The 135,710-nt window shown below is 35.1% G+C and overlaps 14 protein-coding genes and 2 long non-coding RNA genes across 24 annotated transcripts; 8 read left to right on the top strand and 8 right to left on the bottom strand.

Annotated features, from left to right (window-relative positions):
- The first annotated feature begins 5,239 nt into the window (after positions 1 to 5,239).
- Positions 5,240 to 7,552, top strand: LOC106385777. The gene is made up of 3 exons (XM_022700961.2): positions 5,240 to 5,415; positions 5,559 to 5,638; positions 5,732 to 7,552. The coding sequence occupies exons 1-3, from the start codon at positions 5,332 to 5,334 to the stop codon at positions 5,928 to 5,930; spliced, it is 363 nt and encodes a 120-aa protein (XP_022556682.1). The 5' UTR covers positions 5,240 to 5,331; the 3' UTR covers positions 5,931 to 7,552.
- Positions 5,914 to 9,245, bottom strand: LOC106389136. Its single transcript, XM_048754204.1, has 6 exons — positions 9,189 to 9,245; positions 9,043 to 9,098; positions 8,843 to 8,957; positions 8,603 to 8,753; positions 8,374 to 8,527; positions 5,914 to 6,172 (listed from the first exon to the last, which is right to left on the bottom strand). The coding sequence occupies exons 4-6, from the start codon at positions 8,751 to 8,753 to the stop codon at positions 5,986 to 5,988; spliced, it is 492 nt and encodes a 163-aa protein (XP_048610161.1). The 5' UTR covers positions 8,843 to 8,957; positions 9,043 to 9,098; positions 9,189 to 9,245; the 3' UTR covers positions 5,914 to 5,985.
- Positions 9,246 to 17,538: 8,293 nt separating this feature from the next.
- Positions 17,539 to 18,439, bottom strand: LOC125585325. Its single transcript, XR_007322244.1, has 3 exons — positions 18,294 to 18,439; positions 18,127 to 18,211; positions 17,539 to 18,043 (listed from the first exon to the last, which is right to left on the bottom strand). It is a non-coding gene; the product is annotated as an uncharacterized LOC125585325 (long non-coding RNA).
- A 3,048-nt stretch (positions 18,440 to 21,487) lies between these two features.
- LOC106389133 (E3 ubiquitin-protein ligase UPL7) lies at positions 21,488 to 27,609 on the top strand. Of its 5 annotated transcripts, none has more exons than XM_013829325.3 (15): positions 21,488 to 21,688; positions 21,780 to 21,902; positions 21,997 to 22,237; positions 22,331 to 22,893; positions 23,039 to 24,001; positions 24,083 to 24,405; positions 24,541 to 24,819; positions 24,923 to 25,175; positions 25,290 to 25,460; positions 25,548 to 25,640; positions 25,708 to 25,815; positions 25,926 to 26,042; positions 26,133 to 26,222; positions 26,307 to 26,404; positions 27,231 to 27,609. In XM_013829325.3, the coding sequence occupies exons 1-14, from the start codon at positions 21,665 to 21,667 to the stop codon at positions 26,388 to 26,390; spliced, it is 3,432 nt and encodes a 1,143-aa protein (XP_013684779.1). In that variant the 5' UTR covers positions 21,488 to 21,664; the 3' UTR covers positions 26,391 to 26,404; positions 27,231 to 27,609. The 5 variants fall into 5 exon arrangements, 4 of the variants coding, with proteins under 4 accessions (XP_013684779.1, XP_048610158.1, XP_048610159.1 ...); XM_048754201.1 differs by having other exon boundaries at positions 26,307 to 26,415; XM_048754202.1 differs by lacking the exon at positions 27,231 to 27,609 and adding an exon at positions 26,508 to 26,693.
- LOC106389134 (GDSL esterase/lipase At3g53100) lies at positions 26,684 to 28,771 on the bottom strand. Its single transcript, XM_013829327.3, has 5 exons — positions 28,187 to 28,771; positions 27,970 to 28,100; positions 27,653 to 27,886; positions 27,239 to 27,494; positions 26,684 to 27,096 (listed from the first exon to the last, which is right to left on the bottom strand). The coding sequence occupies exons 1-5, from the start codon at positions 28,425 to 28,427 to the stop codon at positions 26,903 to 26,905; spliced, it is 1,056 nt and encodes a 351-aa protein (XP_013684781.1). The 5' UTR covers positions 28,428 to 28,771; the 3' UTR covers positions 26,684 to 26,902.
- Positions 28,772 to 31,576: 2,805 nt separating this feature from the next.
- Positions 31,577 to 34,220, top strand: LOC106389132. Of its 4 annotated transcripts, XR_001277969.3 has the most exons (9): positions 31,577 to 31,816; positions 32,102 to 32,251; positions 32,364 to 32,408; positions 32,510 to 32,776; positions 32,869 to 32,934; positions 33,015 to 33,190; positions 33,291 to 33,448; positions 33,519 to 33,626; positions 33,702 to 34,220. It is a non-coding gene; the product is annotated as an uncharacterized LOC106389132 (long non-coding RNA). The 4 variants fall into 4 exon arrangements; XR_002657797.2 differs by having other exon boundaries at positions 32,370 to 32,408; positions 32,510 to 32,934; XR_002657795.2 differs by having other exon boundaries at positions 32,510 to 32,934.
- A 12,331-nt stretch (positions 34,221 to 46,551) lies between these two features.
- On the top strand, positions 46,552 to 47,386 carry LOC106384305. The gene is made up of 3 exons (XM_013824294.1): positions 46,552 to 46,806; positions 46,862 to 47,152; positions 47,231 to 47,386. The coding sequence occupies exons 1-3, from the start codon at positions 46,552 to 46,554 to the stop codon at positions 47,384 to 47,386; spliced, it is 702 nt and encodes a 233-aa protein (XP_013679748.1).
- A 2,624-nt stretch (positions 47,387 to 50,010) lies between these two features.
- Positions 50,011 to 52,795, top strand: LOC106389130 (DEAD-box ATP-dependent RNA helicase 38). The gene is made up of 7 exons (XM_013829323.3): positions 50,011 to 50,375; positions 50,726 to 51,019; positions 51,097 to 51,321; positions 51,423 to 51,488; positions 51,817 to 52,215; positions 52,295 to 52,403; positions 52,486 to 52,795. Exons 1-7 carry the CDS (start codon positions 50,142 to 50,144, stop codon positions 52,641 to 52,643), a joined length of 1,485 nt encoding a protein of 494 aa, XP_013684777.1. The 5' UTR covers positions 50,011 to 50,141; the 3' UTR covers positions 52,644 to 52,795.
- LOC106389131 (vacuolar protein-sorting-associated protein 37 homolog 1) lies at positions 52,794 to 54,623 on the bottom strand. Of its 2 annotated transcripts, XM_048754200.1 has the most exons (8): positions 54,439 to 54,623; positions 53,838 to 54,035; positions 53,658 to 53,745; positions 53,500 to 53,539; positions 53,371 to 53,417; positions 53,152 to 53,272; positions 52,893 to 53,061; positions 52,794 to 52,822 (listed from the first exon to the last, which is right to left on the bottom strand). In XM_048754200.1, the coding sequence occupies exons 1-7, from the start codon at positions 54,450 to 54,452 to the stop codon at positions 52,898 to 52,900; spliced, it is 672 nt and encodes a 223-aa protein (XP_048610157.1). In that variant the 5' UTR covers positions 54,453 to 54,623; the 3' UTR covers positions 52,794 to 52,822; positions 52,893 to 52,897. The 2 variants fall into 2 exon arrangements, with proteins under 2 accessions (XP_048610157.1, XP_013684778.1); XM_013829324.3 differs by having other exon boundaries at positions 52,818 to 53,061.
- Positions 54,624 to 57,288: 2,665 nt separating this feature from the next.
- Positions 57,289 to 59,940, top strand: LOC106389129 (nicotinate N-methyltransferase 1). Its single transcript, XM_013829321.3, has 4 exons — positions 57,289 to 57,845; positions 58,197 to 58,533; positions 58,647 to 58,711; positions 59,523 to 59,940. Exons 1-4 carry the CDS (start codon positions 57,468 to 57,470, stop codon positions 59,820 to 59,822), a joined length of 1,080 nt encoding a protein of 359 aa, XP_013684775.1. The 5' UTR covers positions 57,289 to 57,467; the 3' UTR covers positions 59,823 to 59,940.
- Positions 59,941 to 61,536: 1,596 nt separating this feature from the next.
- LOC106370309 (UDP-glycosyltransferase 73D1) lies at positions 61,537 to 63,552 on the bottom strand. The gene has a single exon (XM_013810344.3). The coding sequence runs from the start codon at positions 63,176 to 63,178 to the stop codon at positions 61,664 to 61,666; it is 1,515 nt and encodes a 504-aa protein (XP_013665798.2). The 5' UTR covers positions 63,179 to 63,552; the 3' UTR covers positions 61,537 to 61,663.
- An 8,417-nt stretch (positions 63,553 to 71,969) lies between these two features.
- LOC106385772 (thioredoxin-like 3-3) lies at positions 71,970 to 72,721 on the top strand. Its single transcript, XM_013825674.3, has 3 exons — positions 71,970 to 72,136; positions 72,241 to 72,266; positions 72,347 to 72,721. Exons 1-3 carry the CDS (start codon positions 72,026 to 72,028, stop codon positions 72,564 to 72,566), a joined length of 357 nt encoding a protein of 118 aa, XP_013681128.1. The 5' UTR covers positions 71,970 to 72,025; the 3' UTR covers positions 72,567 to 72,721.
- An 11,063-nt stretch (positions 72,722 to 83,784) lies between these two features.
- LOC106384304 lies at positions 83,785 to 85,208 on the bottom strand. The gene is made up of 3 exons (XM_048755848.1): positions 84,995 to 85,208; positions 84,709 to 84,826; positions 83,785 to 84,652 (listed from the first exon to the last, which is right to left on the bottom strand). Exons 1-3 carry the CDS (start codon positions 85,206 to 85,208, stop codon positions 83,785 to 83,787), a joined length of 1,200 nt encoding a protein of 399 aa, XP_048611805.1.
- An 11,802-nt stretch (positions 85,209 to 97,010) lies between these two features.
- Positions 97,011 to 101,700, top strand: LOC106384303 (disease resistance-like protein CSA1). Its single transcript, XM_013824292.3, has 2 exons — positions 97,011 to 100,728; positions 100,802 to 101,700. Exons 1-2 carry the CDS (start codon positions 100,331 to 100,333, stop codon positions 101,529 to 101,531), a joined length of 1,128 nt encoding a protein of 375 aa, XP_013679746.1. The 5' UTR covers positions 97,011 to 100,330; the 3' UTR covers positions 101,532 to 101,700.
- A 13,721-nt stretch (positions 101,701 to 115,421) lies between these two features.
- Positions 115,422 to 116,105, bottom strand: LOC106384302 (glutathione S-transferase T3-like). Its single transcript, XM_013824290.1, has one exon. It carries the CDS (start codon positions 116,103 to 116,105, stop codon positions 115,422 to 115,424), a length of 684 nt encoding a protein of 227 aa, XP_013679744.1.
- Positions 116,106 to 128,583: 12,478 nt separating this feature from the next.
- On the bottom strand, positions 128,584 to 131,418 carry LOC106389127 (phenylalanine ammonia-lyase 2-like). The gene is made up of 2 exons (XM_013829320.3): positions 130,836 to 131,418; positions 128,584 to 130,495 (listed from the first exon to the last, which is right to left on the bottom strand). Exons 1-2 carry the CDS (start codon positions 131,258 to 131,260, stop codon positions 128,746 to 128,748), a joined length of 2,175 nt encoding a protein of 724 aa, XP_013684774.1. The 5' UTR covers positions 131,261 to 131,418; the 3' UTR covers positions 128,584 to 128,745.
- Positions 131,419 to 135,710: the final 4,292 nt, after the last annotated feature.

Here is a 135,710-nt window from a genome sequence, read left to right as displayed (position 1 = left end):
CATTTTGGTAATTTACCAAAAAAATATTTTTATATATTTTAAAAATTAAATTATTAGATCAAATTACGATGTAGAATACATAATAAGTCTACATACTTGTAAACTTCATTCTAATACATTTAGACTTCCGAAGGACATAATCATAAAATAACTTTCTGGGTTTTTATGTTTGATCATAAAAGTTAAATAATAATTTTACCATCTGTTTAGGTATTTTTTTTTGCATTTGATTAGATTTGGAGTTCACCTTTATGTTTAAAAGGAATATATAATTTTTTTAAAAGGAAATTACCTTTTTTGTGTTATTTACCTCATCATATACATGTGTTATGTGTGGTTCTAGAGCACAAACCTGTAGTACAATGACTATTTTGTCACCACAGTTCACAAAAATTTATCCCCACAATTTTTCAAAAATTGTGATTTTCACCGACCCAGACTAGTAAGTGCAAAATTACCAAATTAGGGTTGATATATGTATTATATCTATAAGTAGAAGATATTATTTGAATTAAAAAATTATGTTAACTAGTTTCTAGAATTAAATTTCAGTTTCAAAATTTTGACTTTTATTAAACATACATGCTTTTTAAATGTGATTTTATAAATTTAAAATGGACCAAATATATTTTTCACTCAAAATAAAAATCTATTACTATACTAAGTCATCGTGGAAAAGTCAAAGCAATGTTATTCCCGGCCTCCGAAAACAGAGAAGAAAGAGAACTGAAAAATATAACTACAAACTGAGAAAATTTTGCGTGGCCACACCAACACACGAATTTGCCGTTGCAAATTAATCCAAGTTAAACTATATATAACTACATTCATAAATAGTGCTTAATACATTTTTGTTACTTTTGATTACGAAGACAACAAAATGGATGCTTCACATAGCCGTCGTCGAGGCTACATCTCGCTTCTAGTTATATCTTATTCCTATGTGTTTGGTTTAGCTTCCAATTTGAATATTTCTAATGATGCAAGAGGCAGCAAAATCGAAATTACCAATTCTCGATCTTCTTCCACTGACTATGGTACGGACATGGGCAAGCAATATATTATGTGTACAGAATCTAATCTCCAAGATCCATGGGTGCTTTCTTGTAAAACATCTAAAGATGTTGTTACAAGAATCAATTTTGCTGATTATGGAAATCCTTCCGGTAAGTGTGAACACTATAGACACGGAAATTGTGGCGCAAAGGCTACCATGGATGTCGTAAAGAAGGTTAGCAAAATTAACTATACGTTTTGTGGATTAATGAATAATAAATATTTCAATGAATATTAATGTGAAGTATAATTTGTGCAGAATTGTCTTGGAAAACACAAGTGTGTGATTATTGATAATGACGAGATGTTTGGTGCGAGTCACTGCAATAAAGATATTAAGTTTATTGTTCAATACACTTGTACAAAAGAATAGGTTTCTTATTTGCTTCTTAATTAATAAGGTCTTTTTTTTTTTGCTAAAAATCAATAAGGTCTTTATAAAAAATGGTTGCATGGTTTGTTTTCTTGTAATGATCAAGTTCTTGTTGATTATTAGAGGAATGTCCGATATAATTAAGTTATTTATTCTATTTGCTATTTTGCAACAAGGATTGATGTTGATGCACACAGCTTAAAGGATCTTAACCACTTGAGTTGTTGAGAATTTCAGAATTGGCAAGCAATATTTATGTACTGAATAAAATTATATATATGTGTAACAATACAAAATTGTAAAATACATTTTTTATATATAAATACTATTTTCATTTATTTTACTTAAATGCAACAATACAACTTGTGGTAAATTAAAATTTCATTTTTTATTATTTAAATATATAATATGTTTTATTTAAATGTTTTTACCATTCAAAACTGTAATAAACTATTTGATCTATTTGAAATGCATTTTTCTCGGATGATCTGTTTGATCTGCATTTCTCCTGCATGATCCGCTTGATCTACATGATCTGCTTGATGTGCACCACCTGTACTGCTTTTACCATTCGAACACTAACTCATTCTCTTGCAGTCAAAATTAAGATTTTTTTTTGGGACAACGGTCAAAATTAAACAAATTCTTAATTTTGACTGTTAGTACTGTAGAGTGCATATCATTATTATTGCTTGTAAAGTTGAACCACTAGCAGTTCATGTATATTTTATTATTTTTATAAATGAACTACTTCTTTCTTGTTAACATACCTTGAATGGCAATAAAAAAAAGCAGGTCTCCCACTCCAGTGTACGTCCTGTCTGTCTCCTGCCATTCCATTCAGACTCTCGGTGAAAGAAAGAAGAAGCCAAAGGCTGTGTCACATCATAAAAAGAGCAATTAGAGCTAATTAACGCATAATAATTGTTGGAGTTGAAAGCAACTAAAGCAAGTTGTTTAATATATAAAAACAGAGTTGGATCAAAGTAAAAATGTGTGCAATGTTGTAATACCAATTGTAACGTCTATCACCCTAAGTGTTCACTTCTTTCTAGCAACTTAGCTTTCATTCAAAAACCATCTCAAGCATCAAACAACCAATCACACAAGCATCATTCATCACAGCAACATCGTTCTAACTTTGATCGACCATGTTTGCGAGGATTGCACAGCTGCGAGCTACAAACTAATTACCGCCACATGGATTCACTTCAGTAACATTCCATCATATCGGGAACACAGCTAGCAAAGATACTATTATTTTACTGTTCATACATATCAAGCATCTCATAGTTTAGTGTTTACCTGTAAAATCAAATGATTGGCGTACATGCAAATGCAGGAGGAACGAGCCAAACAGGTAAGTTGATCCAAGTTTATAATAAGTTTCAAAGGCCAGAAGGAAACTAATGGTTAGAGTTCCATATTGTTAAAATTTCAGTTTGATGGTTTCTTCCGAAGGAAATTAAAGGCCAGGTGCTGACCACTTATTGACCCCAAAACTGCAGGCGACACAAATAATCCAATGGTCATCAATGTGTAGGAAGCGTAAGGCATAGGTGATGAAGAGATCCAAGGCAATATAAAGGCAAAAGCTTCCGAGAAAGCTACCGTGAATATCCATGCGAAGATAAAACTCAAACAGGACAAGATCACCTTGTGATTTAGGGTTGCCCAAAATTTCAGAAAGAGGATCAAGGGTTCGCGGATTTCTGGGACTCAAATTCTCTTCCCTTGTGAATCAAAGCTTTTGGTGGTAGAAAAGGGTAAGAACATGATCAATTCTCGGCGAAATCGAGTCAAAACGCAAGAGATTCAAAAATAGTGGAATCAAGAGATCTAGGGTTCATGAGCGGGAAAGGGCTTTCGAAAAGAGGAGAGGAGAGGGGAGGGGGGAGGAGGTTTCATCTTTGTTTGAGAATGTTTTTTTAATTGTTACCTTTTAGTGTGTTTTTAATTTTAAATTTAACTAGGGACTGTCCCGGGTTTTCATATTTATAACTTAACATTTGTATTTGTAAATGTACATTAGAATTTATCATAAGTTACCAAATAATAAAAAAATCTAAATTTACTTTTTTTATTCATTGTTTTTGCAATGAATTCAAAACGGTTAAAACTCACGATTAGTTATGTTTTTAACATTGGAAATTGTATATAGCATGGTCAGAAAAATATACTCACAGTTATTAACTTTAGTAATGTTTAGAAATCTATTTTATTGCAATTATTTTGATGTAAAATAATTGATAAATTTAACAAATTATCTGAAGTGCTTGTCACATCATCAAGCGCGGGGTTGTCTACGTAGTGGTTACATTTTGTGGATCGCTGAAGAAGAAAGTGATGTTTGTTCTCTTTGTGTTTGTATTGATGAAGTTGATTTACCGAAACTTGAATATTTAGAGCATGAGTTTGTGCTTTTTTGTTGGTCTTGTGGACGTCTTGTATGGGGAGAGCATTTGACATGGTGGGTGTGTTGTTGTGGTATTTAGTAGCTGCAATTTTTGATACTCCCAACGTACGAACATTTTGTTTGATTTTTCTGAATATGTTATGGCTAATATAGCCCAGCCGAAAAGCTTTTTAAAATATGGATGACTTTTTTCGAATAATGAGTCTGTTAAGATGCCTATATATTAAATTGTACTCATTGTAAACAATGAACTAAACTTTCTTATATATTCAAGTATTTGTTTATATTCAAAAGGAAGTAATATCTTGAAAAACAATAGGAGGTTGTTGTTGTTGACATTTCATTGTATGCTCCCACATGATCTTGAATGGCATGGGAGTTAGATTTATGAAGAATATGTAGTTAAATGAAAGTGGTGACAGTAAAAATGTGTTTATTATAGTCATCATCTTGGTTAATAAAATGTATAAGTTAATGGTTGTCGTTGCACACCTTTGAATTTTTTTTAAATGATGGTGATCTACAAAAAAATGCTTCACTTGTGGATTATGTCTATCTCAGTACTTTTAGTTGTAGAGTATGCCTATCTCAGTATTTTTAGTACGTTATATGCAGGCCCATTAATCAGTTTCTTGATAATGTCTGCCTAAATGACATCTATCTATCTATATATATAAAGTACAGATTTCTTCTCTCCTAGAGTGTCCACGTCGACATCCACGTGATCAATTCGGTCGATGTCGTGATGACACGTATCCCGCTTCCAAAACGCATAACTTCATTTAAGTAAGAATCAATTGATGTTGGCTTTTAATGTATTATGGGCTTTATGTTTGAATGAATAGACCAGCCCGATAGAATCAACCCTAGTTCTCTCACACGAAGAATAGAACTTTACGGCTCTTTGTTCGATTACGACGTCTGATCTTCATCTTCATCGCCGAAACGCTCCCATTTACAAAATCTTCGCATTAAACCCCTTCTTAAATCCATCAACCATGGTGTAGCCTTGAACTGTTTATATGCGAGTATAAAAAGGTTAGCATTTCTCCTCTGGAAACCATCTTCTCAATCCATCAAAACAATGCAGTAAACAAATTATATTCTAAGAAATGGCTAACTCATCCATCTTTCTTTCTGATTTGAAGATCGTACGCTGCTCCTCCACCGATTGAGATGCTGAAGTCGATGACAAAGAGTGGAACTTGGATTGAGATTTGTCGATTTTCTCAAATAATTGCAAAGAATCACCTTCAGGAAGCGACCACACTACTCTGTCTCCGCAAGGGTATCCTTGCAGGTTCGTCATACGGATAGTCTGTGAGTAGGAGTACTCGATTTTGAAGAAATAGAAGTTTCTTCTATGAACTTCCCATATTTCTTAAGGTTGGTTTTGAATTATTTGAGAAAATTTTACTTTCTGGGTTTTATTTTTGGAAACAACTTTCGGGGTTTTGAATTTGTTTTTAAAAAAGATTTGTTGATTATGCTTTCTTCTTTACATTTGACCCTCATGCCTGCCACCGTCAATGTTCACCATCTCGCCACTTTACAACACGCTTCAAGGCTGGTTCGAAAAATTCTTTAGATGCATTATACCACTGAATTGTCTGTTGATAAGATCATAGCATTTCGAAACTTCTATGTGGTCATCTTTTACATGTATTTAAGAATATATATGTGTTAGTGAGAGGTGTCTTTTTTGATGTGCAGCAGCGAAAGACGGCTCAGAAGATAGTTTTTCAGGCATTGAGAGAAGCTACGGTCACTGAAACAGTTGTTCGCCATTTCAGGTATACAACTCAGTCTCCTTCTGTTGTTTTCATTGTATGGTTCTATGTGTTTTCAAATTTGAAAATGTGATAATGTTCTTGGGGGAAATACAGAACGTTAGCCAAACTGAGAAAATCAACACAAGCTGATTGTCCGGCTGCGTTCTTTGAGGAGTTCCTGGAATTGCAAAGACAGATATCTCAAACCATGGATCTTCTTCAATATTTGACGAAATTCAGCACGACCCTATTGATCAGGAGAAACCCGAATCTAGGAGAAGAAATACAGCTCCGAATCAGCAGTAAACCATGAGCATATGAGATCAAACGCTGAGAACAAGAACCCATCACTAGCTCCTCCTTCCGTGTTACAAAACACAGCGAAGTTGACTAAAGAGATAGAGCAAGGAGCTGCAAATTGGTTCATAAGGTTTATGGAAAAGGTTATGGAGAAGGGGATGAAGAAGTGTAAAGGCACGGGTGATGCAGATGTTAACAAAGATCCACAGTCTCTGATTTTCCAGGTTGTAAACTGGGTGGAAGCAGAGCAGTCTGCTGATAGCACGAGATGACATGTACATCCAAAAACATCATAAGTCTTTAGAAAGCTCATAATCAAAATGAAGCATTTGAATATGATTCTTTTATATTGTTCCCATTTCTACTTCAAAGGCTTCTTAGTTTCCACTTCTTATCGATAAAATTATTCATGGAATCTATTGTTGTTAATCAAGTTTATAATAGAGTGGCTGTTCTCAGATCTCCCAAATAAAAGATGGTCATATCAGTAAGAAGAAGAAGAAGAAAAGATAACTAAAAAATGTTTTACAAATTACATATGTAGCTTCGCGTAAATGTAATGAAGGTTAATATCATTATCTAAGTGCTAATCCTTTATCAACCATAGTCAAGAAATATGCATAAGTCCCTTGATGGCAATAACAACAAGCTTGACTTGCAAGTAATTGACTTTTGTTTTGTTTCACTGAACCCACACTTGCGAAAGAAAATAAAAACGGCGAATATCATGAATTTAATGAAAGTTTGTATAAATACATACATAACTCCATTACAGGATAACTAAAATAAAATAAGGAGTCTAACATATCTTTTTCATTTTTAGTCACAAAACTTGGGCTTTAAAAATTAATTTTGAATATGATTAAACCACAACCAATGATTAATACATAATCAGAAAATTGTAAGAAAAATAAAAACTAACAAATATGAAAAATTCATAAGAACAACAAATAGAAGAATTCATTTATGATATTGCTATTACGCTGTATCAAACCAAGTTGAAAGAAAATAAAAAAGGAAGAAAAGTGTATCTCAGGGATTTTTCCTATTTTCCAGGTATTAACTCAAGTTAAAAATATTAGCAAGAAATTATTAAAAGAAAAAACAACAAAGAGCTAATAATTAACTAAAACTAAGATAAAAAATAGTTGGAAATAATAAAAATAATAATTTTCCATGAATATCAAGAAAACTGAAAAATTGTGAAAGAAAAATGATAAAATACAAATCTAGGCTACTATATCCAATCAAATAACTAGAATACACCCAGTTTTAGTATTCAAAGAATAAAGAGATACAATGTAATAAATAAAACACATATAATGTTCACATCTTTAGAAACAAACACATTATAAATCACATGAAGACAAAACACACTACAAGATAAATCAAACGATAATATTAAAACAGAATATACATTATTCATGTTTCAATTTCTCTGTTGAAGAAAATTAGTCAATCAAATAAGATAATGAGGTTGTATTTTTGTTAATCAAATAAACACAATACTAATAAATTAGGCCAATTAAAATGAAACAATATAAAAATATTTGGTTGATAGACATTTTAAACAAACCACATTAATATAAAAACAATTGTTAAGCTGTAAAATTAAAAAAAAAAAAATACAATATTGCGCGCGAAGATATCAACAATACTAGATATCAAACTAGATGATCTAAATAAAATAAACATATCAAAATATCCACACTACCAAAATAAAAATAGACCATTAAATTTTAACATTATATTGTGAATTATAGCTAATCACAACATAATTAAGGTTGAATATTATAACATCAAGCAATTTTAACCGTAATAGTTAATATACATAATAGGAGAAATCAAAATAAATAACGATTTAAAAATAATATATAGTAAATTATTTAATAACATACATAAATTTCATAAAATATCTATGTTTTGTAGTGTTTTGTCTATGTGTCTTATTGGTATAGTTAAGCTAAAACAATCATTGAGGGAAATTAAATAATAATAGTTATTATAGTTAGACAAGTTAATAATTTCAAAAATGAAATAATAATTTCAAAAATAAATTTTAAAATATATAGATAAATTGTTGCAAAACAATTATGAACTTTAATTAATAGTATTTTTAGTTAAAAGTAAATTAAAACTTTAAAATAAATTTATATTATTATTTTATTTATTCGCCCGCCCGTAGGACGGGTTTACCCTAGTATGTAATAAATAACTAAATATGAATGCAAATAGGGCGAGGTTGCTGCTATGTTTATGCTAAGTGATGGGTTACTATGTCAACATGCATTCATGCAATAACGTAAGAACATTCTCAATATGCAAAGACCTGTCAACTTCCAAAAATGCAAGATACAAGCAAAGATTAAAATCGGAAAACATAGGAATGTAGCAATTTAAAAGCGATGAAAGCTAAGTGGGATTGACAGTTTGATCGACTTGAAAATATCACTCACAGGAGCGTTTGCAGCTTTTTCTTTGTCTTCAAAGTCGGGAGGATGTGCTTCGTCAACTCCCATAGCTCTCTTCGCCGCATCAACCGTGTAGCTGGCTGCTGTTGTTGCTTGTCCACCTTCCCTGTCAACGACTTAAGCTTGGTTGCTGCTGCTACTATGAGATACAGTTGTACATGTGTTGGTTAAACTAGTTAGGAGAAAAAGTTTTGGAAAACTTGTATTAACCCACCAAAGAAGATGTCATCACTGATTGCAGAGACTGTGAAGGTACACTGGTTTGGAATGAACCTGCACGGAGTGACACGAATCTGGAAAACGTAATCCTTGCCAGCTAGATCTTCAAGGCATCTTGGTAGATCCTGCCCTCCACCGCCACTCATGTGTCGTAGGTTTGAGGTTTGAGAGGCATTCAGATAGATTGTGACTATTTTAAACGCATGAAAAATGTAGTGTATGAGCAAAACTGTACCTCCTCAAGAGCCAGAGTAGCTGCATCTTGCTTGATGAGCTTAGTCAACTCCTTGTTGAAGACCACAAACGTGGCACTATCTTTGCGGTCATCAACTGCTAGTTCAGCACGGACCCTGTAAGAAGAAACCGAGAAATTTGAACGTATATAGCTAAAGTAGGTTGTTCCATTAGACATGGGTCAGGTTGTAAACGTCACACCTGATAAGCCCGATAATGTCAGGAGAAACACATCCGAGCTTTACAAATACCTGTGTCTTCACTCTTCATGGAGAGAACAGAGTTACAATTAACTGGTGTTATTTTAAAGCCTCAAAGACCTAACTAAAAGAAAGCCCGAGTGTCACCTGCTCGTTAGAGTTGGAGATGTATGTGTTTAGATCTCCAATTGGTACAAGTTCTGTTTTTTTATCCCTTCCATGGTATCAACACGGGAAAACTCTGCTGCTGCACCTCTCAAGCTGCAGGAAGCACATAGGTTTGCCAAATAATTAATAGACATCTAAATTTGAGTTTAGGCAAAGACAGAATGAGTGGTAACCTGCTTGTGAATTCTTTGATGGCATGAATGTTGGCGTCAAACTAACATTTGATCACTGGTATTTGGAGTTCAGATAGAGGTTACCTGGAAGAGAAAGTATTTTGTAGACTACGGTAGTAAGTGAAATATATGGATGGAATGAAATGTTGTTACCGAGCATATATATATATGAGTGAAAATATCATCTATACTTTAGAAAAAAAAAACTCAGAACCAATTGTTCCAAAAATCTGATTGAGATAATTGAATCGAACAAACCTTTACGGGAAGCAATAGGATGTATCGAAGAATATGAACAATTTGGGTCTTGATGGATCCGGTGAACTGATAGAGCCACGATCATAGATTCCTGCGAACAACACATGGCTTGACCAAATGAAGGTGTGAGTTTGAAAGAAGGAATAAAAACAGATGATATATATTTACATACATATATAAGGTTGTAGAGGGAATATATAATTAAGAAACAGAGGATACAGGCTGAGACCAAAACCCGAAGCTTTCCAAGACGATGTGGGATTTTGCCGGTGTTGCGGTGCTCGAATTTTCCGGAGAAATGGAGCTGGAAATCGTTAATCCAACTCTCCTTCCTCATGACCGTCCATATCGTTTTCGCCTCTTTCACTTCTCCATCTTCGAAAGAACTGCAATGCCTCAGAACGATGGAGATTATCGCAACCGATCAGTTTCCATTGCAGCCACATCCATGTTTACGGCGATCATTGAATTATTGTCAACGCTAGGTTTCTTAAAGTCTTTCCGAAAGTCTACGGAAGACATGAAGATCTATGTTGTGTGGTCGGTATTAACAATAGAGTATCGATTATCAAAGTACAATATATATGTAAAGTACTGAGGGAAACAGAAACGAAGAAGAGGAAGAGCAAAGGGTTTCACGAATAGATGTAGCAAATTAGGGTTTGGAGAAAATGAGAAAAGGCAAAGTCGAATCTTTCAACTTTCAGATCGTGAAACGGAAACGAAGAGGAGGAATAGCAAACGAAAATGGGCTTCCTGAGCCATTCAGATTAACATGCGGGCTCGTAAAAAAAAAGCCCAACAATACCCAAATCCGTGTGTGACGTGGCAAAAAACAGTTTTCCTATTGGACGATTTTCCAAGCTGACGTGGACGTCCTCCCTGATGCTTTTATTCCTCTTTTATTACTTGTTTGATTCAACTAATTGATTGGGTATTTTAGTCTTTATATTACCTTTTAAAAAATATGTTCATTTCGAAGCTTAAGCAATCACCAAAGTTTTAAATTGGATAAGAGGAAGAAGAATAGTAGTTTATATAATGGAGAATTTTAATTTGTAATAATATTTCAAAAAGTTACTTTAGTCTTGTTGTTAGTGTGCCCCTTTAAAAAGATATCCCGGCACGGGTTTGAGTCCCGGAATGATCATATTTTTTAAAATATATATATATCAAAACGACGTCGTCTTATCTTGTTAATGGTTGACTAACTTTTGTTAGAGTCAATGTAGATTTAGGCACGTTTTAAAATTTTTGGGTAGTTTTTTTGAACTATAATATAGTTGATGTCGTATTTGACACTGATCAAATCTTCAGGTCGTATTTGGCATGACTGAAATTGTTGGGATCGAAATCGACACTTTTCCTCGTATATCAAAACGACATCGTTTTATCTTGTTAACGATTGACTAACTTCTGTTAGAGTCAATGTAGATTTAGGTACGTTTTAAGAAGTTTATGTAGTTTTTTTGAACTATAATTGAGTTGAGGTCGTATTTGACACTGATCAATTGTTCGGATCGTATTTGGCACGACTGAAATTGTTGGGATCGAAATTGACATTTTTTCCGTAAGTTATTCTAGTCATTACACAAAAAAATGTGTGTTATCATAGGTAATTTCTCTTAAAAATTTAGTGACCAATTAATATTAAACTTATACGGCGAATGCATATATTTTATGGGTATATTGAAATATTTTTTTAAGTAATGGTGTGAAAACTTGAACTATGATGTATAAAGGTTTTTCTTCTATTTCAATATATCCAAAAGTTACAAGATGATAAACCTAATTATGTACAAAGTAGAAAGCAATACTATATTTATATAAATCATATACGATATAACTCCTCTCAAGATAGAACATGTAAATCACAAATGGCAATTTTGAATTTTTACATGTGAGTTCAGATTTTCATAACGCATTAATGCTTTTGTCAAGATATGCGCCAGGAGTACATGTTCTGTAGCAATAAGTCTTTGCAAATACAATATATCGTTAACAAACTTTTGACCAAAAGGAAAAATAAATTATGATTTCAGTGAGTGATCCCAACTTTTGCGTCAACATACTATTTCATGGGGAGTTCTAATTTATCACAAATTTGATATGGTTGTCCAAATTTACATTTAAACAATAATCATTTTCATAAATACTTGAGTTTGTGACCAAAAAAATATTAAGTTAACCCTTTTAAATTATTTATACATGTTTAATAATTAATTATGAAAGTTTATAAATCCAGTCTTATACTCTACATATTAAACTCTAAACAATAATCACTAAACTTTAAACTCAAAAACACATTGTATTTTTGAAAAGTTATATCCAACTTATGTTATTTTAAGTAAATTTTCTATTTATTTTATTTCTATTTACCATAATATTTTTGGTCCAAGTTTAGTTCACCAATTGAATGCATGTTATGTTTAATCGAGTTCATAGAGGATGATTGAAAACTGTTATTAGTTTTGGCAACATATATTTATATATTTTAGTAATTATACAGAGTTTTAGTTTACTCGGTTGCCTAATTGATAGTTGTCAATTACTCAAGCTGAATATCATTTGTGCCCTCTTGAGTATATATTGTCCTTGTTGTTGCTTCTCTTAACCATGATTTAACATTGTCGGTGAAGGGTGTTCTTAAAGTCTCAAGTGGTCAAGGTTGTATATCAGATGCATGCGTCAACCTTAGTTGCAAAATATCAATTAGAACAAATAACTTTAAGAGAAATGACCTATAATAACACATATTTCTTGTGAACTACATATTACTCGCCATAACGTACAAAAAGCATGCTATGATATAGAGTTAGTTTTGTTATTAATTTATAAGTCTGCTGCGAAGCATACTTATTCGAAAAGATTGCTTTTTATAAACGAATAAAATATACATCTGCTACCTCGAAAACATAATAATCTGCCAAACTATAAAAGAGTCTATGAGAAAAAAGTTGTTAATGTGTGAAAATCTTCTGCATATTAAAAACATGCTATCATACAATAAAAATCTGCCATATAAAAGCTGTCAGCTGAAAAAAAACCTACCAACGTAAATAATTTTACTGTAAGATATGGTGGAATTATTCCTGAAAGTCTTTAACGATTATAAGTATATTTTGATAATTTTGCGGTAGGTAATAAATGTGCCAGATGCTAGAAAAACTTTTATCTCGTATCGCAGATTTTATTCGGTAAACTTATTTATCTCGGGAAGATTTTTGATGATATGACAAAAATTAATAATAGCATTTTTGGTAAATGTATTTTTTGTTAACAAAGAAAGGATATTATGCATGGGTATGGAAAACAATCTAGTAATTAAATAAGTATAATCTAATCTAGTAATAAAAACATGATTTAGTTTATTATAGTAATCTTCCCAATTTTTAATTGTTTATTTTTATACGATATTCCTTCTGTTTCAAAAAGATAGATGTTTTAGAAACAAATTTGTTTGACAAAAATATATATTTTGTGTTTTCTATGAAAAAATTGTAAACTTCAATTATTTTAATTGATTTTATTTAATTACTATTGGTTAAAAATATTGAAAATTGAAAATTACAGAAAAAATACATTTATTATAGTGATTTAATGTGTTTTCTTAATATGTGTGAAAACACTATAAAATCTATCTTTGTGAAATGGAGGAAGTATGTTTTAATCTCTTTAAAATAAATGGTTGTTAACTAAATTATTACTGATAATATTTATACTTAGTTTGTTTGATTAATACGATTTTATATGTTTTTAGACTGAATTTTTTTGCCAACTTATGTTTTTAGAATATTAATATGTTTTTTTGGCAAAACCATCATATTATTTAATTTTTTTAACGCAAATATAACATAAAAGATGTAAAATGACCAAAGTATGTTTCATTAGATAGATAAATTTTTTTTATATACTCCTAGTTTATACATGGGATTTCTAACTGAAGGATAGAGTTTCGGGAGGGGGGAGTGGAGTTTTAGAAATTTTAAAAATAGATAACTACATTTTAAAGTAAGAATTTAAAAAATTGTTTTCAAAAATGAATTTTTGGATTTCAAAATAAAATTAAAAAGAAGAAAGTGAAAAAAAATCAAAAAAAGTTTTGAACTGAAAAAAGTGTTTTCAAAATAAAAAACATATCTTTTCACTTTTTACTTTTATTATTTATTTAAACATTTATTTATTTTTATATATCTGTATGACAAGTGTAATTGTCATTTATCACATTTTCAATGTTGATCATTTTCTTCAGTTTTTTTTATAAAATAAATATTTTAAGGTTCTTTGCGGAGTGCACAAAAGAAAAGTCCTTTGCGGAGATTTGTTCCTATTTTATAAGGTTTATTTGTATAATAACAAAAAAAAATAGATTTATAGTAATCTAACAATGCTAAAAGAGAGATATGCTCAAATTCTAAGCTATCCACATCATCAAATAAAATCAGTCAATCATATGTTGCTGAGTTGTCATGTCATCTTTAAAACCTAAGTCATATTTTCTTGCAAAAAGAAAAACTAAATATTGATCTTTAATTTACTAAACTGTAGCTACAACAATATGACAAGCAATCGTCACCCTTTTTTTCTTCCTTCTCATAAGAAAACCATTTTGTTATCGTCTCCACCGATCCACATTCTCACCACTAGCACTCATAAAGAACCATTTAATTCTTGCAGAAATCTAAAGTTTATCTACTCTTCCAAGTCCCCACCTTCAAACTCCATATTATGGCTCTGTTCCTTTCTGTGCTCTCATTCCTGAAACCCATCATACTCTAAAACCCATCTCAACGCAGATTGTCTACATCGACTGCATAAAAGTAAGACGTATTCTTGGTCAAAGGTAATTTTGTTTGCTTTAAATCTAATTGATTCATGCATATGTAATCTGAAACTATTTTTTCTCTGAATCCTATAACGTTTTGTTACAGATGATGATCATGTGGCTTTCTCATTGCTGGCTTTTGCTGAATCACTATGGTTTACCCCAAGAGTGAGGTGATAAGTAGATATTTTTTCAATGAGTATTATCGTTAAGCCTTAGACTACAGCTCAGATTCATCGAATATGCTTGTGCGCTTTATAAGCACTTCATTGTGCTCTTTGGTGTCTTAAGGAGCCTTGGATATCTGCTTTCAGGTATACGGTTTCTGTTGCTGCACACCATTTTAAATAGAATTCATATTATCAGTTTTTTTCTCATATGTGTTTGGTTCAGCTTCTTCTGCTTAAGCCACCGTGAGTCGTGTGACCGGATACAGGAACAGTAGGCATACAACTAGGAATAATGGGTATGTCATATTTCCAATATTTCCTTTTTTAGCTTTCCCCCAACATTTTCAGTTTATTTATCATAAATTATATACGTTATAATAGGTGTTGTATAAAGTTGTAAGACTTTCAGCTTAAAGCACCGCAAATTCCATAGCTCTGAAGAAAAATGATATGACCGTAAACCGAGCAAGGAACGAATATTTGGAAAAGGTATTTGCATAGAAAATGATTGGGCTTTGACATTGTAAGCTTTTGATCTGTTCTCAAACTAGGTGCACATAATGCTATGCTTATTTGAAGGCATCACAATTGGTACTCTAAAGTCTGAGAGAGACTCTATAGTTCCTTCGTCAAGCTTCCCAAGTTTATTCCTTCTCCAAGTTATTAGTTATTTTCCTATATATTATCATTTTAAGTTCCACTCTTTTTTTTCTGTGACTTTTTATCTTATGTAATAGTATATTGAATATCCTATTTTAAGTTCTACTCTTTTTTTTATGTGACTTTTTATCTTATGTAGTAGCATATTGAATGTCATTTTTTCTTCAGAGCTACTGATAAGAACCTAACAATCTCAGAATTCACAAGTTTCTATGTGGTGCTGAAGTCATTTTCTGTTCCAGAACCTAGAATCCCGTGGCAGTAGTCACCATTTCAACTGCGGTAACCCTACTTTGGGTCAGCTTGCGTACCATTACATGGCAGTTAAGTTTAAGCGGATTAACTCTTCCTTGACCGGTAAAAGGTTGTTTGTTTCTTTGAGTTTGGACCCGAACAGAGCTCCGTCTCTCAAGTTAGCTATGGAGAATCCGAAATGGACTGAGGGGAAAACAAGTATTTGCATGAGTGAATACTCAATGTATATCACTTAGCCAAGTTCCTTCTCAAATTAGTGTTTCCACGTTAAAAAAAAGCTATTTTAAATGGGGACCACTTGCTTGTGTATATATTCTTACACATTGATGTTAGTTGATTAGGATTCAGTTCAGCGAATTCATCTCTTCTTTGAACTTAACCCAATGCAGCTCCTGAATTGACCATGACTTGAACCCCTCTAACCATCAAAAGTCCTAAATAGACGCTTGCATGAACAAATTAACAATTCTAGCTGTCTCTGGTGGACTACCGGGACAATATTCACCGACTCACCCAGAAACCCCGGTGTTTTTCTGTCAAACAAAACAACCCATCTTTCCTACTTTAATCGGTAAGTGCATATTAATGATAATTTTTCTCTTTGCTTCTTTTATAAGCTTCAAGCTGTCTGAGAAGTACACGTCAAAAGAGTGAATCCTACGTGGAAAAGATGCATGAGCTAGAGCCTATGTACTCCCCTTGATCAACATCCATAATGAGCTAAGAAATGACTTTTGTCTAACACATTAATAGTTTATCTGACTAATTTCATTCAGTAACTAAAAGGTTTTTTTATACGAATGTCGTTGAGTTTCCGTTGATACCATATGCGGTTCAGTGTTCACACAATGAAAGCCAACGAAGAAGTGAACCGGGAAAACCATACAAAATAAATAAATGTTGTAAAATGTTATTATATTTTTGATTTTTTTTTTCATTTGGAATTCGCTTTGCCACATGAAACAAAGGTAATAAGTAATAACATGATTCTCCTTTAACAAAAAAACTAGATTTTGACCCGCGCTTTCAAAGCGCGGGATTGTCCATTTAAAAAAAAATTACATATATGCACTTTATAAATTATTTTATAATGTGTTTTTTATATGCGTTGTTGGTGAAACTAAAATAATGCTATTACATCAAAATTAATAAGTCTTCTATGATTAATTTTATAATTAATTACACAAATTTTAATTTTATGAATTTTTAAAATTAGTGGATATTTATTACATTCTAATTTTAAATATATACTTTCTTGAATTAATGAAATAATTATTGAACTATTGAAATAATATAGATAAAATTAATTTTTAATTAAGTTTAGTTTGTTATTATTCTAACCATTTAAACGAATTGGGCCTTTTAAATTTTTAATTAAGTTCATTTTAAACGAATTGGGCCTTTTAAATCTAACCATTGACTATTCGGCCACTTATCAAAAGTAACATTTATTAATTTCCAAGTTCAAAAAAAAAAATAGAAAAGGAAAGGGGAAAAAAAAAGGAGAGATCTAGAAACGGTCGTCTCTTCTTGGCCGACGAACAATCGATGAGATGAAGATTGAAATCGATGGTGCTATTCAAAGTTATACAACATATATTTGAGAAAGACAACTTCAGAAATAAGAAATCGAATGGTATTGATTAGTAATTAGTTTGTTTTGATTTCTCTTACGAAGAGTTGAAGTTTTGTTTTTTTTTGTCACAGATCCTTATGTAAAAGGCTTAGTTTTCACAGATGAAGAGTTTCTTAGATCTGAAATTATGTCACAGAAGAAGATCAACCGTATCAAATGTTGGGGACTTTAACACATCTGAAGAATCGAACAAAGGTAACCATTATCAAAGCTTTTCATATAATATTTGATAAACTCTCTGATTTCACAGAAGCTTTTGACTAAATTTTAGAAAGTCATTTAGGATAATATATGGTTACCATCGCCAGAACACAGTGAAGCCAAAACCTATAGATTAGACAGACATAAGTTACAGTTTTAACTGCTAAACATCACTCTAAGTTGTTACGTATGCATGTTTTTTCTTAAATTTGCACAATCATACCTTGGTGAAACTTTGAACACAGTGTCGTTGCATGTCTCACACCACCAAATATGAGTGGTTATTTCAGTTCCTTTTACTATCTTAATGTTGGTTCCGGTTTTGATCACCCTTTTTTGGCATGCATCACAACCAAAGTAATACCAGGACCAATCCATATCAATTGCATAGACTATGCAAGTGACTAAACATTTATCAACCTAAACAATTAAAAAAAAAATAGTTAACCACCCACACGAGATACACAATGTAAGATAAAGGACTTAAAATGCTTACTTGAGTTGACGCTACCATTTCTTGGATGGTCTTAGTGGGGAATATCAACCACTTATCACGCTGTACTCGCTTGCCTGGATGATTTACTTGCTTGTTGTTGTCCTCTTGACTCTCCTCATTACTTTCAAATGTAATTAGAGTTGTGTCATCCCCATTGTCGCTGATAACCATGAAAATTTTCCCAAATAATCAGTATGATAGGCAAATAACTACTGTAAAATAAGCAATGGATTATGGCCTTACATATCTTTAAATGCTTCAGCCTCTGGTATTGCCGGGTTAATGATCATTCGAGAGGCATCAAAGGAATTAGAGATTTGTAGTTCTCCTGTCATTTTAATAATCCAGCAGTGTATATGTAAGACAGTCTTATTTAGACTATATATATTTTGTTTACGCTAAATATGTACCTCTAAACTTTCCAAGTTTAGCAAACCTCAAAAGCAATGTAACCATTCCATCGTCTTGGTTGCAGGCAGAATGGAGAATATCGGTTAAGTTTCCCCAAATGCAGCATGGTATTCTTGAATCACTATGGGGTGGCGCCAGTCAAAAAGCGAGGTTAGTTGTAACATTATTCGACCAAAATAATGTCTTGAATTTTTTTTCATGTGACAGCAAACTTACTTGATGTCTCTTAGGATGAATTCCAGTTTTTTACGCTGGTTACCCCCAGAACACTGAATGGTTTCGACATCACCACAATCCAAAACTTGGCCAAGCACATCTGTTTAAAAAAACATTGCAAAAGATATTAGTAATAGCAAGCACAAAAAAATATTTTAGAAATCTATAGCTTATATATTTACCAATTAAGAGCTTATCATCAAGTGTGCCAGATAAAATTAACTGGAAATCGACCAAATTAAGATACAACTCATCATTCATGAAATTTGACCGAGTAACGTTTGTATTTGGATTAAAAACAATCTTGTAGGCATGGTTTGTTGTGCGATAAGCTCCTCCTGCAGGCCTAACATGGAAGTTTCGGATGTAGCGCCATGCTCCAACCGGAAGAAGGCTTCCTTTACTGTCAATGTAAGTTTTTTTGCAGGTTGCATGAATTTTATGCCCCTTTTACATGTTCCAAATACATTTAGAATATTAACATCATTTAGAATAATAACATTCTAATAAAAACGTTAAGGGAATAATTTAGGATTGCTTACATTCTCATCAGCCAAAACGAATTCCATGGTTTCCCCCCCTAGTTGAATGTTTTGTTTCCAAGAATGTAGAACCTTCGCATGAACCATCTTAGCGGTGTGCACTGGCTTCAAGTTGTTAATGGGGATGGCTTGTTCATTAGAAACAATCGATGTTTCGATTTGCTTTTTAGAAGCCATTTGTTTGTTTGATGGTATGAGTTTGTTTAGGAAGAAGCGTCGTTATTTATATAAGGAAGTGGCGATGGGGAGAGTTGTTTAGGTTTTGAGGAAAACTTGGTGAATACTCTAAATATTGGAAAGATTTTCTAGTAGTATTTAATAGTAGTAAATTCAGTTACCAATTTGAAACCAAAGATATTATGTGAGCATTATATAGTAATACGATTTCTGCTTGTTTTTTTTTTAACCGTGAATGTAGCTTAAGCATAGATTCGTTTTCTATATTTGATGCATACTCTAGATCGTATCTGTCGAGATTTTATGGTTTTGATTTCGATATGAATAATTGTAAATATTAGGAAGGTTCAGTCCCCTAATTCGAAATCCAAAGATATTCTGTGGGTATTGCACAAGCAATATGAGTATATGTAATTCTTTAAAGCGTGATTTTAGGAAGAGGAAATCATGAAATGAGCTAAAAAATATACTTGGAATGGATTTGGCATTCTAATTTAATTTTCTGTTTTTAATTGATTACGAAAATTAGGGGATTAGTTGAAAAATAATTATATTTGTAAATAAATATTGTTATAAATTTTTTGAAACATACCATACTAAGTTGCGTGATTTTAGGAAGAGGAAATCATGAAATGAGCTAAAAAATATACTTGGAATGGATTTGGCATTCTAATTTAATTTTCTGTTTTTAATTGATTACGAAAATTAGGGGATTAGTTGAAAAATAATTATATTTGTAAATAAATATTGTTATAAATTTTTTGAAACATACCATACTAAGTTGTGGTCAAATATATTTTAATTATTTTGTTTGATTAAAGTGTCGACCATTATATATTGCATTTTGGAAAGGAGACAACATATATGTAGGTTTCATGTTGTATGTAAATATAATTTAAATAAGCTTATTATTATTATGAACATTGATTCATCTTGGTTAGTGTTTTCATTTCAGGGCATAGGGTTTGCCAGTAAAAAGAAGATGATTTCGGTGGGGTTTCAATGGTATAGGGTGTTTCATCATGAAGATAGTTTCGATGGACTGAACATTCATTCATGTTTGGATTTTTTTTTTTTAAAAGCCTAGACTTAATCGTAGATGGGCTTAAAAACGATTTGAATATGTTTAAAAAATCGAAGGCTTGAGATTTGTTTAAAATAACTGTCGACATTTAATTTTTTAAAAGGAAAAAAGGCTATGGCAGAGACTTGTAAATAACTTGAAAAGGTAAGGGCAGAATCCTAGTAGGTATTCTGCTTTAATAGTATAGATAACATGATTCTCATGCGTATACAGTTGCTTTTTTTACCGCCATTGTTTTAAGATATATTAAAATAAATCCATAATGATTTTCTAATAACGATATAATGAAAGCAAAACATACGAGAAAAGAGAATACAATTTATACACAAATTCAGTACTGATCCTAAAACCAAACAAAAATTTAAATCATTTATTGAATCTAACAAATTGTTTTAGTGAGAACTCAAATAATTAAAGATAAGAAATTGGACTATAATAAAGACTTAATTAGTTTTTGAGAAATTTCCTAAGATAATTCTAATAATTTTTTAATCACAATTTAGCGTACAAGGGTCAAAATGACCAAAATATGTTTCATTATAAAGGTAGAAAATATTTATACTCATATGATTAACTACTATAGAGTATAGACTAAAGGTTTAAATTTGGAGTGGTGTTGTTTATGATTTTAAATATATAATTAAGATTTAAAATTTATAATAACAATTTTAAAAATGGTTTTAAAAAGAATTTTTGGATTTCAAAATATATATTTTTTTAAATTGAAAAAAATCAAAAAAATTTCGAATTGAATAGTTTTTTTTAAATAAAAAATATTTTTATTTAACATTTATTAAATTTATAAAATAGAGATATAAGTGTCTTTTACCTCTTTAATAAAATATCTTTTAGTCATTCTCTTCCTTACGTGTTTTTTGTGAAGAAAACATTTTAGAGTGTTTTGGGATATTTTCTTTTATTTCTTTTGTTATATATTTTTGAAATTTAATATATTTTAGATATTAAAACAATAAAATTTAGTTTTAAATAGTTTCAGAGTCATAAATTGTTTTATTTTTCAGTGCAGTATGAATATAAATGTGTTCATAGTCAAATAAAATCATATATAAAGGCATCTTTATTAAATTTTTGGAAAAACACTTGGGTTTAGCCCGGAAAAGGTTGTAGCAAAAAAGGTAAAGAGAGATAGGAAGAGAAAAGAGAAGACAATGCAAAATTTTGGTTAATTATTGTTTTTGTTTTAGTCATTTGGCCTAATATCGTTTTTTTTGTCTGTAAGCTGACGTCATAAAAGAAGTGGCTCGAAGATTGATACGGAAGTCGCTTCGATCCTTAAAACGTCAATACGAACGAAGACGAAGAAGATCGGAGAATCAAATTTTAGCCTCCAATGGACCTTAATCGTAAACACAAGGTACCTCCTCCTTCTTCCGATCATCTTCTCTATTTACAATTCGCTTCCGAATTGGTGGCATGATGATGGATCTGTGTTTTGTTCTCGTCAGGTCTCCCTCAGAGGCGCCAGCAGTGAGGAGATGTCAAGGGATGCTTTGCTTGCTAAAGTCTCACAAGCAAGGGAGCTTCGCAGTTACGCGAGACGTGCTAATGCTGCTGCTATTTTCATTCAGGTTCTCTCAAGTTGGAATCTTTTGGATGTTCTTTGTGTGTTTAATTGAACAAAAGGCATAATAAACTTTTCATCTTCTTATAAATGTTTCGTAGAGAGTTTGGAGGTCTTACATTGTGAGAAAGAAGGCAGCTTTTGTGATCCAGGAAGAGTGGGAGAGTTCGCTGAGTTGCAATTCTGATACACTGACTAAGAGTTGGGTGTCAAGTAGAGTGTTGAGACCTTTCCTCTTCTTTATCAGATCTCTGTGTGTCCAACATCAAAAGATAGAGCCACGAGATGTACAGTGCATGCACACTTGCTTTAAGATTCTACTGGAAAGCATCAACTCTAATGGTATGATTGTTTTCTTCCTTGGCTTTTGGATTGTTGGTCTTGGAAATTAGGATTGATATAGATCTTAGATAGATGTTGTTATTGCTTTTGCAGATCAAGGGTATCATTTTTGCTCACTAGCAGTTGGTACATTTGAAGAGAGTAAAACATGGGCCTGTCAAACACGAAGACTGGTGTCTCTCTGCTCTTTCCTTCTCACGGAGTGTAGTTACTCACAGGAGAGGATAAAAGATGTTCTTGGTGTCAGTGCCCTTTTACTACGCATCCTTATTGTTTTAACCGATCCCAAAAGCTGGAAGATTATCTCAAAACAAAACTTTGAAGATGCAGAAACAGCTGGGAAAATGATCGTTCAGTTTTTAGGGAGCTCTAAAAGTGGATATTACAGAGCAGTTAGAAAATATATCAAGTCATTAACCAAAAATTCAGATGAGAGACTATTGATTACTACGAGTGCAGTAACTTTGGCTCTACGACCATTCCATGCGAGACAACCTACTTTTGTTGATGACAATCAACCAGACACAAATTTGGCTGTTGAAGGATATGTTTCTCTAATACTTACAGTTCCTCGACTAGTTTGCTGCCTTCCAAGCGCTCTCATACGTGCACTGAAGCACAAAAGCATACTAATGCCAAGCTTTCATACTATATTGGTAAGTCTCATATCAAATTTTGTTATAGCAAAACATGTTAGAGAAAGGTTTTAGTTGTTTTAAGCTCTGTTGCCTTTTCAGAAGAGCCATTGCTTTTTTTACCAAACAATCGAAGAACTTATTAAAGTGTGGCAGGTGACAACAGATTTTGAGGGACAAACTGTTGACCAGAATATCAGAAATAGAGCATTCAGAGAAGCAAAGCTGTACAACGGAGATTCCTTCTGTTGGATGGGCTATGGGGAACATCATATCCCTGGCAACAGTTAGTGAAAACGATTTTATGGACACACAAGAATCTAATCCAGAGATGTTTTATGTCTTGTATGTTCATGTTATTGTGACCCTCGCCGAGAATCTCTTGTCTCAAGTTGAAAAGGTTGGAACTCGGGATATTCATCTTGACTTTGAGGCCACACCGGATGATACGGAGAAAGGAAAAAGTTCTGTAAAGATTTCGTTTGTTGAATTGCTTCGACCAGTATGTCAACAGTGGCATCTCGCAAAACTGTTGGCAGCTTCTGGGAAAGAAACTCGTGTTACAGCAGATAAAGATGCATCAACGAGGAGTAAAAAAGGATCAGAAACCCTAGAATTGTTTGACATTGCACGATTCTATTCATGTATGTTGAGAATCTTCTGCGTGCTGAATCCTGTTGTAGGACCTTTGCCTGTCCTTAATATGTTATCCTTCTGTCCTGGATACGTTGTCTCTTTGTGGAGCTCTCTAGAGAGTGTCCTACTCCCTGAAGATGGTTGCACTGCTGACGAATCATCTCATAAACCTGCTAAAGCTTCATGGAATACAAGAAGTGCTTCTGAGAAGAAACTGAAGCACCTTAAGAATGACGGAGTCAACAAGTGGGTGAATGTGCTTAACAAGTTCTCTGGTAAATCACCGGGGCCGCGGGAACATGTGGAGAGTACCGTTGATCAGCCAGGATCAAGCCAGGCTAATGAGTCAACTGATGATGGGTGGGACGTGCAAACTCTTAGGAGTGGTCCTGTAGGTATATCCAAAGATGTGTCATGTCTGCTTCATCTATTTTGTGCAAGCTATGCGCATTTACTCGTGGTTCTTGATGACATACAGTTCTATGAAAAGCAGGTAAAATACACAATATGGTCTCCTGGAGCTTATTTGTTATTAGTCTGATATTTACTTGAGGTTTGTATTGGCATGATATAGATCCCCTTTACGCTAGAGAAACAACGGAGAATTGCGTCAGTGCTTAACACTCTCGTGTACAATGGATTGTTGCGTGGCACAGGTCCTGAGAATAGACAACTTATGGATTCTGCTATCAGATGTTTGCATCTATTGTATGAAAGAGATTGCAGGCACCCTTTTTGTCCTTCTGCCCTGTGGCTCTCACCTGGTAGAACTAGTAGACCTCCAATTGCATTTGCTGCAAGAACTCATGAGGTTTTACCAACCAATGATGTTTTTACGTCTCCAAGCATGGGTTCTGTTATAACAATTACTCCGCATGTCTTTCCATTTGAAGAAAGGTATTTCACATTGGTTCGCTTTATAGCCTATTTATGTCCTTTTTGTGCTACAATGACTTATAACTAACTGTTACCTGTCTCAGTTTTTATTATCTTATGAATGATGTTTATTTAAATGTGTTGCTATCCATGCAGGGTTCATGTGTTTAGAGAGTTTATAAGCATGGATAAAGCTTCAAGGAAAATGGCTGGTGAAGTGGATGCGCCTGGCGCAAGATCAATAGAGATAGTTGTTCGTCGAGGTCATGTGGTCGAGGATGGATTTCGACAACTGAATTCCATCGGTAGCAGGCTAAAATCCTCCATTCATGTCTCGTTTGTGAACGAGTCTGGCCTTCCTGAGGCTGGCCTAGACTATGGTGGCCTTTCAAAAGAATTTTTGACGGACATAACCAAAGCAGCTTTTGCTACTGAGTAAGCTCTTCTGTGCGTTACTTTATTCTAATCTATTTTGTTACTTTTCCAATGGGTTAACTTTTGTTTTTATTGGCATGTACATTCTATTCTCTTTCACAAGGTATGGGTTATTCTCGCAAACTACTACTTCAGATAGGTTGCTTGTTCCTAGCCCATCTGCTCGGTACCTTGAGAACGGGATTCAGATGATTGAGTTTCTTGGAAGAATTGTTGGAAAAGCTCTATATGAAGGAATACTTCTGGATTACTCCTTTTCACACGTTTTCATCCAGAAGCTATTGGGGCGTTATAGCTTTATTGATGAACTGTCAGGGCTTGATCCGGAGCTCTACAGGAACCTTATGTATATCAAGGTAAAAACCACTCGCAGGTGATAAATCTGTCACCTCATAGGACGAAATTCAATCTTGAGTTAAGTATAACAAAAGAGGGTTTCTGAGACTAAGACTCTTGTTTGTTGTATGCAGCAATATGAGGGTGATTTACAGGAACTCTGTCTGGATTTCACAGTCACTGAAGAGTTTTGTGGGAAAATGAGCATAATTGAGCTCAAACCCGGTGGGAAGGATATCTCAGTAACGATTGAGAACAAAATGCAATATATTCATGCAATGGCCGACTATAAACTCAACCGCCAGGTCTCGTCTTTTTCCGTTTAATTTAAGGTCAATCAATAAAATTACTGAATGATGTGGTAATCATGTTGTCCTGTGCCTTGAATGCAGATTGTGCCCTTTTCAAATGCATTTTACAGAGGGTTAACCGACCTTATATCTCCTGCTTGGTTGAAACTGTTTAACACCCATGAATTTAATCAGGTATGCGGTTTTACTGTAATCGTTCTCTTGCACAGGGCTATTTTCTTACGTAAATGACTATGTGCAGTTACTCTCTGGAGGAAACCATGATATCGATGTTGATGACTTAAGAAGGAATACAAAATACACTGGTGGTTACTCTGATAGCAGTCGAACAATCAAAATCTTTTGGGAGGTAATGATTCGGACTCAGAAGCCCTGATCTCTTCTTCTTCTGCCTAAATTATGGCGTACGCAGAGGTTTTGAGCTGCTTGTTTAATATCTCTCCGGGTATCCTGCCGCAGGTTATGAAAGGTTTTGAACCGAGTGAACGCTGCATGCTCCTAAAGTTTGTGACTAGTTGTTCTCGAGCACCACTCCTTGGTTTCAAATACTTGCAGCCAACCTTCATCATCCACAAAGTTTGTTTTTGAACTTTAGCTTCTTACAATTTCATGTGAAATTATCTGTTTGGTAGTTTATTCTTTACATTTGTTCTTTTGCGTCTGAAGGTTTCTTGTGACACTTCTCTTTGGGCTGCCATTGGAGGACAAGATGTAGAAAGGCTTCCATCTGCTTCTACGTGCTACAATACTCTTAAGGTGGAGTTTTAATCGTCATGTTTGTCTACTTATGCCAACACTCATGTACCTGTTTGTTTATTCTTTCTTTGTTGATTGTTTCAGCTTCCAACGTATAAACGAGCAAGCACTATGAGGGAGAAACTATTGTACGCGATTACATCAAATGCAGGATTTGAACTCTCCTAGAGACCTCTGACCAGGTACTTATCCGGTATAGCAGCTAGACCTTTAATATACATGGCGTGTGAGGTATACCGCTAGGGCTGATGCAAATAGTTTGTTTGGTTTGTCTTGTGATATCAGGAACTTGGTACTTCTTGGTAGTTGGTATATGATAATTAACCACGCAGATTTGTTTAATCAGACGTGAATGTTTTATGATGTTCACCTATCAGTAAACTTGACATATTTGTAGCTTTGCCAAAATTATTACTGTTATCAACATTAGAAATGCTCCAGAGATAAATCAAGAACATAAATCAGTGAAGATTTTGATCATATTTAACAAAGCTTGTATCTATTGACGCATCACATAAAACAAATTGGTAGTTTCAACATTCACACACTCACACACGCTCTCTCTTATTTTAGTTTATGAGAGTCGGATACTTCGTCACACACATATCCCTAGAAAGAGAGAGAGACAAGGGTAACTATTTGTAGGTGTACAGTTTGAATTCATCGAGATGGAATTTAATTTAAGAGATTAGAGAAATCCCTTGACTCAATAGTTGACCAGCCAAGAGCTCGTACACAGCCTCTGTGGGATGAAATCCATCCCAAAACACATATCCTGTGGCATTTGAACACGTTCCTAAGGAAAGAGAATTACAAAGGAACGATGTCTCTATTGTTCCTGTTCCACAGCATGCCCTTTTTGTTTCAAAGAATCCTGTAATTAGATGCAGTTTAGATAAATTAAAAATGTTGATGGTATCTTGTTAGTTGCTAATTAGATTAATTATCTGAGAATTTATTCTGGTATCATGGCTATAAGTTTAATAAGTATTCTTCCTGTGTATACAGAGGCATACCATTGTCATATGGGTTGGTGATGATGTCCATGAGAGGTTGGTAGGCGTTAAAGGCGACAAGCTTGAGGCCTGAGTGTCGTTTCATCAATGCCTGTGTTGTGGCTTCAAGTTTGGTGTTGAACATGACAGCATCATTGTTGAGCCTCTCGACACAACTCTTGTTTCCTGCACCGAAAAGAGTGATAGCTGCAGGCAGGCAACCCATTGGCGGTAACGATATCACTCCAATTCTCCTTGCTCCTAGTTCATACAGATTCTGTTACAAGCGACAGTATAGTTTTTGTTGACACACGCAGAAATAGTAAATAACTGAAACGAGTTGTTTGTTTCTTGTAAATTTGCAAGTTCATATGGTTGCCTTGTTTGGAATATTAGGTTCTAAGTTTTGAAGTTCGTTAGTAAACTTAGAAGTACCTGGATGAACTCTGAGTAAGATCGCATGAGAATATCAGAGAACTGATCAGGTGTATTTAGGATGTTGAGCAGCGGATTGACGTAATAGTTCTGAAGAAAGTCGCTAGATCCCGCACTCAAAATATGGATAGATTTAGAGAACATAGTGCGTGCTCTCTCCCTTCCGATCATGCTCCTCACTCTGTTTTGATACGTCCTGTAATAGCTCAACTGTCGTGGTAAGGGGATCGCGCCCTGCAAATGGAAGAGCAAAGCCTTATGGATCATTTCATGGGTATGTGTGTGTGTTAAAGTTTTTAGTGCGTTGTCTCCCTTACAAATGGAACAGATGTGGCATCATAGTATCCTGAAGACGCTGATGCAAAGTTGGCACCAATCAAGAAATCCTCGTTTCTTGCTTCTCTGCTTAGGTATGCAGGTGGGTATGAAGGGAAGCCAAGGTACTCAGCTACGCACAAGTAGGAAGATAAATCCAGTGAGAGTTAGGGAGAGAGTGTATCAGAGAGTGATGTGGTTTGTGAATATAAAGTGTACCTGAGAAATCTACAGCGAGTTTACCGTTGCAGAATCTTCCTGTGGGTGTTCGATTGGTGAAGTCTCTGCCATAAGGAGGGAAGTTTGACTTGACAATGCTGAGTAAGTTATTGTTGTTGCCAACGTCAACAATGGAGTCACCGAACATGATGAGTGCAGGAACAATGGCTCCTTTGGATTTGCAGATTAAACAAGAAACCAATAAAAGAACCCAAAACCCTGAAACTCTCATCTCTTGCATTACTTTTCCTTCTTGTCTTTCTTGTCTAATGCAACAGAGAGCCGAGAGAGAAGGGGAGATAGCTAATGATTATTAGTGGAGAAGAAAAATGGAATTGAGTACATGATGAATGTCATACAAAGATAATCATTCCCATTTTAAGATAAAGAAAAAGTATTTGTTAGTGCAATAGAGTAGGTGGAAACTGTATGATGCCAGTCTCTTTGGTCGGTCATTGATCTTGGACCATGGGTAACAATACTATGGGAAATGCAAGGAAGTTTTTGCTCTGTTCAATCTGAATCTCATACTGATCAATTGGTCGGTTTGAACTTTGAAGGGTAGTAATATTTATAAGCAGAAGGGTATTGATAGATCATATAATATTTTCATTATTTGATTGCTCAGTTCTTGATTAGTACAAGTTGTTTCTTGTTTGAACCGTTGGAGGCATACATAGATGTTCTTGACAAGAGATGATGAAAACAAAGTTGAATATTGGCAAAAAATAGCATTATAAACAAAGTGTGACCTCCACCAACTTTTTTTGTTGTGGTTATGATAATGTCTCTAGTAATGTGGCATCCACTTTGCGCATCTCAAAGATTGTGTTTATCTATTTTTTCTGGTATCCTTTTAAAGATTGTGGTTAAGCAATGATGGTTCTTTTTTCCTTATACTGTGCTTAAGCAATCATCGCTATTTTCTTATTTCTTGTATATTCTATTAGAGTTATTTTTTCTACTTGGCAGAAGGCCCTAATTGTGTTAATTTTGGCTATATTCGTGGCCTATAAAACACGAATTATGGGGCTTATTCTTGTGTAATTTAGAAAAAAAAATGTTTCTTCTAAAAACCAGTCAGAACATGTATAACCTCACTGAACCATCAGTAACATGTCGCAGACCCGCTTCTACCGCATCAAAATATATGGGATGAGAAGTAACTTCAACGTCATGTTCATTCCGAGGATATACCCCTAGTTAAAAGAGTGTGAGAAAATAAGCTTTCACATCGGGAGTTTAACTGGAACATGAGTAATATATAAAGGGTTGCCATCAATTCACTTATTACCAATGGTTTTAAGTTGAAAGCTCATGCTCAAATCTAACATGATATCATAGCCCGAACACACCTTACCCAACTGAACTGAAATCGATCCGGCTCATTGAAAGAGGCCCGATCGATTTTAAACCGATCTGGCCCGAATGCTCCGGCAGTCTAACCGAATTGAATCCTAGACTAGGATGTTATCGAGATTGATGGTAATAAGAACTATCATTTCGAGGAAGAGTATGAGAATATAAGCTTCCACATAGGGAGTTTAACTGAGACATAAGTAATATACAAAGGGATATGACAAATCTACTTATCACCAATTGGTTTTAAGTTAGAAGCTCACAACTAGCCCAAATCTAGAGAGGGAGGCCAAGCTTATTCTCTACACCAGATAAACCAGTTTGGATCTTCACAAAAGATGTAGAGTACTTTGTCACATCTGGATATCATCAACAAGTCAAACCTATCACCCCAAACCCTGACAACAATAGCAAGCATCAGAAACTATGTAACAAGATCTGGGCACTGTCAACACCTCCAAAGATTCAACACTTTTGGTGGAGAGTTCTTCAGGATATACTTCCTACAGCAGCAACTCTGCAAAAAAAGGAAGTTGAAAGTCCTACCAGATTGTAATCTCTGTGGAGAATCCAAAGAGACAACTATTCATCTACTCTTTCAATGCAGTGTATCCAAAGAGATCTGGGAGCTAGCAGGAATTGAAATCCCTTCAGGTCAACAAGCTACCTCTAACTCTCTAATGGATTACCTTTCAGTTTTTAATGTCCAGATATAAAGATCATCCTATTCCTACATTCCCATTCATTGTCCAGAGAATACGGAAAGCTCGGAATGATCTAATATAATATAATGCAAAGAAATGGTCTATACCATAGATTATCTATAAAGCTTTTATGGATCATGAACTTTGGTTGGAAGCTAAAGCCTCACTTGACTCTAATGATCCAGTCCAAATAGTCTGTTCTTCCCAAACTCAACTTGCTTATGCATCTGATCATATTCCAGAATATATAGTCTACCGTTACACAGATGCATCTTGGTTGGATGATAAACAAGAAGCAGGAATAGTGTGGGTTTTACATGACTACGAGCACAAACTATTAATTCAGGTCCAGCTTTCAGTTTTAGAAGCAGAAGCTCTGGCCCTGGAAGCAATAGTTCAACTCAACCGTCTCAACTACAAGAAGGTAATCTTCTTTGAAGATAGTCAGAGTTATACAACACACTAGCCAGAATGAAACACGACCAGTCTGGATACATCAGCATAAAATAGTGAAATTCAAACTCATCTAGATGACATCAAAAGACTTACTGGACATATTAAGTCTATTTACTGCGTCTTAAACAACTAGACTAAAGCAGAATTTTGCAAATATGTGGCCGGAATTTCTTCTTAAAACTGTCGGCCGGAAGCATGGGCTTCATTGGCTTGGCCCAAGGGCTGGCTCTGAGCTTGACAGTGGTCTGTTTGATACATGTACCTCATAATTTTCTTTAGGTTCTACTATGTAAAATGTTTGACAAAAAAAAACATTCTGATTTTGACAAAATTGGTTGAAAGTTCAATCAAACAAAAAATTGGGTTGGTTCCATTTTTTGTTAATTCAAATCGGTTTGGTTAAAACAAAATTCAAGGTTCAGTCAAATTCCTTAACATCACAAATAATAATTGGCTAATAAACACTTTGTGTGGCATGTGTTCAATTCGACATGTAGTGTAATAGTAAATATTAGTGATTCAATAAGGGAGCTTCTTATTGTTTTTGACAAACTTGTGATTAGTTTGAACAAAGACATCACAACCATATAGGAGTATGTGACTGGGATTGGTAACATCTGTGGAGAATTCATTTTCAGAATTTTCATCTTATCACGACAGAAACCATGATTGTTCAAGAATTCACTAATTATTTTCCTAAATCTTATCTATTATTATAAAGTACAATTTTCTTTTTTTTGGGCGCGCCACGTAGATAAGTCGCGCGACCGGGAGCTGACACGTGTCCCATCCGCACAAACCACTGCGTTTCATTTATTCTCCTTTTTGTTGGGCTTTGGTCGTTTATTGCGCGATGGGCCGGGAATTTGGTCCATTTTTCTGGCCCGGATAGATGGGGTTCGCCTTCTAACCTAAATCTGCTCGATCGAAGAAACATAGTTCGTCTCTGCTCTACGTGTGGCAGCGAGTCCGTGATGTTTGCGGTTCTTCTCCCGACTGAAACAGTCTGATTAATTGCTTCGTGATTAATCTCATTGATTAATGCCTCCACGATGTGTCTTCAAAGCGTTGTTTGGATCTGAGAGCCGGTGTGGTTTCAGTATAAATATGTGTAAGGTCCCTCTCCTTGAACTCAACTTCTCTTCGTATCTCTTAAAATTCATCTTCTCTTCAATCATCAATCTATTTTTTTGGAAAGCTTGAGTTTAGATGATTCTGGTTTCGTTTTATTGATTTAGAAAGTTTTAGTTTAGATGGTTTTGTGTTCGTTTATTGATTTTATTCAAGGTTTATGATGTAAGATGATGCAAAATAACTCGATATTTACTTTATGCTGTTAGAACCGATTAATCGATTAGATATTTGTTGTAATTTGTTTCATCTACTCCTCTCACAGGCAACACTGTTTACCGTTTTAACTCCTTCCGACATATCTTGCAAGAAGGCTCGATTTATGAGTTAAATGGTTTTGATGTTCCGAGAAAGCAATCCAACCTTCAAGTTTGTCGTTTCTGAGAGATACTACCAAGAGGAGAGTGAAAGAAAGGTATTGACTTTCTGAGCACAGTTGTGATTTCTCTTAGGTTGAAGGAATACAATGTTCATTTGCATAAACAGACATGGTAAACTTATCACCTCCTTTCTGCTTCTTTGGGTAGGCACAGATTGAACAGATGGGTGGTCAGATAGAGAATTATCAAAAGGTTGGTGTCTCCTTACTTAATAGATCAAAAACACAGTTGTTATTTACGTTAGTGTCAGAAATGGCATTTGAAGTCGATTATTTATACATTTCTATGACCAGAAACTTGAGGAGTTGCATGACAAATACACTGGTCAAGTGCGGGAGTGCTCTGATCTGACCTGCAGGCTTGATAGCACCGAGGCATTGGTTCATACCTTTTGTTGGACTTTAATGCTAGATCAATACTGCTCTGAAACTTTTAATGTGCTATCTAGAAAAACCTGAACCAAACCAGCAAAATGCTTGCTTCCACAAATGAGGAATTGAAGAAATCTCAATATGCCATGAAGGAGAAATATTTCATCATTTCAGAGCAGAAAAAATCTGGTACTTTCTAAATCATTACTCTAACCAAATGCTTGAAACGTTGTCTCTAACATGCTTATGCATTTTGCCAAAAAATGTGCTGGTTCAACAAGCTTTTGTTTTACAATCTAACTTGGAGAAAGCTACTAAAGAAAATGCTTCGTTACACCAAAAAATTGGTATTTGTTTTTACTATTTTGGACGTCTTTAAGCAATATCATATGATTTGTTTATATATGATCGATTTGGTGATGCGTAGGAAGAGAGAATAAGCTCAGTGCGGATAACAGAAAAGTTGTAGACAATTATCAAGCAGAACTTTCTGAACAAATCTCCAACATGTTCAGTATGGTTGCTTCGTGTCTGTCCCAGCAAAATGCACAGATTTATGGTGTTAACAAACTGTCCCAATCTCGGTTAGAGGCGCATAACAAGGTATCAAACTCTTTTGTTCTTTAGTTTCCTAACAATTAATGAGTGAATGTTTCTGTAAATTGGTCTGAGTAAATACTATTTTCAAATTTTGTTTGTTCAGGCTATTCTTGAAATGAAAAAGAAGGTTCGAGCACAAGGGATTTATACAGTTCTCACTTGGAGGCAGTGCAGAATGTATTAAGCTTGCACAAGGCAAACTCAAATGCTTTTCTTGAAGAAGTTTCAGCGTTAACAACTGCAAGTGCATCTTCCATTGATGTAACCCCTTTGTCAACTTCTTTCCTTTTCTTTTGATGTGTTCCAATAGTAACTGTCTTGTGGATTTCAGTTTCTTGCATCAGGAGATGAGACAACATCATCGTTATTTGATGAACTTCACAATGCTCTTACGTCCCACCAGGGAGAAATGGTTCTCTTTGCAAGGGAACTGAGACAGGTCAGTGCACTGATCTATAACATTTTCTTAGAGATTTACAAAAGCTATTAATGGATTGTTTTTCCTAATAAGCAGAAGTTCCACACAACGATGGAGCAAACCCATGAGATGTCTGAATACATAAGTTCATTCTTTCAAAAGCTTATGGAAGAGTCTAAGAATGCTGAGAACCGTGTAGCAGAGGCTAATGATAATCAATTAAACAGCATTATCGATTTCCAGAAGACTCACGGACCAGACAGCTTTCGTGGAGGTCACAGACACGACTAAGCTGATCCTGAGGGAGAGCTCCAGTATGTTGGTGCCAAGTTTATTGTACGATGAGATACCTCTTTCCAACCATTTCAGGGACAAGCCTGTCTGCCTCAGTGTTTTGATGGCCTTGCTCTGGCTGAATCCCTGAAGTTACAGCTGTAGAATATTTGTTTAACGACTCTGCTTCACTTTCTTTTTATCAGGTGCGTTTCTAGGCACAGTATTTTTCTGTATTTGGGAATCACCTTGGGCAGCAAAGTCATGGCTTCTGCGCCATGTCAGTGCTCTGTTGTAATACATTCAACAATTGTTTCAACCAGTTAGATGTTTAAATATCCATCTGAAAGCTAAGAACATGTTTTACAAGTTTGCATTGTGCATCTTCTCAACTGGTCATTGATTCGACCCTCTGTTTCAGTGTGCTTGACGGATAAACCAACCACCTTCCCTAAAGTTCGAATGTTCGGGTTTGGAACCAACAACCAAAAAAAAAATACTTTTTGGCTAATAATATTTTGAGAATGTGTTTGTTGTGTTGTCCAAATATGGGAATCATATGATATAAATTGATGAATGATTCTTCTAGAGGGGAGGAGGAGATGAAGAAATCCATCTTCAAGTTCGCCAGTTTTTTGATCTGATTCTTTCTGATTGCTCATGTTTATTAACTAGAAACATCAAACTATTTTATACTAACCAGAGAATCCAATATCATGCGAGCTTTCACATCAATGGGTGCTTTCACACAACGCACATGCAGATACACATTTTATAAGAATTATAACATGTACATCTACTTACTAGGGTGTTGAACTTCTGTTATATCCATCTATTTGCGTTAGAGGACCTATATATTTGTGACAAAAAAAGGTATTAAATCACTTTTAATGTTTGCCACGCCAGGTTGTCTGCCAGGGTTATGGAGATGATAAAGTTCTAAGATAATAAAGAAGAGCTGAAAAAAGCATTAAGAGAAAACGTGTACAGGAAATCAAAAAACAAAACTGAAATGTTTTCTAACCATAACAAAGAGTTACTTAGTAAATATTACATATAATTTCTAGAAGACAGAAGGTTCTTTAGGCTACATTTTGGGCAAATGACTATTGTAGATAGAACTCTCTGAATACTTGTGGCACAATCAAAGTATCCAAGATTTAGCAAAGTATACACTCCACATTCACCTAATGAATCCTACTTTTGCGGCTAACAAGTAAAGGTCAGGTAGTCTTTTTAGAATTGCCAGATTCATGATCTTTAGCGACTTGAGACTCTTCTTTGTCTGCCTGAATTCTTGCACCCGTCATGGTAACCCTTTATAAAGCTTGCAAGAGCATCTTTATAATTAGGCTTTGAATTATGTACACACGATGAAAGGTAGGCATTGAAGTTTCCATGCCACCTATTGCAGCTATACGGCTGTACCGAACGGTAACAAAATAAACAAACAAGTGATCGTGAATAAAATCATAAACCATGAGTACAGTAATTTCTAAATATAAATTACTTGCTTTGTAAGAAAATGCTTTCAAAAACTGGAGAGTGGTTGGAAGAGATGGAGGTAACAAGCTACTCTTGAAACAGCCATCGACCAATGTAGTTTTGTGAGATTACATTTCTTCTGAGTTTTAAAGAACGTAAAGACGTCACAGATTTTTCCAGATTACATTTGATGATGTCTCCAAATATATATATACTTTAAATATACGGGACAAAATGAAGTGTTTCTATTTTTACTGACAGGAAAGAAACTTTTTTCCAACAAATAACAGGAATCCTAAATATAAGAATAAGAGAATCTTTTTTTTATGCACAAAAAGGAACACATCTTGCAACCAAAACACCAAATGGCATAAAGAAACAACGGCTTAATGAAAATGAGATCAGAGCCAATACTTTTTTTGTAAAAAACTAATATTTGCATGTATATATTTAAATTTAACTTATTTCCCACAAATATTTAACCCACAAATATACTAGAAATGTAAGGACTTTCTAAAGAAAAATAAAATACAAGGTGATACAATACTTTTTTTTGTGTAAAAACTAATATCTCCAATGGTACACAAAAATTTCCTCTATATTTCACTCTAAAAATATATTTCACTCTAAAATAGAGTAGCTCTATTATTGAGTTGGATTTTCTCCAATGGTTTACTCAATAATAAAGTGAAATATAGAGTAATGTGTTATAACAGTAATGGAAAAGTCTATCTTTATTCATAACATAGAGGTTCCTTATATAGGAGATTACACCGTCATAGATAAATGGAAAGATTACACATCATAATCTCTTGGGTATGAGCCATCCACAATCTGGTTCATAACACTCTTCTTTGGATGCCATAACCATTTAGAGCTTGTAATGTGCTTTAATGTTGCCTCATTAAAACCTTACCAGGAAAACCCAATTGAGACAAAACCATGGTGAAGGAAAAAGAGTACAACACACATTACTCCCCCTGATTTGGACATTACTGAAGGTCCCTTGGATCTCTCCAATTTTCTGCAATCTGTGGGTGATGAAGATCTTGGGCAGAATATGCTTCGTCCTCGAACATGATAGTTGGTTCTTCTTTACCATCAGCCATGCCACAATCTGATCGAACATATTGAGTCATCGACCTCAAATACACACACCCGAAATCTTGGATGATGTTGCTGTGATATGCGTGTACCACCATGTGTAGGACATAACCTGTCTGAAAACAAATCAACAAAACCAAATAACCCCTCTTTTGGCTGGTTAGTATAAAATAAACCAAAATCAAAGGCTTCTTCATCGTCCTTCTTATGGACCAATCAGATCAGTGTCTAAAAAAAAGACTTCTGCATCGTCCATCTCAGGACTAAATGGACTTCTTTATCGTCCACCTTTGGACTGAATGGATCAGTGTCCAAAACAAGTGATCTCACGCCCATGTACTAGATAATGGGTGAGACTGGTCCATATTAAATCTCTTGAGTACCCTTTTCTGTATATACTATTTGATGCACAAGGATTTCATTGTTAATGTACTCAAGCTGTAATCCAAAACAAAACTTTGTTTTCCAAGATCTTTCATCTCAAACTCTTTCTTGAGATATTCAACTGTTTGGAAAATTGTATCTAGAGGTTCCTAAGATATTCAGATCATATACTTTGATGATTATCAATATTGTTCTCGAGAACTTGTTGTATTTTCAGCTCAATACCCTCTAGTACTTTCATTATCCAGTGGACCATATAAATATGCAGTCACTACATCAACTTGCTGTAAGTCTAATTTTCTCTCTTATATAGCCAGACTTATGAGAAATCTAAAAGTAGTTGCATCCACCACATGGGAGTATGTCTCCTCATAATCTATTACTGGTCTTTGTGAGAATCCTTGTGCAACATCAGCTTTATATCTCACGATTTATATTCCTCACAAGACCCATTTATATCCACTGGTTTTAACATCATAAGGCGTCTTAATCATATGGCCAAATACGTCTTTCTTCTTTAAACTATTTAACCCCACGTTTCTATTCAATCCAATATGTTCTACGAGTGCGCACTCTTATATTGACGTGGGTTCATGATCCTCGCTTATATTCATAAATTCAAGTGCTACCTTGTATGCAAATAAATCATCTTATGTCGACATTCCTTATTGGTTCCATTATGTTTCAGACATGATATAATCGATTGAGATTCATTATTATCAGGACCTTTAATACTTTGCAGCTTGGCGTCCCAAGCTACAATGTTTGCTACCTGTACCTTAGAGCCGGCCGGCCTTATCTCCATGTTTGAGATGGCTTCCTTAGTAACCTCGGATTTGGACTTTGATTATCATTCTCTGCACCTTTCTTTTGTTTCCGAGGATTCTTATCTTTTGGAACCTATTGGTCTACCACGTTTCATACGTTGTCTAGACTCTGTAGCAACTTGACTGTGTCTCTTCTTGGACATCAAATTCGTTGGTGCTTTACAAGCTGGTTTATATATGACTTAGTCATTCTTTTTCGGGTCAGAAAATGTGTTGTAGGCACGGGGGGGGGGGGGGGGGGGGGGGGGGGGGTAACCCACGAATTGATTGAATGGTGGATCCAAGGCTACAACCTGAAAACAAAGAGAACCGATTTTTATGAGTTTTAGAGTTTTTATAATGAGAACATAAACAAATATGAATATGAATCAAAATGATAATATGAATAAAAACAAATTGAAAAGGGATATATTGATGGAGATGAGATCTTTGTTGCTGGATGTGTATCACTCTCAACAAGGATCGATGGATGGAAGATGAATGAAGATGGAACCGGTCTTGTTGGATGTGTATCACTCTCAAGATCGATTAATGGATGGAGATGGGAAGATGGACGCCACAAAGATCTATGAAAGGGATCCTTGATAAGTCAAGTTGCTCCAGAGTTGTTTCTCACACAATCAAAAGACTTAAGACAATAGTTTTGACAAAACTAGAAAAACTGATTTTCATTCATAAAAGTTCAAGGGTGATTTACAAAGACAAACTAATTGAGCTTTATAGGATCTACTACTGGGACTCTCTAACAGTCATAAAATGACATAAGGAAAGAAACAAAATCGAAATAATAAACATGAAAGAAAAGAAATTGATGGCTCCATGAAAACTAGCCGTTGGAGGCTTTATGATGAGAATGTTGGCCAAATGAATGTAGATGGTGTTCTCCTTGTATCTGGACGGTTTGAGGGGGTAAGTGAGCTTCCTGGGAATCTTCTTTATGGTCTGGAAGGTGCTGATGTCGTGCATAGACTGAAGTAAAAAGAGCTGTTGGAGTTTAAATGCTTGAGACTCCAAATAAAGCAAGTTGAAGTAAATGAGAATCCTCCTGATCCAATGGTTGTTGGTGCATGGTATGAACATGTAGAACTCCTCCTGGACACCTAAAATACCTACTGATTGTTTGAAATGATCTACTGGTCGCCAATTCCTGGTTTGAAGCTGATTGAACCGGTTAGCTTCCAATTGAGGTAAGTGAAGAATTGGTTTGGCCGGTTTTGGAGATTGGATCATAACTTCTGATTTCCGTGTCCATTTCTCCTGATATTGGGCTTTCTGAAAGGCGGATGGATCCCTATTTAATCCTATGATGGGCTTTGGTTCAGGCCGCTCTTTCCTTGGGCTGGAATCTCCTTCTAAAGTCGGGTACTCGCAGATGGACGGGCTGGGAAACCTCTGACTTGTAAAATTCATAACTTCTTGCTCCGTGAATATTTTGGCTCGATTCCAATTTGGATGAACTCATTCTTTAGTTTATAATCCAATAAAATTGGTTTCATATTGAAAGACCTTCTGGTTGTGGAGATATACGCGTTGGACTGAACCTCGGTCGCTGGTACCTCCTAGATGGCCGGTTTGGACGGTTTGGTGAGACTCTGGTTGAACCATGGATTTCGTGACCACAACATCCCATCCCTCTTGACAAGGTTTCTACCTCGAAACTATATAACCTGCATCATGATAGAGCAAGTCAGGTTTCATTCTCTTTTGAGAGTTTAGAACCTTACTTTGGTATAATTTCGGTTTGGTGATGCATGGTGCATCTGGTGGCTCTTCTTTGGGAAGATGTGAAAGGATCACACCTCTGCTATGGTTATGGCCATTACATCTCTTCTGGAGTGGATGGTCCTTCAAAGTTTTGGTGGCCACGTTTCTGATCTTCCTTGGAGTTGATTCTCCTAGCAACATAAGATTATCCGGTGGGATTTCTTTGAAGCTTTCTTCTTGGCAACCTGAAATAATCTCAACACTCTGGACAAAAAGCAAGTGCATTATATATGTCATGGAAATATTAAGAACATGCTGATCTAAAATTAATCTTACCATAGGTTTTGGAATTTGAACAATCCATTGTTTAGATTTTGGCTTCCACTTGTGAGGTGGTTCATGACTGAGCTTATGGTCTGGTTCCTTCTGTGGAACTTCAGTAAGCATATAGCTTTCATTTTTACTCCCTACATCAAGAACACACACGTCAGTACTAGTATCTCTAGGTGGTGTTAGACACTTACCTTGGTATGATACTTCATTTACTGGTTTTGCTTCTTTAAGCAACATGGACTGCATTGTGTCTTGAACCATCTTCTGGTCCATCACAGGTGTGGTGCCTGGTGGCTCCTCTCCTTTGAATTCATGCTACTTAGTTCCTGTTACATCATCCTTTGACAAAGACAAGTGCATTATACATGAATTTGGAACAAACAAATCATACTGAATAAAACTATCACTCATTTTAAACAATTCAGATTTATTTTCTAGTGATGTTTCTTTCAATACTTGTTTAGTTGGACAAGGTACAGCAAAGTGTCCTATTTTATGACATCTAAAACAAGTCTGATCTTTCAGAATTTTAGAAGACTTACCTTGGCTAGATGTTTCCTCCTCTTTTGGGTCTAAAATGTCCTTGTTCCTTGGACATAATTTTTTGATAACTTTTGGTTCCAACAAGGATGTGGAGGTCGGTTTTTGTTGGACCTCAGGACCTGTATTAACATTCTTGGACAAAGACAAGTAACTCATACAAGTGGGAGATGATTTATAAACAAATTTATCAAGTATAGGACTTACCTTAGCCTTTACTTGGACAATAACAGGTTCTGATTTTTCTTTGGAACCATGAGTTAGATACCTCCTTGGGTATATCTTTTGTATTTTAGAACTTGTGAGTTCTGGTGCAAATTCATTCCTCATGACTTCCTTAAGATCTCTCCACGTTTTGATAGCTGGCTCCTTGTAAAACCATCTATCATCTTCTTCTTGTACCCACCATTTAAAGGCATTACCTCTTAGTTGATCAATGGCATAAGATAGCCTCTCTTCTTTCAGAATGTTGTTGTAGTAAAACCATTCATCAAGGTTCCCCTCCCATGTTAGGTAGCTTCTTCCTCCTGAAAATGTAAAGAGTTCAGTTTTATCAGTAAAGGAATTGTAATCAAACCGAGAATTAACAACATGAGAGTTGTGTGTTTTAGAAGTTGGAGTTTGATTGATCCTTGAAGGATCTGGTGGCTTGGGCTCGACATAGACAGCCTCAGGTGCATTTCCAAAACTTCTTTTTCCTTTATGTGTACGTTGGCCTTGTGCCTTGTTTCTTTTCTCCAGCTGAGCAATCTGATCTTGTACTCCTTTTATAGCATCCAATAGCTGTTTTTGAGAGGCTATTAAAGCTTGGCCTTGTGCTGCCTCTTCCATTTCTTCCTGCAACCAATCTAAAAGAGGAAGTGAAAGTATGGGAAGTTCTGGTCGAACTAAAATAAAACAAGTGTAAACTCCAGTTAGAGTAAACCGAGAAATATGCAACTATTGAACCGAAATGAAATAAACTATGTAAAAATGATTTTTTTTTCTTTTGGTTTTTCTGAATGTAAACTCGAAATGAAGCTATATGATATGATAAGAAACACAAATGGAAAGAAAATATGAAAAGCAAACTATCACTGATTTTTTTTGTATTTTCTTAATATGCAAACTCTTAAAACAATATACTAAAATGATGTAAACTATGCTTTTAAATGTTTTTTTTAATGCAAGCACGAAATGAATACAATATGAAATGATAATAAACACTATGGAAAGAAATATGAAATTCAAACTAACACTGATATTTTTTTTTTGAATTTTCTTATGCAAGTTACCGAAAATGAAAACAATATATATGCTTGAACCCAAAATGATATAAACTAAGCTGAATGATTTTTTTTTTGAATGCAAATAACAAACTAATAAAACAAATATGGTATGCACGGAATTAATAAAATGCTATGCCTTTTTCTTCTTATTTTTATGCAAGATTCAAACAAGAAACAAATATGGTATGCAGATTTTTGTTTTTTTTTTTTAATGAATGCATAAAATCTAAAAATGGCAAGTGGAGCTGGGGGAATGAATGCAAACAAGCTAATGAATAAAATTTGAATCCTATATGATCTACACGGAAATAAACTTGTCTTCCTTTTTTTTATATTTTCTGGTTTTATGAATGCAACAAGAACACAAAAATGCAGAAACTGTTTTTATGGCTTTTGATTTAATAATGGAAAAACAAATGCAAACAAGATGAATGATGCAAGGATAGAATGGACCTGATTCAGGAGCTTGAGCTCTGATACCAAAATGTTGTAGGCACAGGGGGGGGTAACCCACGAATTGATTGAATGGTGGATCCAAGGCTACAACCTGAAAACAAAGAGAACCGATTTTTATGAGTTTTAGAGTTTTTATGATGAGAACAGAAACAAATATGAATATGAATCAAAATGATAATATGAATAAAAACAAATAGAAAACGGATAGATTGATGGAGATGAGATCTTTGTTGCTGGATGTGTATCACTCTCAACAAGGATCGATGGATGGAAGATGAATGAAGATGGAACCGGTCTTGCTGGATGTGTATCACTCTCAATATCGATTAATGGATGGAGACGGGATGATGGACGCCACAAAGATCTACGAAAGGGATCCTTGATAAGTCAAGTTGCTCCAGAGTTGTTTCTCACACACTCAAAAGACTTAAGACAATAGTTTTGACAAAACTAGAAAAACTGATTTTCATTCATAAAAGTTCAAGGGTGATTTACAAAGACAAACTAATTGAGCTTTATAGGCTAGACTACTGGGACTCTCTAACAGTCATAAAATGACATAAGGAAAGAAATAAAATCGAAATAATAAACTTGGAAGCAAAAGAATTGATGGCTCCATGAAAACTAGCCATTGGAGGCTTTATGATGAGAATGTTGGCCAAATGAATGTAGATGTTGTTCTCCTTGTATCTGGACGGTTTGAGGGGGTAAGTGAGCTTCCTGGGAATCTTCTTTATGGTCTGGAAGGTGCTGATGTCGTGCATAGACTGAAGTAAAAAGAGCTGTTGGAGTTTAAATGCTTGAGACTCCAAATAAGGCAAGTTGAAGTAAATGAGAATCCTCCTGATCCAATGGTTGCTGGTGCATGGTATGAACATGTAGAACTCCTACTGGACACCTAGAATACCTCATGATTGTTTGAAATGATCTCCTGGTCGCCAATGCCTAGTTTGAAACTGATTGAACCGGTTAGCTTCCAATTGAGGTAAGTGCAGAACTGGTTTGGCCGGTTTTGGAGATTGGATCATAACTTCTGATTTCCGTGTCCATTTCTCCTGATATTGGACTTTCTGAAAGTATGATGGATCCCTATTGAATCCTATGATGGGCTTTGGTTCAGGAAGCTCCTTCCTTAGGCTGGAATCTCCTTCTAAAGTCGGGTACTCGCAGAAGGACGGGCTGGGAAACCTCAGACTTGTAAAATTTATAACTTCTTGATCCTAAATATTTTGGCTCGGTTCCAATTGGGATGAACTCCTTATTTAGTGTAGAATCCAATAAAATTGGTTTCATGTTGAAAAACCTTCTGGTTGTGGAGATATACGCGTTGGACTGAACCTCGGTCGCTGGTACCTATTAGATGGCCGGTCTGGACAGTTTGGTGAGACTCTGTTTGAACCATGGATTTCGTGACCACAACAAAATGTGTCTGGAATTTGATTAGCTAGATTTGTAAATGTATAATCTTTGGACGTCTATTTCACATTCTTTAGTCCGAGGATCTTGCCAAGACATTGATGGTTGATTCTTTTCTATTTCTTTTACCATTCTTTTACCAGCTTTATTATTTTTCTCCTCCTGGTCTTAAAATAATCCGTGTACCTGGCCTCAAATATAATCACCCATAGTTGGCTCAAGGTACTTTATTATTGTGGGAGAATCATATCCAACATATATCTCCATCCTTCTTTTGAGGTCCCATCTTAGCTCTCTGTGGTGGAGCAATTAGTACATAGACAACACATCTAAATGTCTTATGATGGGGTATGTCTGGCTCTTGACCCGTTAATAATTGTGATAGGGGATATCTATGCTCACCAAATGGCCTGATGCGTATTAACTTAGGTGTATGTAAATTTCGTGTGTCCCAAGCTGTGAATGAGAGTTTTGACCTCATAAGTTATGGTCTATCAATCAGTTATTTGCGTTTTAAAAGATTTCGGCCAAGCCGTTCTTGGTATGGACATGTATCACAGAATTGTCCACACTTACCCCCATGGACATACCATAATCATTTAAACGCTTGGGACATGTATTCACCAGTATTATCTAGACATATAGTCTTTATTCATGAAAAAGGGGCTCGTAGCCGTTTTACTGGTGATGGCCTAATGAGTTTCCCTTGTGTACATGCTACACACGTGAGATTCTTTGGAATAACTCTTCTTATCTTTTAATGTGTGCCTTTTGAATATCAATTTTCGCATCATGTTTGGACCAGGATGGCCAATCCGGTCGTGCCATAAAGTGTATATTTTCGCAGGCTTTTAGCCTCTATCATACTTATCTATGCATAGTCTAGGTCAGTAGAGAATGCAGGTATAGTCTTTAGGACTTATTATGGCCTTGGGTGATTTTATACATCTGAAGGAACTCTTTGTTTCATTCGCCCATTGTTTTAATATGGAAACCATTCATTCTTGTATCTTTAAAACTCAATAGGCTGCTCTTGCTCTTAGAGTTGGGTGAATATAAGTTATCACTGATTTTTAGATGCATACCCTTAGACAATAATATATTGGCCTAGCCATAGTCTTTTTTCAGACCGGCGATACCTGCTTTAGTACTTATATTGGCGTTTTTCAGTATACTCATATAGAAAAATCATTCATTCATTTAATCTAAGCAGACAATGTAATAGAAATAAATTCAAGGAGATAAAAATCAGAGAAAGCATACAAGCAAAGCAATCACACAAGTTTGATGTCGAAATCAGATTATCAACTTGATTCTTTTAGGGAATCATAAGTCTCATATTCCATAAGATCATCTTGATCATGTTCGAAATTATTTTCACCATCTTTATAGACCAAGTGGGTTTCAGGATTCTTCCCTTTCAGACTCTCTTTGGGAGTCCTTCATATCTTAGCCCAATGGTTCTCCATTCCACATCTATGGCACACTGATTTGGTCGAGTTTTGTGGTGTAAAGGATATACCACGGCCACTGCCTTGACCATGGCTCAAATTGGGTTGATACCCACGGCCTCTGCCATAGTTATTCCCACAATCAATTCTCAAAACAATCAAACCGATTTTGAAATTAGGGTTTTGGGATTTTCGATTTTGATCTTAGATCAAAAGGAGTTTGTTTTGAGATTCAAAACCATTAGAGATTTTGATTTTAATTGATCAATAGATCAATCTCGATTTAGGGTTTGGGGTATCGAACTTTTGAGCTTCGATTTACTCAGTTAGGTTTTGATCTATTACCCTATGGTTTTGATTCATAAAGATTAGAGTTTTAGGGTTTCATTCTTTATCAATCAATCCATGTTCGATTATGGGTTCTTAGGTTTTGAATTACCTTTTAACCTTAGATGATTGTTGAATCGGACCACCAAATGAGTTGAGCCGCGAGCTGGACACGAACGGGACGCGAGCTGGAATGGATTGAGTCGCTTCTATCGGGTCGCGGACGTCCTTTGTTGCTTGATCGGGAACGCCTTGATCGTCGGACGCGAGCTGTCTGATGCTGTCGCGAACGAGGAAGAGGTCGCGTGCTGGAGCTGCTCTCGGGTCGTGAACGTCTGAGCTAGGATCAGGAACGCCTTGGGCTAAAGCTGATCGGGGACGCGAGCTGGAACAAATGCGGGAACAAGAGACGCGATCGGGGTTTAGGGTTTCGTCGGATCGACGGCTAGGGTTAGGGTTTTAGGATTTTTCGATTTGGGTATTAGCTTAGGGATTTAGATTTTTGTGCTGATAACGTGTTATAAAAGTAATGGAAAAGTCTATCTTTATTCATAACATAGAGGTTCCTTATATAGGAGATTACACCATCATAGATAAATGGAAAGATTACAAATCATAATCTCTTGGTTATGAGCCATCCACAATCTGGTTCATAACATAATGTTATTTTTTACTTTATATTTAGAGTGAAAAAACAACATTACTCTATATTTCACTCTATTATTGAGTGAACCATTGGAGCAAATCCAACTTTATAATAGAGTTACTCTATTTTAGTGTGAAATATAGAGAATTTTTTTGTGTCATTGGAGATGCCCTTATTTTTTATAACCTCAGAATTAATGATGTGTGAGTGAAATAAAATTAAAATATTTATAAAATTTTATTCTTAAAAAATGTCAAAGTAAATATCCTAAACAGCTCGCTTGAGAAACATATTAACAGTAAAACCATGTATTTAAATTACCATTTCAAAAAATATTTTTTAAAAAATGGTGCATAGTGCCGGAAAATTCATAACTAATAATATTCTGCTACATAACAAAATTAAGAAAAAAAGTTAATGCTTACGGAAAGAAAACAATAGATTTATAAAAATTATACAAGAATTAGATGTTTTATTTAACAAAAACTAAAATATCATATCCCGCGCGTAGCACGGACCGACCCTAGTTTATTATATTCAAAAGCTTGCAAAAGAATTGCATTGAAACTCATCTGGAAGCTTTTCACCACGTCTGGCTCCCTTTGGGTAGCTTGGGTCAAGGAAAATATATGGAGCAATGATTCATTTTGAGACATAAGGGAGTCAGCTAAGGGATCGTGGGTATGGCGGAAGCTCTTGAGGCTGAGGCCGTTGGCTGCTAAATTCATCAGGATGCAAATTAAAAATGGGCACAGAACTCTATTTTGGTCAGACCACTGGCTTCCTGAGGGCCGTCTTATCGGCATAGCGGGGGATAGTGGACCACAACGGCTTGGCATTGGGAGATATGCCAAGGTTGCTGATGTTGCAAATGCTTCTGGTTGGCAGTTTCGAAATCGCAGAGACCAAATGCTACGGCAAATAATCACGAGTGTTACAAGGGTCACAGCGCCAGTTGATGGTGATGAGGAGGACGGTGCTATGGAGGTCAGGGCCTGATGCATACAAGTGCGAGTTCTCATCCTTCCAAATATGGGAGCAGATACGACCGCATAGAGAGAAGCAAGATTGGAGTAAAGTGGTATGGTTGGCTCAAGGGGTGCCCCGGTTTGCCTTTATTACTTGGTTAGCAATTCGTGATAGACTTGCAACTGGAGTTAGAATGAGGCAGTGGGGAGTAGTACAAGGATGTGTGTTCTGTGGAGAGCCTAATGAGTCCAGAGACCACCTCTTCTTTGCTTGCCCATACACCTTCACTGTATGGTTGGCAGTTGTGGGAGACTTGCTGGGAGTAAGTGCTGATCCAGATTGGGAGATGACATTAAGCCGGCTGGTAGAGCACGACTACGATAAACTGACATTTATATTACTGAGACTGGTGTTTCAAACTTCTATATACTATCTTTGAAAGGAGAGAAATGACATGAGACATACTGGGAAGTTGAAACTGGTGGGGCAGTTAATAGCTCTCATTGAAAAAACAGTCAAGAACAGGATTATGTCAACTCGGTACTTTGAGAAACCAAAGCTTCTAGGACTGATGCAAAGATGGTTCAGGGGGCACTAGCTTATTGATATAGACTTAGAAGCATAGCTTATTCTTATGATTCTTTGTACATAACTTTCAGTTATCTTTTAATATAAATTTAACATTTTACCAAAAAAAAAAAAAGCTCGCGAAATTTCAACCAAAAAAGGAAGGTTTGAGCCATAGCATCATTGAATTTTCTACTTGACATAAGGTCTAAAGTGTGTGAAATAGGCTAGATATGTGACCTATAACCATGAATTAATGGGCTGATTCTTTTGTAATTTAAAAAACAAAATATTTCTACTAAATTCGGTCTAAACATTCTGATTAGGCCAAATTGGTTTAAGGATCAGGAAGGAAAAGAATTCAATGAGTTTTGTGTCAAAAAGTTTTTTGAAAACAAAATTATATCAAATTCATAAATAGTTTGCAGGTATTTTCGGTTTCTAGGTCGGTTTAGCAATTATATGTTCAGTTAACATTAGATTTTTTTATATTCAAAATTATTCTATATATTTTTTTAAAATAAAAAAAAATTCTAAAAAAGATAGTTTAAAATGTTTAAATTATCTGAAATCTAGTAAAAACTACACAAAATATCTAAAAGTATTTAAATACATGCAAAATATCCAAAACACCATATGAAATTTACATAACATTTTTTAAAATATTAAAAATATCTAAACTATAAAAAATCAGATAAAAATAAACCAGGTAACTTTGAATTTTTTAGATACTAATTTAAATTTTGACTGTCACTTGATATCTAAAATTTATGTTTAATAACACAATGGTTGACGATCTAGTCTTATTTGATAGTTTATAAGATTACTAGCTCAGTCTATTTGAGAGATGGTAAATGTAGTATTATCGACACCTAGTTTCAGACATTAGGAGTTTATGAACCCAATGTTTTGTGAATTTTTGAATGCTGAAATAAACTAATATATATTGAAAGCTTTAAGATTTATTTTCTGTGACCAAAACAGTTTAGCTGAACAGTAAAATCAGTTAATCACAGAAAAAAAACATTAAAGGTCCGATTGTTTATAACTTTCAAAAAAATTACAGTTAAAGGTTTTAAAATTTGACTGTTAAAACTTTACACTTTTAAATAATGGAAGTGGTTTTAGAAATATTAGAAGTTAGGAAATATTAAATTTTTAAAAAATAAGGTAAAAAATGAAATTAGTAATTTTGGTTTTGAGAATTTGAAAGAAAGTTTATAGGACTTTGGTAGTTTAAAGCCTCCTTGTAAATAAATTGACTTCCGAAACTTCTATATTATTAAAAGAGAAGTACCCGTTTGAAAATGTTCTTACTTCATTAATTAAACTTCCTATTTTTTTGCTTGTCTTTTTCAGTTGCATTTATGAAATATCCTTAAACGAATAAAACTGCCTAATTTATTACTTGTCTTTTCAGTTACATTAATGAAATATGCTTAAATGAATTGAAACTTCCTATTTTATTGTTTGTCTTTTTCAGTTACCTTAATGAAATATCCTTAAATAAATTTGGACATAATGTCATTTAATCAACAAAAAAAAACTCATGAATTATCCTTACGTGCATAATTTTAATAATGGAGATTTTAAAAAACGTGCATCATTAAAATGTTACCTAAAACATACAGCATTAATATATAACATGCATCAATAAAACTAGAATTTGACTCACACAATTGTACGGATATTATTTTCAGTTGATTTATTCAAAAAATATTTAAGAATGGCTATGTTTTTAAAAATTATATGGTATTATTTGCTCATAACTCATTTGTCATTTGCTAAATTGTTAGAAATAAAATTTTACCATAATATAACTCAGTTGTCATTTGCTAAATTTATGGTTTTTATTTATATTTTTTATTATTTAATTATAATATTTTCATTTTATATTTGAAAGAGAAATGAATTTTTTTTCAAACAATATTTTTGTAAATGTATTTTTTAAAAAATAATCAATTTAAATTGTTATTATCATTGAATATAATTATTTTTGATATAATTTGAGTTTTCGTTTACATCAAACTTATCATATTTTAGGATAATTTTAATTTAAAATGTAATTTTCATATTTTTCAAACAAATTCTAAAAATATTTTTTAAATATTTTGTTATAATTTTTTAAAAAAAATTGAGTTGCATTTCAAATAAAAAGGTAAAGATATTAAAAATATTCTAATTAAAATATGTAAAATTTAATATAGTTTTAAGGAAATGGTCAAAATAAAAAAAAATTACACATAAAAAAAGTCATGATTTTTGTTAACTGGACGGATCATTATTTATATGATATCGCAAACGAAAGAAAAATTTATTTTTTTACAATTATCTAATTAACTATGTATACTCATTTTTTTTATATTTTTTATATGATATCACACATTCGTAAAAAAATAGATAGTTTAAGATGCAAAAAAAAAAATTGCTTAATGAATATAATATGAATAAATTTTACAAATACATCATTTAATAAAATAAATAATTAAAAACTGAAAATTCATATTCGCGCGATTAGGATCTAGTTAGAATTAAATTAAACTCCAAGCTACTAAAGTCAAAACACAAATCAATCAGACCCTAAACCGGAATTAGTGATGGGAATTGGTAACCAAACTTAAACCGAATTATAATACAAAAGGAAACTTTGGTTATTACTCTTGTCAAAAAGGAAAACTCTCGAGACTTTATAGCAGCCGCGAGTGATCGTGCACCAACGAACACGAACGATAACCCAATCTGCTCTTCTTCTTCCTTGTCTCACTCGCGGATTCGCAGCCTACACAATGTCGGATACTGTAGAGAAAGTCCCCACCGCTGAAGCATCTTCATCCTCAGTAGAAGCATCAATCACCGGCGAGAACACAGAGCCCACTACAACAACAACGGAGAAGACAAAGTGGGGCGACGTTGAGGATGACGACGAAGAGGAATCAGACGCAGTCTCAGAGCTCAAATATTTAAGTATCAAGGAACCTGAATCTATCCTTGACGAACCCGAAGACTCAAACATCAAAGCGGTATCTACTAGCTAGGTTTCTTCTGATTAGTGAATTGTGATTGTGTTTAGTCTTCCCAATTGTGCTTAGATCCACTTATGACTGGTAAAGTTTAGGTTTTTCTTGATGGGTTTGATGCAAAAGTAGTTCATGGATGATCCCAACATCAGTCTAGGGTTATTTGGATGATTTTGATTTTGATTTTGATTTTGATCTGGGACGATGTGGACTCTTCCCAGTCGAGCTTAGATCTTGGTTTTTCTGGAAAAGATTAGGTTTTTCTTGCTGGGTTTTGATGCAAAAGTACTTCTTGGATGATTTTAACATCAATTTAGGATGAGTTTGATTTTTGAGTCATTCTTTCTTTGTAGGTTACTTCAGGTGACACACCGTATACATCAGCGAGTAGGTTTGAAGATTTGAACTTGTCACCTGAGTTGATGAAAGGCTTGTACGTTGAGATGAAGTTCGAGAAACCCAGCAAGATCCAAGCCATCAGTTTGCCCATGATCATCACACCGCCTCACAAGCACCTCATTGCTCAGGCGCATAACGGATCTGGCAAGACCACCTGTTTCGTTCTTGGGATGTTGAGTCGTGTTGACCCCAGTCTGAGACAGCCTCAAGCCCTTTGTATTTGTCCCACCAGAGAATTAGCAAACCAGGTTAGTTTAGTTACGCTACTACTGGTTAATGATCTGAGAGTCATTGATTGTTGAATGATTGTTTAAATGAATGACAGAATATGGAAGTTCTTCAGAAGATGGGGAAGTTTACTGGGATCACTGCTGAAGTTGCGGTTCCGGAGTCGAATCAAGGCGTAACGACTGCAAGAAGAGCACCTGTGTCTGCTCAAGTTGTGATTGGCACCCCTGGGACACTTAAAAAGTGGATGGCCTTCAAGAAACTTGGTCTAAATCATTTGAAGATTTTGGTTTTTGATGAGGCTGACCATATGCTTGCTACGGTATGCTCTTTAATTTTTGTTTTACTTGGCCTTAATTTCTTACTTTCTGTATATAAGTTTCTTTTCATATGTTGATATTTGAGGTTTCATTGTTGTTGCAGGATGGCTTTAGGGATGATTCCTTGAGGATAATGAAAGACATTGAGAGAGTTAATCCCAATTATCAGGTACGTTAAACTGGTCTAATTTAGTCATGAATCGTGAACTTTAAGTAGTGTGACTATTGACTTGTAAAAGATATTCTACTTGACGCTCTTTAGTGAATAGAATCAGCTCAGCTGTGTTTTCTTTATTGAACCAGAGTCCCTTATGTTAATAAGACATATCTACGTGTTAAAACGATGGTTGATATGTTGTTCACTGTTAGAAAGCTATTCTGGGCTATTTCATTTTCTACATGGCTGTTAGTCTCAGTTTAAAAGAAATTCTTTGCTTTTTACTTTCTTGTGCTAAAATTGATCATGTGTTTGTGTTCTTGACCTTTTTTTCTAACAGGTTCTCCTGTTCTCAGCAACTTTTAATGAAACTGTCAAAGATTTTGTTCAGAGGACAGTCAAGAGTCCCAACCAACTCTTTGTAAAAAGGGAGGATCTGGCTTTAGACTCTGTGAAACAGTACAAAGTGGTTTGCCCAAAGGAGCAAGACAAGATCGAAGTCATCAAGGATCAGATCATGGAGCTCGGGGATATTGGGCAGACCATAATATTCGTGAAAACGAAGGTATCAGCAAGCAAAGTGCACAAAGCTCTTGCGGAAATGGGGTATGACGTCACCAGTGTTCACGGTAGTATGAGTCAAGAGGACAGGGATAAGATAGTGAAGGAGTTCAAAGACTGCCTTACTCAAGTCCTCATTGCAACTGATGTCCTTGCTAGAGGTTTTGACCAACAACGGGTAAATCATTCTTCAACCCTATTGCTTTCATCTTGTTGTTTCCCCTAAAATGCTTCTTAGTTAATAATGACTCTTGCAGGTGAATTTGGTTGTGAATTATAACATGCCTACTAAATATGAAACCGGGGAGCCAGATTATGAAGTCTACCTTCACAGAGTTGGACGAGCTGGCCGGTTTGGTCGTAAAGGTGAGCTTCCTTTTTTGAGTGCGTTACCATCAAGTTAGACATTAATGATAATCAACTTATAAACTGTGTATTTGTATGGCAGGGGCTGTGTTCAACCTCCTCCTCGACAATGGGAACGATAAAGAGGTGATGGAGAAGATAGAGCGCTACTTTGGAGCGCAAGTTAAGGAGATCAAGTCTTGGAACTCAGAGGAAGAGTACAAGAGTGCACTCAAGGAAGCTGGCCTGCTTGATGAGTGAAAAAAACTCACCGATGAAGAAGACAATTTGTTTAAAAAACGTGAAAACTTTTGTTTTTTTTGTTTCCTGAGATTGTTGTAATTTATTATATCAGATTGCAAAGATTTCAGCCGTTTTTTCACGAAAAATTCAAATTTTGTTTCAATTGTCAATCATATCTTTTACAACATCAGATAAGTGACAAGACACAGAAAAAGACTTTGGTTATGATTTTCCGTTCAGTGTCCACAATAAGCTTTTCTTAGTTTCAAGTTTCAACAGATGGTTGAGGTTTTAGCAGCAAGATGAATCAATGCACGTCGGTGATAGATAGTACGCAGCTTCTTGTATTTCTGCACAAACGCTGCTGTATCAATCTCCTTCTCAAGGAACTTCTCTTGCAGAGCTTCAGATTCTTCATCCACCTCATTCATAGCCTCTGCAAAACCTCCCCACAAAAGTTGCGGTTTAGAAATGATGACACAAGAAACTGTACACATGAAGTATTGCACTTGTATATGAGTTTTACCTTGAAGTTTATTCAGAAGAGAACCAGGGGAGTAGAACTTGAGGATCTCTTCTTTCTGTCTTTCCAGCTCATTAAGCTTTTCTTGCGCAGTTGCAAGCTCAGTTGTACGGATGATTTTGCACTGTAAAACGATGAACACAAGGTTCTTAAGAAGAGATATCGAAAAAGCTTGTTATACATGGTGAAGTGAACAAGGAAGTGTGGTTCTTGATAACTCACTTGGTTTCTGAGCTCCATTATTTGTGGCTCCTTCTCCAAGTTCTCTCCTGTTTACATTTTGACCATAATAAGATTTCTAGATGATACGGAAGTCTCTCGCCAAATGACATGAAACAACAGAGAACTTACTAGCTAGCTGCAATGTTTCTCTGCGGAGCTCATCTTTGATCTTATGGACAGAAACCAAAAACAATGAGCACCAGTGAATAATCTCAATACATAACTAATGAGAAAGCTATAAACAACCGCCGTTATCCAGAAACAATTAGAGTGTTTTTAAGACTTACATTGTTTTGGATTTTGACCTGGTCAAGAGAGAGCAGAAATTGCTGATACGCATCTTTGTCAGAGAGAAGCTTCCTGAGCTCGTCCACACTACATCAAAAGTATACAAAGATTCAACAAAAGAAAACATACAAAAAACCACATCACAGAACATAAGCATACAAAAAGAATAGAGAGCGAACCTTTTGTCTTTCAAGAAGGTAATAATGCCAGCTGCTTCACCTGGTGAAACATGTGCTGGAATCTGACCAGATGTTTGAGGGCGGGATGAGGAGCTTGGAGAGCTGACTAGAGAAGGAGAGTACCATGGCTGCTGCTGCTGGGAAGAAGAAGAAACTTCCGGAGGAGGACGAGATTGACCTTGTTGGTCTTTTGATCCCCTTTGATGAAAACCAAAGAAACATTATCAAGTAAACATGTCAACGATATATATATATATATATATATATCTTTTTTTTTAGTTTTTAGGGACACAGCTGAAATAACACAATACTTCTTCTCGTCAGATGCAGAACATCAAAGTAGAAACGAGACACAACCAGTAACAAGAGACTACAACATTCTAAATCTAATAGCAGCAAACCCTGCCTAAATCAGCAACACAGTGCTCAATTCAACTGTAGATAACTACATAACAACCAGATTTGCCTAATCAACGAACATACTTAATGTCCTGAACACACGTATCTGATTATCATCAAATTGAAAATCTTGACAGCATACGATACAGCTAGCTAGTCTCGAACAATCACGGAACACACAAAATTAAGATTTGGGTATTACCAGAAATTGAACATCGTTTCTAGAATTCGGCGAATAACCAGAAGAAGCTTGTGTCTTGTCGGAAAAAAAAGTCACCTTTTACCGGATCGACCAAATTAAAGAACTTTCTATAAGATCGAAGACTCGGGAACTTCGGTTAGAAAGCGTGTTTGTCGACGAAACTTTTTACTTTCGTATTTCGGTTCCTAACACGATTTGGTTTTGGTTTTCCCCTGACGGGCCGTATTCTTCTGAAGGCCCAATACGAACAATTTAAGAATTTAAAATTTTAAGGCCCTTTGCTGTTGAAACGACATTATTCACAGTCAACGGCTCGCGTGAAAAACTCATAAAATATCTGTACACCCGAACATCATCTCCCATATAAATTCTATAACTTCAAATATAGAATTTTTTGCTCTTCAAAACTTCAAATTTAGAGTTTTGATAAGTGAAACTTCGAAAAGAAACTTCAAAACTTCACTACTCAAAACTCTAAATTTAAAGTTCCATCTTTTTATTTGCATCTTGGTCCTTATAATTAATTATACATCACATTTATGATTCTTAAGTATTTTTTCATTCATAGTTTTAATCTTTAAAACTTTTGTATATTTTAAATATTTCAAATTTATTTTTATAAATTAGAATTTTACATATAAAAGTCTTTTTTAAATCAAAATAAGATTTATGATATTTTAAAAGTATAATTGGACAACAAGAATATTACAAAAGAAACTTAATAATTTTTTTAAGAAGATATATACATGAAGACATAATTATTACACAAATTTAAATATTACATCAACACTAATAGTGTAGTAAATTTTCTCCAAAAATGGAGCATTAATAAAATAATTTTATGTAATAATGTTGTATTTTTTTATAGTTTAATATTTAATTGTGTATTTCTATTTATAATTTTATATTTTAGTCTAAGATTTTATTAATTAATATTACTATAATATTTTTATATATGTTCTAGTTATCTACAAAAGTTTTATATTAATTATGACAAATATAAGGAGCATAGTGTAAATTACAAATAATTTTGAAATTAAATTTGAAGTTTTGATTTTGGAGAAGAACACCTTAAAACTTCAAATATAAAGTTTGCAAAGCTCTATAATAAAAAGTCTATTTGGAGATGCTCTGAGATTTGAAATGAGCTCATCAAGTACATGTTTTGTTACAAAATATATAATCAAGTATAACATTTTGCTATAGGATAAAAAAAAGGTTGATGATTTGTTTCCACCAGATTCGTACCGTTTAGTGGAGGGCTTAGAAAAATGCTTAGGCGATTTTGCATTCGTGGAGGCCATTATGTCACTCGCGGTCTATCTCCAGCACCTAAACGTTGGGATGGTTCCTGATCAGACCATTAGCATGACCATTGGAGCAACCATACACATTACTAATGAATGAAAATGTTTTCGAACTCCAAGATTATTCAGAGTTTCTGTTTTGCTTAGAAGGATTTCAATTTCTCTGAAGGTTCTTTTTTTATGTTACTGCTCGGATTGTTTATGAAGGTGAGCCAAATGTAAGCCACAATGTCGAAGATGAAGTTCTAATCTGTGTTTCATCTGTCTTATGATATTTTTTTAAATTTGTTACCATCATGATTCATTGTTGTTGATGGACTTTGTTGCGATCTTTTGTACTATATAGTATTACCACTGAATCCTAAATTGAAGGGCTTAAATGGAAATGGAGAGTTTATGATGTGTAACTGTGTAAAATTCGTATCTAGCCCTTTTTAGTTATTTTGTTGTTTTCTTAAACAGAAGATACTCCGATCAATAAATCATGTTAAGAGGAATGTTGTTTATCACGTTTCTAACCTAATTCACCAAAACTGAATTCATACTAATAACATGTCCTCACTCATACAATAACAGTTTCATGATACCGAAACAATATGAATCACCCTCTTGGGTCATGAAATATAAGAACTACATTATTTTTGCTGCCAAAATAATGTACCAATAACATGCATTCCACCAGCCCCACAAACGACAAAACATATAGGAAACTGGAGTTAGGTAAAAACAACTCAATTATTCCATGTCTTGGGTCTAAATGCTAACAGCTCAATTGATGTTGGTTCAATTTGGATTAAGCTTCCTAAGATCTATATGAAAACATGAAAGGAACTTATGTAGCAAAATCTATATGAAAACATGTGAATTTTTTTGTTGTTGAAAATTTGCTTCTATTTTATAATTATGATTGTGCACTTATCCTCCCTCATCATATATTTGTCCAATAAAATTTTACAATTTCTTAAACTTTTTGAGTGTATTATCTCTAAAACGGTATGCCAACTAAACAGTTCAGCCACAACTGCAAGTATATATATTTTTCCACTTGGAAAAGGAAAAAAAGGGTTTAGCAGTAAAATCAACCATTCTTAAATCTTAACTAGTGAGTAGTGGCTTATATTAACGTTCTGCTACATTCTTCTGAATTCCTCAATCCAGCTAGCACCTCTTAGGCCCTTATGTTGTACTCTAAGAACTTCTCAGTGAGAAGTGAGAAAATCCCAGTCTCGAAGTCGAAGATAACAAACAGAGATGTTATCTCACTATTTGCATACACTTGACATGTATACCCTTTTCTAGAAACTAATCATGTTTGAGAAGTGAGTAATAAGCCCTCTATCATCATTTTGGATTAAAAGTAATTGTCTCTATAAAATTATACCTAACATTTTTATGATATCTCAACGAGAAAATCTATATAAAAACAAAACTTCAACCAAATAATTCAATAGTTACAGTTTTTTCTCTGTCCTTTTTTTATTCTTTTATCATGTCCTTTTTTTTTCTTTCATTTACCCATATTTCTTTTATTCGTTTCACACCTTCTATATTCCATTATTACCATATAAACCTTTGATTTGTATTTACATGTGAGGATACAACTATACAATACCATTTGCCCCATTGCAATATATAACCATATCATTTATTTCTCAAAAAAACAGAACCATATCATTTACCTTAGCGGAGTCTCTCTCATTCACGTACCAAACAGAGAAAAATATGGAAAACGGAAGCTCCGAGAGTAGAAACAAAGCTCGTCTCGCCATCATGGAGCTCGCTAACATGATCAGCGTTCCAATGTCTCTCAACGCCGCCGTGAGGCTAGGCCTCGCCGACGCTATCTGGAACGACGGAGACAACTCTCCTGTCTCAGCCGCTGAGATCCTCCCTCGTCTCCACCTCACGTACCAAAACGGTACCATCGGCGGCGATCCCGAGAATCTCCAGCGTATACTTCGTATGCTCACAAGCTACGGTGTCTTCTCCGAACACCTCACCAACGCCGGCAGGAAATACTCTATCACCGACGTTGGAAAGACGCTTGTCACCGACTCCGACGGTCTCTCCTACGCCGCTTACGTCCTCCAACACCACCAGGTTTCCCATATTTTATTTCTTTCATATTCTTTTTTTTTTTATTATTTTACCGTATTCTAAAAATGGCAATATAGATATAAATTTATATGTTCATTTACTTTAATATTTTTAAAAATGTATTTGTTTTTATAGTTTGAAACTATTTACATGTGTTAAACATTTATTGTAAGAATATTTTATTTTCAGTTTTCTAAAACTAATATATACACACATTAATTTTGTCTACATAAACAATATTATTTGTAAGAAAAAATTCGTCTCCTGCCTAGCTAGTAAAGTCTAGCGTGTTTTACAACACTGATTTTTGTAACTTACTTCTTTAATATTTTACGAAAGTGATGACGTTTACAGGAGGCGTTGATGCGAGCATGGCCACTTGTTCACACGGCGGTGGTGGAGCCGGAGACTGAGCCGTACGTGAAGGCAAACGGCGAGGCTGCGTATGCGCAGTATGGAAAGTGCGAGGAGATGAACGGTTTAATGCAGAAGGCCATGTCCGGCGTATCTGTTCCGTTCATGAAAGCCATATTGGACGGCTACGATGGGTTTAAGTACGTTGAGCATTTGGTTGATGTAGGAGGAAGCGCAGGAGATTGTCTCCGTATGATCATTAAGCAATTCCCTAACGTCCGTCAAGGGATTAACTTTGATCTGCCTGAAGTTGTTGCCAAAGCTCCCAAGATTCCTGGTCAGAATAAATATTTGGTTTTATTTTCATCAAGATTTATCTATTTTTGGAAAGATTAATGCTATTTTTAGCTCTTTGATTGTAACTAGTGTTGATGGTGTATGAGTAATTAGGAGTGACTCACATGGGTGGAGATATGTTCCAATCAGTTCCGAGTGGTGACGCAATCTTCATGAAGGTTTGTGGTAACATTGTTGTCACGTGAATACTAAACTTTTGTTAGTTGGACGTATATTGATTCATATGTATTGTTTTTGGAGTTTATTGACAGCTAGCTGCTCACGAAAAATCTTAGTCTAGGTAGGTACATAACATAAGTTGGTGCGGTCCGTGCGGACAAATTGTGTGGACCTGACTGATATAAGCATAGATCATGTGACTGTCACTTTTATTTATTGAAGATATTTTAAATACTAGTACTAGATCTGTCAATATTTTTGTTTGTATATACACTTTATTGGAATGTTTATTTGGGTTGGTTTAATTGGTGGAGATGAATCACACATATTAGACTTTAGTGTATACATATCTCATACAGTCATATCGGTATACAACTTCAATTATTGAATTTATTTGCTGATAAATCTTCTTTTTTTTATTAGGACCTGTATAGGATATCATTTTTTATAGAACAACACAAATAAACACAAATCTTGAGCCTATGATGTAGTGAAAATTTTTAGGTTTGGGAATGCTCTTGTGGATACTTTAAAGCTTCTTATGATTTAGAAATATTCTTTCTCGTGCTGTAAAGATCGTTTAAAAAATTATTTCTTATTAAACTATCAAAAACTAAATACAACTCTATGAATAAAAAATCTATTTATATGAAAGCCAGATAATTTAAAAATTATTAAAAAAAATTATGATAATTCCAACTAATTAAGATCAATATCTAAATAAATAATAAAGTAGATAAACATGACTCTCTGCATTCTCTATCCCAATTAGTTAGCTTGTAATTGACCGTGTGTTGTTTGTGTGCACAGTGGGTGCTAACGACATGGACGGACGAAGAATGTAAGCAGATAATGAAGAATTGCTACAAAGCTTTACCGGTTGGCGGTAAACTAGTTGCGTGTGAGCCTGTTTTGCCTAAGGAAACCGATGATAGCCACCGTACTCGCGCTTTGCTAGAAGGCGACATCTTTGTTATGACAATCTATAGGACCAAAGGTAAGCATAGAACCGAAGAAGAGTATAAAGAGCTTGGTCTCTCTGCTGGATTCTCTACTTTTCGACCTTTCTACATCGATTACTTCTACACCATCTTAGAGTTTCAGAAGTAATATTAAAGCAGTTATCTTCTTACTATCTAAAAGCTTCCAGATTGTCGTAGACCTCTTTGTTGATCTCTAATAAATACATTTTTCACTAAGATGTATTAATCTAATAGTTTATTTCTAATTGGAATCCTCAATGGCATCGTTCATAAGTTTCATCTCTCGAGAAGTTGAAAAAATATAAAAATAAAGTAATGATTCAAGAATTTTTGAACATTACACATTAACAGACTAGGATAAGATTTCACGTTTTATCTACTTTCCTTTTTGTTTTCTTTTTTTTTTCCTTTTTCATTTTTTTTATCTATAAGAGACTATCTTATAAACCCTCGATGAAGATGACCTTAATTTTATCTCACACAATCCAGAGATGGCAAGAGTAGGGATGGATGTCAATTGGGCATGATGACCATTGGTTACCTCATTCCAAATTAAAATGGTTTTGATTTGGTCATGCCTGAAACCGAAGTAGTTCGAATGGACAGAAACCCGTTAACCTAAATAGTCCCGTTAACCTAAATAGTGCAGATTTTTATTCATTAGTTAATCAACATTAATTTTTTGCCAATTATAAAATCAAAAATATAAAATAACTCAATTTTGCATATTGTTAAACGTTTGATTTAGTTTGTTTTACTAAAAAAAATTATTTTAGTTTCAATCGGTGGAAAATTGCGTAGCCAGAAACATAATTCAAAGACATGTTTCTGTGAATAAAATAATTATTTAAATCAAAATAATAAAAATATATTACATTTATTGTCACTTAACTTTTCACTCAATATAATTATTTTACTGGATAAAAAACTCTTTTTATTTTAATAAATAAAAATTCACTTAATTTAGCCAAACACATAAAAGAGTCTTTTTTATTAGTTTATAAAATCAGTTAGGCATGAACATTGACTATCATTTAGGTACAAGTTGCTTTTTTCGAGTATCATTTTTTTGTTTTGAAATTAGGCCCAACTTAAATATTATAAATTTATGTGTGGGTTTTGAGTTGAGTCCTTCTGTGGGACTGGATGAGTATGGTTCTGATGTATATGAACCTAAAAATATCTAAATAATAAATGTATCTGAAATGGGTTCCAATATTTGTACCAAAAATAACCATATTATCCGATTCGGTCTAGGTCTTTTGAATACAATTAGTTATATTACAACTCATCTAAAATATATAACACTGATTATAAAAAATAAATATTAATGTGTAAAAATGTAAGAACCAATACATGCGTGGATGCGCGAATCAATCTCTAGTTATTAATTAAGAGATGATAATGATAAATTATTGTTTATGTTTTCTTTTGAAAATTATTATGTATTATAATTTTTTTTAAATTTCTTTGTATACTATATTCATCAGTAATAAATTAGTCTTAGAAATCACTCAATATTATCTTTTCAATTATATAAAAATAAGAATTTTACTTCGTTAATACTTTGTTTTATGTTTTCTGTTTTTGATTTTTTTTTATTAAAATATATATTTTAAATAACAAAACCATATTTATAGGAATTCTCTTTTTATTTTAAAATATATTTTATATTTTTGATAGTTCTTATTATTAATTTTAACCACTTATATTATTAAAAAAAATTCAAATTCGTTATTATTTTAGCTAATTTATATATTTTATTCATTAAGGGTATAAACAATATTAACCGATTTAACTTTTAACGTGAGAGCTCGAATGCGAAAAATAACTTCGTAAATAATAGTTCTGAAATATGTTAGAAAATAAATATCTTACTTCTGAACATTTTCATGTAGTAATATTGCAACTTTTCTTGTTCTAAACAATATTAAGATGTCCTTTCGTTATTATATAACTTAGACTGTTCTATTCGAGACTCAATTGGTCTAAGACATCTTGGATTAAGGATGAAACATTACTACTCGAAGATCCTTTCAGTTCCACAGCCTTTCTCGCCATTACTGCAATTTCTTGAATACGTGTCCTACGTCTCAAGAATTCACTATCTTCAGTTGCATGTTGACAATCTTCGTCCATCAAAAGCTTTATAGCTTTCACAACATTATGTTTCTTGACCAACACTCCAAGTCTTTCCTCGTCTCCCCATCTCACCGGGATCTCCACCCCAACCCTAACCCCAACCTTTAATACCTCCACAACAAGTTTCTCATTGAGAAACTGTTCAGCAAACAATGGCCATGTGATCATTGGTACACCAAAACATATCCCTTCGATCGTCGAGTTCCAACCGCAATGCGTCAAGAACCCTCCAGTAGAGCCATGTGAAAGTATCATAGCCTGAGGACTCCAACCCTTTATCACTATCCCTCTTCCACTAACTCTCTCTTCGAACATTTCGCGTTTCATCCATTCATTTATCTCATTCATGTGTTTTTCCTCCGTCTTGACCACCCAAATAAAGGGCTTACCAGATTCTTCTAACCCTAACCCTAGCTCTATCAATTGATTAGGTATTAGCCTACAGAGGCTACCTAGACAAACATATAATACTGACCTTGGTCTCATCGAATCAAGAAACTTCAAGCATTCTGTCTCGCTTATAGCTATGTTACAGTTGTTTCCTCTATCAAACAAGTCCACCATACGATCGTTACATAAAGAAACGGGTCCAACGAACCATACCTTCTTCTTGATGGCCTCAGCGTAAGCCTCTGCATAGCCAGGCTCCAGTTCTTGGAAGCTATTAACTATCACCCCAAAGGCTTCTGATTCAGCTTCACGCATCTTCTCTCTAACGTCATCCATATTTGCTAACTTTTGAAAAGCACCAGGTAACTGAGCTCTAGCTATCTCGACCATATGTGGCATTCCTGGTATAGAGAAAGGCTCTAAGTCTGAAGCAACCGAGAGGTGAGGGCTATGAAGATGGACGTTGTGCGAACTCAAAAGAGAGAAACAACACATTCCATGGAACACAATCCTCGGGATTTTGAACCTTTTAGCAGTTGTTGACGTCCAAGAAAAGCATTTATCGGAGATTATGCAACTTGGAGGGGTTTCTTGTCCCTCAAGGAACATTTCTAATGGCTCCTGAAGTTTATCCACAGCGTCATAGAATTGTCGTAGGAGGTCTTTGGAGGGCAAAGTGTCAAGAGTCTCACAATTTTTGGGAAGACCGAACTCTTTGTAAGCAAAAGGAAATTTTACAACGTTGATCTCGAGACCTGACTCCGATCTCGCCCTATCAAGTGTCTTCTCAAACCTAGAAGCATTCTGAGGTGTTGAAATTATGGTAACAATGATGCCTTGTCGCGCAAGAAGCTTGGAGATATCAACCATGGGAATCAGATGCCCTTGAGCCATGAGAGGGATCAGAACAAAGTGAAGTCTTTTGGCTTTTGAAACCATTTTAATTTCCATTTTTGGGTTTAGCAAAAGCTTATAAGTAAAGATACATATAGGGATGTAGAGAGGATAGACAACAAAAGTGTAATATGTATATATATATATGTATATATATTATATACGTAAATGTGTGAATGCATCTTGTGATAGATCTTATTTAATTGGTAAGTCTTCAAAAGCTGTATATTGACTTTGAATAAGTCATAAGAAAACTGCTGCTTAGAGAACCAATTACGCATCATCACTGTTTTAATTTTTGATAGATGACGGTAGTGAACTAGTCATTATACCATGACGATGGTGAGCTACGTCACGTTATCAAGAAGTATATGAGGTAATTGAAGTTTTTAGAGCACCTCCAATGAGGTTTTTTCCATTGAAATTCTTAATATATGTGGTATGTATATATATATGTATGTATATATTATATATGTATAACTAAGTGTGGAATCTACAATTTTTGTGGAACCCCATAGGTAACAGCATCTCCAACCCTACTTCATAATTTACCGTAAAATAGAGTGGAAAATGGAGTGATAAATAAACAAAAAATCAATTACTCCATAAATTATGGAGTGGAGTTGGAAATGCTCTAAAGGTTTTTAAAAGAGGGTTTACGTATATACATAATATATATATTAAAAAAAGTTTTAAGAGACGGTTCTTAGTTTTTTTAGTTAAAAGTTAAGAGACAGGTTCTTATATTCCGATAAGAACCCCACCTTAAGAACCTCCCAGTAATCATGCTCTTAGAGCATCTTTATCCAAGGATACTAGAGGGATTCTTAGCGTGTGGGTTCCGCGTAGGACCCACTTTTTTTTAAGAAACCGGTGACCAAAACTACCAAATAGTAGTCGGTCCTTAAGGATTTCTTACACTGTTCGCGGATCCCACTGACACGTGGCGGTCCGCGATTGGTTCGTTTTTAATTTTTTTTTTCTTCTAAATTCGAAAAAGTAAAAAAAAAAAAAAAATTAAGAAACTCCAAATGGAGTTTCTGGGATATAGATGCTCTTAGAAGTCAATGAGCGTATCTGAAAAGATGAGATTACTTGTACATAAATCTAAAGGCTGTTTGGGCCGTTAGATTTTGACCCTGCCTAAAGGCTAAAGGTAGATTTTCTATGATCATCACATCGTTTAATTTATATGTTTTTGTGGTGTAGTTTATCAAAAGAGTGTTCAAGAGATATTCTTTAACAAAAATGAATTTCATTTAATCAACATATATTTTTGTATCTTAGCTCATGCCGACTTAAAATTGAACACAAGAAGAAAAACGAAACAAAGTCTAACTATTTCCTTGATCGAGTTTGTAGAATAATGTCATTTTAAACATTCGCAGTTACCAATCATTATTGCGATTTTGGCGTAGTTTGAAGTTAATGAATTGGTAAACGTTATTTCCAAAAAAAATTCATGATACGAAGGTAAATAATCATCAGCTATCTCAAACTCAAGGTGGAATGAAGGAGATTATGAAGACCATTTTCTCTTAACTCTTGTTTTTGAGTTTAATTATATGTCTCAGAAGTTTTTTTTTAATATGTCTCAGAAGTTGTTGCCTAAATATGTACAAATCATAGAACAGAGACTTTGTTTTTCCTGGATGACTAGCAAGTAAAAACAAGATGATGAATGACCACATGGATATCTTTTTGATACTGATGTGTCAATATTGTAATTACATAATATTATGTATTGCTTCAACTTTTTGTTGGTCACTAAAAATTTAGAAAAAGCTTTAGGTCAAGGGACTTCTGCAAACCAGTTAAGGAACAATATATACTGCTAGCCAGCTCATATCAAGAAATTTAGATAGTTATTGACATTCAACTTGTAAATTTTTATTATACTAATTAAATAAAATAATCCTCAAACATCATGGATATGTTTTTTTCAAAAATGTATGTTTTGAAGTTTTCACGCGTATTAAAGAATATTTTAAATTATAAATATATTATTTTGTGATTAATTATTTCTCATAATTTTTAACCGATCGAAGTTCAATAATCACAACTAATTTTTCAAAGTTTACAATTTATCATTTTTACCTGATAAAAAAAAAGTGAAAGAAATTTTTTTTCTAAAACATAGATAAGTTTTGAAACGAACTGAGTATTTGTTTGTAGGTTTTTTCAAGTGAGTTCCATTTGCTTTGAACCTTTTTTTTGTTTAAAAGAAAAAGGTCGCTTTGAACCTTTTTTTTGTTTAAAAGAAAAAGGTCACTTTGAAACGTTCAATTATGCGTCGGTGGTGAACGAGCCAACGTAGAAGACTCGTTCAACTTTTGGAATAATAGATCATTGACGTACATTTGCCTCTTGGTTAACCTGATCTCTAGAATAATATCCTTAGAATAATACTCGAGATTTTTAGCCTGTTGTAGACTTATATCTCAGGGCCAGTAATCATTTTCATATATGGCGTCTCTATGAGTTTCTTTTGGAGGGCGGTTTAGCTATCAGTGGTGTTTTAAGTAGGGATGTTCCCTAACCCTCTGAAACCATTTGTAGCCCTAACTCTTATTTATGTAACAGGATTTAAAAATGGCTGATCCTAATAGATCTAGGGTTTAAATCTTAACCTTTTAATTTTGATTCACAAAATTATTATAAAATATTTAAATATATACTGAAATTTTAAATTTGTTAGATAACGCAAAATAGAATTTTTCCGTAAAAATTTCAAAAACAAAAAAAAATCAATTTTTTCTGCCAAAACGAAAAATCAAGTTTTAGCTAAAACAGAAAATCGAGTTTTCCCGAAAAAAAACTAAAAATCAAGTTTTTCTCCCACAGCTAACAATCAAGTTTTCCCGCCAAAAACGAAAACTGAGTTACGAAAAGTGAGTTTTTCCCGCCAAAAACTAAAACTCGAGTTTTTCTCCCACAGCTAAGAATCAAGTTTTCCCGCCAAAAACGAAAATGAGTTACGCCAAAAACTAAAAATCGAGTATTCCAGCCAAAACCACAAAGTCAAGTTTTCCCGCCAAAACAGGAAAATTGAATTCGCAAGCCAAAACCACAAAACCGAGTTTTTTTCCTTCAAAAAATAAAAAATGAATTTTTCCGCCAAAACCACAAAATCAAATTTCCCGCCAAAACCGAAAAACCTCAATTTTGAGTTATGGCAGGAAAACTCGATCTTGCGGTTTTGGCGGGAAACCCCAATAGTGATTTTTTTCCGAAAAACCTGACTTTTTGTTTTTGGCGGGAAACACAAATTTCTGTTTTTGGCGGGAAAACTCGGGTTTGCGATTTTGGCGGGAAAACTTGGGTTTGTGGTTTTGGCAGAAAAACTCGGGTTTGTGGTTTTGGCGGGAAAACTCATTTTCCGGTTTTGGCGAGAAAAAAATCAATTTTTCGGTGTTGACGGAAAAACTCGGTTTTGTGGTTTTGGCGGAAAAACTTGATTTTTGGTTTTGGCGGGAAAACTTGATTTTGCAGTTTTGGCGGAAAACTCGATTTTGTAGTTTTGGCGTAAAAAACTTGATTTTCCAGTTTTGGCGAGAAAACTCGTTTTTGTGGTTTTGGTGGAAAAACTCAAATTAGGTTTTGGCGGAAAAAACATAATTTTTGTTTTTGACGGAAAAATTTTATTCTTAGTTGTGGGGTAAAAACTCGATTTTGCGATTTTGTCAAGAAAACTTTTGATTTTGATGCTCAACAAATTGGAGGAAAGAATCATATCATATCTTATTTTTTCTAATTTTATCTTTAAAATTTAAGAACAAAAATAAATGAAATATTTTTTCAATTAAATGAATTAACCCTAGTACCAGCCCTAACTCTTGATTATAATAGGGTTAAAATACGGCCGGGTTAAAATATGACTGGACTTATAATAAACAAAACATGGCTGGGCCCTAACCTGTAGTTGACATCCTAGTTTTAAGTTTTGCTATGAAGTATACATACACTGATACACATGCAAGTTTATTTTTCTTTCATAAGAAAATACTGAAAATACTCACGTATTTGTCTCCATTCATTGTTTACATGATCTTCATAAGTAAACTGACTTTTAATTAATAAACTAAAATATGAACAAAACTTAGGTTCACCTCTTAGGGTGAACCTTTAAATTCATCTCATTCTTTAGAACCAATTAAAGTGACACAAAAATTATTAATTAAAAAATATTAAATTAAATAAAAAATAGCTAAAAAAGATAAAAAGCTAATTTTAACGACGCTAACGCCGCTAGCGAAACCCTAAACCCTAAAACTTAAATTTCAAACTCTATACCCTAAATTCTAAACTCAAATCCAAACTCCTAAACCCAAACCCTATACCCTAAACCCTAATCCTAGACCCTAAACCCAAATTATATACCTTAAACCTAAAAAGTAGACTATAAACTTAAACCTTATACTCTAAACCCAAGTCTTAGACCCTAAACCCAAACCGTAAACCTTAACCCAAACCCTATAGCATCTAAATTTAGGGTTTGGGCTTAGGGTTTACCGTTTGGGTTTTGGGTCTAGGATTTGAGTTTAGGGTATAGGTTTCGAGTTTAGGATTTACGGTTTGGGTTTAGGATCTAGCGTTTGGATTTATGGTTAAAGTTTTGGGTTTAGAGTATATAATTTGGGTTTAAGGTTTACAGTTTGGGTTTAGGGTCTAGGACTCGGGTTTAGGGTATAAAGTTTAGGTTTATAGTCTTGTTTTTGGGTTTAGGGTATATAGTTTAGGGGTTTGGATTTGGATTTAGGGTATATGGTTTGGCTTTAGGGGTTTTGATTTGGGTTTAAAATTTAGGGTATAGGGTTTAGAATTAAAGATTTAGGGTTTAGGGTTTAGCTGGAAGCGTTACCGTCGTTAAAATTAGCGTTTTTATTTTTTGTAGCTATTTTTTATTTAATTTAATGTTTTTTAATTAATAATTTATGTGTAACTTTGATTGGTTCTAGAGAGTGGGGCGAATTTAAAGGTTCAGACAGAACTTAGGTTCACCCTAGGATGAACCTTTAAATTCACTCCACCATTTAGGACCAATCAAAGTGACACATAGATTATTAATTAAAAAACATTAAACTAAATAAAAAATAGCTACAAAAAATAAAAACGCTAATTTTAACGACGCTAACGCTTTCAGCTAAACCCTAAACCCTAAATCTTAAATTCTAAACCCTATACCCTAAATTTTAAACCAAAATCCAAACCCCTAAACCCAAACCCTATACCCTAAACCCTAATCCTAGATCCTAAACCCAAATTATATACCCTAAACCCAAAAACTAGACTATAAACCTAAACTCTATACCCTAAACCCAAGTCGTAGACCCTAAACCCAAACCGTAAATCTTAAACCCAAATTATATACCCTAAACCCAAAACCTTAACCATAAGTCCAAACAGTAAATCCTAAACCCAAACCGTAAATTCTAAACCCAAAACCTATACCCTAAACTCAAATCCTAGACCTAAAACCCAAACGGTAAACCCTAAACCCAAACCCCAAACTTAGATGCTATAGGGTTTGGGTTAAAGTTTACTGTTTGATTTTAGGGTCTAAAACTTGGGTTTAGGGTATATGATTTAGGTTTTATAGTCTATTTTTTGGGTTTAAGGTATATGATTTGGGTTTAGGATCTAGGATTAGGGTTTAGGGTATAGGGTTTGGGTTTAGGGGTTTGAATTTGGATTTAGAATTTAGGGTATAGGGTTTATAATTTAAGATTTAGGGTTTAGGATTTCGCTGGAAACGTTAGCGTCATTAAAATTATCGTGTTTATTTATTGTAGCTATTTTTTATTTAATTTAATGTGTTTTTAATTAATAATCTATGTGTCACTTTGATTGGTCCTAAAGGTTGAGGTGAATTTAAAAGTTTTGTTCCTAAAATATTCCATATAGATTCGTAAACTTATACTATATATAGCAATTTTCATATTAATGTAGTTTTGGGTGTCACATAGGTTTATTAGATAGTATTAGATTAAAACATTTAATTTCGCGATTATAATTCATGAATGCCCAGTTCCTCAAACTGTACTTTCAAATGTCTAGTCTTCAAATGTGAGGGTAAGTTAACTAGTTAAGTCCTACATTGAGATTTATGTATGTATATGAGTGTAAGTTAACTAGTTAAGTCCATTAATTAAATAATATTAGAGGTGTCAAAGTTTTAGTTTCTTGATTGTGATTCATCCGTAGATAATCTAAGAGTAGTAGAGTACCCAAGAGACCAAGATATGGCTCATGGTGCTAACCGGTTAAAAATTTTCATTATGAGGCAGAAACAGAACCACAAGATGAAGCCTTGGCATGGAAGCAAGCGTCATTGAGCCTAGTGTAACTGTAACCGATGTGCTGAAAACCTTGAAGCAAGACGGTCTTGACATTTTTTGGGTTATAGATAATTTAGTAAATTTTTTTATAAAAACTAAATAGATTGGGAGCCTATAACTATATATATATATTAATTTTTAAAATTTGAAAGTTCAAAACCAATACTCCTTCCGTTTCATTTTAATTATCTTATAGAATAAATTTTTTGTTCAAAATAAGTGTTGTTTTAGAATTTCAATGCAAAGTTTATTAATCTTATATGATATATGATTTTTTGTATTCTCCAATCTATTTTTTATTGGTTGAAATGTGGTTATTTGTATAAGTAATGATGTGTTTTTTATAAAAAAGATACAAAATTAAATGTTTAATTTCTTAATTTGTGTAGACAAATCTAAAACGACAATTAAAATGGAACAAAATGAGTATTTTACATGGTTATATCCACCTTTAAATATTTCTATTTAAAATCTTTTAAAATAGGAGTGGGCATTCGGGTTTGGTTCAGATCTATTCAGGTTTCAGATTTTTGGGGTTAAAGATTTGAGCTGCATTCAGATATTTATAAATTTCTCAAAATCTAAAAACAAAAATAATATTTAACATATAAATTTGAATAATGTATACCAAAATATCTAGACTTAACATAAAATTAGTTTTGCTTGAATATTTGGATAAAAATCAATACACATTTCAAATACCTTTGGTGTTTTGAGTAATGCTTATCTATTTTGGATATTTAATTTTGACTATTTATATATATTTTTTAAGTATTTTGGACAACTTCAAAATATCTTATATATTTTGGATATTTTTTTTAGATATTAATATCAAAATAATTAATATATTTAAGTATATAAATATGATTCGGATTATTCAGATACTCAAAATATTTAGGTCCAGGTCGGGTTCGGGTTTTCTAGATATCAAAATTTTGAATCCATTGGAATTTTTAACCAGTTTTGATTCAGATTTAGTAATATTTTATTGGATCGGAGTCTGTTCAGTTCGGATCTTCTGATTCATTTTTTTGCCAAGTCCTATTTTTTTTTTTTGAATTATACATGGATATCTTGAACTCCACGGGAGTAGATCCAAACTATTCACGTGTTAGCACCCTACGTTATCTGCCAAGTCATATTTTGAATTTTGTAACAATGAAGAAAAAGCACTGAAACGTAGATGAAAGGTTTCAAAACATCAGTTTAAACTATAAAAGATCTAATAAACAAATTAATGACACCGAGCAAAGCCTTTTGGAGATCATTCATCAGAATAAGCGTAAAAGTAAGCGACCACTTCACTCTGCCAAAAAAAATAAAACCTCAAAATTCAAACGATAACCTAATCATGGATCTAGACCGCGGGCCTGACCCGTAAAAGACTGTCGCGGTACGGTATTGGGACGAAGTTTTTTTGGTCCGCAAATTTGCGGGCCTCGTGGGACGGATCTTTGCGGGACTGTATCTTTTGCGGGATGGACCGAAACGGGTCATGCGGGATTACATGGACCCGCATTTTTTTTCTTCATTTCTTATGTTACATGAAAAAATGAGAAAAAGAGTGAGAAGAAAGCGATTCTTGTGACTTTTTCCCTAGAAAACATGAGGAGTTCCGGCGATGATGCATGATTCGAGCTCCGGTGATGATGATTCGAGCTCCAGCGATGACGACTCCAGCTCCAGCGATAACAATTCGAGCTCTAGTGGTGTTTTGATTTGGTTTTCTCTTTTTATTACACACAACTATGAATTGCTTTATTACAATGTGATATTTTTTGTTTAAGTTGATTGGTTTTTTTTCAGTACTGTGAAGTGGTGTTTTTCTTAAATTAAATTTGGTTGTAATGGTGTTGTTTAGGAGAAAAGTTAGTTGTATATCACGTCACTTGTATAATTTGGCAAAGTGATTCACAATTTTTTTTGCAATCCAAATAAATAAAAAGAGAGATGGTTTGATGAAGATATGCAACACTTGAGCCAAATTATTACAAAGACAACAACTCAATCAGATTCAAACTCAACAAAAGCTTATGATGATAACAAAAGAAGGTTTTTAACTCAAGAACGCAAGCACAAACGGAGCTTTGTGGCATTGATTTTGATAATGCTTTAGTGAAACTTAATGAGCTCTCTTCAACTCTCTTACACAACTCTTCTACTTGAACATTCATGAAAGAAACTATAGTAGGCGGTTTGATAAGGAGGCGTCCCGCGGGACGGTCCGCGAAGGCTTATATATTCTGCGGTCCGGGTTTGGACCGGCATTTTGAAGACCGCAGCCCGCGCGGGACATGCCCGCTGTAACCTGCTCGACGACTAACCCGCTGTGGTACGGGACGGAACGGGATGGGTAAACCTGTTTGACATCTCTACGGTAACCTAACAGAATCCTGAACGTAATTGAGCCGGTTAACAAAACATGTCTATGCTAGAAATCAGATCGGTTAAAACCGGTTAAAGAATCAAATTGATTGGTTTGGTTAGTGGTAAGTAGACTTGTGGTTAGAGTAGCTTCTGTAAAAGGATCAAAATTGCCAGTTCCGAAAGCAAAAAAAAAACAAAAATGAGAAAGCAAGAACCGGAGGAAGCAAATCGTAACGTCAATATGGAAACCGCAACAAGCGACCAAAGTCTCATAACAATTCTGGACGACATCAAATCTTCAAAACTTCCGGTAATCATTACAGGCAACAGCTATTACATTTTATACAGGTTTAAGACCGACCCAAGCTTGACTCTTCGTAATCTAAATTAATCTTCTTGCTTTTTAATTTGCAGGCTGTTATTAACTACGGTGCTTCGTGGTATTGACTTGGTCTCTGTTTCATAATGCTTACAAACTGTTCGATGAAATGCCTCAATGATAAATGTTTTTGTTGAGTAGGTGTGGAGTTTGTAGCCAGACGTTTCCTGCGTTCCAAGAGCTTAGCAGCAGTTTCAAAAGGATCAAGTTTGTTTATGCAGATATTGACGAGTGCCCTGAGACCACTCTTCACATCCGTTACACTCCAACGTTTCAGTTCTACAGAGACGGTGAAAAGGTTGACGAGATGTTTGGAGCTGGTGAAGAGAGGCTACATGATCGTCTTTGGCTTCTTTCTTGAAATGTATTCTTGAAAAATCAAATTATTAACACCTAAATGATAAAATAAAGATATCTGCAACCCTGTGCTACATAATTGATAAGATTATTGTAATAACATATGAATATTTATTACCAAACTAAATAGTGACTATATATTTCTCTTTTTTAGTGATCTATATATTTCTCATTTCACTATAAATGAACAATTGTCAGCCATAACTATGGCCTTATTACATATCTGAAGCTGACAAGTAAATAGTTCGAGATTTTCAAGTACCGTATCTTTGAATCTTTTGCTGTGTGTTATAAAATGGGTCTACTCTGCTAGACCGAGCCAAGTATCTCCTCTCGTGGTGTTGACGTAGGAAGCAACCTCAAAATAGTCTTGTTTAAATACCCCCCGTAAACTTGGAGCGGGCAGACATCTGTTTCAAATTCGAAAGTGCAAATAGGATTAGAGAAATTATCTAGATAGTTATTTTTAGTTTATTTTCGCAAAAAATAGTTATCAATGAGTAAAATGATCAAAAAGTTATATTAAAAAGTAAAAATACATTTAGACCATCATTATCGGGAGTGTTTAGCCCGTCTCTTAGGTTACTTTTGAAAAAAAAAAAATTACCTAATAATGTAAGAGATGTCGCTTAATTAAGGGCTACGAGAGACGTTCCTTGCTGGACACGCGTCATAACTGCGACCTCTCTGTCTCTCTCTAATCTCTCTCATCTCTCTTTTTCTCCCGGACGAAATCAGTCGGTTTGATTCCAAAACTTCTTTCGTGATCTCTCGGAGAGGCTCTTATCGAAAAACCTCTTCTTCGTCTTCCTTTGTCTCCTCTTCTCGGAGCCGTCGCCGGAAAATTACCAGTCATGATGGAAATACGAACTCCCAAGACCCACAAAGCCAAGCGCGTACTCGAACAGCGAGTTCCTAAGCTGGTAAGTCTTCTTATATTCAAAGCTTACACAAAGAGAATTGATTATTGTATTTGGTTTCAACAGAGAACTGGTGAAGAATCTCTTGAAAGTTACTCACTTTGTATCTGATATTGGTTGTGTGTAGGTAGAAAATGGGAAGAAGACATTGATACTTAACGGAACGAAGACGAGCGCGACGCTAAGTGCTGTGTTGATGGAGCTGTGAAGTTTGAAGAAGGGAGGTGCCTGTTGATGTAAAGGAGACACCACAGTAGTACTGCAGAAAGTAAATCGAGAGGCAAAACACTACAAGCAAATACTTATGCTTTATTAGAATCTCTTTTAAACAATCTATTACAAGATCTGCTTAATTCAGCTTTTACACGTCTAGTGTTAACACCCTAACACACGCTACTGAACGATTCCTAAGCTACAAAACTTATGTCTCTCTTCCGTCAGTACTTCAGCACTTGCTTCAGCACGACCAAGACCACACTCAAGAGCTTTTCTCTCTCTCTCTATAAAATCAGCCTCTATGTCTGTATCTTTTTCCCGACGATCCTTAGAGCTATTTTATCATTAACTCCATGTTCTTGAAACCCTAGTCTCCAAGGCAACATGGATATGGACATCTTCCATAACATTAAGTGCAACTTTCCTTTTCTTGGAATGCACTTATTCCTCTTTTTTTAAGTCATAAACTTGCTCCCCAAGTTTATTCCTCTTGCCTTTTCTCCAAGATACTCCTTTGCTCTCCAAGTCTCCACGACTCCAGCTCAACATCTTGATTCCACATGATCTTCACCATTCAACATGTCGTCTGCGTCAGCAACTACTTCAACAACTACTTCAGGGCAGACATCTTGCATCTTCAATCTCCCCCTTTTAGCTTTGTATGCCGATCAAGCACAACATGTTTCTGGTTCAATAACCACGTTCCTTACCTGGAAACTTGCACACCAAATGTACTTTTCTCCCCCATGAGATAAGCACGATCTACTTCAGGATGTCCATCACCATGCTCTTCTCCCCCATGAGATATGCACTCCTTGGACCAGAATGTCACCACTTCTCCCCCTGCTTGATTGCATACTAAGCTAAAACACAGATGCTTAGATGTCAACCATTCCATCATAGTAATCATGATACAGTCCCTACTGCAGCGGAATAACAAGTACTGCATCACGATCTGACGCACCTGTCGAGCTACCTCTCGACCCACTTCTATTGAGGACCTGGTTACCTTCATGTGTCGTCTCCTTGACCATGAGCCCCTCCTCATCCACACCGAGTGCACTCTGCACTCGTTAATATTGTCTTGGAGTGATTTCGCTATCACACTCCTGAAGATCACCTTGCATCACTTCCTGACGCACTTCGATCTCCTTCCCCTTTGTGCCACAAACAACCTCGTGTCCTGGCTCCAGACTTGATGCTCGTTGATCAACCTCAAGATCACTCCTACCAGAGCTGCATCCTTTTTCTGATGTCTCTTCCTTGATCTCATCAAGTAAGCCACTCTTGGCTAAGGACACCTCTTCAACCCTCTTGGGTTTAGTGAACGTTTTGTTCACCTTTTTGGCCATGTTTCTGCTCTTCTCACGAGCAAAACACTCCACCTTCTTGTGTCCAACCTTACCGCATAACCAACAACACATCTGATGTTGCTTCTTGCTTGGCCTGACACAGCTGCTGATGCACCGATCAGTCTCCTTCCTTGTACCAGCTGCACAACCATGTTTCAGAACCTCCTGCCTGACCTTCATGTTGGTGCACTGATGTACAACCTTCGGCTTGTTACTCACAGCTACGTGATGTAGAACTTTATGTCGTACTCCTTGTCGCATGTCCCGACGTACTACCTGACAAGCTTCTTTGGCTCCACTTTTTGATGTGCCTCTTTGATCAACCAATTTGAAACAATGACGTCGAATATGTCCTTGAACTCCACAAGAATAACATGTTGGACCATGAATCCTCATATCATATACTCTCTCAATATGTTGCTTCTCCCTCAATAGCCTGAGACACTTTGGCCTAATATGCCCAACAACTCCACAATGATGACACACAGGTATGAAAGGTCGCTGACAATGAAGCAGTTCTCGTTGCAGTTGCAGTCTTCACTACAGTCTTTCCATATGAAGTAGTCTTTGCATACTTCTTAACTACTGGCTTCATTGCAGACATGGATACATTCTCTGTTTTTCCTTTCTGTGTTTCACCAGGTTTAACACGAGCTTGTGTTGTTTCTTCTTTCTCTACTTGCAGGTCCTTCTGTAGAACTTCAATAAGTGCTTCAAGACGTCTCTGTTCTTTTACTAGCACCATATTCTCCTTTCCAAGCTTTACTAACGTTCCACACACTTGTTTGTAGCACTCCCTGAGACCATCATCTAGTCCTTCATCATATTTTCCCTCCTCGGATTCAGAATCTGATTCAGATGATGTACTTACTTAATCTTTGTGTGCACCAAAAGCAACTAGGTTGAACACTTCGTCTTTTTCTGATTTATTATCATCTTCCCTTATGAAGGATCTCTCTTTCTTCTGTATCTCACCGTGTCCAATTTTTCTCCACCTAAAGCCTTTGAATCTTCTTCTCTTGGCCATTGGACATTCCCTTTTGAAGTGTCCAAATCCTCTGCATTTATAACATTGCACATCTTTATTACTGCATGGCTCGCCATCTTCTTGCCTTTGTTTTCTCACAACAACTTCTTCATGTCCTTGCCACTGTATCACTTCCCGTAGTACTTGGTGAAGCATGCGAATCATCTTAACCATCTCCTCTTCATCCTCTGATTTTTGACTTGTTGTTTCAGCAACTGCCAGGTTAACTTCACTATGATTGCCCACGCCATCAAGCTCCATCTCATGAGCTTTTAACATACCCACAACTTCATGAAAGCTGAATTTATCTATGTCAAGAGACACAAACATTGCTGCCTTATAAGCTGTAAATCTTTCTGGCAGACACCTTAAAAACTTCTTCACCAGTTTTTTATCCTTGTAGTCCATGCCCAGAACACGAGCCTCTTGTGCTAACGCACTGAGTTGAGAACTAAAATCTGATACAGATTCATGTTCTTCCATCTTCAAGTTCTCAAATTTTGATTTGAAAAAGTCCATCCTTGAACTCTTAACCTTCTCAGTTCCTTCAAAGTGTAATTGCAGAATATTCCACGCCTCTTTTGCATTCTTGCATCCTTGAATCAGATCGAGTTGCTTCTTTTTGACTGATGTAAAAATATCACATAAAGCTTTTGCATTATACTTTGACATCTCCTTCTCACGCTTTGTCCATTTAGCCAATGGTTTGTTGACCACAACACCATCTTTATCTACTGCTTTGGGAACTTCATAGCCATCTTCCACTGATGCCCAAACATCCATATCAACACTTTGTAAGCTTGCCTTCATCTTCACTTTCCAATGCCCATATTGTTCAGGATCAAGCATAAACTCAGACACCATACTTCCTGATGTACTATGCATTCCTTTCTTTCCTCTTGCCTTCAGGATCACACCGGTAACTTAGGTGACCCGCTCTGATACCACTTGTTGATGTAAAGGAGACACCACAGTAGTACTGCCGAAAGTAAATCGAGAGGCAAAACACTACAAGCAAATACTTATGCTTTATTAGAATCTCTTTTAAATAATCTATTACAAGATCTGCTTAATTCAGCTTTTACACGTCTAGTGTTAACACCCTAACACACGCTACTGAACGATTCCTAAGCTACAAAGCTTATGTCTCTCTTCCGTCAGTACTTCAGCACTTGCTTCAGCACGACCAAGACCACACTCAAGAGCTTTTCTCTCTCTCTATAAAATCAGCCTCTATGTCTGTATCTTTTTCCCGACGACCCTTAGAGCTATTTTATCATTAACTCCATGTTCTTGAAACCCTAGTCTCCAAGGCAACATGGATATAGACATCTTCCATAACATTAAGTGCAACTTTCCTTTTCTTGGAATGCACTTATTCCTCTTTTTTTTAAGTCATAAACTTGCTCCCCAAGTTTATTCCTCTTGCATTTTCTCCAAGATACTCCTTTGCTCTCCAAGTCTCCACGACTCCAGCTCAACATCTTGACTCCACATGGTCTTCACCATTCAACAAGTCGTCTGCGTCAGCAACTACTTCAACGACTACTTAAGGACAGACATCTTGCATCTTCAGTGCCATCAAGTACTCGAGGAGGAATGAGAATATTAGACCCTTTGAGAGTGGTGGTGAAACCTCTTTGGAGTTCTTCTCTCTCAAAACTGATTGTAGCATTTTTGCGGTAAGCCTTTTGCAGCTTTGTTTCGTGGCTCTAACTATTGGGAATCTCTGCATTCATCTTGTCTATGTATGAATTTGTATTCAACGTTTCACATAGTTTCTTGATCATTGTACATAAAGCTGTTATTAAGATGATCTTCATGTGAACTTATTTCATTTTAACCCATCTTGCTATTGTCTTGTTAGTGCTTATATATGTTCTTATGGGGTAGATTCGTAGACGATACAAGCTTGTTCTATTATTGGCTAACTTTGGAAGCTGTTTTCAGCAGTTTTGTGGTTGTGGCAAACTGGCAATTACATGTCTCTGTATTAGATTTTGATTCTGTAATTGTCTTAGATTTTGATTCTGTAATTGTAAAGATGGATAATAGAGGTAACCGGAGCAACAGGTTTTCTAATCTCCTTTTTTGGAATTTACATTTAAGTTTTTTTTTTAATGCTCTTGCTGGCAATCAAATCGTGATTAGTGTTTGTAGTTTCTACCTTAAGGGCCTCTCCTCCAAGTTTCTTAATTGTGTGATTAAGGGCTTAGTGTTGGACTTAGAGTTGTGATTTGTTTGGTAATTTCTTGTGTGTGTTGGATATGTTGAGCAGGTTATTTTTGTTCCACCGGCGCCGCTACATCCGCATATTTACAGCAATGGACATATTTGTTTAGGTATCTCTTTGTCAATCTCCTTTTGTTTCTTCACTCTCTGCATTATGTTCTTTGTTTTGTTTTTGGTTTCCTTGTGTTGGATGCTTCTTTCTGCTGTATGATTTTTCCCATTAACATTAATCAAAATAATGTTCTTGCAAAACCAGGAAACGAATTTCATGCATACATAGAGATAGTTTACGCTTTTTCATGTTTGCTGTTTTTCACAAAACAATTTGAAATTGAAAATGTTTTGGGAATCTCATTAATCTGACCTCAATGTTTAATTAAACAATGTTTAATAAATAAATTTTATCTTTAATTGAACAATGTTTAATTTTTTTTTTTAAGAACCCCTATATAAGAGACTCCATTGGAGCACAAAAATGTTGGTGTCTCTTAACTAGGTTTCCTAAGTAACATTTAATATTTAAAAATCATTAAGAAACCCAAAATGGGTTTTTGGGTTAATGATGCTCTTATACCTTAAGATAAACTAATTTAGATTTAGAGTTTAAAGTTGAGGGCTGGAGTTTTGAGGATATTTTCAAATTTTAAAAAATAAAAAATAATTTTAAAATAAAAAATAATTATTTTGGTCATTTTGTTTAGAATTATTTTTGTGACAAAAACTTAAAAACAGGTATCTGAGAGAATTGTTGTTGCTTAGTTTTTTTTCGTTTGTTGCTTTATATTCAGAAAACTATTTCTTGATATTTTTCTGAGTTTAGTAGATTAAAAAAAATATATATTTTGTGATATTTGTTTCTCACAGAAGTTCGGATTTTCATTTCTCACTTTACTAATCTATCTCATGACAAATGAGAATTGAGAATGCTCACAGAACTATTAAAATCCTACTCACTTCCTACTAACTAACGAACTCTATCGTTTTTTTACTTCCTGATACATGGGCTTTGAGCTAAACCAAACTGTCTACTTATCTCGAAGAAATAAGACATTTGAATATTGCAAAAGAATAGATATTTTTGGGTTGAGTTTCCTTGACTTCAAATCCATACTTTTTGTTTCCTAATGGATAAGCAGAAATAACAAAGAGTTTCCTAATTTTTGTTTCCTGGTAACCAAAGAATCCCTAGACAGTTTCTTCGGTTGAAAAGCTTGTTTTAAGTTTTCAATCGAACTTAAAATCGAATACAAAACTCTTTTTTCTAGATTTCTGCCGATCGATTTTTACATTGAAACCGAATTCACTAACTTTCGACGAGAATTTGACCAGATCAGCTGTAAAGGTACTAATTTTAACTACACGTAATCCATACTTTTTCTTTATGAAACTCACTTCTCATGAGTAGTGCCATTCATTCATCACACAAGCTTGGAACCACAACACTTCTCAAAAATACATGTATACTTGGGAGACATCAAATAAAACCACAAAATGTAACATAAGCCAGGAATTACATCACAATCTTTACATAATACAAACATACATGTCTTAGGAGCATCATTGCCGCAGTCATGTCTTGTCTTACGTGTTTCTGGTGCTAACCGGTTCCATCGTCGCCACCAGCGTCTCCTCCTTTTCCACCCCAATTGTCATAGTTTTGTCGTGGAATGTTATGGTGGTTGTCTACTCCTCTTGCTGATGGAAAGACGGATTTATTTCCAACATGGTGAAGCCTTTGATCTTGGTTGTGTATTCCTCTCCCTCCTCCCTCCACATTGAAAGTGCTCATAACCACCATTATTACCATCAGTACCACCACCAAGACTGGCCTTGTCTGAACTTGCATATTTTCTTTTGTTTTGCTTCTTGCAATATGTCGTCCTTATAGAAATGAGAAGTAGGGTTTATGAATATTGAAATGTTTCACAAATAGGAAAGTTCCACCGTTAAAAGTGGTGGATAAGACATCAGAATCAACAAGAAGAATTGGTTAGTTGCCCAAATAGGAAACTTCCACCATTTTTAGTGCATAACCTTTTCTTTTTAAAATTTATATATTTAGATTTGTGTAACCAAAAGTCACTGGGATGGTAGCAACTTGTCAAAAGTAAACATTTTCCAAATAATTAAAGATGATGTTTCATTTTTTCTCTCATGAGCATGCAACAGATTTGAGACAACTGTCTCTACCTCTGAATGATCTAAACCACCACAAAGCGACCATTGGCGTCCTAGTCCGACTCTTGGGTCCAGAGTTTGCAATGGCTAAATGATCAATCACAAATGATTCGCTCATATCAAAAGATTTGGTAGAGCCAAATCACTGAACAAAAGCAAAACCATCATCATTGGGCCGCTTCTGCTTAAGGCATGTTCAATAAGTTTTGATCGAAATCTTCTGCTTCTACATAGCGCCGAGCATGGTTCTTCCTTGTTGATACGCTTATTGACCATGTAAGGTATCCATCTAAAATTAATTTCCATGAGATTCAAATATTATCTTTGATCTTTACAAGTCACAGGAGTTTGAATTCGAAGGCATGCATCGTTTTCAATTTGTAATTCCAATACCATAGAGCTGATTATAGTAGCCAAGAACACAAACGTAATAAAAACTGTTGCTTTGTTTTATTAATCTTTCTTAACTTTCTTATTCTCTTCTTATGAGACCTCCTTACACTTTGTCCTCTTATATAGGCAATAGAAATCTTAACTTTTTCTATTACATATCAATCTACGAATCTTAACTTAACTTATCTTTATCCTAAATCTATCATTATTAGTTATCCAAGTTTCTTTAGGATAACTTGTTTGCTAAGTAATGTTGAAGCTTATCCAACATTCTCCCTCTTCAGCTTCAAACCATTTTCACTTAGGTTTTGAACTTGAATCATCGACCTCATCTCCTTGAACTTGATCTTGGCCAATGCTTTAGTTAAGATGTCTGCTTTCTGCTTTGTTCCCGGTACATGTTCCACATCTTGCGCTCAACACATTTCCTAATGAAGTGAAACCTCTTGTGAATATGCTTGCTTCGTCGGTGAAAGACTGGATTCTTTGCAAGAGATATAGCTGACTTGTTGTCGACTAGGATCAAGGTCTTCTCCGTCTCACCTCCTGTTACTTCACTCAAGAGTTCTTGCAGCCAGACAGCTTGTTTTGCAGCTTCCGTTGCAGCCATAAATTCAGCTTCGCAGGATGACAATGCCACCGTGTCTTGTTTCTAAGAGCACCAAGTGATTGGAGTTTCTCCTAGACAAAACAAATGACCTGTTGTACTCCTCCCATCATCCGGATCAGTATTATGACTACTGTCGCTGTACCCTACAAGCTTCTGAGTTCTTCCACGCTTAAACTCTAGACCATGCCCGAGAGTTCCTTGTAGATATCTTAAGACTTGTTTCAATGCATTCCCGTGAGACTCTCTTGGAGATTGCATATATCTACTTAGGATCCCAACTGAGAACGCCATGTCTGGTCTAGTGTGCATTAAGTACGTTAAGCACCCAATATTTCTTCGATATTGAGTTGCATCAATCTCCAGTGCATCCAACGCCTTTGAGAGTTGCAGGCCGAACTCCATTGGATTGCAGTTTGGATTGCACTCAGCCATACCTGTTTCTTCTAAGATCCGTCTTGCATAGGCTTCTTGCTTTATTGTGATCCCTTTAGTGCTCTGTTTTACTTCAATACCTAGATAATAGGTTAGCAACCCGAGATCAGACATCTCAAACTTTTGAGACATCGCCGTCTTGAACTCTTTGATGATCTTTGTTGAGTTACCTGTAACAAAGAGATCATCAACATATATTGCGATGATTAGGAGCTCTTCTCCTTCTTCTCTTCTGTACACCGAGCTTTCCTTCATACACTTCTTGAACCGTAAACCTTTAAGAATGTTATCAAGTTTAGTATTCCATGCACGAGGAGCTTGCCTTAGTCCATATAGGGCCTTTGAGAGTTTGAAAACTTTATGTTCTTCTCCCTCTTTTTCAAACCCTTCAGGCTAAGATACATAGACTTCTTCATTCAATTCTCCATGTAAGAATGTTGTTTTGACGTCTAAGTGGTGAATTTCCCATCTCTTTGCAAAAGCTAAGCTGATTAAGAGTCGAATGGACTCTATACGAGCTACTGGAGCAAACATTTCTTCAAAATCAATTCCATGTTCTTGTACATATCCCTTTGCTACAAGTCTTGCTTTGAATTTGTTGATTGATCCATCCGCGTTTCTTTTGATTTTGAAAATCCACTTAAGACCAATGACTTTAACTCCGTGTGGCTTGTCTACCAACGTCCATGTCTTGTTTCTGCTGATAGAGTCAATCTCGTCTTTGCATGCCTTTGTCCATCGAACATGTATCTTAGCTTCTTGATATGTCGATGGTTCATCGTTGATTGAACACAGGTGTAGTTCACACTCTATCTCGGCGAGTAGAATATAGTCTTCTAGGTGTTTAGGAAGCTTTACCTCTCGAGACGATCTTCTTGGTGCGACGTGATCTTCCCTGGGTGTTGGTTCTGTTGTTTCTTCTTGTTGATCTGTTTCAGTCTCAATATTTTCTTCCTGATGTGAACCAATGACAAACGGAATGTTGCCTTCGTCTACGCTTGATCCCCACGTCATGTGGAACTTTCCAGATTCTACTTGCTTTCCTTTATCTGTTTCATTCCAGTTCCAGCATGCTTTCTCATCAAATTTCACGTCTCGGCTAACAACAATCCTTCTTGTGCTGGGATTATACAACCGGTAAGCTTTCGACCCTTGTTCAATCCCAAGATGAACTAACGTCTGTGATATGTTGTCGAGCTTCTTTAAAAGGGCATCATCGAGTTTGGCATATGCCAAACAGCCAAAGACTCTGATGTGTCCAATGCTTGGCTTTCTTCCTTTAAAACTCTCATAAGGAGTTTGGTTCTTCAAAGCTCTAGTTGGAACTCGATTGATCAGGTACGTTGCATGTCGAACCGCTTCACCCCACATATAATTTGGAACCTTCATAGCTTTTAACATACTACGCGTCATCTCCATTAATGTCCGATTTCTTTTTTCGACAACGCCGTTTTGCTGTGGCGTATATGGAGCTGTTAGATGTCTCCTAATCCCATTGTTGCTGCAATAATCTTGAAAGTCTCTTGAAGTAAACTCCCCGCCTCTGTCTGTGCGAAATGTTACTATCACCTTATTAACCTCCTTCTCTACAAGAGCTTTAAAGGTCTTGAATTTCTCAAAGACTTCATTTTTTCTTTGAGCAAAATAGACCACATGTATCTTGTATTGTCATCGATTATGACGAATATGTACTGGTTCTGCGCCAGTGTTGAATGAGAGATTGGACCGCAGAGGTCAGCGTGCAGCAACTCTAATGCCTGTGATGATCTATGTGGTGTTGCTGAGGGAAAGCTGTTTTGGGTCTGTTTCCCAACGAGGCACGACTCACATAGTTGCTTCTCTTCGTTGATCTCAGGTAGTCCTCAAACCATCTCATGTGTTGCCATGCTTCTTATCGTTTTGAAGTTGATATGGCCAAGGCGTGCGTGCCATCTCCACGGTTCTTCATTCATCTTTGTGAGAAGGCAACTTGGTTTTCCAACCTTGAGTGATATCTTGTAGAGACGATTAGGTGATCTTAGGACCTTTACAAGTAACCTCCCGCGTGGATCTCTCAAAGTCAGATAATTATCTTTCATTCTTACATCACAGCCTTGTTCCGTTGCTTGGCCTAGGCTCAGGATGTTGCTTCTTAACTCAGGTATATAGTATATATCAGTTAGAAGCTTTTGTTCTCCCCTCTTTGCTTCAAAGATAATTGAGCCTTTGCCATCGATTTTTACACATGAGCCATCACCAAACTTAACTCTTCCCTTGATACTTTCATTGAGTTCAGAGAAGAAGGTCTTTTCTCCTGTCATATGATTACTAGCACCGTTGTCAAGATACCAGTTACCATCATTGGTTTTGTTCAGCTCAAGTTTCTTCGGCATCACGTTTTCTTCATTCAAAAACACAACTTCATGCATGTATAACGCTGCATCAGCTACTTCCGTTTCTGCTTTGTTGAGTTGCTGATCATCATTCTTCTCGGGACAAACTGAGGCAAAGTGACCCTTCTTGTGGCAGTGAAAGCACTCGATTTGAGAGTAATCCTTTTTCTCTTTGTTTCTCTCGCTTGAGTTGTTTTTCCCGCGTCCTCTACCCCTATTTCCTTGACCACGACCATATCCTCTCCCTCTTCCTCTAGAATTACTTGAACCGTAGGAGTTCTCAGAGTTCGAGAATAACAGATCGCCTTGTTGATTTTGAGGTGATTCTTCTTTTATGCGCTCTTCATAAGCCTTTAATCTACCCACAACGTCTTCATACTTCGTTTTTTTAGATCCAGTAGTTGTTCCAGAGACACAGCCATGTCAATGTACTTCCTCCGAGGTAATCCATTAAGTAACTTCTTCACAATCTTAGGTTCTTCAATACTTTGACCTAATGAGGTTGCTTGTGATGCAAGCTCTGATATCTTTCCTGAGAAGATATCAATAGAATCCGAATCGTTCATCCTTAATCGATCGAATTCATTCATCAAAGTCTGGAGTCGAGCCTCTCTAACATGCTATGCTCAAAGATTTCTTGATTTTATAGCTTCCCAGATAGCTTTAGGAGAGCCTTGATCACCGACTTGCATTAACAAACTTTCGGAAATTGATTGAAATAGCAGTGCAGTCGCTATGTCATTCTTGTCTTCTTCATCAGACCCTGGTTCAATCGTTTCCCACACCTTGTGTATTCGGAGAAGCACCTTCATCCTCGTAACCCACACCGAGTAATTCGTTGCGGTTAACATTGGACATACGACAACGTTAGGTACGGCATCCTTCACCGTAACTAAAGCTTTTGAATCGCCCATTGGCTATTCAAACTAACAAAATAACCTGGTTGCTCTGATACCAAATATAGTAGCCAAGAACACAAACGTAATAAAACTGTTGCTTTGTTTTATTAATCTTTCTTAACTTTCTTATTCTCTTCTTATGAGACCTCCTTACACTTAGGCCTCTTATATAGGTAATAGAAATCTTAACTTCTCCTATTACATATCAATCTAGGAATCTTAACTTAACTTATTTTTATCCTAAATCTATCATTATTAGTTATCCAAGTTCCTTTAGGATAACTTGTTTGCTAAGTAATGTTGAAGCTTATCCAACACTGATATCCCTTTAGAAAAATATTTACAATACTCTGATATAAATTAAAACAAGAATATATTTAGGGGTGTCAAAATGAGCTAACTTGCTCAACTCAGCTCAACTCATAGTGAGCTCGGCTCTTTCATGAGCTAGCCCAGCTCAGCTCATTTATTATATGAGCTTCAATATGTAAACTGGAACTCAGATCATCTAGATCATGAGTTAAATGAGCTAACTCGTGATTTAAATAAAAATAATAATTATAAAATAAAATAGTGATAGAATAACTTTTATAATATTGTTCAAAATTTAAATATTAAAAAATCCTAAACATAAATATTAAATACTAAATAGAAACCAACACATGACAAAAATAAAAAATACAACACCTAATATAAATTAAATTAAAACAAAACTAATGATCCAAATCCCTATTCTTCGTGAGAGTCTTGAGCCAATTCATCTTCAATGTCTTATATGTATGTTTTACATTTTAATTTTAGAAGATAAATATGATTAATATAGATATTATCTTTTAAGAAGATTTGGTTTGACATTTTAATTTTAGAAGATAAATATGATAAATATAGAAATTATCTCTTTTTTACATAAAAAATAGAAATTATCCAAATATAATATATAAAATATATTATATATTATTGTAAGTAAAAAATGAACAAGCTCATGAGTCAGCTCATGTTCATTAAAGATCGTTCATATAACTCGTGATCTAATTTAAGTTCGATCATTAAACTCATTTATTAAATGAGCTTAAAATATAGAGATCATGCTCATGAAAAAACGAGCTGAGCTGAGCCAGATCATGAACTATAGATCATTTTGACACCCCTACTAATATATATGATTTGTAAAAAAGTGCCATAATTAATTTATCACAGTAACTTGGTGAGTCACATATCAAATAACAAGTTTATATGGTTCATTAGCAAAATAAATGTCACGTATCAAATAAAACCAAAAATCTCTTAAGCAAAACAAATGTCACATATCGAAGTTTTAGAAAAGAACATGAATATGAATTTATGTTGTCCAGTCCCATAAAAAATGCATAATATCATAGTTTAGAAAAGAATGAGAATATGAACGAATATATTATGGTTTTACCTTATAGTTAATGTCTTATAACTAAACCCTCTTAACTCTAGGTTACATATTTTATCAAATAACTATTGGACCAAACAGACAAACTATATGAAACAATTCATAGTTTATTATATGAATATAATACAATAGTTATGTAAATGGTGGTCAGAAGAGATTATACAATAATCTATTTGTAGTTTGAATAACTTTCAATGAGATTGCAATTTGGGAATGGAAGTCCAGACAAAGCGGCCCCGGAAGAGGTCAATGACAGCTGGTCAGATGTCCACCCTTCGAAAATAGGAAGATCCCCATTGAGATCACCAGTTCGGAAACAATTCGAGGAACCAATTATCTCAGCTTCAAAATTCTCTGTTCTTTGTTCTGACGAAGAGGAGGAAGATGGTGAGATAAAAGATACCATCTCTGTGAATGAGGTGGAGGAAGACACTATTGGTGATGAGGAAAATACTATTGGTGGTGAGGAAGATACTCATGAAGTAGAAGAACTAACCGTAATCAATCTCTCAGAGGATGATAGTCACAAAGTACGACTACATCGGGGTACAAAGAAATCGCAGAACAAGTTGTTGGAGAACTCTGCTTTAGTGCCAGATGCAAATCCGGTTGCTAAGAGTACAAGGTCCCCCCGCCGAAATCTTTAAATGTCAGGATTCTTTTGGAATGTGCGCAGATTTATCAAAACTTTAAAACATTCCGTAGTGAAAGAGTGGGTTGGAAATAAAGAGATGTTGTTTGGTTGTCTTTTGGAGACAAGGGTGAAAGAAAAGAAGGCCGAGAGGATTATTAACTCAGTGTTTAAAAGTTGGTCTTCACTGACTAATTATGAACACAATGTGAGTGGTCGCATCTGGTTAGTGTGGAGGGATTCAGTTCGCATCACTCCGGTTTTTAAATCTGATCAGATGATAACATGTTCGGTTGCTTTAAAAGAAACAGAGAAGGAGTTTTTCTGTACCTTTATTTATGCGAGGAATACAGTTGAAGAAAGGAAACAATTATGGGACGATTTGTGTGATCATCACAGTACTCCACTGTTTCAAGGGAAAGCTTGGATGATTATGGGAGATTTCAATGAAATTCTCGCTGGAGAAGAGCATTCTGGTTATGAACAAACGCCCAATTTGCCGCAGGGGATGCAAGACTTTCAAAAGACGGCTCGTTTCTATCTTCTTACTGACCTAGGATCTCAAGGTCCTTTGTTTACGTGGTGCAATAAAAGAGAGGAGGGTCTGGTTTGCAAAAAGCTGGATAGAGTGCTACTTGACGATGTTGCTCTGCTTAGATTCGCTCAGGCTTACTCCGTGTTTGAGCCAGGAGGTTTCTCAGACCATCTTCGGTGTCGAATTCAGTTGATTAACGAGAATGTGAAGATCAAGAAGCCATTTAAATATGTAAATGCCATCGGGAAGCTTCCATCGTTTCTACCTATGGTGGAGGAATATTGGGCATCCATGGAAAAACTATTTCACTCTACGTCAGCTCTGTTCCGTTTCTCCAAAAAACTCAAAGCCTTAAAACCTTTAATTAGGACTCTAGGTAGAGAGAAATTGGGAAACCTAACAAAAAGAGCTAATGAAGCGCATATAGAGCTTTGTGAGAAACAAAAGATTACTCTTCTACTTCCTTCGGCAGAGGCAATAAAAGAGGAAGGGGAAGCATATGAACGATGGCTGCATGTGGCAGGTCTGGAAGAGGATTATCTTAAGCAGAAGTCCAAACTTCATTGGCTTGAGGTAGGGGATCACAGCAACAAGACGTTCCATAACTCAGTAAGGGTACACCAGGCACAAAATACTATGAGAGAAATTAAATGTCCGGAGGGTAGAGTGGCTGTAACTCATGAGGAGATCCAAGAGGAAGCAGTACGGTTTTTCACGGAACTTCTTAATAATCAACCAGCAGAGTTTCTTGGTGCAACGGAGGAAGAGCTCAGCGAGCTCATTGACTTTAGATGTACTCAGGATGATGTCAGTTCTCTTGAGAAAGAGGTATCAATGGAGGAGATTAAGAACGTTCTGTTTTCGAGGCCGTCGAACAAGTCGCCGGGTCCAGACGGATTTCCCTGTGAGTTTTTTAAAGCTACATGGTCTGTGATAGCTCATGATTTCACCGTGGCTATTCAATCAGTGTTTATGAAGAGTTTCCTTCCAAAAGGAATTAACTCAACCGTCTTGGCCCTTATTCCAAAAAAGACAAAAGCACTAGAGATGAAAGATTATAGACCTATCGCATGTTGCAATGTTCTGTATAAGGTGGTGTCAAAGATCATAGCTAACAGGCTCAAACCTCTTCTGCCAAGAATAATATCCGCAAACCAGTTTGCTTTTATCCAAGGTAGATTATTAATGGAGAATGTATTGTTAAAAAGGGAGAGATTGAAGATGCAATGATCATGTGTAAATCCTGAATGTTTTATGTGTTTGTCGATCGACAGTTGACTCTGAATGTCGACTCTGACTGGTTAAATGAACAGTTACAAGTTTCTTCTGTCCTTATCTCCAAAATGCTCCATAATTACCACATTGCTCCAAAACATGCATGAACCTGTAAAGACTCTAAAAAGTCTCCAGAACAAAATAAATATATTATAAAACACTTATATACCATGGCTGAAAACTGGTAAAATCCATGGTATATCAATATATGTGGTCTCTATGGGCGGATTTGTGCAGGTACTTCAGAAGCATCTAAAGCTAAAAAGGGGGAGATTGAAGATGCAATGATCATGTGTAAATCCTGAATCATATGCAAGTACAGCATCGAGTAGAACAAAATCTGTGAAAGAGAGTATGCATGCGGATGATCAAGATGGAGTAAACACAAAGACTTGAAAAATGAAGTGGCGGCCAAGTCAAAGTTAATGCAAAGACTACTTGGAGAGAAAGCATGTAGGGATTCAATTTGGAAAAGGGAGATCTCGCTAGGAAAGTTTATAAAGACTCAGTAGACGCTTTGGGGAACTTATCATAAATGGGGATTTGGTAAAATATTGTGTAGAAGACTAGGATTAGCCGATTGGCTATTGGGTATATAATATTCATGGTCGACCTATGTATTAGGGTTGTCACATGAATTGTATTCTTAGCATAAGAGTGGGTTTTATAAGCTTGTAAGCGAGTGAAAGTACTAAAGGTTAATGGGAGAGGTACTAAGGTCTTGTATTCGACTTTAGTACGAGAGTAGGCTAGAGTGGTCTTGATCCGTGTGATCCAAATTACCTCGAAAGTGTGCATTTCAAAAACTGTAGTATAAATATACTTTCAATAAAAGTTAATGGTTTTCCTATTTTACTTTAGTTCCACTTTAAATTTTAGAGTATTAAAAGTAAACAAATTTTTATTTTTAAAAAAGAAACTTATTTAAAACACAGTTACAAATAGAACTAAACGAATCATTCAATATTTTTTTATCATATTTTGATGTGTTGGAGTTCGGTTTCTTTTCGATAAAACTGATAAAAGTTTGCTTTTAATTGTTATGTTTGAGTGTAAAACTACTCCTAATTTTACCTGTATAGTTTATCTAGTTCCAGAAAATGTGACTATTTCTTTTTAGTTTTGATAAAAAAAAGAAAACAAAACATTCAATATTTATTTATTAAATAAAACAATTTAAATGGATGCAAAACTAGTCCGTGCTATAAATAATTAAAAAAGGCTGCTAGTATAGATGAGAGAGAGGGGAGAACATTTTTTTTCCCAAATCAGAACGCTCAACCTTCGTAGGTGTTTTCGACTCTTCCAAACTTTGCAGAAACGGATCCAACTCATTTAACATAGTAAGTGTTTCGATCTCTCACTCTCTCTATAAATCATAAATTTATTTGAGGATTTTCGATCGCAATTTCGTTTTTAGGGTTTCGTTCTCTTTAGATTCCGTCCTGATTGGTTTGGGGTTTCTCGCTCATGTGAATCTTTCTTGTTCGATTGATTGTCTTGTTCCTTTATAGTTCAATCGCAATTTCGATTTAGGGTTTTGTTCCCTTTAGATTCCGTTCCGATTGGTTTGGGGTTTCTCGCTCTATGTTAGGGTTTCTTCGGAATCTTTCTTGTTCAATTGATGTTCGATTGATCGTCTTTTTTTATGCAGATTGGATCCTGATTTGTTTGGTTTTTGGTACTAAACTCTGTGAAGAATCGATAGAAAAACCCCCCGTTTTACTCTTTTCATTAGCTTTCTGTTTTCTTCTCAATGTACAAGTGTTATTTGTTTGTTTAACCTCTCAAATTCTTATTCTTGTATTATTATGTCTCACAAGTCCTGTCATTTATGTTACAGTTTCTAAGCTGCATCTTTATTCTTTGTAGTTTTATTTTACGGTTCATAATCTGTGGTGTATGGTGTATCTTACTACTGTTTCAGTTATAGCTTCACACGAGAAGAAACGGTGTGACGAGAGGGAGATGGAAGAGCTGAAAGGCGAAACAACAACATAAATGGGTCTTTATAGAAGCAGAATGTTTTTGCAGTGACTCCGTGTCAAACATGTCATTGAGGTAAATAACTCTTTCTTATGCTCCCATCAGTTTTGATGGTTTGGTTTTCCACTTCAACCCCTCCCCCCCCCCCCCCCCCCCCCCCCCCCCCAAAAAAAAAGATATTAGACAGACACTAAGCTAATAGTGTTCTGTAAGATTCTTATTTTGGGAACATTGTCCCTTTGCTGCCCCTAAAGGAAAATTATTACCCACGGCTTAAAAAAGTCTTTTAAGACAAGAAGAGACTTTACTACTAACCCACGGCTTGAGAAGGATCTGTTTTTGATTATTTGGATGGAATGGATTATAACGACCAAAAAGTCTTTAAGACAAAAGACTTGAGAAATCAAAAACAGATCCTTATTTTACTAATACCCACGGCTTAAAAGTCTTTACTACCCACGGCTTACAAGTCTATAGACAAAGACTTCATATCAAAAACAACAGATCCTTATTTCACTACCCACGGCTTACACATATGTCTTTAGACAAAGACGTACAAGGCCTGTCAGTTAAAAGAAGACCCACGGCTTACAAGTCTTAGACAAAGGTGTATAAGGCATGTCAGTTAAAAACACCCACGGGTTACATACAACTCTTTAGACAAAGACATATAAGACATGTCAGTTTACTTTGGATGGGAATAACAAACCAACAGTTTAAGAAAGTCTCAAGTCAAAGACTACACATGGGTTTCAAAGACTTGTAGAATGGTAAAAAAAAACTACCCATGGGTTTGATTTTAGAATGCGGCTTAGATAAACAAAATGTGAACCGAGACCATTTGGATGGGAATAACACGACCAAATGGTTACAAATTCTTTAAATACCCAGTCATGTAAGTAAAGACTAATTAATTTGATTTTTTTTCCAGGTTTGTGCTTTAGGAGGTCTGAGGAGATTGCAAGTGTAGCAGACTTCTGTGACAGGTAAGTCTTATGCCAAAGAAATAATCATTTCTCTTCTACAAAATTTGAAGTGGTTTTTTGAATGGAAAAACGACCAACAACTTCAAAATACTACAAATCATATGTGACTCTTTACTGTACCACATGTACTATATATAGCGACACAGAGACTGTTCAAATTTTAAAAACCGATCCAAGATTTTGGCACTGGAAGGAACATGGTAAGCATGAGGCATATGACTACATGTAATTAAAAACTAATTAATTTGATTATTTTTTTCAGGTTTGGGCTTTAGGAGGTCTGAGGAGATTGCAAGTGTAGCACACTTTCTGCGACAGGTAGTACATCTCTTTGAATTAGTTGAGTCTCACATAATTATATATTTTTGAAGGTATGTGAGACTTATGTAGTTTAAATGTCTGAGAAACTTTTTACTTGTGTTATCCACCAACCCTTCGTGGTCACTATGGTCCGTTCCTGTAATTTTATAATTTAATTTCGGTTGTTGTATGAGTGTCCTACATTTTGCATTCTGCATCATGTCTTTACAGTTCTGGATTCTGCACTCAGCATTCTGATGTTTGCATTATGCATCATGTCTTTAGTGTTCTGCATTCTGCACCATGTCTTTACAATTCTGGATTCTACACTATGCATTCTGATGTTTGCATTCTGCATCACGTATTTACAGTTCTGGATTCTGCATCATGTCCTTACAGTTCTGCATTCTGATGTTTGCATTCTTCATCATGTCTTTACAGTTCTGCATTCAGCATATGTCCTCAAATTCTGCATCATGTATCATGTCTTTGCAATCTTATAGTTAAACTTGTATGTTTGAGAAATTATGTCATTCTGCGTCATAGTTTATATATACTTAAGATTACTGTAACATGTTATCTAAGTGCTATTTACATGAATTCTTAAGGTACGCTGAACAAAATATAGATTTGTTGTGGTACTAGTGTTTATCCTTAGTCTCTTAGTCGTAAAGAGATGATGGTTTTGGAAATCTATTGAACTATTGGTGTAATTATTTAGCATGTGCAACAGATCTTTCTTGATTTCTCTATTATGTTTTTTTAATACTATATCTATGATTGATGTAAAAAAAAGGTAAGAATTAGCAGCCGAACTCAAATGTTGACGTCTCTTTTGTTGGTATGCATCATATGTGCTCTAAGAGCATGATTAATGGGGGTTCTTAGGGGTGAATTACGCTAAGAACCCCACCCCTAAGAACCCCCATTAATCATGGTGTAATCTTCTAGGTTTGTAGGTAGGCTATATTCAATGCCTGAAATTTTATTTCGGTTTCAAAAACCGTATATTTCTACAATAATGGTTAAGTTTTGAAGTTCTTGACTCTAGCAGAGATATTTATGTTATAAAATCCAGCTTCGTATATTCAAATAAACTGTATAAATGATTGTTAAATTAAGGGTCATTTTCCAGTACATATTGTGCATTGTAGCTTGAGGTAATTTCAGTTCTAATCTATAAATATCTCGCACCTGGTCTTTGTCTATTATCTACTCTATATGTAACCTTTCAAGAAGACAATATTAATGCTGACTTTTCTGTTTAATATGGAAAATTTGAATTTAGGTGTTAGTTTTGTTGATTAAAGGTGCTCTCTATATCTTTTAAAGACTTTGTAAGACAATAGAATTAGATGGTGCTCTCTATATCTTTTAAAGACTTTGTAAGACGATAGAATTAGACTTGACATGTTCTCATTAGACATAGTTCTTGTAATTGGTTTGTTGCCTAAACCACTATTGGCCCTTTTTTGTTATGTCTGAATGTGATCTTGATTTTTTTTTTTTTTTGTATGGTCACGGATAATACCATCTCTACTTTTGATTTTAAATTTTTTTGTTGGTAAATTAAAATTATTTTGAAGAAAATATATGTCTATCTTAAACTACACCCAATAAAGGGCTCATTTATGTCATATCTATAACTGGTATGCGTGTGGATAATACTTTTTCTGAAGTTACTTTGTAAATATTTGGATTATATGTATTTTGATAAGGCCATATAGTATTTGTTTTAACCAACTTAAACAATGAGTTCACAAAAAAAACCTAAATAATGAATGATTTTAAAGTTAATTTTGTTCTATGCTACGTAATGATTTGATTTACTGGATAAGGATGTTTTAAGCTATCTTTGCTATGAACCCATGGATTGTTTTTCTATTGTTAGAGCATGGTTTATTATTCTTTCAAACTAGTATATAAATTTGTTTGATTCAAATTGACTCTCCAAATTATCTATTATCTGAATTTCATAATTTTACCTTAGTGGTTGCATCATAGACTGTTTCACAATTTAATTAATGGATAAGTTCTATTTTTAAACTTGCATGCTTGATTTTATTGATTTTGGCATCATCTGTGTTTTTATTAAATCAGACACTTGAATCTATATATTCTTGAATGGAACCAACACGACTTACTTTTTATTTATTTTTAGTACAGAGTCAGGTCAATCAGGACGGTGATAGATTCACCTGTTTTAATTGTTTTTCTTCAATCATGCAACGTTAGATCAGAAACCTTCAAAGAATAAACTCTAAGACTAAACATTTTACATGAGAGAACCCAGCCGACGACCTTAGCACCATATGGCATATATCGAGTTCGTGGAGAGATCCAGAACTTCCAACCTACTAAGCTTTAGCCCACCTGTGAGTATTTAAGTTGCAGTTTATGGTTTTAAATGTATTATGCCCTTTGGTGTTAACGTTTTCTTTGCAAATTAAGCAGAGAATCTTGCTTGATTCATGGCTGCCAAGTAGTTTTATTTAAATGTTTCACTGTAGTAAATAAATGTCTAAAGAATGTAGACTTTTGTTGTTGCAAGAAAATGTAAAATTTTCCAACTACAAAAAGAAAGCTAATTATAATAGATTACGCGCTGACAAAAAGATCTAGTAGTGGCTAAAAGATTAATATCAGGAATCATGATGGCCGTTTAACTCATAAATCATAGTGATTTTCTATTTTAACCTTTTTACATCAAATTTTCTATTAAAATTTTAGCTATTGGTTTGAAAAAAACCATAAATATTTTTTTTTAATTTTATAACTTTTATTTTTTAATTTTGTTTAACAATTTCAATTGTATTTTTATATAAATTCAGTAGACTTAAATATGACATTTTATGAAAATAAAAAATTATATTATATTTAATAAAAAATATTTTAAATATGTTTCTTATCACCTAATTTTATATCTATATACTAGAGATTGATCCACACGTTCGCGCGGTGTTAATTTTTTACTTTTTATAAAATAATATTTTTGTTTTTGATGATTAGTGTTATATATTATAATATAATAGGCGAAGATTCACGCCTTGCACAGAGTGAATTGACTAAAAAAGACTTTAAATTTTAGTTAGTAGATATTAAAAAAGTAAAAAGTCATAATGACAAATATACATGTTATATAACACAATGCCACAATGTTTGATATACAGATGAAATGAAAAAGAAACAATTTGGACTTTTCGAAGAACTGGGATATCCGGGTTAAACGAAAATATTTAAATTAACAGTAATAGCTTCTTAATAAACGGATATGTTATAGTTTTGCACTATTTTAAATTGCTTTGCCTAGTTCTTAAAAATTGTGGTTGAAAAAAATAATCTGAAAGTAATAATAGTTTCCAAATAAAGTGGGACATTTGCATCAGAATTTTTTTTTTTTAAAACAGGGGCTATTATTGCATATGAGCCTCTTGTAATTTAAGTTTTATCTATACTATTATTTATGAAGTGATTTGACTTATTTGTCATATTTTCCATGATTTTAGTTAATTTACTTGTCATCTTTTCCATGATTTTAGGATAAATCATTAGTTTAATTAATATCATTATTATTTTTTATTTTGATATCTATATATTTATCATGATATTTAAAATCATGATAAACATGAACCTATTTTACCGATATATATACTAATATTTTTTACAAATATATTTTAATATATAATAAACGTGATATTTGAGACATTTAATTAATAAATAAATATTAATAATATATACCGATAATATCATCATTATTTTTCTCTCATTTATAACTTTATTGACTAATATTATAGCTAATATCTCTGATTTTTATTGAAAATATTGATTAAAGACAGATTATTATAATATTTATATATAAGTATAGTAATATATCTGAATTAATCAGATTAAATAGTTAAGTTGTTTATTTTTAATCATTTCTATAGTTATAGGATAAATCATTAGTTTAATTAATTTATTTATTTTGATATCTATATAGCTCATTTGTCATTTGTCATGATTTCCATGATTTTAGGTAATTTTGCTTATTTGTCATGTTTTAATTTGGTTTAAGTTGAGTCATTAATTTATTAATAGTTTTTAGTTGAGTCCATAATTTATTAATTTAAATAATATAACTATAAAATATGTAATTAGATATATAATTTTTTTATTTGCTTATTTGTCATGTTTTCCATGATTTTTGTCAATTTTGCTTATTTGTTATGTTTTTATTAGGTTAGCTTAGTCATTGATTTATTAATAATTTTTAGCTGAATCACTAATTTATTAATTTAAAAAATATCCGTAATGAATTTTATATATAATTAAAAACGAATTTTGATTTATTAATATTTAAATATATATGTTATATTAAATTTCTTCTTTTCTTATTTGTCATATTTTATTAGGTTTTAAGCTTTTATATAGGTCATTGATTTATTATTAGTTTTTAACTGAGTATTTATTAATTTTCACAAAACCCATAATGAATAATGAATTTTATATATAATAAAACACGCATTTTATTTTAATAATATTAAATTTATATGTTATATTAAATAATTAATTATAAACTAATATAATAAAATTGTGAAAATATATTTAAAAATTATGAGAATTCTTATATATATTGTGTTTCTACCCGAAAACAATATTTTTATTATAAAGTTAAAAAACTAAGATATAAAACAGTTTATAATTAAATATTAGTCAAACAAAAATATTTATATAAAGATATTTTCTAAACTATTTCTAATATATGAGTGTTTTAAATCTTTTAACACAATAATAAGTACATAGTTTGATGAACGTTTTTTTGACATATATAAATAATTTGATGTTTGATTTAACTATTTAAAATCATAAATAATAACTTAACTTGTGATTGAGTTCAAAACAAATTTTCTTGTTCTTACTTTAAACCAGTTTAAGTTTAATCAGTGAAACACTATAGCTTCAGTTGGTGACCACTAAAAGAATGAAAAAAATAAAAAAATAAAATTTCATTTAAGGAATTGAAAAAATAAAAAAAATACGAATTTTTGTTCAATTCGTTCCTTATCCACATTGCACAGTGAAATTGTTTCTTATAAATTCATATTTCCATGGAGAATTTAGAAGAAAAAAGTGGGATCTGCCTTTCAATAACTTGACTAAAATTTCAACATAACTGGTATAAATTTTGAGGAACAGAGAATTCACCATAATGTTTTTCCTTCAACATGTTCACCAATTAGTGTTTTATAATGCCGAATTTTGGTTTAATAAGACATAAAATAATAAGTATTCGTAAGATGATTATGCCCGCATGTGCGGGCAAAGCACCTGGTACAAAATATTACTTATGATAAAGTCCTTGGCGAACTAACGGAGTTCCACAAACTTAAGTCATAACTATTTTGGTTTTCCAGCTAGGTAATTTAACTCAAGGGTGTAAAACTATAATGTTTTTTTGGGTTCTAAATATTTTTTTGGATGTTCGATTAAAGAATACGAAATAATAAAGGTAATACTGAACATAAAACATCGTTTTCGAAAAAAAACTCGATTGGTTTTAGTTCATATATATTAAAGACTTATTCTTGGGTTCACCCTCCACGGTGAGCCTTTAGGTTCAACAACTAGGAGTGTCAAAATGAGCTAACTTGCTCAACTCATAGTGAGCTCGGCTCTTTCATGAGCTAGCTCAGCTCAGTTCATTTATTATATGAGCTTCAATATGTAAACTCGAACTCAGATCATCTAGATCATGAGTTAAATGAGCTAACTCGTGATCTAAATAAAAATAATAATTATAAAATAAAATAGTGATAGAATAACTTCTATAATATTGTTCAAAATTTGAATATTAAAAAATCCTAAACATAAATATTAAATACTAAATAGAAACTAACACATGACAAAAATGAAAAATACAACACCTAATATAAATTAAATAAAAACAAAACTAATGATCCAAATCCCTATTCTTCGTGAGAGTTTTGAGTCAATTCATCTTCAATGTATTATATGTATGTTTTACATTTTAATTTTAGAAGATAAAGATGATTAATATAGATATTATCTTTTAAAAAGATTTGGTTTGACATTTTAATTTTAGAAGATAAATATGATAAATATAGAAATTATCTCTTTTTTACATAAAAAATAGAAATTATCCAAATATAATATATAAAATATATTATATATTATTGTAAGTAAAAAATGAACAAGCTCATGAGTCAGCTGATGTTCTTTAAAGATCGTTCATGTAACTCGTGATCTAATTTAAGCTTGATCAATAAACTCATTTATTAAATGAGCTTAAAATATAGAGATCGTGCTCATGAAAAAACGAGCTGAGGTGAGCCAGATCGTGAGCGCTAGATCATTTTGACACCCCTAAATATATTTACTTGATTGCTCTAATCATAATAATTTGTGCTTTTATGTACAAACAAACTGAATTAAATCGAGAGAGTGAGATTGGGATGATGACTCTTTAATTTCTCAAACTGGATACTTTTATTTTATGTAACTAATAAATTATGATAATAATATAATAATAATAACAATACTTAAAGGGGGATATGCTCAAAAAAGATGCATGCCACGTCCTAAAAAAAATTAACAAATTAGATGCCCCTATTTTGCCACGTTACATCCTCTTTATCGACATGGGCCAAGTGTTTTGATCTTCTAAAATTTGGAGGTGGCCCATTTGAGACCCATGTTACACTTTCCAACGAAACCCACGCTTTCCTTCCTCAGTCAATAGTCTCTTACGATTCCTCTCCATAGCCATTGTTCCATTCTCTCCAAATCTCCATTACTTTGCAGTAGCTATCCACTCTAAAATCATTGATTCTGCTCTTTACACGTTCTTACAAGATGTATCATTTCACCTCCTTTTGTTTTCCTCATGTATGATCTATTTCTCGATTCTTATATATACCGCAATCTACGACTTATTCAGTCGAAGATCAAGCTATGTCCATGAGATCTGCTAAGCTGTGTATTTCACCAACATCTCCCCGGGTACAGCGGAATCAGAACTAGGCTTCCGGTTAATCCGTTTCTGGGAGACCATAAGCACAAACAGCTAAAGGTGGTTTGCTTATAGGCTTGGAGCTTCTCCTTACAGGCAAGCAGGTATCAGATTCTTTACTTCTTATTCTATTGATCCAAATCAATCTAGGTCACAACTTCTTGATTTATTGATTACTTCTTAATAAAAATCAATCTAGGTCACTACCGAGTGTAGTTATACCGAGTTATACCGATTGTACTGAGTACTACTAAGTTAGTTATACCGAGTTCGACTAAGTTCTACTGGTTATACTGCACGATACTAAGTACTACTGAGTTAGTTATACCAAATTCGACTGAGTTAGTAATACCGAGTTATACTGGATCCAGATCTGAAGAAAAACATACTTTGCAAAGGGGAAACAAGAACAATAAAATCCCTAAATCATAAAAAAAAAACCCAGATCTATAGAGAACAATAAGAACTCTAATCATACAAAACCCAGAATCTTAATTTACAATCCTAAATCGAAAACATGAGGACAATAAAAACCCTAAATCGTGAGGCACCGCGGATCTGTTTCCATTTTTGTCCCCTTCAACGTCGCCATATCAGGCTGTGAGGCACCGCAAATCTGTTTCTTCTTCAGGTTTCCGGATCTAATCTTAGAGTTCACTATCAGATTTGATGTTAAAGAAGAAAGAAACCAGAAAAAGAAAAGTTGTAGAGAGGAAGAGAGAAACCATCGGGAGAGAGAGAGAAAGAAAAGAAAAAAAAATGAGATAGTAAATAAAAATGAATCTGGTTTTTAATATTTAGGTTTGTAAGGAAGGTTAAAAATGTAATCAGCCAGTATTTCGAATTAAAAATAATTCAAAAAAAAATAATATTTAGGAAGGTAGAGATTGGACAGATAGGGGTAAGAGAGGCGTTGACTCAGAAAAGGAACGGATCATATCCAAAATCATCACCATTAGGCTTTCTTTTTGGAGGATCAGTTGCAAGAATCTGCCATGGGTCAACTGAAATACTCAGTGTTCCTCTGTTTCAGAGGAGAAGATGTTCGAGTAGGCTTTCTAAGTTACCTCATAGGCACCCTAAAAAGGAAATCCATAAAATACTATGTTGATTACGAGGAGACAAGGGGAGAAGTTATGGAAATTTTCTTACGAAGGATCGCAGAGTCCAGGATTGTGCTTGTGATACTCTCACCCAAGTTCATGGAGTCGGATTGGTGCATAGATGAAGTTCTCAAGGCTCTGGAGACGCGTGAAGCAGGGACAAGCATCATTCCTGTCTTCTACAAAGTCAGCGTTGCGGACGTGAAGGGGTGGAATATCGTAAAACAAGGAGATAGGGATAAGTTCATAAACGTTACTAAACGTTTGGGATTGAGATCCAAAGATTACCCGTAAGGAAGACATGTTGACTTACTCATTCATTTGTTGAAGAAGACATGTAAACTTTTTTAATCGTTTTTTCAGTACTAGCGAGGCGGATTTTGTGAACAAGATCGTGGAGGAACTGGAGAAAGCGTTGACCAAACTGGAAACGGAGGAGGAAGAGAACAAGTTGAAGATGAAGCAGGCGATTACTACTAAGATGAAGCAGGCGATTACTACTAATACTACTATGCCTTTCTTTGGGACCAACAAACGCGTCAAGCAATTGCAAGAGAAGTTAATGATGGGGATCCCGACCCATACTCGCCTTGTCGGAGTTGTTGGGATGAAAGGTAGTGGCAAAACAAACCTAGCGGAGATGTTCTTCGAGGAAGGAAAATGTTACTTCCTCAGACATTTGTTCTTCAGGGACAAAATAGGTAAGAATATGGAGAGTGGTGCGAAGCGCGATCTGCTCGTACAGCAGTTCCAGAAAAATCTTTTGAAGATATCAAATACTGAAGAAAAGATTAATAGCAAACTTCTTCTTGTCTTGGATGACTTCAGCGACAAGGAAGATATCATATGTCTTTTTGGTGACCGTGGATGGATTACTCCAGGTAGCAAGATAGTTATTGTGGCAAGCGACAAGTCATTGGTCGAGGGACTGGTCGATGATACTTATGTGGTCCCAGGCTTGAACGAAAAGGAAGGGTTAGCATGCTTGAGTTATCACGCCTTTGGAGACGTGATAACTCGGTACTTCTTAACTCGGTATTCATTTTTAAAAACCAGGGAAATATACAAAGATATAAAAAATTTAACAAAATAAATATTTGTTACAGTAATATATTAAAGCAATTCAAATTTTAAATTGAATTGAAAAGTAATTTAAATTGTTAAATGGTAGACAAAACGTTCACACTAAAGAGAGCATAAACACAAATATTTTTAGTTGTTTTTTATGAGCAACACATATATTCCATATCAAAAGTTTAACATTCGTACCAAAAAACATGGCATCATTAAATTATTACACAAATGTTTGATTTTTTCCTGAATAATTTCCTAAGCAAGGGAATTAAAAATTCTTTGTCAACATTAACAAAAGTGGGAACAGAAAGTATATATACACGGATGCAAAATAACATTACCATTAGACTGTTTTGCTGCGTTATTAGGAGAGTAGGAGTCCAGTGGCTCATACATATCTAGCACCTACATATACATATACTTTTTCCAAAAAATAATAATAATAACACCTACATATACATATTATGTTATTTAATGTTTTGTACATATTTAAATAAAAAGTTTTACTAACTAATTATCAGAGTCTTATAAGTATTTTAAGATATGTGAAAATTAATGTATAATAATTTAAACCAGTTATCCAATACTTTAGACATTATCCATGATTTTCATTCGAAAAGCATTTGTCTGCTTTGTTTATATAGATGAGTGTGATGTATTTTAGGGGTAGTGGATTTTGGTTTGGGGTGTTGGTCTTAATCTCTGCTTTAAATTATTTAGCCAAAATACTCTTATAGCTTTTTTTTTGTTTAGCAATGAACAGAAAATCTAAACAGTTCTAAAAGGTACATATGCTTGATTAATCAAAAACAACATAATTCCAATATGATATCAAATGTTAAAGTATTTGAATAACCGATAAATACTAAGTTGTAATATCAATTTATAAATCCATCTCGGTACAATAATTTACAATTTTATCATAATAACATAAATAAAATGCATTAAGAAGATTGTCACTTTAAAAAACTCAATTTATGCTGGAGAAAGATTGGTAGAAATGGTAAACTATTATTAAAGGAAAAACGTTGAAAATACTTTTTTAAAAATATGCCAAAAATCTCAAATTACAAACACACCATTTTAATCATTAAATTTTTAGTCAAACATGATTTTTTTTTTTGTTTCGGTTTAAAAAGTGAACATTAAAATGTCATACCTAAATTTAAAATTGTATATGTTTTAACAAAATAATTTATCAAATATAAATTACATATGATTTTGGCAATATGTAATATTGTATATCAATGATTTGAAGGCTATAACCGAAAAATCCAAAAATCAATTTAAAATCCTATATTTGCGTTTAGCCTTTTTTTTATTACATATCTTATATTGGGTAGTGTTTTAAAAAGAAAAATTCAAAGTAAATTCATATATAACTTTAAATATGTAAGTATGTAATTTAAAACTATTTTGTAAATGATTTTATTTATAAAGAATTGTGTTCTCTGTAAATGTTTTGTGACAATTGTTAGTTTTATGTTTATGTCTGAATTTTTATATTTTCTTATATTAAGTTATACATAAACTTACTTCCAATTATTTTGAATTTTGGACATCATTATGTGTTGTAAATATAATTGATTAATTTTTGAGAAATTCCTTGAAATAACTAAGTTGAATACTACTTTTTAAAAAATACACTTAATCAAAATATTATAACATTTGGGTTTAGGGTGTAGTGGTTTTTGTGTAAGGTTTAGTATTTAGGAGGTAGGTTCAGTTTATAAACTTCTATAAACACTTTTTTTTTAAATTATAAATGCTTTAGGAGTGTTAATTTTATCTTTTTCAAAAAATTTTAAACTATTAATGAAAATGATTATCATTTAAAATTATATTCTACAAATGATATCAAATTTGAGATAAAGTTAGAATTCTCATTTATTTTCTAGATTGATCAGTTACAACCATTTATTTCATTTATTTATTTTTAAAACATTAACAACTGAGATGATACTACAATACAAGATCGAAACCTAATTTTCTTAGAATCATTAAATTTCACATATATAGAAACTCAAAATTTATGTAATATATTTTAATGTTTAAATTTAAAATCAAAACCAATACACTACAAGAAAACATATTTTTTACGAGGGCAGTATTCGAGGCTAATTCGTCGTAAACGGGGTGTTACGACGAATTAACCTCGAAAGACGTTTCGTTGTTAAACGTCCGTCGTAACGGAAGTTTCATCGTAAAGGACTCGTTACGTTTACGACGAAATAAATTCCTCGTAAAGCGAAAGGAAAGGTTTCGTCGTAAAAGACACTTAACGCTTCGTGGTAAAGCCCACGTAATGCATTCGATGTAAAGAACACGTAAACGAATTCGTTGTAAAGCCCACGTAAACGTTTCGATGTAAAACTCTCGTAAAAGTTTCGATGTTAATCACTCGTAAACTTTCGATGTAAACTCCATGTAATGTTTACGAGGAGTTTACATCGATTCTTATTATATTATATATAATAAATTTATATTTATATTTAATATTTGAAATTTAGAATATTTTAAATTTTAAAACAAAATATGAAAATGAAAAACATATTTTCAAAAAGTATTTAAAAGTCATTCAATAATATTTAAATTCATAATACAAACCAAAATATAAAAAATTACATATTCTCGAAGTAGTCGGTGGGGTTGCTCGGCTGTTGACGGTTTGGATCGAACTCTTCGGGATCCCGTACTGGCAACCCAAGAGCGGCTCGTCTCTCACTCAACATTCTCTGCATAGTCGGTTTTCCCACCGCCATCACGTCTAGCAGATCCTCAAGAGAGTCTAAACGAACCTGCTGGCTATATATTCGAGCTTTATTCTGAGAATTCTCTTCATCCCGTCTTGAAGTGTATGACGAAGTTGCAAGGGAAACTTCGTTAACAGAGCCAATGCCGACTGTCCGTCCCTTCTTTTTAGGAGCTACCTATAAAATTAAAACATATATTAATATAGTTAATTATGTTAAAATATTAAAATTAATGTAAACAAAAATTTTAAGTTGTACCTCTTCGAAGATTCTGTCGACCTCTTCGGTGGTCAATGTGACGGGTAATCCATCGGGAGACTGCTGGGTTAGTTGTGTCTCCCGTTCTTCAATCCGAGCAGCCACTGCATGGAATAGTTTCTCAGATGCAGGATCCACAAAAACCCCGTCGGATGTGGCGTGAGTTATCTTGAATAGCTCAGACAGAGATGGTAAGGCTCCCGTCTTCTCTAACTACACAAAAAAAATAATTAAATATTAAAATTTAAATTAATTGAAAATTTTAAAATAAATATTAAAAACAAAACTTACAGCTTTTAGACGGATTCATGCATGAGGTTTTTTTCCGGTTCTGTGAACCATGGGCAAATGACCATCTTTATCCTTCGTTTTTCGAGAAGCAGAGCACGAATTGGTTTTTTTGATCGAAGAGGGTAGCTTCCAATAGGCGATGAGGCCATCCCACACATCTGTCGTGAGGTCAGTGGGCTTTTCCTCATACCCGTAGATCTCCCACTTGTCCTTCCAATCGGAGACAGTGTTGCAAAGGCAGGTCTTTGCCTTTGCAACGAATTCTCTCTTCACCCTCTCGGTGATTCCCAAAGACCAATGCCACTTTTGCTGAAACACAATTTTTTTGAAGAAATTAAAATTAATAATAAATATTTAAAAATAAAAAGTAATATTTAAAAGTGAAAATTTAATTAAATTTAAAAATCTTACCGCAAAACATTTAAACCAAGTGGTCTTAACGTGATCTGGTGTCCTACTCCAGTTCGGATATGCCCCGTCGTAGTAACCCTTCATCATCTCCGAAACGCTCCGGCTAACACGGTTGTTAGCCCCAAACCTAAAACAAAAAACAATTTAATTGTTAGAAAATAAAAATAATTTAAATTTTAATGTAATAAAAATTAATAACTTACCAAAAAGTTTTTGGCGGTCTATCGGGGTCTAGAACTTCCAAACCCTCCCGTCCAGGCTGGACAAGCAAATCCTCCACCGTATATCTCGCTTGCATATGAAGTCACACACAAATCTGGATGAACTGCACCTGCTGGAGCAGGCTGAGGTGCAGCAGCTGGAGGAGGAGGTGGAGGCATCTGCGGTGGAGGAGGAGGACTCCAAGAAACTCTCTTAGAAGTCTGAGAGTCTGGAACTGCATCGGAAGATGATGGACCGGAAGAAGATGCTCCGGAAGCATCGCCAAACAACTGAGAATAAGTAGGTGCTGCTGGTTTCCTCCTAGGAGCCAACTAAAAAAATTAAAATAAATTTAATCAATTACGACATAATTAAAATATTATTCTGTCACCTAACTAATCACCTAAACTATTATTCCGTCACCTAACTAACCACCTAAACTAATTACCTAACTAACCACCTAAACTAACTAACTAAACAAATAAATAAATAAGAGAGAGAGAGGTACCTTAGAGGGAGAGAGCAAAGGAGTTTGGGTGGAATGAACGAGGCAAGCCTCGTTCTGCGGCGTCTCAATATATAGAGAAAGGCATTCGTCGTAAACTCCACGTAATGTTACGACGAAGTTACCAGGCTCGTCTTTTTTCATTTACGACGAAATTACGAGGAATCGATTTAACCATTTACGACGAAGTTATCAGGCCCATCTCTTTTCATTTACGACGAAGTTACCAGCCCCGTGTTATTTTTACAAGGACTTTACTACGCTTAATCCTAAACCCCGAGAATGAAATCCCTAAACCCCAAAGTCACATATCATCTAATATCATCATCATCTTCTTTAATTCTTCTTACTCTTACTCCAACTTACACCCTAAAACTCCAAATAATTTTTTAAAATCTAAAGAAATACATATTATATATAACAACATTTGTTACACATACCAACAACTCTTCATACCATTCTTCAGTTGAAAAGCATCCGTCGATCCAAGACAATATGGACAAGATAATCTTCTATGTGTTGTCCAGCCAGACAACATCCCATAAGCAGGGAAATCACTTATCGTCCACAGCAGAACTGCTCGCATCGTAAAATTGTTTTTCAAGGAACAATCATACGTCCTCACCCCTTCCGACCACAATTGCTTTAACTCTTCTATCAACGGTTGAAGAAAAACATCAAGAGACCATTTTGGATGCTTCGGCCCAGGGATTAATATGGTCAAAAATAGAAATTCTTGTTCCATGCACATATCCGGCGGTAAATTGTACGGCGTAAGAATGACTGGCCACGAAGATATTGTCTCCCAGACATTCCAAATGGACTAAATCCATCGGTGCATAACCCAAGATAGACATTCCGAATATTTGTAGCAAAATATGGGTGTACCTTGTTGAAATGTTTCCACGCTCTTGCGTCTGAAGGATGTGCAACCTCGCCATCTCTCTGGACATGTTCAGCATGCCACCTCATCGACGCAGCAGTCCTCTCAGATTGATATAATCTTTTTAATCTATATGTAATTGGTAGGTACCACATTCTTTGGTACGGTACCCTATTCCTCCCACGGTCTTGCGGTTTGAATCGTGTTTTTTTTTGCAGAATCGACACTCTTCTAACTTGTCATCTTCCTTCCAGTAGATCATGCAATTGTCGATTCAAACATTAATCATCTCCGAAGGCAACCCAAGACTATAAACCAATTTCTGAATCTCATGATAAGATTCAGCAGACACGTTGTCTTCTGGCAAATACTCTTTAAACAACTCCGTCCATGCATCCATGCAATTCTCAGGTAAATTATGATCCATCTTAATATTCATCATCCTAGCTGCTAGAGACAATTTATAGAGACCTTCTCTACAACCAGTATAGATTGGTTGATTTGCAGCATCTAGCATTTCATAAAACTTTTTTGCATCCAAATTAGGTTCTTCTACATTTCCAGTTCTATCAGCTATTGTTGTAGTTATTTCTAAAAATGCATCACTAATCATATGTTGAACCCTATCATGATCTACCATCTGCTCCTCCTGATGATAATTATATTCATTATGCAAATGATTCGGTTTTTCATTATGATGAGCATCCTCAAAATTATTATTACTACTACTAGCTTCATTTCCCCCATAACCCTCTCCGTGTTGATACCAAATGTAGTATTGTGGTGTAAATCCTTTGTTTACTAAATGTTTCCATACAGTTTCACTACGTGCAAATTTTGAATTCTTGCATTTCCGACAGGGGCAGAACATCTTACGGCTTTCCTGCGTGATCGGTGTACAGCCCGCCTGGTGCATGAATGTCTCTAGCTCGCTCAGAAATGCGTTTGTCACCCTCCCGTCGGAGTCTTTGTGCAAATATATCCAACTCCGTAACTCGTAAACACTACCGCCACCGGCTATTTTTTTCTTAGATTTTGTTTCGAAAATTTTTATTCTGATTTTTTTTTTGTTTTCGTTTGTGTGTTGTGAGGAAGAGAGTTGTGGGAAATGACATATATATATATAGAAATTTTCGAGTTTGGTAACTGAAATATAACAACGAATTTACAACGAATTTAGGTAAGTTAAAGCACATTGAATACACGTTTTCACCTAAATATAACGGTAACATGCTTCGTTGTAATGTCGATGTAACGGTTACGACGAATTTTTCTTTCCACGTACTTTCGTCGTAAACTTACATTGACTTTATGACGAAACTGTTTCCTCGTAAAGTTACATGGAGTTTACGACCAATTTTGGACTCGTCGTAATTTCGTTGTAAACGCCATGTAAATTTACGAGAAAATATTTTCCTCGTAAATCTTCGTTATTAAAGAAACGTTTTCTTGTAGTGATAAAGTCTTATATTTTTGTTGACCAACCCATATTCTATATATTGAAATTCAACCGTTTAATCCGTTAGTGAGTTATGAGTTAAAAGCCTTTTAACCTTTTTTTTAAGTTAAAATTGTTTTGGTGCTTTTTCCTTATTTTAATTACTAAGTGTGATATAAAACATAAAAATGAAAAGACATTACAAATGAGAATATTTTAAAAGCAGTTTTTAAATCCTTGTAGTACGTTAAAAAAAACCTTTAAAATCACCATATTCAAATTGAAAATACATAGTTTCCTTTCATTGAAGAAATATAAACTATTATCTGTAGTAAGTACCCATAAGAATTAAAAAAATATACTAATTAGAAATTTATTCTTACAATATTTTTTGTGGGAAAAAATTATACAGTTAAAAATTATACTGAAATTATGTTTAAAAATATATATTTGAACGAATCTTTAAAGAAAAAATTTATAAATTAATAAAACCCAAGCTTAAATAAACTTTTATCATTTATTAGTCTCTATATTAAATAAATAAATATTTTGAGTCATAAAATTACATACATAATTATGATAGATATTTGATGGCCAATTATGATCTCTTTTTTTATAAAAGATAAATATTATTCTATGTTACAATGTGGTTTTCGATATAATAATAATTTCACATTTACATACAAAAGGGGTAATGATTATTTATTAAATAAATATGTTGGATAAATTATTGAGATATAAATAAAATACAATATATTAATATATATGATTAATAGACAATCAAATTATAATTATATAACCAAATCAAATTAAATATAATTATAGTATTTTAAAGTATATACTCTATGCGTAGCGCGGAAAAAGGATTTGGTCCTACCAAAAGGGAAATATGGTGATTGTCTAGCTATGCATGTGTTTAAAAATATCAACCTCTCAGAAATCATTTTCTCTCCACGTCAGCATATTACTAATTAAGGCCAACTAAATTAAACGGAACAAAAACATTTGGGTTTAAATATAGCCCATAACTTTCTAGACCCATATCTCCTAAACTGGTCCCAGTTTTGGCCAACATCGTTTCATTCCCATCTCTTCTCATACTCCCTCTGTCTTTTCGACTTCGCCGTCATCACGTGGATTTCTCTGAGAGCAAGATTAACTCATATATTCATATGGTCTCTTAATCATTATTTAACTAATTAAAAACAATTAAGAAATACACTTAAGAAACACTATGATTTTGGACTTCTAATGGTAGTATCTTATTTAGAGATTTTTAATTTATAAAATATTAATAAATTTTTAATAAAATAATTTTTTTTTATTAATTAAAACATTATAAAAGATAACATTTTAAACATAGAACTTAAAAAAAACATAAAAACAAAGATTACTAAATTAAACGAGAATAAAAAATAAATAAAATTCAAGCTCAGTTGTTGTCTTCATCACGTCCAAATTTACGTCATATATGTTTAATCAAATCAGCTTTCAATTGTTGATGCATTTTTCTATCACGAATTCTAGTTCGAGCACTCATCATATTGGCGATATTTGAAGGCATATCTGTAGAATACGTGAGATCGACATGTGAACTTCCGTTGTCTTCAGCTTCTTGGAACTCTGAAACGTCAAACTGAATGTATCCATCTCGTTCGTCTCATAATCTTCCCAATTTTGACTTTATCCTAAAAAAGTGTTGGATTTTTAACAATGGCAAAGCAGGCTTGCAAGACTCCAAAAGCACGCACGACATCTTTTCGGATAGCTTCTTGACGTTGAGCAAATAAAACTGCTTGCGGGCCTTGTGGTAATGGAATTGATTGGATAAAAGTTGCCTATTTCGGATAAATACCATCAGTGAGATAGTAAGCCAAATGATACTCTCTTCCATTGACAGAGTATGTGACTTGCGGAGCTTGACCATTTATTATGTCATCAAAATCATGTGAGCGATCAAGAACATTGATATCATTTAAGGTACCTGGAGGTCCAAAAAACGCATGCCATATCCAGAGATCATATGAAGCAACCGCCTCTAAAACAATTGTTGGTTTACCCGAACCCCGAGTGTATTGCCCTTTCCAAGCGGTGGGACAATTCTTCCATTTCCAATGCATACAATCGATGCTTCCTATCATCCCGGAAAATCCACGATATTCACAAATATCAAGTAAACGTTTAAGATCAGCAAGTGTTGGTCTTCTCAGGTACTCTTCGCCGAATAAAGAAATTATTCCGTCCACAAAATGTTCCAAACATGACCGAGTTGTAGTTGCACCGAGGCGGAGGTATTCGTCGACCGCATCAGCCGCATTATCATATGCCAAGATACGAATGGCTGCTGTACACTTTTGAAGTGGAGAAAGACTAACCCTTCCGAGAGCATCGTTTTTTGGTTGAAAAAATGTTTGTTCATCGACTTCATTGGAGAGTCGATGAACAATATGCATGAACAAATGTTTGTTCATTCGAAATCGTCGTCGGAATAGATTTGGAGGATATGTTGGAGTGTCGCTGAAATAATAATTTCATAAATGTAAATCGCCTTCTTCACGATTTCTTTCGATGTAAGTTCGTTGTTTCCTTTTTTTCTCTCTCTTTTTCTTGATCACCATAGTCATTGGAGAAATTCTCGAACGCTTGATCAAAATATTGATCAAAATGTTGATCAAAATATTGATCAAAAGCATCATCCATTGATCCATCAAATGTGTTATGAGAAGACGATGCCAATTATTTTTTTTTGGCTTGATCTTCTTTGAATGGTGAGGTGAGAAGGAGAGAATTCGTTTGGCTTGAGTTTGAATCGTGAGAAGGAGAGAATGAGATTGGCTTGAGTTTGAATGGTGAGAAGGAGAGAATGAGATTGGCTTGAGTTGAATGGTGAGAAGGAGAGAATGAGATTGGCTTGATCTTTGAATGGTGAGAACGATAGAAGTGTTTCTGTGATATTTCAATGGTGAGAAGGAGAGAATTAGATTGTGTGATATTTCAGTGGTGAACAACAAGAATTTATATAGAGAACATGATAATCCGTGAACCAAATATTACAAACACAAGAATCCGTGAACCAAGTACAACAAAACATGACTGATACAAGATTTCAAGTACTACGTGACACAAGACTCCAAACAGATAACTCAAAGACTCCAAGTAAAATGTGACAGAAGACTCCAAATACTACAAACACGCGTGACACAACTCCTTCACTCTGATTGCTCCACTCCACGAGAAGACCACAAGAAACAGAGACTCCGTGATACTGTCTTCAAATAGAGACAACGTGACATAAGACTCCCATTTTCAATGCTTCACTCCGTGACACTTTCTTGACCTGAAAGCAAGTACATGCAACAAGTCATGAGAAAAACATAGTTAATCATCATCACACAAAGACAAGAAAGCCAGAGTTAACAAGACCATAACAAGAACAAGAAAGACAGACTGTGATATCCCGCCCTTCGGGATAAAATGGTCGAGATCAATTGGTCGAGAAGATTGGTCGAGGTTCAACTTGGTGGTCGAACCGCAGGCAAAAAAGATTGATCGGGAAATTTCAAAGAACGAGGTGGTCGAAGAATTGAACCTGAGTGAACTATGAGTCGAATAAACTGCTCGACCATAGTTAGAAGATGTGTTAGATTGATCAGACGGACGTTTTGGAAGCATAACATTTTTGGAAGCACGACGTTTTAGAAGCTCGACGTTTTAGAAGCATGACATTTCTTCACCACGAAGTTTTCTACAAAACTTCGTATCAGCAGAATATTAGATCAGAGACATCGTAAGTTGGAAGCAGGACGAGAATTAAGCAGGACGGGCAGTAAGCACGACGGATCGAAGCACGACGGGAAAACCCGGAATCGAGTAAAAACCCTAATTTCAGTGCTATGAAATTTTTCAAGGAAGCCGGAGGCTCGGACAAAATATTCTGTCAAGGTCAGAAATATTTTGGATTTTATTAAATATATTCAGAGCATCAGAACGGGAGCAGGAAAATATTCGGGATTGATCGCGGGTCAAAAATTCACCGGAAGGATCGAAATCGCGCAAATGAACCGAGAAGCTCGAGGTATCGTAATGCATGAGTCAAGGACGTGGTGTCAAGTGTCTAGAAAGCTGAGTGTCAACCGAAGAACAACATGTCACCGTGCATGAAGATGGAACATGCAGCATGACATGTATAAGCACGAGATGTCGCTGTATCTTCAACCAAAGCATGCTGATCGACATGTAGCAGGCCGTGTGTCACGTCGCATGGACTCCAGCCATGTAGCAATCCATCTGGACGCCGGTGTGTCACTCAGCATGTTACTGAGTCATGCAGCAAGACATGTGTGCGCACGTGTGTCGCCACGCATGCAACCGGAAGCATGCGGGCTGACACACAGTCGCTTATGTGGCTCGATATTACTGGTCGATGATTTCTATAAATACCCATGCCTACCCTCAGTTTCAGACATCCATTCCACACCAAAAGCAAAGTAAAAATGTGGGTAGAGAGAGAGAGAAAGAAAGAAAGTGGTCTATCTAGGAGTATGGTCGATTCTGAAGGCCGATACTCTACCGAGAAGAAAGATTCTGTCCAATCGGTGATTCTCTGCGATTGTGAGGTGGAAGCTCTGTCCAAATAAGTCCGTCCAAGCTACTCAGTATCTTATATGGTAAATAGGAGGTGCTGTATAGAGAGAGATCAGTTCCACGGGTTCAGATCAGTTCCACGGGTTCAGATCAGTCAAAGTTCTGAAGTTCGATACTCCACCGGAAGGTTCGAAGAACTATCCAGAAGTGGAAGGAGGTTCTGTCCGAGTCCAGATCAGTCTGTCGAGGCCTGTCAGTTTCTTTATGATGAAGCCGAGGTTATGTCTAATTCGAGATCAGCTCAGTCCAGTCCAGTCAAGTCGTTTATTGGGTTTTGGCTAAGTCTTCTCCGATCAACCAGCTGCCTATCGCCTAGAACACTGTGAGTTGGTTTGTTTGAATTCCACTTGGAATTTAGGGTAGATTGAGTCTGCATATAAATTAGAATGATCACGTTACTGGGTGATAGAGTCCCTAGGGTTATTTTAATTATGGAATCAGACTCAGTTTAGCGTGGGCTAAACTGAGATGAAAGGAATTAAGATTGAGTTAATACCTTGACTAGAACTAGGGCTAGGATGCATCATGTTTTCTATTATTGTGTGTTGATATGGTTAAGTGCAGGTACCCGTTATCTTTAAAGATAGTTTCATAGCAGGAGGCTAACTATCTGGGTAACGGTTTGATTAAGTAGATTGCTTGTTAGACTAGTTAAATGCTTGCTCGTTTAATTAATCTTGTTGATTGAGGTTAGTCAGCTCTTGGTAAGGGAGTGACTAACTGGTTGAGTTGCTAGAATTATGTTATTTGGTTATGTGTTTGAATCCTAGTGAGTCAGTCATGAGTACATGTTTGGTCAGAAAATCCTACTTGGATTCTAGAGCCAAGTATTTTCCTTAGGAATTGAGATTAGTAGAGTGTTAGGTAACTCGCAAGTGTGTGAGATAGAGTTGAGAACCTCGTGGTGGCTCTACTCTTGGCAGGTCATTGCTTCCTCAAATTGGTACCACTAAGCCGGTCGTGACCCGGAAAGTTGTGGGCTCGGTTTAGCTTGGTTGATCACCAAGGCAGTGTCACACGTGGATGTGACAGCCCCCGGCGAGTCCGATAGAGGACCGGGGCATGGCAATTCCGATTGAGGACCATGACCGGGTGATTCCCGAGCGCCTACGCCTGTGTGGTGTAATAGTGAAGGGATAGTCGGTGTCCCTTGTGTGGAGGAAGAATGATTTTGTCGGGCCCAATTAGAGTGTCGTGTATAGTAGAGGGTTGAAACCTTAGAGTGAGTGGTAACACCGGAATACGGTGTTAAGAGTTAGACTCGAGTCATAGTTAATTAGTGTCTTGTTATTGTGAATGGTGTGATTAAATTCAAGATTGGTTGTTGACTTGTTTTTCATGCAGGTTCCCGTTACTTGAAGTTAGATTCATGGCAGGAGGCCTTGTCTATCTTAGTAACGGTCTGATTAGATAATAATTGAGGTTATTGATTTGTAATCGATTGCTTAGCCTTAGCTTTTATTGCATGCTAGGGCTAGATTGATTGTTATTTTGGGTTGTCTGGGTTAGAGTCTAGGTTGCGGGTAGAGGCCGCCAGCTCACTGAGTAATACTAGATTACTCATCCAACTCCGTTGTCCTTTTTGCAGGTCGCTTTAGGTAAGGATGATCGGATAGCTTGGTTTTGGACATTAGGACCGCCGGAGTAGATTTCATGCCTTTTGTAAACGGTATTTTGTTATGTGTTTGTTGGCTCGATTTGGCATTAGGCCGGGCCTAGTCTCGAATTATTCTATGTATGAATATTTCCTAAATCAATAAAGTATTTGTTTTATATGCGCTTCATGAGTACTCTGATATTTGACTAGTCCAGTCTAACACAACGTTAGGTCATGGTACGGGTTAAAAATCCTTAGGCCTTGATCTAACGAAAAATGCTAACTCTAGGTACGGGTTGCAAAGCCTTATGCCTTGACGCAGCGGGACGAGTTAGTGGATGAACTGGTCTGGGTCGTGGAGTAAAGTTTGTGACTCTGACAGGATCGTCCCTAGCCCATCACGTAGCGCTTCCGGACCATGGTGTTGGGTTCGACGGTCAGTCATGTTCTTTTTTGATTGTTGGCTGGCCGGTTGGCCTTTCATCTCCAACCCTTGGTGTTGGTCGTCCGTCGGTCATGTTCTTGTTTGATTGTTGGCCGGTGGGTCGACCTATGCTTAGGACGGTTCGGAGGTGTTACACAAACCATAACAAGACCACAAAGACAAGAAAGACAGAGCTAGAAACAGACCTAACAGGACCAAGAAACAGAGTTAACAATAACAATGTTGCACTGAGTTAACAAAACTACCAAGCAGTTATAAGAAAAACAATAACCACAGTGTTAACAAGACCAAGAAACAGAGAGTTACACTTACACTAATTAAACATTAAGTCACTGATGAGTTTCTTCTTGAGGGCTTCTTCATAGTCAGCTATAGAGGTTCTTTCTTTGCAATAAGAGACTCAAGTATACTCATATTCGACAACCTGTCCTTCACTTCCAAATCCTTATGTTTAATGTCCCACATACCTTGAAACCCATTCACTTAATTCTCCTCACTCATAGTCTTCTTCCCACGGGCCTTTGATGCTTTAACACCCGCGGGACGCTTGGTTTCAGATGGTTGACAGGCCGATGAGTCTGCACCGTCTTCACACTTCCTTTTCTTAGAGCTTCCATCGTTTTTAGCACTTAAAATTTCATACCACTTCTGGTCGTTTCGCAATTTCTTCCAAGCATACTCCAAAGTGAATTTCTTCTTATGGTTGTTGTGGAAAATCTCATGAGCTCTTCTGAGGACATCATTCTCATTGCAACCACTACTTTTCTCCCTAGTTGCAGCTTCGTACGCGTCACAGAATTTGCAGACCAAGTCGTTAATCTTGTGCCAACGCTGCTTACAGTTATTAGCCGATCTCTCCTCGCAGCCAGCTACCTTCGGACTTGCAGAAAAATAGGCTGCAACTCTCTCCCAGAAGGTGCCTGATTTTTGCTCGTTGGAAACAACTGGATCTTTGCTCGTGTTGAGCCACGAGCTGATCAGCAGAATATCATCAGTAGGAGTCCACGTCCTTCGTTCCCGACGCTCACCAACATCATCCGTGCCAAGAGAAGGAAGTTGAGATGAAGAGAGAGTCGAGATATCTTCATAGTTAGCAAAAGAAATACTTTGTTGACTATGAAGTAGATCAACAAAGTTTCCTGTATGCGTAAATGGATTGGAATCCATCTCCAAAACAAGCTAAAGAGAGATAGAGGAGAAGGAAAGAGTGAGGAAGTGAGAGGAGGAAATACGGTTTGAAATGAATTCAAGAAAGAGGATGATGAATATTTTTTATAGATTGAAGAGAACTATCAAAGCATTGAACACAACAACCAAACCGAGTTGACATCTATCTAACACATTCATCACTACACCATTCATTTCTACCTAACCATTAGCTAAAGCTAACCATAACATTAATTACACTCAGTTCTATTCAGACCAGAAGCTAAATCTATTCATTTACACATGATTAAAGAGTTACCATAATACACAACAGAGACAGAACAAATCAAACCTTGTTACACAAGACCAAAGAGTAATTGCTAACCTGTATTGCATTGAACTTTGTTCCAAAAACTTGGTTAATTCCCTTCATCATTCGCATTGAAAACGCAAAGAACAAAAGCAAATTCATCCATCCATCTGACGAAACAAAGACAGAAAGAAAAAATTAATCAAGACACATTTTAAACCAACTTGCAACAAACAATTCGAAATTGATCCATCCATCCTAAGACACAACATATAGAATCTACAGACAGAATCAAACACCACAAACAAATCAAAATCTTCAAAATCGAACAACATGAATCAGAAGCTTTACCTTTCGATTGGAGGAGAGCCACCGAGATAGTTGTCCGTCGCCGTCGTGCTTGAGAGCCACCGAGATACAGAATCGAAAAGACAAAAAAAATAAAAAAAACATGCAAAATTGATCAAAACAAAAACATGCATAATCTAAATACATGCATAATTGAAAAACACAACAGTCGTTTTACCTTGGAAGAGAGACACCAAGAGGGAGTTCCGTCGCCGTCGAGAGAAGAGCCACCGAGAGAGAGAGAGAAACCAGAGAAAGAGTCGAGAGAGACACCGAAAGAGAGGTAGCCGATGAGAGCCATCGAGAGAGAGAGAAACCGAGAGCCACCGAGAGAGAGAGAAACCAGAGAGCCACCGATGGGGGGAGAAGTCGCCGTCGACAGAGAGATAAAAAAATCGCCGTCGGGAGAGACATTTGACAGAAGGAGAGAAGAGAGACAGAGAGAAAGAGGCGAGACCGCTTCAACCTCTCCTCTACCCACTCACGGTTTGACAGGTGTCCCGCGGGATACGTTTCTGCTACCTCCTAATTAGGAGGCGTGTCTTCCCTAAATCTATTTTTCTCATTTATTTTTAATCCCAATTAAGATAAGATACAACAATAAGATACAGGGTTAAACTTGCTCTAACTTATACGTTTTTTTTTTTGTCAAGGTTGAATTTATTTCAACGTTCAAGCTTCAAGGCTTGAAACAGAGTTCAAACAGAGTACAAACCAAAGTAGCACCAAAACCAACATCGGTAGATGCTAAATAAAAAGAGAACCTTCAAAAGAAGGATAACAATGAAACTAAAGAAAAGAAACTCCAAAGCCTGATCCTGAGATGGTGGAATTTCATCTTGCAGCGGGCGCACCTTCTGCAGTTTGAGAACGGATGATAGAGTTGAGCCACCGCGGACCACCACTAGCTATATAGGATTGATAATGGCGATCTTTGGTAACACTTGTTGGATAATTCCAAGCTTGTGGAAACTTAACATATTATTAGATGTTTAATATGTTAAGATAAACACAATAAGGAAACCTAGAAATAGGAAAAGGAAGTTTCTATTTAGGTTATGTTTGTGTTTTCCATATCCCACATGTTAAAGGGAATTGTCTTTCATATAAATATAGGTCTAATGGAGACGTGTTCCATATGATCTGAGAGAAACATATTGAGAGCTTTAGTTTTGAGTAGTTTCTAAAGCTAATAAGAAAGTTGTTCTTATAACTCTTTGTGTTTCTAAGAGATTTGAATTGGTATCAGAGCCTCAGGTTGGAGACTCGATCTAAGCTTAAGTTGTAGCTTAAGATCCTGGTGCTTGTGAACAAGAGATCGCGACGGCAAGATGGCTGACGTGACTAGGGCTCCACGCACGAAGTACTTTGGATCTACATCCATCCAATGTCCGATGTTGTCACCGACAAACTACACAGTTTGGTCGATGAGGATGAAGGTTCTACTACGTGTTCATGAAGTGTGGGACACAATCGAACCCGGTTCAGTTGATCAAAAGAACAACGATGTTGCGATAGCTCTTTTGTTTCAATCTGTTCCAGAGACTTTGATTCTCCAGGTGGGAGAACAAACTGCATCAAAAGAGATCTGGAATGCCATCAAGTCGCGACACCTAGGAGCTGATCGTGTAAGGGAGGCGAGACTTCAGACGTTGATGACGGAGTTTGATAGGTTGAAGATGGATGATGTAGATACGGTCGATGACTTCGCGGGGAAGATATCGGGCCTATCATCCAAAGCAACCTCGTTGGGAGAAAACATAGAAGAATCCAAGATGGTCAAGAAGTTCTTGAAGGGTCTTCCAAGACACAAGTATATCCAGATCGTAGCATCACTTGAGCAAGTCCTAGATCTCAACTCGACGGGGTTTGAAGACATAGTTGGAAGGCTTAAGGCGTACGAGGAGCGTGTAGGAGAAGAAACTCAGAAAGAAGACCAAGGGAAACTGATGTTTTCGAACAATGAAGAGCATAGTCAGAGGGGCTATGAGAATTCCCGTGGTAGAGGAAGAGGACGGAACGGTAGAGGCAGAGGTCGAGGTAGGTCACATAACCAAAACCGTGTGTCACACACCGAAGATAACAACTCGAAGAAGAATCGTTCAAAGCTGATATGTTGGAGATGTGACAAGCCTGGTCACTACGCAACTGTCTGTCCCGAAAAGACAGAGAAGAATCAAGAAACCAAACTAAACGAGACAGAAGAGGCTGATGCACTCTATGTACACGAGGTGGTGTTTTTGAACGAAAATAAGGTGATTCCGAAGAATCTTGATATCGACAAAGGCAGTGCAAGTGTCTGGTATTTGGATAATGGAGTGAGCAATCACATGACAGGGAACAAGAAGTTCTTTTCGAGTTTGAATCTCAACACCAAAGGGAAGGTGAAGTTTGGTGATGGATCGTGTGTTGACATTGTAGGAATGGGTGTGGTTACCTTTGTGTGCAAGACTGGAGAGAAGAAGGCACTCAAGGACATATACTACATACCCAATCTGAAGCACAATATATTGAGTCTTGGGCAAGCAACAGAAAACGGATGTGAGGTTAACATGAAAGATGTCTACTTAACGCTCACAGATTCGCATGGAAGGTTGCTAGTTCGTGTGACAAGATCTCCAAACCGTCTCTACAAGACCCCTATGGAGATAAGCTACCTGGAATGTTTACATGTCAGGGACGTAGATGCTACATGGAGGTGGCATGCTAGGCTAGGACATATAAGCTATGGAGTGATGAACAACATGGTAAGGAAGGAGATGGTCGTAGGAATGTCGTGTGTAACACACGAAGAAAGCGTGTGTGACGCATGTCTCGCAGGGAAGCAGATCAGACAGTCATTCCCGACCAAAGCCATGTTTCGTGCGACAAAGCCATTAGAGTTATTGCATGGAGATTTGTGTGGTCCAATCACACCACCAACGCCTGCAAATAATAAGTATGTCTTTGTCTTGATCGATGACTTCTCTAGGTATATGTGGGTTATGCTATTGAAGGAGAAGAGTGAGGTATTCGATCGATTTAAAAGGTTTAAAGAGAGTGTAGAGAAGCAGACAGGCTCAACCATCAAAACCTTTCGCACCGATAGAGGAGGAGAGTTTACCTCAGCTGAGTTCAATCTATTCTGTGAAGAGAATGGAGTTAAAAGGCACCTAACCGCGCCTTACACACCTCAAAAAAACGGTGTTGTGGAGAGGAGAAACCGAACCTTGATGGGAATGACAAGAAGTATGCTGAAGGCAATGAAGATGCCGAACTACTTGTGGGGTGAAGCTGTACGACATTCAACTCACCTCATCAACAGAGTTCCTACAAAAGCCTTGAAAAATCAAACGCCATATGAATGCCTTACATCGAGGAAACCAAATATCAAGCACTTGAGGATATTCGGTTGTGTAGCTCATGCGAAAATCATTGGTCCTTATCTGAAGAAGTTGGATGAGAGATCAAAGAGTATGGTCAATCTTGGAACTGAGCCGGGTTCCAAAGCCTACTGACTTTATGATCCAGACAAAAGGAAGGTGATGGTGAGTAGAGATGTGATTTTCGATGAAGAGAAAGCTTGGGACTGGGCGTCTACAACAAACCAAGCTGATTGTGAACCGAACATGCTTAAGCTTCCACATGAGAGTGATATAGAAGAAGGTAATGATCAAGGTAAGGATCATGAACAAGAAGCTATAAACCAAGATGAGGAAAAAGAAGAAGATGCGGATCACAATGCAAACCAAAACGGTGGAGGTCAACCGCTGGTGACCAAACAAGGCCGAACCATAACAAAACCAAGATATCTCGATTATTATGTGTTACTTGCAGATCAAGAAAGTGCAATGCTGTTGCTCACAGTGGATGGTGAGCCAGAGAATTATTTTGAAGCTGAACACGTACGAGAATGGGTTGAGGCGATGGTGGCCGAGTTGGAGTCTATCACAAGAAACAAGACATGGGAACTTGTGGATAGACCGGCTGGAGTGAAACCTATAGGGTTGAAGTGGATCTTCAAGATCAAGAGAAAGGCGGATGGTACAGTGAGCAAGTATAAGGCGAGACTTGTGGCAAAAGGCTATGTACAAAGAGAAGGAATAGATTTCGATGAAGTGTTTGCACCAGTGGCAAGACTTGAAACCATTCAGCTCTTAATAGCCCTCGCAGCAACGAACGGTTGGGAGATACATCACATGGACGTGAAGACCGCTTTCTTGAATGGAGATCTAAAGGAGTTAGTGTATGTAACTCAACCTGAAGGTTTCGAAAAGAAAGGAGAAGAGGATCGAGTGTATGTGTTACACAAGGCTTTGTATGGGTTACGCCAGGCACCCAGGGCATGGAATGTAAAACTCGATCAGGTTCTCAAGGAGATGAGATTTGAGAAGTGCACGAAGGAACCATCAGTGTACTGCAAGACTGAAGGAGGAGACGTCTTGATCATTGCCATCTACGTTGATGATCTATTTGTGACAGGAACTTCACTTAAGGTGATTTGGTAATTCAAGGAGGAGATGTCTAAGAAGTTCGAGATGTCAGATCTAGGTAAGCTAACGTACTACCTTGGCATAGAGGTGATTCAAGGAGCAGACGGAATCAGAATAAAACAAGAGAGGTATGCTCAAGGAATCATGCGTGACACAAAGATGGAAGCGTGTAACGGAACTCAAATTCCAATTTAGGCGAATTTGAAGATCTCAAAAGCTGAAGATGAACGAGAGATAGATGCTACCGAATTCAGAAGAATCATAGGATGTTTGAGGTATCTGCTTCACACAAGACCCGACCTGTGTTACGCAGTAGGTGTTCTTAGCCGATACATGCACAATCCGAGAGACTCTCACGGACAAGCCATCAAACACATATTGCGATATGTGAAAGGAACAACAAACTACGGTCTGTTCTTCAAGGGAGATGGGTCAAGGAGTGTTGTTGGTTATAGTGACAGCAGTCACAACATTGATCTCAATAACGGGAGGAGCACATCAGGACATGCATTCTACTACGGTTCATCACTGATTACTTGGACGTCGCAGAAGCAGCAGACGGTTGCATTGTCATCATGCGAAGCAGAATTCATGGCAGCAACAGAAGCAGCGAAGCAAGCTATATGGATCAAGGAATTGTTGAGTGAGATACTAAGCAAAGAATGCGAGAGAGTCAAGCTTAGGATCGACAACAAATCAGCCATTGCTCTAACCAAGAATCCAGTTTTCCATGGAAGGAGTAAGCATGTACTCAAGAAGTATCACTTCATTCGTGAGTGTGTGGAGAACGGGCAGATCGAAGTGGAGCATGTGCCGGGTGTTGAGCAGAAGGCCGACATCCTTACCAAACCATTAGCAAGGATTATGTTCAAGCAAATGAGGAGCTTAATCGGAGTTCAAGAAATTGATCTCCCTAATTCAAGTTGGAATTAAGGGGGTGAATGTTGGATAATTCCAAGCTTGTAGAAACTTAACATATTATTAGATGTTTAATATGTTAAGATAAACACAATAAGGAAACCTAGAAATAGGAAAAGAAAGTTTCTATTTAGGTTATGTTTGTGTTTTCCATATCCCACATGTTAAAGGAAATTGTCTTTCATATAAATATAGGTCTAATGGAGAGGTGTTCCATATGATCTGAGAGAAACATATTGAGAGCTTTAGTTTTGAGTAGTTTCTAAAGCTAATAAGAAAAGTTGTTCTTATAACTCTTTGTGTTTCTAAGAGATTTGAACACTTATACGTTTCTTTGTAGTTAAATTGGCTTTGCATCACAAACACTCATTAAAGTCCCTTCTTTACATTTTAATCGCCATAGATGTAACCTTTACAACTCTCTTTGTTCTTGGCTTATATAAACACATACTCCAAATCTTTGATCCACAAACTATCATGGCTATCAAAATGGCTAAGCGAAGCAGATCTTGAGGCTCAACCATTCTGACGGCTTAGATATTCTTATATTAATTTCATAAAGAGATTCAATACGAAGAAAAGAAGTAGGTTTAACCACTTATGATTTGATCTTCAATTCTTCAAAATCGTCAATTCATTTTGGTAAATTTCATTGTAGGACTGGTTCCTGATACATTAATACATATGTGTGGATATCTCTCACATCAGTGTATCCTTTTCAATTTGTTTATAAAAATTAGCGCATAAAGTTCAACTTTAATAAACTTTAGGCAATGCTTGCCTCTAAGAGATCAATGTAAGAGAATCAATTTACCATGTAAGAGAAAACATTTTTTTTGTCCAAGATAGCCGTTCAGAAGTTGTTCATCCAGAATTTTTCTATTCCATGTGAATCTAAAATCACAACGTAGAATTTATATTATTAAAATTGAAGTACATTTTAGTACTGTTTGGAAACATGAATAGTAGTATAACTGAGAATTGTTTGGAAACGAGGATAGCATTATTACATTAATTGTACTTCCATATTTCACTCATATTAACAAATTTATTAATTATATTACCTTAACAATATTTCACATCATTAATTATATTACCATAATAATAATATTGTAGATTTTTATTTAGTAGTTAATCAATATTAATTTTGTGCCAATTATAAAATCAAAAAAGTAAAATAACTGAGTTTTGCATAAGGTTAAACGTTTGTTTTAGTTTGTTTTACTAAAACATTTTTTTTTTAATTTCAATCGGTGGAAAATTACGTAGCCAAAAAAATAATTCAAAGACGTGTTTTGTGAATAAAATCATAACTTAAATCAAAATAATAAAAATGAATTACATTTATTGTCACTTAATTTTTCACTCAATATAATTGTCTTACTAAATAAAAAAAAAAAAATCTCTCTATTTCACTTAATTTAGCAAAACACATAGAAAATGTATTTTTTATTAGTTTATAAAATCAGTTAGGCATGAACACTAGATATCCACTTAGGTACGAGTTGTTCCTTTCGGGTATCGTTTTTTTTTGTTTTAAAATTACTCCCTCCTTGAATATTATAAATTTATGTTTAGGCTTTTAGTTGAGTTCTTTTGAGTCTGGATGAGTTTGGTTCTGATGTATATGACCCTAAAAATATATAAATAACCAATGCATTTGAAACGGGTTTGGATATTTGTACCAAAAATAACCATATTATCCGATTCGATTCAGGTCTTTTGACTACAATTAGTTATATTACGACATATCTAAAATATAAAACACTAATTATGAAAAATAAATATTAATGTATAAAATTATAAGTATAACTAGACCCTGATCCGCGCGCCAGCGCGAGTATAAATTTTCAGTTTTTAATTATTTATTTTATTAAATGATGTATTTGTAATATTCGTTCATATTATATTCATTAAGTAAATATTTTTTTGCATCTTAAACTATCTATTTTTTTACGAATGTGTGATATCATATAAAAAATATTAAAAAAATGAGTATAGAGTTAATTAGATAATTTTAAAAACAGAAATTTTTCTTTCGTGTGCGATATCATATAAATAATGATCCACCCAGTTAACAAAAATCATGATTATTTTATGTGTAATTTTTTTTATTTTGAAACTATATTAAATTTTACATATTTTAATTAGAATATTTTTAATATCTTTACCTTTTTATTTGAAATGCAACTCAATATTTTTTAACAATTATAACAAAATATTTAAAAAATATTTTTAGAATTTGTTTGAAAAAATATGAAAATTACATTTTAAATTAAAAATATCCTAAAATATGATAAGTTTTGATGTAAACAAAAACTCAAATTATGTCAAAAATAATGATATTCAATGATAATAACAATTTTAATTGATTATTTTTTAAAAAATACATTTACAAAAATATTGTTTGAAATAAAATTCATTTATCTTTCAAATATAAAATGAAATATTATAATTAAATAATAAAAAATATAAATAAAAACTATAAATTTAGCAAATGACAACTGAGTTATATTATGCTAAAATTTTATTTCTAACAATTTATCAAATGACAAATGAGTTATGAGCAAATAATAATATATAATTTTTAGAAACATAGCCATTCTTAAATATGTTTTGAATAAATAATTATTTTTAAATTTAATCAACTGAAAATAATATTCGTACAATTGTGTGAGTCAAATTCTAGTTTTATTGATGCATGTTATATATTAGTGCTGCATGTTTTAGGTAACATTTTAATGATGCACGTTTTTAAAAATCTCCCTTATTAAAATTATGCACATAAGGATAACTCATGAGTTTTTTTGGTTGATTAAATGACATTATGTCCAAATTTATTTAAGGATATTTCATTAAGGTAACTGAAAAAGACAAACAATAAAATAGGAAGTTTAAATTCATTTAAGCATATTTCATTAATGTAAATAAAAAGACAAGTAATAAATTAGGCAGTTTTATTCGTTTTAGGATATTTTATAAATGCAACTTAAAAAAACAAGCAAAAAAACAAAAAGGAGTTTAATTAATGAAGTAAGAACATTTTCAAATGGGTACTTCTCTTTTAATAATATAGATGTTATTTTAGTAATTTAATTAATTATATTAGTTTAACAGTACATCACATCATTAATTATATTTACCGTAACAATACATCAAATCATTAATTATAATATACCATAAAAGTAATAATGAAGATTTTTTTATTTATTAGTTAATCAATATTAACTTTGTGCAATTATAAAAAACAAAAATTTAAGATAACCGAGTTTTGCATAAGGTTAATAGTTTGGTTTAATCTGTTTTACTAAAACTTTCTTTTGTTTTAGTTCTAATTGGTGAAAAATTACATAGCCAAACACATAATTTAAAGGCATAGTTTATGTGAATAAAATAATAATTTAAATCAAAATAATTAAAAAGTATTACATTTTATTGTCACTTAATGTTTCACTTCATATAACTATTTTACTAAATAAAAAATTCTTTCTATTTTTCTTATTTTTTCCAAATATATAGAAAAAGTTTTTTTTTTAATTTATTTGCAGAATCAGTTAAGTATGGACATTCAGATACTGATTGAGGTACAAGTTGTTTCTTTCAAGATTAATTTTTTTGGATTTTGAAATTAGACGTCACTTGAATATTATAAATTTATGTATGAGGTTTGAGTTGGGACCTTTCGAGTCTGAATGATTTTGATTCTGATGTGTAGAAACATAAAAATATCTAAATAACCAATGTATCTGAAAGGGCTTCGTATATTTGTACCAAAAATAATCTTATACCCGATTCAGTCCAAATCTTTTGAATACAATTAGTTATACGACGACACATCTTAAATATATAACACTAATTATAAAATAACGAATAAAAATTTATAAAACCGTAAAAATTAACACCCGCGCGGGCGTGCGGGTCAATCTCTAGTATAGTATTGAAAATATATCAAAAATGTTTTAAACAAGAGTTGAACTGCTACATTTTTTTAAATATTATATAGACAAGTCCTTATTTTTGCGCGGGGTGATAGATTAAAAGAGATTATAACTTTAAAACTATATAGACTAATTTATTGGGTATTTTAATTATATTTTATGGAAATAAATCTAAAAGAGTAAGTAAAGACTTATATAAATTTATTATCAATTTAAGATGAAAAAAAAAAGCAAGAGCATTATTGTTTTCATAATATAAATTATGAATATAAAATAAAATGAAATATATGCAACAGAATAATATGAAAGAAACAAATTTATAAAGAAACAAATAAAAAATTGATAAAACCACAACTACTGTTAGAAGTGTCTTCAGAACTCGTGGTTTGCAATTCTATAGAAAGCCATAACAAAGTATCAACTTTCCAAACTAAACACATATATTTACCAAATTCAGTAAACGAAATGTTATACCTCTTTCTGAAAACATCGATTTCTGGAACATCGTTAGGTTCAAAAATAATTTTTGAAACCCATCATTGTTAATCACATTCTTTAATCGACCTTATCATGATAAAAAACAATGTAAGAAAAATCAAAGACGAAATTCATGAATTTTTTTTTGTATGTAGAAAAATAGTAGGTTTTGATGTGGATGAATTTCAGTCTAATGTTATATACAGGGATCACTTATAGGGTTTTGCTTATGAAAGATTAGAGAAAAAAGAGTATTATCTCGCCTAAATCAAATCGAATTAATCCCTAACTTTTAGCTGCCAATTTTAAAATTATGGAAAGTAATATAATTAAGAAATCAACATATAGGAAACAAAATTAACTTTGTAAATTAACTTGATCGAATATAACCAGATTGACGTGTTTTGATGGGTTGAGTCCTTAATTTCAGAATCTTGGTGCTTAATCTAAGAAATTGAATAGAATTTGTATAGGACTTTAAATTAATAAATAATTGTAGCACAAATTGTTCTAATTTCCATACGAATACTGGTCTGAGTCAAAACTTTCCTATAATAATTTTTCGAATGCTAATTTGTGAATATATAATGGAAAGTAAATAAATTTAATAATATTTTCCCAATATATATGGCATTCAATGTCGATCTTCCGCGTTCTAGTGTGAATCAAGAAATAATTTTTCGAATGCCCAATATATATAGCAATTAATTTACACATTCAATGATTTGAAATATTGGGCAAATATTATTAAATTGCATTGAAAAATTGCCATATATATAGTCAATAAATTTGTTTGGGCACCACCTAGTACATACAAGATTAAAAAGGATTAGATTATGCATTATATTATATATAATATTTAAACTATACGCTTACATAGTACGTATACCATTAAAAAAGAAGTTAGATTATGCATTATATTTATGTAGTAAACTATAGTTTATTAGAAATATAGCAACTTTCTACAACGTTGATCAATATATGGTCCTATTTTTTTCAAACTACGAAATGTGTTATCACTCCATATAAAACTCATACACCAATATTATATTTTGTAGAATGTAAATCATCCAATAAAAAATATATGAAATAAAAACTTGTTTACAATGCGATAATGATTACAATATAGTTGACTACTATTGTTAGGTTGCAAAAAAAGATACAGCCAAGAAAAAATGAGAAGATATAATAAGCATGAAAGCAATAAATACATTTTTAAAACTCGCATGAAAATAAGAGATATATGTATAATCCATCAAAACCAATTATATTATGCATAAACATGAAACTTAAATGTCCAATGGCACTATATGTGATTAGTCTAGGCATGCAAGAGTTATTCACTAAATGATATGAGAAGAGCTCTCATGATGACACATAAGTAATGACAATCTTGATAATAACACATGAGGCAAAGGTTTATTATTTAGAATGCTCCTCAAATAATAGTAAAGAGATATTCATGCGAGAGTTGCTGCGGTAAGGTTTCTTGGGGATTCAAGAAAAAAAATGAAGCCATACCTAAAGATGTTCTAAGAGGACATTTGGTAGTGTATGTAGGTGATGATTACAGGAGATTGTGATAAAGATGGATATGCTTAAACATCCAATCTTCAAGGCATTGCTTGATCAAGCTCAAGATGCTTATGATTTCTGTTCTGGCCCATTAAGATTATGGATTCAATGCGATGAGAACACTTTCCTCGATGTTGTTTGTTGCAGGGCGCTCCTCAGCATCGAAGGAACTGCACTGGCATGCACTTGTGAGAATGGAGATATATTTTTTTGATTTTGATTCATATCTCTCTGAATCTATGTTTCCAGAGAAAATAAATGTTCATTTAGATAAAGTTGTACACTAATTAAGTAAAAGTTTGTTCATAAGTATGATCCATAATATGATAAGTATAAGCAAGAGTCGCTGAACATGCAACATCTACAGACTACAACTAAACTCTGACAAAGATTGTTTTTTCTCACACAACTCAAGACAGAGAGCACAACATTTAAGACATGGTTGCTTCTGTTCTGTCTCATATAAAAACTATTGTTTGATGCATCAAATGAGAATTACACGTAATTTTCATATATATTATACAAAGTGACACCATTCACATTACCCTAAAATTTCAAACAAGCAAAAGCAACAAAACTGAAGCTGGACAAAACAGAACAGAGCATAACAGAGGAAGGCTCTCTTAACATATGGGAATGGGAGCTCCGTTCCATTCCTTGAGACAATCCATCAATGGATCAATAATCTTACCTTCACACATAGCAGTGAATACCTTATCAAACTCCTCTCCCGGAGAGACGACCTTTTCTCCGGTCAACAACTTCGTTCCGAGCTCTTCCCTCACGAACTTATACAGCGGATAAGATCGACATTCCTTAATCCTGTTGGGAATCGCCGCCGTTCCATTAGCGTAAGCCTCTCTAGTCGCATCCACTTCCTTTGGAAGCACCATCTTAAGCTCCTCCTCAAAAGCCCCAATCTTTTGAAAGATCGAAGTCACTGCGTTCTTCTCAATCTCACCATTGGATAAAGCGTGATCAACAATGACTTGTCTTAACTTCTGCATCAACGGGTAAGTAGCGCTACAAGGATCGTCAACGTATGTAAACACTTGTTCACGATCAACGACCTTAAGCAAGTCTTTCTCACAGAACCGGGATGGATGCAACTCCCCGTTGACTCCAGTGGTCAACACTTTCTTAGCCACTTGAGAAACAGTGTTCTTCACGGTCTGTCTCAGATTCTCCTCAAGATGTCTCAAATCAACAGCTTGACAAATCGCTACGAGGAACGTGGTAGACATCAGCTTGAGAATGTCAACAGCTTCAGACGTCTTACGAGAGGAAATGAGTCCTAAAGAGTTAACATCTTGGTTATGCTGTTCAGCTGATTGAACATGGCTTGTTACTGGATTCGCAAGGTACTGAAGCTCAGAGCAGTAAGAAGCCATGGCGATCTCTGCTCCTTTGAATCCGTAATCTAAACTTGGGTTGTTGGAAGCTGTTAGATTCGAAGGAAGACCGTTGTTATAGAAGTCGTTCACCAACTCAGAGAACTGAGCGAACATGAGCTTCCCAATAGCTGCAACCGCTAAACGTGTGTTGTCCATAGAGACACCTATCGGAGTCCCCTGGAAGTTACCACCGTGAATCGCTTTGTTCCTCGAAACGTCAATTAACGGATTATCGTTAACTGAGTTGATCTCACGCTCGATTGACTTCGTGGCGTGACGGATCACTTCGATCTGAGGGCCGAGCCATTGAGGAGACGTGCGGAGCGCGTAACGGTCTTGTTTCGGTTTTTGTAACGGATCCATCTCGTGAAGCTTTTGCGCTAGCTTCATGTACGAGCTTCCGTCGAGGATGTGCTCCATGATCGCCGCCGCTTCGATCTGTCCGGGGTGATGTTTGAGTCGGTGAGTCAAATGATCGGTGAACTCCGGCTTCCCGCTCATCACCTCCGCGAAGATCGCGGATAAAACCTCGGCGAGGACCGATTGAACATTCGCTTCGAAGAGAACCATCGACGCCATGCCGGATCCAACCGCCGTGCCGTTGACGAGCGCTAAGCCTTCCTTAGGCTGTAGATCGAAGAATCCGGAAGTGATTCCGGCTTTCTTGAAGGCTTCTTCGGCGGTTAGGGATTCACCGTTGGGACCGGTGGCTTTGGAGTTCGGACGGCCGGTGAGGAGACCTGCGATGTAGGAGAGGGGGACGAGATCGCCGGAGGCGGTTATGGTTCCACGGAGGGGGAGAGACGGAGAGATGTTGTGGTTGAGGAGGCTGGTGATCGCTTCGAGGATTTCGAATCGGATCCCGGAGTATCCTTGGAGGAGTGTGTTGACTCGGACGAGCATGGCGGCTCTCGTGGCGGATTCCGGTAGCGTGTGACATGTCTCCTTCGTGTTCCCGAAGATTCCGGCGTTCAAAAACCTGAAACGTAACAAACGATATTTCATTAAAAACTATATAATAAAATAAACTAAAGTCAACACATATCACTGCCCGGCGTGATAAACCTCCACCCGACCCGACCTGATATACTGACCCGGCGTGTTTCCCATGCAACAAATATGCTCGTGAGTATATTCAGTGACAATTAGACCGCACCAAATATCACTGCCAATTTTCCACTTAATCCACTAAATTATAATATCTCTTATTCCAACCCCAAACTTTGAAAGTTTTTAAAATTAGAAAATAAAATAATGCTTGATCACATTCCTTGCATGCTCTAGTTAATCACTCACAATCTTAAATTTTTATTAATTACCTGATGAGTTCGGTTTGCAATGCGGCGCCGTTTTTGGTTCTCCGGTGAGAGGTAGCTCCAAACCCAGTGGTTACACCGTAACTGTCAGTACCTTTACCCATACTCTCCATAACCCAATCGCTGCTAGCTTTCACGCCAGCTCTCGAAGCCTCCGCTAGCTCAACCTTAACGCCACCGCCTACGTTCGAGATCGCCGCGACTTGTCCGATCGTCAGTGTTTCTCCGCCGAGATTCACCACCGGTTTACGGTAATCCTCAACCATCCTCTTCACCTCATCTAAATGACTCCCTTTCATCTGCTCCGCCGCAGCACCCCAATTCAACGGATCCGCCGCCACCGTCACTTTAGTCTTCTCTACTACGCCGCACAACAACATCGCTTCGATTTTGCCGTTTTGGTGAACTGATCCGTTGATCTGATCCATTGGTTTTTGATAAATAGGAACAGATCTTTTGAATTGTTGGTGAAGGATGAAAGAGAGGAGAGCTTTTGAATTGTTGGTGAAGGAGTTTGGTTTTGTGTTCCTGAGGAGAAGAGAATGAGGAGAGTGGTTTATATAAGGACACGATGTGGTAGTGTTTGATGTTAGGTAAGTACAAGAGAACAAGTTTTTTATTTTATTATGTAATAATAATAATAATAAAAACATTAACTGAAAATGAGAATTGAGGGGGTGGGTGGAGAGTTTCATGATGACCGTTGGATGGCTTATGATCATCTAACGGTTGAGGATAGAGAACGTGATTTTGGTTTGAGCCGCAAAAAGTCTATTTGGAAAAGGTGGTCGTGGCTGGTGGGTGAAGGGAAATAGCGTTTTGCGGTTGGTGAGAGTTTACGAGTGATTATGGTTTGGGAGTAGGTGTGCAAAAACGTAGTACTAGTAGAGTCAATTTCAACGTCCATACCGAATAAGAGCATATTTTAATATTTTTTTTTTCTGAATAGTTAAGGACTTTGATCCTAATTATATGTCCAATGGTGTTACTACTATGAAGTCCTTAGAATTTTTTTTTTTTAAGAAATTAAAAATTATGAAAGTTGCAAAACATTAAAATTGAAAATTCATTTATTGAATGATTAAATGCAAACATACAATAATTATTCATCTTCATCATTACCAAACTTGTTCCAAATATTTTCTACCAAATCATTTTTCAATCGTTCATGTAACTGCCTATCACGAAGATGAGTCCGTATAAGAAGCATATTAGCGAGATTTGGAGGCATCTCGGAAGTATTGGGTGCATCCACATTCGAACTTCTGGTCGAGGTTCCTTCTTCAAATTCAGATGTATCATACTGAGTGTATCCATTGCGTTCATTTTCTACTATCATATTGTGAAGTATGATACATGTTCGCATAACCATCCCTATCTGTTTCTTGTCCCACAAAATAGCCGGGTTTTTCACTATTGCAAATCGAGATTGCAATACTCCAAAAGCCCGCTCCACATCTTTTCGGGTTGATTCTTGAACTTTAGCAAATAACTCTGCTTTAGGACCTTGAGGAAGTGAGATAGATTGGATAAATGTTGACCATTTTGGATATATACCGTCAGTGAGGTAGTACGCCATATCATATTGGTGTCCGTTGACCACGTATTGTACCCTTGGAGCTCGACCTTGTAAAATGTCATCAAAAATAGGTGACCGATCGAGGACGTTAATATCGTTTAAGGTACCTGGTGGACCAAAAAAAGCGTGTCATATCCAAAGATCTTGTGAAGCGACAGCCTCCAAGACAATTGTCGGCTTTCCTGATCCACGTGTGTACTGTCCTTTCCAAGCAGTTGGGCAATTTTTCCACTCCCAATGCATACAATCGATGCTTCCAACCATTCCAGGAAAGCCACGTATTTCTCCAATGTCGAGTAGTCGTTGAAGATCTTCTGTAGTGGGTCTTCGTAGATACTCTTCTCCAAATAATTGTATTACGCTTTCTGTAAAATTAGTTAAACACGAAAGTGCTGTGCTTTCACCAAGTCGGAGATATTCATCTGTGGCGTCCGCCGTGCAGCCATAAGCAAGCATACGAATAGCTGCCGTACACTTTTGTAGTGGAGATAGATCTAACCGTCCGACAGCATCTCTTCTTTGCTGAAAAAATGTAACATTTTCGAAGAGGCGATTGACAATACGCAAGAATACTTCCTTGTTCATGCGGAAACGGCGTCTGAAAAAATGAGCCGGAAATGTGGAATCTTCACGGAAGTAATCATTCCATAGACGGTTGTGGCCCTCTCCGCGGTTTCGTTCGACATATGCACGTTTCTTCGGTTTGACTGTTCGATTTTCGACGATGTTGTTGAATGTATCCTCAATATATTCATCGACCGCCTCATCCAAAACCGCATATAATCTTCGATCTACTTCATCTCCCATATTTCACTATCTTTTCTTAAATCTACAAAAGAAAGTTTGTTAAAACCAAAACCATAGTTGTGCGTACGAATAGTTGGACCATTATATCAACCTTATATATCAGAATCATCTAATTCTAGGTTGTCAATCATGAACAAATACGAATTGTTGGACCATTATATCAACCTTATATATCAGAATCATCTAATTCTAGGTTGTCAATCATTTTATCAGCCTTTGAATCTTCTTCTCTTGGCCATTGGACATTCCCTTTTGAAGTGTCCAAATCCTCTGCATTTATAACATTGCACATCTTTATTACTGCATGGCTCGCCATCTTCTTGCCTTTGTTTTCTCACAGCAACTTCTTCATGTCCTTGCCACTGTATCACTTCCCGTAGTACTTGGTGAAGCATGCGAATCATCTTAACCATCTCCTCTTCATCCTCTGATTTTTGACTTGTTGTTTCAGCAACTGCCAGGTTAACTTCACTATGATTACCCACGCCATCAAGCTCCATCTCATGAGCTTTTAACATACCCACAACTTCATGAAAGCTGAATTTATCTATGTCAAGAGACACAAACATTGCTGCCTTATAAGCTATAAATCTTTCTGGCAGACACCTTAAAAACTTCATCACCAGTTTTTTATCCTTGTAGTCCATGCCCAGAACACGAGCCTCTTGTGCTAACGCACTGAGTTGAGAACTAAAATCTGATACAGATTCATGTTCTTCCATCTTCAAGTTCTCAAATTTTGATTTGAAAAAGTCCATCCTTGAACTCTTAACCTTCTCAGTTCCTTCAAAGTGTAATTGCAGAATATCCCACGCCTCTTTTGCATTCTTGCATCCTTGAATCAGATCGAGTTGCTTCTTTTTGACTGATGTAAAAATACCACATAAAGCTTTTGCATTATACTTTGACATCTCCTTCTCACGCTTTGTCCATTTAGCCAATGGTTTGTTGACCACAACACCATCTTTATCTACTGCTTTGGGAACTTCATAGCCATCTTCCACTGATGCCCAAACATCCATATCAACACTTTGTAAGCTTGCCTTCATCTTCACTTTCCAATGCCCATATTGTTCAGGATCAAGCATAAACTCAGACACCATACTTCCTGATGTACTATGCATTCCTTTCTTTCCTCTTGCCTTCAGGATCACACCAGTAACTTAGGTGACCTGCTCTGATACCACTTGTTGATGTAAAGGAGACACCATAGTAGTACTGCCGAAAGTAAATCGAGAGGCAAAACACTACAAGCAAATACTTATGCTTTATTAGAATCTCTTTTAAACGATCTATTACAAGATCTGCTTAATTCAGCTTTTACACGTCTAGTGTTAACACCCTAACACACACTATTGAACGATTCCTAAGCTACAAAGCTTATGTCTCTCTTCCGTCAGTACTTCAGCACGACCAAGACCACACTCAAGAGCTTTTCTCTCTCTCTATAAAATCAGCCTCTATGTCTGTATCTTTTTCCCGACGACCCTTAGAGCTATTTTATCATTAACTCCATGTTCTTGAAACCCTAGTCTCCAAGGCAACATGGATACGAACATCTTCCATAACATTAAGTGCAACTTTCCTTTTCTTGGAATGCATTTATTCCTCTTTTTTTTAAGTCATAAACTTGCTCCCCAAGTTTATTCCTCTTGCTCCCCAAGTTTATTTCTCTTGCCTTTTCTCCAAGATACTCCTTTGCTCTCCAAGTCTCCACGACTCCAGATCAACATCTTGACTCCACATGGTCGTCACCATTCAACATGTCGTCTGCGTCAGCAACTACTTCAACGACTACTTCAGGACAGACATCTTGCATCTTCAGTGCCATCAAGTACTCGAGGAGGAATGAGAATATTAGACCCTTTGAGAGTGGTGGTGAAACCTCTTTGGAGTTCTTCTCTCTCAAAACTGATTGTAGCATTTTTGCGGTAAGCCTTTTGCAGCTTTGTTTCGTGGCTCTAACTATTGGGAATCTCTGCATTCATCTTGTCTATGTATGAATTTGTATTCAACGTTTCACATAGTTTCTTGATCATTGTACATAAAGCTGTTATTAAGATGATCTTCATGTGAACTTATTTCATTTTAACCCATCCTGCTACTGTCTTGTTAGTCCTTATATATGTTCTTATGGGGTAGATTCGTAGACGATACAAGCTTGTTCTATTATTGGCTAACTTTGGAAGCTGTTTTCAGCAGTTTTGTGGTTGTGGCAAACTGGCAATTACATGTCTCTGTATTAGATTTTGATTATGTAATTGTCTTAGATTTTGATTCTGTAATTGTAAAGATGGATAATAGAGGTAACCGGAGCAACAGGTTTTCTAATCTCCTTTTTTGGAATTTACATTTAAGTTTTTTTTTAATGCTCTTGCTGGCAATCAAATCGTGATTAGTGTTTGTAGTTTCTACCTTAAGGGCCTCTCCTCCAAGTTTCTTAATTGTGTGATTAAGGGCTTAGTGTTGGACTTAGAGTTGTGATTTGTTTG

Source organism: Brassica napus, chromosome C4 (assembly GCF_020379485.1).
Source record: "Brassica napus cultivar Da-Ae chromosome C4, Da-Ae, whole genome shotgun sequence".
Lineage (NCBI taxonomy): Eukaryota > Viridiplantae > Streptophyta > Magnoliopsida > Brassicales > Brassicaceae > Brassica > Brassica napus.
This window is presented reverse-complemented; position numbering and strand designations above follow the sequence as displayed.

Excerpts from the sequence above, each read along its gene's own strand:
- LOC106385777 (XM_022700961.2), top strand. The coding sequence starts at position 5,332 with ATGCTTTCTTCTTTACATTTGACCCTCATGCCTGCCACCGTCAATGTT. Across the intron at positions 5,416-5,558 it reads TACAACACGCTTCAAGGCTG|CAGCGAAAGACGGCTCAGAA; the intron begins GTTCGAAAAATT and ends TTTGATGTGCAG. Across the intron at positions 5,639-5,731 it reads ACAGTTGTTCGCCATTTCAG|AACGTTAGCCAAACTGAGAA; the intron begins GTATACAACTCA and ends GGGGAAATACAG.
- LOC106389136 (XM_048754204.1), bottom strand. The coding sequence starts at position 8,753 with ATGAGTGGCGGTGGAGGGCAGGATCTACCAAGATGCCTTGAAGATCTA. Across the intron at positions 8,528-8,602 it reads CAGTGATGACATCTTCTTTG|TAGCAGCAGCAACCAAGCTT; the intron begins GTGGGTTAATAC and ends TGTATCTCATAG. Across the intron at positions 6,173-8,373 it reads AAAAAGCTGCAAACGCTCCT|CAGACTGCTCTGCTTCCACC; the intron begins GTGAGTGATATT and ends TCGTGCTATCAG.
- LOC106389133 (XM_013829325.3), top strand. The coding sequence starts at position 21,665 with ATGGACCTTAATCGTAAACACAAG. Across the intron at positions 22,894-23,038 it reads CAAGCTTTCATACTATATTG|ATTTTGAGGGACAAACTGTT; the intron begins GTAAGTCTCATA and ends AGGTGACAACAG. Across the intron at positions 25,816-25,925 it reads CAATCAAAATCTTTTGGGAG|GTTATGAAAGGTTTTGAACC; the intron begins GTAATGATTCGG and ends ATCCTGCCGCAG.
- LOC106389134 (XM_013829327.3), bottom strand. The coding sequence starts at position 28,427 with ATGCAAGAGATGAGAGTTTCAGGGTTTTGGGTTCTTTTATTGGTTTCT. Across the intron at positions 28,101-28,186 it reads ACTCGCTGTAGATTTCTCAG|CTGAGTACCTTGGCTTCCCT; the intron begins GTACACTTTATA and ends ACTTGTGCGTAG. Across the intron at positions 27,097-27,238 it reads CACCAACCCATATGACAATG|GATTCTTTGAAACAAAAAGG; the intron begins GTATGCCTCTGT and ends ATCTAATTACAG.
- LOC106384305 (XM_013824294.1), top strand. The coding sequence starts at position 46,552 with ATGCAAATTAAAAATGGGCACAGAACTCTATTTTGGTCAGACCACTGG. Across the intron at positions 46,807-46,861 it reads AGGAGGACGGTGCTATGGAG|ATACGACCGCATAGAGAGAA; the intron begins GTCAGGGCCTGA and ends ATATGGGAGCAG. Across the intron at positions 47,153-47,230 it reads AGATGACATTAAGCCGGCTG|GAGAGAAATGACATGAGACA; the intron begins GTAGAGCACGAC and ends TATCTTTGAAAG.
- LOC106389130 (XM_013829323.3), top strand. The coding sequence starts at position 50,142 with ATGTCGGATACTGTAGAGAAAGTCCCCACCGCTGAAGCATCTTCATCC. Across the intron at positions 51,020-51,096 it reads CCAGAGAATTAGCAAACCAG|AATATGGAAGTTCTTCAGAA; the intron begins GTTAGTTTAGTT and ends AATGAATGACAG. Across the intron at positions 52,404-52,485 it reads TGGCCGGTTTGGTCGTAAAG|GGGCTGTGTTCAACCTCCTC; the intron begins GTGAGCTTCCTT and ends TTTGTATGGCAG.
- LOC106389131 (XM_048754200.1), bottom strand. Across the intron at positions 53,273-53,370 it reads TAATGGAGCTCAGAAACCAA|TGCAAAATCATCCGTACAAC; the intron begins GTGAGTTATCAA and ends ATCGTTTTACAG. Across the intron at positions 53,062-53,151 it reads TCTTCTGAATAAACTTCAAG|AGGCTATGAATGAGGTGGAT; the intron begins GTAAAACTCATA and ends GAGGTTTTGCAG.
- LOC106389129 (XM_013829321.3), top strand. The coding sequence starts at position 57,468 with ATGGAAAACGGAAGCTCCGAGAGTAGAAACAAAGCTCGTCTCGCCATC. Across the intron at positions 58,534-58,646 it reads CAAAGCTCCCAAGATTCCTG|GAGTGACTCACATGGGTGGA; the intron begins GTCAGAATAAAT and ends ATGAGTAATTAG. Across the intron at positions 58,712-59,522 it reads GTGACGCAATCTTCATGAAG|TGGGTGCTAACGACATGGAC; the intron begins GTTTGTGGTAAC and ends TTGTGTGCACAG.
- LOC106370309 (XM_013810344.3), bottom strand. The coding sequence starts at position 63,178 with ATGGAAATTAAAATGGTTTCAAAAGCCAAAAGACTTCACTTTGTTCTG.
- LOC106385772 (XM_013825674.3), top strand. The coding sequence starts at position 72,026 with ATGAGAAAGCAAGAACCGGAGGAAGCAAATCGTAACGTCAATATGGAA. Across the intron at positions 72,137-72,240 it reads TCAAATCTTCAAAACTTCCG|GCTGTTATTAACTACGGTGC; the intron begins GTAATCATTACA and ends TTTAATTTGCAG. Across the intron at positions 72,267-72,346 it reads ATTAACTACGGTGCTTCGTG|GTGTGGAGTTTGTAGCCAGA; the intron begins GTATTGACTTGG and ends TTTGTTGAGTAG.
- LOC106384304 (XM_048755848.1), bottom strand. The coding sequence starts at position 85,208 with ATGGGCGATTCAAAAGCTTTAGTTACGGTGAAGGATGCCGTACCTAAC. Across the intron at positions 84,827-84,994 it reads ATTTCAATCAATTTCCGAAA|GAAAGATATCAGAGCTTGCA; the intron begins GTTTGTTAATGC and ends ATATCTTCTCAG. Across the intron at positions 84,653-84,708 it reads AAGTACATTGACATGGCTGT|ATTAAAGGCTTATGAAGAGC; the intron begins GTCTCTGGAACA and ends CGTTGTGGGTAG.
- LOC106384303 (XM_013824292.3), top strand. The coding sequence starts at position 100,331 with ATGGGTCAACTGAAATACTCAGTGTTCCTCTGTTTCAGAGGAGAAGAT. Across the intron at positions 100,729-100,801 it reads TTGAGATCCAAAGATTACCC|TACTAGCGAGGCGGATTTTG; the intron begins GTAAGGAAGACA and ends TCGTTTTTTCAG.
- LOC106384302 (XM_013824290.1), bottom strand. The coding sequence starts at position 116,105 with ATGGATTCCAATCCATTTACGCATACAGGAAACTTTGTTGATCTACTT.
- LOC106389127 (XM_013829320.3), bottom strand. The coding sequence starts at position 131,260 with ATGGATCAGATCAACGGATCAGTTCACCAAAACGGCAAAATCGAAGCG. Across the intron at positions 130,496-130,835 it reads TTGCAAACCGAACTCATCAG|GTTTTTGAACGCCGGAATCT; the intron begins GTAATTAATAAA and ends GTTACGTTTCAG.